Raw genomic sequence first — 131959 nt, 5'->3', positions numbered from 1 at the left:
GAATCATGATCCGAGTGTTGAATTCTGCCTGGCCAGGTTGCTTTCAGCAGGTTCATATCAAAGCGCTCCCTTGCTAGCGCCATGTGTTTTTTTTCAGCCCTTGAGCAAATAAAATGCTGCATGCTTCCCTGTCAACAGATCCTACAAACACTAATGTGCAGACGGACACACAAAACACACACACCAGCGGGCGCACACTCAGGAATCTTGATATATAGATGTGTAAATGCACATGTGTACCATGTAGAAGATTTACACTTTTGTACTATATACGGGACAAATCCACACACACTCTCCCGAGCAGCTTATCACACACAAATCATGCCATAATACATCCCTGCCAACACACTACGCCTTTAAGAGCAGCCCTTTACCGTTTATTGACAGTAACTTAAGAATTGAACTGGAATTCTGACACCTCCTAATTTTAAACCTTCTGACTCCAGGAGGACCTGAGCTAAATATAACCCCCTGGCATATATCTGAATACCTATAAAGAAAACATTCCAAAAACGCCCTGAATAGTGGCCATTCATGCTCATAAAAGAGATTCAAAGTGGAGCGCGCTCGGCCCGGGAGCAGCAACTCGTGACTCATCAGAATATCTGCAGCGGAGCAGCGACAAAGCCGAGTTGTGAATCTGGGTGAATCATTTGATAGGTGGTGTCGTCAGCACAGAGGCCGGAGATGGAAGAGCACAAACTGTTAATTGCATGTGAGCAGTGTGTGTGTGTGTGACAAAACACACACGCCTGCAAAACAGCAACCAGTGCATCTTAAAGGCAGTGGCGTGCACGGGGGGGGGGGCAGAGGGGGCGGTCGCCCAATGTTGAAAAACGTTGGCAGTTGCCCAATTGTTGGAAAATGCGTGCTGAAGTGCCCTCTTGGAGGCCAAAACGTGTGCTGAAGTGCCCTCTTTAGTGGCGAGGACGCGCTATATGTGCCCTTTTTTCCCTTTTCGCCCCTGCCCTTCAAAAAGTCTGTGCACGCCCCTGCTGGGAGGTGAGCAGGCTTCAGGCCCCCGAGCTGCTCCCGTCTCAGCGTCAGCGCCCCCCACCACCACCTCTGTGCTCTTCGACTTGACCCCTCCCTGAGGTCGTTGGGGATTAGGGGCCAGTGGGTTGGTGCACACCTTGCTCAGATAACCTTACACACACTCTCTCTCTCACACACACACGGAGATACACGACCTTGGAGCTCACTTTACATTATCCAGAAACACTGACCCAACATGTGCAACTTTCCTGTCTTGATGCCTAAAAATGTGACTCTGGATGCAGACGTGTATTCTGGGAAAATTCAACCAAACTGGTTCCACAAACACTCAACACACACACACACACACACACTCCTCCTGGATTTAATACAAGTCCTCACTATAAACACTATGAGCTGATGTGACAGCACAGTGACATCCCTCCCTCCACTTCTTCTATTCTGCCTCTCCTCCCATCACCTGTTCTGTCCCCCTCCCCTCCCTGCTGCCCCCCTCCACCCCCCCACCCCGCTCACCACCCGTCCATCTCAGCCTGGCACTTGCCGGCGGATTAGTTGTGGCGTACATGTATGCGTACGCTGGCATGTGTGCGTTTCTGTATGCGTGTGTGCAGTGGGTGGGAAAAATGAAGCCTGCCACTTCTGCATCACTCATTTCTCTCTCTCTCTCCCTTCCTCTCTCTCTCTCTCTCTCTCTCTCTCTCTCTCTCTCTCCCTCCCTCCCCAGGGCCCATAAACCTTTAAAGCACCTATAAAACACTTGGCGAGGCCTTTTTGAAGTTTTTATGAAGATCTGGCTTTATTGTTCCCAAGAGATGAGCCCCGCTCCGCTGGCGCCTCGGAGCTTTCTGGAAGTGCCAGTGAATTCAGAAGAGGAGGGGGAGGCAAGGGAGGGGAGGAGAGGGGAGTGGAGGGGAGGGGAGGGGGGGCTGGGTGGTAGCAGAAGAGGGAGTCCCATGGAAGTTAAGGCTGGGAATGGGGGTGGGTGTGTTTTTTATGCCCCCCCTGTGCACATGTGTGTAGTGTGTGGTGCATATGTGTGTGTGTGTGTGTGTGTGTGTGTGTGTGTGTGTGTGTAGGGTGGCAGATGAGCTGCAGATGCATCAGTGACATCCTCATCTCTGGGTGCTGAGTTTACATCCTGGTGGAAGATTTTCAGATCTCAGACCCATCAGATCAAATACACGATAAGCAAAAGTCTGAACAGAAGCACATGTGCGCTCCAACACGAGTAAGGCATGTGCGTTGCAGCATGTGTTGCGTCTGCGTATACGCGTTCGCAGACGACGGGGGCCAGCAGGTTGCGTCCTTGTTGTTTGAAGTGGGGCTCTGTTATTCTCATAGAGCTAAATGAATGGAGCCGGACCCCCCTCCCATCTGTCTGATCCAGCGGCACCGGCCCTCCTTCCCCAAATCCCGGCTCCGACGCCCGACGCACCGGCCCCCTCAAAGGAACAGTTGGCAAACGGACAGCCCATTAAACAGCCAGGCCGACGGGCCCTCACCTCTGTGTAAGAGCAGAGAGAGAGAGAGGATGGAGATAAAAGTTATCAAGAAATATAGACATTATGTGTGTGTGTAACGTCTTTGTGAATGTAACTGTGAAATGTAAAACCTGACTGCTGTTTAACACTTAAAGGGATACGCCAAAAAGAATTCCATGTCTTGCCTCACTCCCGGGTCCATGACCAGCAGATAGACACCATCCTTTCGACTGTGCGTGCAGTAACAAGGGAGATAGAGCCGTATTGCCCGTAATTAGCTTAGCTCAAACGCTGTAAGTGTATAGGTAGTGTTAGCCTGCCTCCTAGCCGAGCCGAAATCAGCAGTCAGAAGCTGATTTCATTTTAGCTCTAAACTCTGTAAATATATCACCTTATCGACATTTCAAACATTTTTAGGCGAGAAAGTAGCTGTTTAGATCAGCAGTGTGTCGTTAATTTGTCTAAATACCAGCTGTTTACAATTTTGTTCGGACGAATTCGGCGCTACTCAAGCTAGCCGTTGTGACCGACGCACTTCCGGTTACTTTCACAAAATAAAACACCCGTTGCCCTTTACATACAGGAAACCATGACGATAGAATTTGTGCTTTACTTTGAAATAGGAAGCTAACCTACCCTCGATGTAGCTAGCTTGAACCAAAATAAACCGTCTTTGCTTGAACCCTCCATTTTGACCGATCTGGTCCCGTTAGCGGCATTTGACCGCTCAAGATGCCTTACCGGAGAGTTTTGTCAGCTCTGAGACGGAGATCGGCCCGCCGGTTTCCGTTTAGAGTTGCTGAAGAGTTTCTCTGATGACTTTAGGTGGAGGCAGGCTAACACTACCTATACACTTCCAGCGTTTGAGCTAAGCTAATTACGGGCGATATGGGCTCTATCTCCCTTGTTACTGCACGCACAGTCGAAAGGATGGTGTCTATCTGCTGGTCATGGACTCGGGAGTGAGGCAAGACACACAAAAAAAATGTTGGTGTATCCCTTTAAATGTGTGTGTCTATGTGTGTGTGTGTGTGTGTGTGTGTGCGAGTGAATGTGAGTGTGTGTGTGTGGGAGTGGCAGTTACAACCCAGTGACCATGACATTAGCCCTGCTGATGGCTTTGACTGTGCCTTTGCCCTCCACAACCCCTCATTGTCACCAAGGTGTGGATTCTCACCCTGTCACCAAGACTCTGACAGGAACACATCTTCTTCTTCTCCTCTCTAACCCTCCTCAGTCATCTGGCCCTCGTTTGCTAATCTGCTTTGATTACTTGCTTGAGTGGAACGGAGTAAATGGGAGGATTTGATGAAATCACTTGTTTATATATCAACTCCAGCTGTTTTTGTCATTAAATGTGGTTTAATTACATCTGGCCAAAAAAGCTTCTGAAAACCAGGGAGGTAATTGATCATGAATCCATCAAGTGTCCGTTTAAGCAGGTTTCTTATTAAATAACCACATTTACACACAGGCACATTAACTAATCACCTCAACAGAGATCTCTCTCCAGCTTTCATAGAGGAGCCTTAGAACCAGATCAGATCTAGACATCAAGCTTAAAACACCAACAACAAAACAAAACAATTCCTTCAACGGCATCCTCACGGACTCCGACTGCAGACACTGATGCTTTCCACGTCAGGCATTTGTCATCGTGCACACAGTTATGACCCACTCTGATTTGTTTGATAGTGATCCAAACTCTGAACGCTGAGGGAAAAACAACAGTTTGGGTCTGTGCTGAAAAGCTGCTCGCATGCAGAGGAGCCGGAGGGTTGGTCCACAGAGAGCCAGCACCGATGACAAAAAAAAGAAAAAGAAACTCTGAGAAGCAAAGATGAGAGAAAGACGGGGCAGTAAAGGACCAGCCGACGGTATTCTGTGTAGACTCTCAGTACCCTGCGCCTGGCAAACAACCTGAAAGCAATTTATTTTCTTTCCCCAGACATTTAGGATCAAATCCATGTTAGTCATTCACATAAAAGGGTCTCAAAAAGAAAGGAAAGACAGAGGAGAAAAACACAAGCTTGGCTTGATGTGTGTGTGTGTGTTACATGTGAGTGGGTGCATGAAGGATTAAGGTGCCTCTTTTCTTTATTAGGATCCCCATTAGCACCCGCAGCAGCATCGGCTATTCTTCCTGGGGTCCGACATATACATAAACATTCTCATTTTTAGACATAAGAAACACACATTTATACATGACACAACAAGAACAAACAACAAAGGCTCCCTAATATTGAACAAACCACAGAAAAAATCTGACAGACATTTGACCGACACCACGGACATCACCATTTCTCTACTCAGATTCCATTCTATACTTCAATACCTTGAGTAATCTAATATATTACACCCACAAAGTACATACATAAATCACATAAATAAGCAGTGACTGCAACCATGCACTTCAACTAGGCTACTCATACACGTATTTCCACTCCAAGAAAAAGAGTACAACCACAACTGTAAACTAGCCCTCTTTATGAACTAAATTATGTTAAATCATAATTCATTAAATTCTAAGAGATACTGTTTTAACAGCAATTCAAACCGATCTTTGTTACTTTCATGAGCAATATGAACTGGTAGAGAGTTCCAGGCAACCATAGCTCTGAACTGTTCTTTGAATTATACCTGTTCTCACTCTCGGCAATATGAACCTCCCTTCTGATACTTCTTGTTCGATAACTATGGTGGGCAAAATGGGAGTGTAGTTTGTCATACAGTAATTTTGTAATTTTCCTCTGAATGAAAAGTTTGGAAAAGCAAAACGTGAGCAAATAAGATAAAGGGACAAATCTTGTGTTTCAGCTGAACACATTCACACATACATCCATATTAACCCCAGCTCCGGCCCCTTTTGTGCTAAAGGATGATGTCATGCCTTCTGAAAACATGTGGGGGGGCGGCGTCGGGGGGTTTAGGGGGGGGGGATTCCTTTGGTCCTTTCAAGTTTGCAGGAGGAGCCTTGGGCCACGGCAGGGTAGACAGTTCCAGGGCAGGAGGCTCAACGCTGCCACTGCCCCCCCCTCACCCTCTCCATCCCACCCCACCTCAGCAAGCAGTCACATTAGGCACGCTCCGGCCACGCCATCAAAGGCCCCGGCTCAGAGCGCTCACTCACACTCACACACACACACACACACACACACTTGCATCTGCACACACAGAACTATGCATGCTTCCCGACTGCATGTACGGAGCCACAAGTCTGACACAAGTCAAACGAGCATGTTCACACTCAGATGAAACAAACGCGTGCCTAAAAATAACGACACACATGCACATGCACAACACACATGCACGCACACACAAAAGGATGGACATGCGCACACACGTACACACACACACTTGCATTCCAACAGATCAAACACGCACACACTTCAATCATGCCCGCCCCCCCAAACCCCCAAACCCCCCCGGCTGTGTTATTGTTTTGAAAATATGATTGCGGTGACGGATGGGGTGGGGAGAGGAGGGGGCTCTGGCAGGGGCGAGTGGCAGGGCCCCCTCCATTGTCCCCGACCAGTGTGAGTCTGTGTCCATAGCTATAGAAACTGGGGCCACACTGGGAAGGCATGCTTTCATCTCCACCACAGGCTCACCGCTGGCAATAAGGGGTCAAATAAATCCCCCTGGATGCAGTGAGGAGGGGGGAGGCTGAGGGTGGAGGGGAGGGGATGGGGGATGCACACACGAGGCCCACGCACACACACACACTGATAGTGTTTACCTGACCTGATAGTGTCTCATGTTCACACTTCAAATAGAGCAACAGACCTTCAACTTTCACTGTTTTTAAAGGGATGCGCCAACATTTTTTTTTTCCGTGTCTTGCCTCACTCTTGAGTCCATGACCAGCAGATAGACACCATCCTTTCGACTGTGCGTGCAGTAACAAGGGAGAGCCCGTATCGCCCGTAATTAGCTTAGCTCAAACGCTGGAAGTGTATAGGTAGTGTTAGCCTGCCTCCACCTAAAGTCATCAGAGAAACTCTTCAGCAACTCTAAACGGACCGATCTTCGTCTCAGAGCTGACAAAACTCTCCGGTAAGGCATCTTGAGTGGTCAAATGGTGGTAACGGGACCAGATCGGTCAAAACAGAGAGTTCAAGCAAAGACGGTTTATTTTGGTTCAAGCTAGCTACATCGAGGGTAGGTTAGCTTCCTATTTCAAAGTAAAAGCACAAATTCTATCGTCATGGTTTTCTGTATGTAAAGGGCAACGGGTGTTTTATTTTGTGAAAGTAACCAGAAGTGCGTTGGTCACAACGGCTAGCTTGAGTAGCGCTGAATTTGTCCGAACAAAATTGAAAGAGCTGGTATTTAGACAAATTAACAACACACTGCTGATCTAAACGGCTACTTTCTCGTCTAAAAATGTTTGAAATGTTGATAAAGTGATATATTTACAGAGTTTAGAGCTAAAATGAAATCAACTTCTGACTGCTGGTTTCAGCTCGGCTAGGAGGCAGGCTAACACTATGCACTTCCAGCGTTTGAGCTAAGCTAATTTCGGGCAATACGGCTCTATCTCCCTTGTTACTGCACGCACAGTCGAAAGGATGGTGTCTATCTGCTTGTCATGGACTCGGGAGTGAGGCAAGACACACAAAAAAATGTTGGTGTATCCCTTTAAAGTTATTACATTTTGTGTGTATTTACTTGTTAAGATGTGTGATGTGTGTTTCGTACTGCAGTGTATATATGCATTATAGCTGATGTCTATCAGTGCTTCTGCTCCAACTGCCGACTCAACTTCCCACCAGTTATTTTCATTTTTGATTAATCGGCTGATTATTGGCTTCATGTATTTCTCATTATTTAAAAGTTACATCTTCATTTTCTATTTCCTGTCATTTAAAAGCGTTAAATTCTCACATTTGAGAATCTTAAACCACTAGATTATTTGAAAAGTTGCCTGATTAATCAATCAATTAACCATTGCAAGACTATGTTAATACTTCAGCCTCAAATTTGAAATGGACACACTTGAACTTCTTCAAAAACTTGTGTTTCAATCAAAGCACCACTTAAGCTTTGTTAGCTATAGTGGATGGATGTATTTCAAGAATGCCAAAGGGTCTTTATAAAAGCACATAACGCTGTGACGAATAAAGTCTCTTACTATGAAACGTCACATCTGTCAACATCACTCAAATCTCAAGTATTAATACATCCACTGATTTCTTTGTACTGAGCTGAGACCCTTGTCTGATCACATCAGAGGTGGTCCAGGTCACTCTGGGTAAACGCAGCCTGAGTGTACAGCACATGTAACACAGGATCACCATGTTGATCATCAGGATTCACAATGTCTTGACACATTCCAGACTGGCTGATTGCACACATACTTAAATGAGCACACTGTATACACAAACAGAGACATGCAAAATTGCACAGACATGCTCTCGGACACACACACACACACACACACACACACACACACACACACACACACACACGCTCTCGGCACTGTTAGCAATACGCTAACACATGAGAATATAAATAAGCGTTCGCTCAAATGCTTAGAGAATGGTGGTGTGCAGATTGTGAATTTGACCCAGAGCCATTTCCTCAAAAGGATCTTCATGACTCACACTGACTAGATTGTTTGATGAACCTGCCATTCTTCTTCTGTGGTGTTAAATCACACATATCCATCTTGGCGTCATCATCAAGGCCCTGAGCCCTGCCCTGCTGAGGACCCAGCCCCTTACAGATTACTGCCAGACTCACTCATTACACTGCCGTGTGTGTGTGTGTGTGTGTGTGTGTGTGTGTGTGTGTGTGTATGACCAAACATCAGCCAAACAGCATATACGTATAGCAACTGGAGCCCCCTGGATCACAGGTTTCTCTGTCTCACACACACAAAATGTTCATATTGTGATATATTAGCTCAGTAAAAGCTTGTGTTGACACGGTAACAGGAGCTGTTTTAAACCATTATCACCCCTATACGTCCATCCCAGGTTCCTAAAACAACACAGGAAGTAGCTACTCTACAACCAACCGTCAGTCTGATGCATCAACATCTCATAAAAATAAAAATCGGGCGGTACACGCAATTCAATCCCATTAATGATATGTACGCATATAGGGGAGGGGAAACTTCAGCGGACATGTTGTGCACAGAGCGAGCGAGCAGCTGTCCTGTTAGCACCTGTGTGTGAGCGGTGCTGTGGGGTGGGGGGGGGGGCCTGGTGGAGCCAGAGCCAGTCAGAGAGTCACCAGGCCTGAGGAGAGGAGAGGAGAGAGGGAAGGTCAGCACCACCGCATGCCACAGACAGACTGACGATACTTCTACTGGGCTCCACGCCGGGGACCTGGCTGTAATTACACCACACACACACACGCACATGCACGTACACACACACACACACACACATTCATGCATGCACTGTTACCAGACAGACTGAGAAAGGTGCCCGGCTCCTGAGTTCTGTCTCTCTCTTTCTGTCTGTCTATCTCATTACAGTTTTATATCCACCATGACATCCTCAATCACACACCTGAGCAGACCCACAACTGCATACAAGCAGCAACCGATAACACAGACCTGTCATACATCTATTACACTTGAACTTTGTGTAATAATAATGGAAATTACAGAGAAAAGTAGGTGGGCAGATGGAAATTACACACATATGTGATTGTGGAGCTAATTTCAAAACCATGGGTGTTAATATTTTTGATGAAACAGCTTCAAAACAGGATTTTGGAGCCGGGCTGTTGTTTACAACAACTGATATTGGGAAATTCCACAAAACCCCCCGACTGGATTCAATGAAGATGTTATTTTGTGCTGTTTTTAAATTTCTTGTTTACTAGTGCGAGTGCATGGCCACTAAGACAGGCTTAAGCTTAAGAAAAGATCATGGTCATTGGAAATAAATTATGGTTACGGTACATAATAGTCAATAGTCACATTCAGCGTGCTCTCACACAAACATGGATTTCCCAATTTTCTTTGTGAATGGACACTTGTAGTCTGAGCTCTCAACTGGCCAAATCCAAGGTTAAATAAGGTCAACAAGGTTATTGGCACAAACCACAATTGTGATCTTGTTTGGCTCTTAGACTGACACCAGCACAGATCTCTGGTATCAATAGCTCCTTGTTGATCTACTTGGCCAGGCAGTTTGCCGTCTCTCTCTTCCCCTCTCTCCCTCTCTCTCTCTCTCTCTCTCCCTCCATGGGCCCTCTAACTTGTGAAAGTTATTGGAGTGTAAATGCGTTTAACAGCCTCTGTCTGTTGCTCGGCGTATGGAGAGAGCTATCTGTTGTCTGCTTCCTGCTTCGTCGTTTTCTGCGCCAGTAGCTCGAGGTTTAGAATTCAGTGGGAACCGAGTAGTTCAATTATAATAATTGAATCTCTCTAACTGAATAAAAGATCGCTACAGACCTGTGAGGAGGAGCTGGGGTGGGTAGAGGGTACCTTTTTTTTAACCAGTTTTTTTTTTTTACCATCACTGGGTCTAAATTTGAGAAGATGCGTTCAAGGTTCACTGTGCACTTCTTTTGTTTGTAGTCATTTTGCCCGCGCTGTCTGCAGAGGCTCACGAGCTAACATTTATTCCAGCGGGCGGTCAATTAAGTAGAGATTGTTATTTACAATGACAGGTGGGTGGGAATGGGTGTTCCCTGTTCCCACTGAGTTCCCAGTTAAAAAACCACCTTAATCCTTGATTGAGACATACGCAGTTTGAGCTTGAGGTCTAAGGGAGCTTTATTGTTCTGCTGCTCTTTAACCACAGCACCACTTCAATTTCTCAAGACTTTGTCACTTCATTACTCTCCTTCAGTTTTCATATGTACCCCCGGGACACCCCCAGTCCTGGTTCCATTTGCCTGCGGTGACAGAGAAAGGCAGACGCTCCTGTTTGCTCATGGCTCCAGGGGCTTGTGGCTCCCGATTAGCAAACCAGTGTGAGTCAACATCTGGTACATCCCTTTGACAAACTATCTCTCTCAGCGCACACTCAGCCTGTTGTCAGACCCCTGTCCCTTTTCGTCCGTTTTCCCAAGCAGACAGGCACCCCCCCCCCCCCGGGCGGCAGTGCGCGCTTGCACATTGGCGAGACATTTCCCAAAGCCTTCCCAGTCCTCCTGGCATCTCAACAGGCTGTCACCTTCTTAGCCTCCTGCATGTTCCACAAACATACCAGAGGGCCAGAGGGCAGCGGGGGCTACGGTGCTGCCCGTTTGTCGACATGCTTGATCGGGGCTGGGGGGGGGGGGCGCAGGACTTGTTCAGGTCGCGACACCGATGCGGTCCGTCGTGTCTGCTGTGCAACCTGCGGTATACGACTGCATTCCACCCAGGACGCGGGAGGTTTTAATGCAGTTTTAAAGGCTGCCAGGTTTAAACAGGGCAACCTCAATCTGAATCCTGTCACAGACCAATGAAGACACCATCGTAGAGTTTCCCTCCCTTTGTTTTTGTTACGCAGTGCCAGTCTATGAAAGTATCTTGGCTCTAGACTCAACAGAACACACATGCTGAGGAGAGTGTCAGGCAAGGGAACATCTGTTGTGGTCAGTGGCTGTGGGCAAACGGTTTCATTTCGACAAGATGGCCTGTGGCAACACAATGGCTTAGTGGTTGGGAGAATGACCGAATTGCCAGTACTTGTGGTCAGGGTTTACCTAAGTTGGACGGAGCTTCTGAAAGACATGTGGTCACGTTTTACATCAAATTACTCCTTAGTTAGTGATATATAAAAAAGAAAAGGAGTGACATCGTCTTGACACAGCTGTGTTTCAAGGTTTTATCCTTTCAAGTGGAACTGTGAAGTTTGAAGTTACCTACTCATCTCAAATTATTTTTTTGTCTGAAGTCTTTATTCCATTGTAGTTTCTTTTCCATTTGTCATCTTCGGTGCACCAAGAGCACTGAAAGTTATTTTATAACAACAAGCATGCGGAGTGTGATCGACAGAGCGTGCCAGCGATGATTTCACTGATGAGAATGTAGATTAAAATGACAGATTGAATCTTGAGGATTCGTGCGTAGTGAAAACACATGACTTAACTGTCCAAATAAACTGTGATATACTGTATGTTCCACTATCACAGCTCTCATATCTCAGCTGTGGCATCCATTCAAACACTGCTTGACGTCTTAAAGCGGCCAAGTCTGTCCAGAGGAATGCGGAGCAGTGGTCCGCGTGGCTGTCTGAAGACGTCTGTGTGTTTGTGTTTTAGTGTGTAAAGCAGAGGCCTTTAGGTCGTAACATCGCTGGCATCCTTTTTATTTTCCGTTTTCTTTCTCTATCTCTCTCTCTGTGTCTTGCGCTCTCTGCCTCTCTCTTCTCTTGGCTGATGTGCCACCGTGGAGAAGGCAACAGTGACCCTATTGTGAACGGTGGGAATTGGGCAGCAGGCCAATGATGTCATCCTGCCATAGGGAAGACCAGGGGGAACGCCCTCCTGGCGTTCGGAATGCACTATTTTTTCCTGTTGTTTTCCGGAAGGCGGTGATCAATTTAATTCCACTCCCTGCTGCGGGGGTTTGGGGAGGGTGGGCGAGGGAAGGAGGGAGGACGGCCGAGAAGAGGAGGAGGAGGAGGAGGAGGAGATGCAGAGAATAGGATAAGGATGGGGCGCTTTCTCACTCGACCAAAATGGGGTGCAGGAAAATAAATGAAAGGAGAGGAAAAGAGGACGAGCACGGGATGGACTGAGATCCCTTTTTTCTCTCTTTCTTTAAATTCTAACTTTGTAAGATGTGAAAAGGGTAATCAGCCTGGAATGCCATGAGGTCACACCAACCTCCCCAATTAAAAGTTGCCGGGCATCATTACAGAAGAAAAAAGAGGAATGACTTACGGAAAACTAACAGTTCCTAACACAGAGTAACCCCGTCGCTCTGAATCTTTGATTCTAAGTGGACGCAGACGTTCACTCTTTTTACAGTGCAGCTACAGTGCTGTCATCTCTTGGGGAACTTTACTTTTCTAGTTTGCAAACTACTGTAATTTCTACTTGATAAAAATGAAAGGACAATTCCAGTCTATCACAAGTTCACTCAGTCGAACCACCACTTAACTGAAACATCTCAACAACTCCTGAATGGACAGCCATGGACCTTCACATAGACATTTCAGCAGCGGTTCAGGTTTTCGCTTAACTTGTGGATTATCTCAACATCTACTAGGAGGAAGGGCACAGAGCTTTGCAGCCTTAATACTCAACCCCAATTATGTCTAGTGCCACCATTAGGGTTGCATTTGATACTGAGTGAAATATCTCTATCGATTAGTGCAGATTGCTGTGATGTTTGCTGGAGACAAGATCAACTGTCATCACCTTTGTGATCCTTTGACTTTACATCCAATACCAACAGGTTGAAGGTTTCATCTTTCTGATACCTTTAAGTAAACACTTACAAAACTGACAGTATTTCCATCAGTTTTGCCTTTTGTGTTTAGTGCTAATTAGCAAATGCTAACGCAGTAAAAAAAAAAAAAAAAATGAAAAGGTGAAATGTGGACATTCCATCAATGACATCTGCATGTTGGCATTGCCACTGTAAGCATAATAGCATGTTTGCAGTACAGTATAAACCATGTGCAGCATAGCTGTTGGTTCTTATAGTTTTGTAAGTGAGTGTTCTCACCAAAGTGCAGAGATTTGGAAAATTGCTACAGTGAAGTTGTGAGTGATGAAATATAAAGAGTCTGAACATCATACAGGTTGAAAACAAGCTAGAGGTTTATCCAAAGTGTGGCAGGCTGAGACCGTTTCTAAACTGACTAAAAAAAACTGGCCTTTCATTTCTGGTATGTTGAAAATAAGTTTAGCTATACTGCTGGTTGGTTTGAAACCAACATAACAGTCTGACTTCCAGATTTTCTGGCCCTGATTTCTGGATTTGTGTCATTCCAATCTCAGATATCAGCGATTTACATGATGCGTATGATTTTATCAGTAGTACCTGTAGGAAAAGCTCAACACTACAAAAATAAGCTTTCAGTTTTAATATGCCAGAACTATCCTCTGAGTCCAATGAACACTTAGGCTTCAGCAGACCTCTGGTCTTTGTATGTGCTTGACTACACAGGATTTTCTTAAGAGGCTAAATTCAAGTAATTGTACAACGCTGGTAATGAGTGACTGAACACGTACGAAATCTAAAGCAAAACATTTATATTCACTGAGTGTGTGTGTGTGTGTGTGTGTGTGTGCCACAGTGATGTTTTTCTGGCCTCGCTTGAATTCATCAGCCTTTGAGTTCAAAGTGGGGCCTGCCATCACATCACAAAGCCACTGGGCTGTCTACGATATGATCACCATTAATCACAGCTTGTGATCAAGCATCGAGCAGCATTTTCTCCATCACGCCTGGAATGCCGTAGTAGAAACAAAGGATGCAGGGCCATACTCAGATTGACTTCAGATTGCACATCAGCGTGCTGTGGCATTCCTTCAACAACAAGGACAAAGCTATACACTTTAGTGGCGTTTTCTTTTCTTCTCCTTGTCATCAGAGGCAAGGGGGGGGGGAATATCACTTTGATGCTGTTTACTGGGTATTTTGCAAAAATAACTTTATGATGAATTTTAGGGGAGAGAAAAAAATGTAGAGGGGGCTTCAAAAGTAGTGTTAACGGGAGACAGATTTTTGACATGCTTCCCGAGCCATCTGCTTTGGGTTAAGGCTCGGAGACAGAGTCGAATATGGGGGAGAGGGTAGAGGGGAGTAAGACTGGAGAAGATGGCGAGGGCAGCAGGGAATAGAGGGAATGTAATATTGACAGGCAACAGTGGAAAGCGATTTATTTGGTTTTGCAAATGTTTGTGTTTTGAATTGTTGTGGCATGAGGTGTATGCATATGTAAAAGAAGAGACATCTGTCTCGCCAGTGCAAACATGTAATTAATTGTTCTTGTTCACACAGCTATTACAACAAAAAATATTCAAGCACATAACTGGATTTTTCTACAGAAACAAACTGAGGTTCCAGTCTCCTGGCGTTTGGACATAATACTTCAGACATCATTTTTGCAGTTTCGACTTCTGCAAAAAAAAAAACCCTGAAAGCTGTGGTTGGTTCTGAAATCTGTCGTCCTGCCAAAGACCCCACGGAGCGAGTTCTGCTAGAGACGCCACAACACAAAACTAATTAGGAGACGTGCTCCAGGCATATCTGTTGATTTGAAGGGAGGTAGGCTTGGGGATTTCAGAGTTGCACTATCTCTGCCACTCCAGACTATTTCCAAATGGCCGCAGCACCTTGCCAAATTCCTTCACTTTCCTTATCTCCTGACATTAGCTCATTTAATGGTGCAAGAAAACGATATGAGATGCAAAAAAACAATGTTGATTTTGTTGCTCCGGCTCTGCTTGGAGATGTTTTTTGTCCTGCTGTTTACTCCCCTCTCTCCTCTTCTCCAAGCTGTCCGTCTCCATCCACCCCCCCTGTGCCATTCTACCAGTCCCCAGTGGGCACAGTCAGCCAGTCTGGCCCGGCCTGCCCCTTGCTGTGGCCCTGCACTGGATAAGCTTCTACCTGGACCTTGGGTACAGGCCTTTGTATTGAGCCGTGGGGGGTGTTAGTGTGTGTATGTGTTTGTGTATGTGTTACGTGTGTGTGTATGTATAGCATTCACAGCAGAGACGGAGAAGGGGGTCCTATCTGTGCCTAAGGGCTGCCCCCCAACGCACCCTCACCATGCGCCCTATTCAGACCTAAGGGAGCGTGAACAATCAGTGCAAAACCAAAGAGCTAAGTCCCCTTGTTATACAAGCCCAGTTTTCAGCACCAGCCCCACCTCTCTCCTCCATGGTGCATCCCACCCCCCCCACCCTCCATCCCAGCACCCCGGCCCCACTTGTCAGAGGTTGACGGGCTTCGTTAAAACGAGCCGGGCTCCTTTTATGGCTTTATTTAATTAGCCATTCCACAGCAAACTGCCATCCGGCACCGCCACTACCACTGCACCCACCCACCCCCGCTTCCCTCTCCATCCTCCTGAAACCACCATCATCTTCATCACCACCACCACCACCAACAGCAGCGCTATCCCTCCCCGCTGTGCTCACCGGTCCCCTCCTCTTCTCCTCTTCTTGTCTTTATCTCTTGTAATTAGCCAGGGGATGGGGGGTGGACTCATTGCCGGGTTTGCTCGGCAGTATTAGTGCTCAAGACCAGGAGGAAGTCTCTCTCCCTGCATGGGGGGTTTTCTCTGTCAGACCACCACCCCAAGACCCACGGAGGAAGACAATGGGAAGGGCCACTTCTACAGTAGCCAGCTCAGCCTTACTGTCCCCGCTGCCCACTGAGCTCTGTCTGCACTGGCACCCTAATCATTAACCAGATTATGACTTTGTGTGTCTGCATGCAGGTTGGAGTGGTCAGTGGGAATTTACTCATAGGATGCTAAAGGCAGCTGGCAGCTCTTTACATGTGGTTAATGTAGTTAAGCTCGGTTAATGAAGTCTCTTAATCACAGCAGACACGAAAGTTGAGGCACATTCAGGCTCCTTGTGATAAAAACCTCTTCCATCCTTCAACGGGAGTTTGTTTTTACATCACACTCATACTGAGCATGATTCAGGTTTATGACTTTATTTTGGCTCGACTGGCCCCAACGTTGGTTTTTAGATCTTTGATCGAAACGCTGGTGAGCAATTTCACTTGAGCTGCACCAGAACTATGAGCGCACATTCCTTCCACATGCACTCAAACATGAGTAGTCAAACAGTGAGGCAGAGAGTCTGGGGAGGCCCTGGCTGCAGGTCCACACCGTGCTGGATCGACGCCCTCTAGTGACCACTACAAAAGACAGACACATAATCACAGGTCGAAACACCCAATATCTGCGGTCAGCCTATCTAAAGTGAGCAGGATAAATACAACAATGTGGAACCAGGATCAAAGTCAGAGGATAAACACGTCTTAACTGCCTTTCATGGCTGATTTCAGTATGACATCATGAGCTTAACTTTCTCTGTGTGAGATTTTTATTTGTTAAATTAGGTTTAATAAAACTGATTGTTGCTTGGATCAATGCCAATATCACTTTTAATGCATTAAAATAAAAATAAAACAGATTTCAATGAGCCTCACATGGATTATTATGGCTGAATTAAATGTTTCAATGCATCAACCTGATAGTCAGTAAAGTAAAATTGCCTGCGTGCTTTTAAGAGGCGTTATAGGAGGACTAACATAGTTTAAGCAAAAGTAAAAAAAAAAAAAAAAAAAAAAAAGAAGTCCTGCACGGTCTAATGACTGCTTAGCATGGGAAAGGTACCGCTTAGTTATCCATGGCCATTTATAGCCCTTAATTACGCGCCTATTTTGTGACCCTTGAGTTCAACAGGCCAATTCCTGTGTGGACCCAAATCCTGACGAACAAAGGTGGAATGTGATGCCCCCTTTTCCGTAGACGAGCTACTAAACGTTTCCCATCAATTTCATGGGAAAGTCCGTGCCAAGGAAACTCTTTAAACGCTTCAGCTGAATATTGACGGGGTATTGAACCTATTAGTGCATCCCAGACAGTTTACTGATGAAAAGCACCAGACAGACAAACTGTTGCCATGGCGCCTGAAGTGCGGCTTGGATTCCATCAATTCTGTAAATGTGCATAACGCTGCTCATGTTGTGGAATATTAAACTGTAATGCGGGATAAAACTGGTGCTTTAGGACCCAGTTGATCCTCCTGATTGTGGCTGATATTTTCCACGTTGTGAGGGGAGGGGAGGGGAGGGGAGGGGGTGGCCCGGGAGGAGGGTGGGGGGTGGAGGGGGCTGTCAATCATAGTGAAAGTGGCCGGGGTGGGCAGGCCCCTCTGACACTTTGTACCGTCGGAGGGGGATATTTAACTTGGGACTGAGCACCACTCGCTACAGACACACTCACACACAGTGTGCCTAAGCAAAGAAACGCTCCAGCGCCAAGTCTCTCAGACTCCTGAAGTAGGAGCGACTCAGTAGGAGCTTCTGTACCAGTTATCAAAGGAGTAGAAACGCTCCCTCAGGAATTGACCGCTTGCACCAACCGGGCAAAAAGGCTCCATATTATGGACTGTCTCGTCATGCAGCGACAGAGGGATCTGGAGCTTTTCTGAGAGGATTCAGCAGTGCCAGGGTGAACAGAGGAACGCTGAACTAACAACGTGTACTTGGGCTTTCTGCAGTTTGCATTTGCTTTGCACCGACACTTGCATTGCTGTAAAGCCACTTTTCGGCGTCTTTTTTTCTTATCGCCATCATCATCATCATCATCATTATTATTACATGCACAGCCGAGAGTTCTGTGGGAATATTACAGCCTGAGACCTTTATGTGAAAAAAAGAAAGGAGAAAAAGAAAAACTGCTCTGCGATTTGGAACATCCTCTGGAAAGACAAATGACTGTTATTTCATAAGTTGAGATTGCATCCCACCGCGGCGCAGTTTTCCTCTGACTTTTTTTTTTTTTTTTTTTTTTTGGGACATTTTCTCAGAGGTGCACGCACCGACGGCTGGAATACCACAGGGGTGGGGGGGGGGACTGACTGAGTGCACAGACTTCACCTCCTCAGTCCATGGATCGTGCGCCCTGGGACCTTGTCAAACCTGAGAGCGTCAGGCGAAGTTAAGAGAGAAGCCACGTTTATAAAAGCCGTGCGTAAAAATAACATTGGCCAAGGCAGCCCCTCATTGCCGGGCGCGTGACATTTAAAACTTGGTGAGGTACTCCTTTGTGCGCCCTGCTCTCTCTTGGGACCCTCCGGATCTATTCTGTCTCTTTAGAAAACACTTCATTCCATGCAGCTCTCGCTTCGGCCGCTGTCATCCAGTGTAGACAGTTCGTCGTGGCTTCGAGTCCCCGGGGTAACCATGACAACCGAAAGAAACCCAAAGTGAATCCAAGGGAGCGGGGTGAGGCCGGAGAGAGCGTGAATAGAGTTTTCCCCATTTTGTTTTGTGCTTTTTTTCGGTTTAGACTAAATACTTTTTTTTTTTTTTTTGCAAAGCTGCGGCTCTGCAGAGTTGCATCAGCGGGCAAGTTGCAAAGTTGAAGGGAGCCCTAAAAAGCAAAGCACTCCGCTCCATGTCATTCAAACCCGACGTGGTCTATTAAAAGTATCGCCTTGCTGGTGACTGAACTTCTACTATTTATGAAGCCCCGGGCTCGGCACTGCAGAGAACACAGTACCCGGGAAAAGAACTGAGTTTCTTTACGCGACGAGAGCCGGTGCGTAAAACAACAGGAATTATGGGCCTCTCACAAACGCTGCTCGTTTACGTGCTGGTGTGCGTGCACCTTGGAGTTTCCCAGCATTACCTTCGCCTCCGTCCATCGCCCAGCGATCACCTCCCCGTGCCCGACCTGAAGGAGGACCCCGACCCGGAGTACGACCCCCGGGAGCAGGACTTGGTGGAGAGGACTCTGAGGAAAAAGCTCGGCAGTAACTTTGACCCCAACTTCATGTCCATCAGCTCACCCATGCTGGTGAACCTCTCCGCGCCAGACAACCAGGTGAAGCTGCAGGGGCCCATGCCCAACGAGATTAAAAAGCTGGACCTCACAGAGACCCCCTATGGAAAGCGGGTAAAAGTGGGCAAGAAAGCCCGTAGGAAATTTCTGCAGTGGCTGTGGACCTATACGCACTGCCCAGTGGTGTACACCTGGAAGGATTTGGGCGTCAGGTTCTGGCCACGTTACATCAAGGAGGGAAACTGTTTCTCTGAGCGCTCTTGCTCCTTCCCCGAGGGGATGTCGTGCAAGCCCGTCAAGTCAATCAACAAGATTTTCCTCCGGTGGTATTGTCAAGGGTTTCTAAGACAGAAATACTGTACGTGGATACAGGTGCAATACCCAATCATCTCAGAGTGCAAGTGTTCGTGCTGATTTTCTCTAAGGAAGTAGCGGTGGAGGTCGCAGGGGTGGGGGGGGTGGGGGGGTGGGGAGTGGACTGGAAATACGGTTTCTATTGCACTGTTAACTCTCTACAGAGGTGGGCACCATAGCAAATCTATTTTTTTATATAGCATTTTAAGTGAAATACCAACCTTGTACATATTTAAAAAAAAAAAAAAAAAAAAAAAAAAAAAAATGCAGCTATTTTTTCTAATTGAACCAGGACCATATTTTATTCTCAGCCCTGAAACGTTTGTTTTTTGGGGGAACACGAGCACTTCAGGAGGAAGAGCTTTTTTTCATCTTTTTTTAAGAGACATTGAAGATGGGATGCATATGCTACACTTCTCCAAGAGGTGAACTTTTTTTTTCAACTGAACATTGATGCTGACTGTTATTTCACTGCAATGCTGCCTAGAGTTTTTGTATAATATTAATATCAATAATAATTAAATTGTAAAAAAAGAAAAGAAAAAAGAAAAAAAAAAGAAGAAGTTGAGGTTAAAGATATATATAAAGGCGTGAACTCAGCTTTTTGGAATACATAGTATTGTAGAAATAAACAAATCTGTACGTTTTATTTATTATTTTAACGATTGTGAGTATAGAGCATAAGGAAAGAGAATAGCAGAGTATACCAGAAAAAATATGGGAGATGTCTACTTGAATATTTCTAAAAATGACAAAAAAATAAATAAAAAAGTAAAACATATCAGTGTACATGTTATGGTTACACGTTTTAGCAATAAAGCCTATCTTTTCAACATGTGATAGTGTCAAGCCATGTTGCTTACAACGAGTGTCTATATCCAGGGGGCGTGTACACTGTAAAAAATATCATCTGAACATGTTGTGAAAATCTTTCCCTGCCACAGAAGAAGTCACTTGTTTTTGCACCAGGGTTTCATTTTACAGGATTTTCTATAAATAGGTGCCATAAAAATGTCTTGGATTAAGTTTTGGAATTAGAAACAAGTGAAATTGAGCCACGTTTTGTGAAAAAAAAAATAAAGTTGAACATGATGCCAGGCTGATATTTCTTACAGTGTAGACGGGGTCGGGGCTCCGGAGTGGAGTGGAGTTAACTGAACTGCACAGTAAGTCCAAGCTTCAGTGGCTCTTGTGTGGACTGCCTGATGCTCCACGCCGTCACAGTGTGATTTCAGAAAGGGGGCTGATTTACTACGCTGCGTAATGTGCAACACACACAAGCACGCACGCACACACACCGAGCGCCTCCACAGAACTGGCATTCATTTGTCTCAGAGAGGAGGAGGAGAGGAGAGGAGGAACATTCATCTCCCTCCCTGTCCGTGCGCACACGCTCGTGTCAGGGCTCCGAGGTGTTAACATAATAGCTAAAATATGATTCAGACATTTCAAACAGTGTCAGATGATGAAATGGCCAACGTGTGTGTGCGCGCAGGCCAGGGGCGTCTGGGGTCTGTGCTTTTTACTCTGGAAGCTCCACACAAGTTCCACTGAGGTATTTGTATAGAGGTGGACTGGAGCAGACCGGCGCCTATTCAAGTCTGACCGCCCTGGAGAGAGAGAGAGAGAGAGAGAGAGAGAGAGAGAGAGAGAGAGAGAGAGAGAGAGAGAGAGAGAGAAGAAAAAAACACAAAGCCCATAAAACAATGGTCAACTGTTTTTGACGTTAGCAGACTATTAATTGGAGAGCCGGGGTATGCTGTCTGCAACTTAAAGAGATATGGCCAATTAAACGCGCTGGAGACGCGCAGGGAAATGAAGTCCTATGAAATCAAAGCGAGGAGTCATTTTCTGTAAGTAGAGGGGAGGGAGGGGGGGTTATGGTGTTTATATTATTCTTTAAATACAATCAACGACTTAAACAGAGCTATGACTGAACGTCTGAGGGCTAAAAGCAGCCTGTGTAGTATTTCCACTGAGCGCATCTTGTGTGCGTTAAAGTGATTTGTGTTTTTTGCGGGAAGAGTTGGATTTGACACTTGCCGCCCGGTTATTGTGACAGAACCACTGAGGGGATTTGGTAAGCAGAGGAGAAGAACGGCAGCATGCCAAAGGAGGAGGAGGAGGAGGAGGAGGAGGAGGAAGAGGAGGAGGAGGAGGGGGGCTGCTTTCCTTACTGTCAGCTTCTTTCTTGATGATGTCTCGGGGTTTTTAGAAACTGCGTCTCTGACTCGACGGCGCCACTCAGCCGCCCCCTCTCGACTGCGCAGAATGAGGCACTTTGGGAAACAGTAACCCTTTCAGGCTCTGCCCGGAGAGTATTTTAGAAGCGTGTGAAAGGCAATACGCCGCCCTGGCTCCAGCCAGTTAGGTGCGCACCTTTTAGAAACAGAGCCCCTGCCAGCCAGTCAGATCAGCGCTTCTCAAAGTGGGGTCCGGGGACCTCCAGGTGGTCCTTGAGGGGATTCCAGGGGGTCCTCAGCAAAATGATTAATGGGTAAATTTCAGCAAAGTGCTTAATTCAGTAGAAATAACCCCAGCTTGAGTGTGTACACACAGCAGTCATGTAACACTCTTCATTATCAGCTCCTCACTGTCAGAGCCAGATATGAAGAAAACTGGAAACTGAAAGTCTCATGAAACCAAAGACTTCATCTTTGTCCTTTTTTTCGTTTCTACAAGGAAACACAAATTAAATCATATGAGTTTGCTTGTTATTTCACAACTTTCAGTGTCACTGTCATGAAACCGTTGTGTGATTGGATGAACTCACTTTTCCTCTAAGCTTTGCTATTTGTTCAAAATCCAGCCCCAACTTTAAATCCACTATATTAATCCCCTCCTAGAAATAGGAACCCTTTTGAATACAGAGTTAATATAGAAGCATCTAACACTGTTAGAGGTTAAATACGGACCATGTGGTTGTTTTTTCTCTCTTTTTACACCCAGGGAAAAATGCCAATCCTCAAATGATCAACTGTCAGAGACTCCTGTCTTCACTTTATGCATAACTTGAATGTTGACTAAATTGCTGCTTTGCACCATTCATAAAATCTGTCCTTTCATTTATCAACAAATCACAAAACTCCATTGTAAAAAAAATGACTTGAGGTCAGTTAACTGTCCTTGTGGCCACAGACGGAGCCGTGACTGACATGTTATGCTGGGAAAAATTAGAAAACGTCTCCCATCAACACCATGAGAGCGCCACATGTGAAGCGTTGACACGTCAGAGCAGCCTGCATTCGTACACTGTCCATAAAAATGTCAAGGCAGTGGCGGCCTTTACCCTGTCAGACGCTCAGCATCATTATTGTCTGACACAGCCTGTCTCCACATTCATCACCATGGACCTCTGACAAAGTGGGCCGCAGTGACCCTGTGATGATAAACACTGTCTGGTATACTTGGAAGCTACATATACATTTACACCCTCATGTAGACATGAGATAGAGCACATGCCTGCGAGGAGAATTAAATAAAGGCCTGGAGACAATTAGGACAGGGATGATGGGGTGGAGGGAGCGAGGGGGTGGGGTGACATGCTTAGAGCCTATGATGAGGCTCTGTCTCCTGATGAGAGTCAATTATTATGATGGATTGCGGTTCTATTGGGAATGATTGGGGTGCATCAGTGGGTGGGAGGGAGATAAAGGGTCTGTGGTGACTTTGATCCCAGTCAAAGACACGTCCATACCTGTGTGGACACAGCTACACTGGTGTGTAACATAAGTGTATCCTGATTGCGTGCATGCATGCACACACGCACACACATCGGTGGGTGTGTGTATGTGTGTATGTGTGTGTGGAGTGGGCTGACAGACAGACAGACAGACAGAGATGGAGACAAGGGTCTGTGGCTGTAAGTATGGCCCAAACCCCATGGTTGTAAAAGCCAGTGAGTCAGCAGTGCTGAGGTTATTGATGATGACAGGGTATTAGATGGAACACTGAGGGGAGGGAGGGCGCACACATACAGACACACACACACAGACTAACACACACACACACACACACACACACACACACAAATGGAGTCACCACAGATGATACCCGGCATTCCGTCAGACCACCAGACCCGGCTTGTGGTGTCTGGAGGCGTGTGTGTGTGTGTGTATTTGTTCATATTGTATAAGAAGCAGTGAATCTGCCTTCAGTGTGCGTCTGTATAGTATGTGTGTGTGATTTATCTGTGTATGAGTGCCTGTGTGTGTTTTTACGGATCCATTTCACACTTCCTGGTGGTCTTCATTTGATTGGTCACTCTCTAAACCACCGAAGGACCCCGATTGATTAATTACAGTGCTCTCTCTCACCAAGGTTATGCCTAAAATGCATGTGTGTGTTTTTATGTGTGTGTGTTAAGATCTTGGAGAACGCCTCCAGTTACCCGAGACATACCCGAAATCGTCCCGATCTCAACCATCCATCACTTGCGAGAGAGCTGACAAACCTGACCTGGAATCAGCAGCAGCGGCCGCAGAATTCATAACATGCCACTACATCAACACAGCGGCCATCTTTGTCAGCAAACAACAGGTGACTGTAGTCAAATAACAGGTGATTGTAATCAAACTCCAATCATCGCCAACGAGCTGCGCTTAGGACAATTAAGCGTCCTGGGAGGAAATGCATGCAATGCTACACGGAGTCATGAGTTCACTCGTCATTCACCAGCCTGACTGAAACCTTCTTTTTATTATTATTATCATTATAAGTCATTTGCCACTTTAAAAGTCTGGCCGGTAACTTCAGTCTGCTGCTAATCTGACAAGTGGGAAGAGGCGCTTGCCCATCGAGGCTTCCCTGCTTTAAGTTCAGACGAAAGGCCAAAGTTGACCATACCTTCAACATCCAGCCTCCTTCCCTCTGCTCTCAAATCATCTTTTCAAGCATTTCCCCATGCGTTCGCTGTTACTTGTTTTTATGTGTTTGCAGTTGTTGCTGCCTGATGTAATCCTCTCGAACCCAAATCGTCTCATTAATCATATTTGTCTTGTCTATTTTATGCTCTTAATCTCTTTATACCGGCAATTTGAAAAGTAATAATCAGCTAAATGATGTTTATTTTATGTGGTTTGTGTCCCCGGAGCTCCCACCAACCACACAGCAGTCTGAAGCCCTCAGCCAAAACCTGGTAGCACTACTGTATACGCTCCTATGCTGCTACCCTTTTAATCAGACGCATAGTGTCAGAGTCACATTTCTGTAGTCATGCTTGCTGATTACTCAGTTTAACTCTTGTTAGATGTAACAGATATTGTAAGCCCAAAGTAAGGACTAAAAATAGAGCTGTGGGTGGCGTGGCACTCACAGGGCTGGGAATAGTGCATATTCTGAGCCCTGTTTCCATGGTTACTTGTGCTTTCTCCCATTGCGAGCCAAGGTCTCAAAAACTAAAAAAAAAAAAAAAAAGTCCCTTTGCATCGATGGCCATGTTTTGTTTTGTTTTGTTTTGTTATAAATCGTTTTAAGAACAGGCTAATTTTACTTTTTCATCACGTTGCCTCCTCACCAATCAGGAAACATGTGAGGAAGTTTGTGGACCATGTTTGGTACATGCCAGTGTCACAGACTGTGGATTGTGAAAGCGTTGAGGCCGGCGTCTAAAAATGTATGGACACAAATATGCCATTAACCACCAGTGACTTTACCATCTTTACCTCATTAAACTAAAATCAGAAACCTTGGCCTGTCTGTCAAACGGGACACTGAATAGATGCTGTTTTTAGCCCATTGAGCCCAAAAAATGAGTAAAACAAGGAATAAACTCCACTGCACAAACATACGCAACACACACCATTTCCTTTTTCTGTAACACACACATACACACACAAAATCTCAAGATAGACATTAATGTTTGACAGAGCTCATTACCAGCCCACACAAACACTAGGTGTTCCCAGAGTGCTCCCGATACATAATTGGTCCCCGGTCGTCATAACAACAAACACAGGTAAACTATCTTTAAGTTGTTTACTTCACTACTCAACTCGATCATGATTGGGCCGCCTCGATTATATACACACTTGAGTTCTATAGTCCTTGAGTTCTATATTTTCCATATCCATCTCCTCTCGGCTCACTGATTGCTGCTGTACGTACACACACACACACACACACAGTCGTACACACTCACACACACACCTCCCCCTCCCAGCCTGTCCGGCGGCTGTCTCCCAGTACCCCTCTGTGCGCCTAGATGGCATGCTGAGAATGTTTACTTTCGCCACAGTGTGTATTTACAGAGCCTAATAGTTTTTTAGGCCGCAATGGCGCCTCGCTTCGTAACATGTGTACAACCCACCTACTCCCTCCGACTCACACACACACACAGAAAATACACAAACTCACACCCCTCCGCACCCACCACCACCACCACCGCCACTACCGCCACCAAACAACAAATCAAACCTCTGGTATTTGGGGTTTGGCAGCAGTGTGAGCTCTAATGCAGCCAGGTGACACAGGGAAGCAGCAACACCAGAATGTGATGTTACCTCCTCTGTGACGGGACTGAATGGATCAGATGAAGCTAAAAATAAGGGTCAGGGAGAAGGGTATGTGTGCTATGAGAGGCTGAATGAATGCACGAAGGGCTCGCGATGAATGGTTGTGTGTGTGTGACATGTGGCGGCCGAGAAGATTTGTGAATGTGTGTACAGTATGTGTGCGTGTGCAGGGTTTTTTTTGCGAGGGAAGGAGAGAGAGAGGGAGATGATGAAGTGTACTTAGATTAAACAGATTATGCAGATGAAAGGCAGGCAGGGTGTCTGGTGGTGCCACGTCACAGATTTCGGGGGGAACCGGTCAACTGACCACTGGTTATGGAAGAAAAGCCGGATGGTCACAGAGGAAAAGCTGCTTTTGCGAGAAAGAATTTGGTATTATGATGGAATCAGCCAACTCTAGCATTGTCTTAAGGTAACTGTCCTGCTCAAGAGAAATACAGTGCATGGTAGTGATGGGTTACAAGGTCATGGGTCATGATAGGGAGCTGAGCCATGTAAAGACCTTGATTTAAGACTAAGATCTAAGTCAGGCCTCAGGAATTCTGCTCAGTCTCTTCATGACTGGTTACAAACAAACACAAAAGTAGAAGCCACAAAGAAGAATAAAAATAAATCAGTGTAGTTGATCTTTTGTCTTTTGTTAAGGTAATTTAATTAAGAAGTAAGTGCAATGAAGTAGCTGCATCCACAGGGATAGGTGTAAGACATTTTAGCTGGTGTAGAGGAGTTTGATAAAAATGTTTTCAAGCAGCAGCCAGGAGAAGATTATTTTCATTTCATTTCTATTATGTCTCGATGTGTTTTCTGTATTGTACTTGTTCACAGAGACGCTGGCGAGAAGTGACATTTACACGGGAATAGAAAGTCATAATAGAAAAAGATAATATTTGGTACAGAGAAAGAAAAAGAAGAGCAATCCTGTGAAAGAGTTTTTAATGTTGTTGCTTAGCATTGCAGTTTGTCTTCTACTGCTGATGAATGGGTAAAAAATTGTGTTGGTGTGCTTTATTTCCAGTGTCTGGTTGGTGAAATCACCATTTCCAATGCAGAGGAGGGGGGGGGCCTAAACGGTAAAGCGTAAACTCAGTAGATCACAATTCAGAGGAACCAACAAGACGTTGGAACAGGATCCATCTTTAAAGCCATTATGTGATTTTCTCAGATTATACATAGTGGCTGAATACAACTTCAGCTCGGGTCTCTGTTGCCAGGCATTGTGGGATATGTAGGCACGTACTTAAGTGCTTGAGACATGTTGGGGCACAATAGGAATCATTACAAAACAGCTCCTGGGACTCCATAAACATGATAGATTGGTAATATATAACGGTGCAAGAGTATCAAATTAATGCTCCCTTTTATCCCGATTACCATAAAGGGGTGAAGGGGGCAGTGTACTCGATCCCACTGAAAGGACAGAGTAGGCATTAAGAGTGGAGTCTAAAACACTTGGCCCATTGTTTTATTTTCTTTCTCGCGTTAGACAAAGAGAGCGAGGGAAGCAAACAGGTGAAAATAACTGGCTTTATTTTCCCCACTGGGCCGCCATGCACGACTTGGGCTGCTGAACCTGATGTCCTGACGCCTGCCTGTCTGTCGTATTCAGCCGAGGTGGTCTATTCAGAGTGAGGGACCAGGGGACACAGCCCAGGGGGGTGTGGACGTGCATGTGTGTATGTGTTCATGTATGTGTGTGTGTGTGTGTAAGAGGGTGGGAGGAGGCACTGTGAGCAGCAGAGAATGCTTGGTGATGGGTTACCAAAAACAGAGCACCAGGGGACAATAGGACCCAGGACATTCCTGACATAACCCCAACACACCGGGGAGGAAGTGGAAGGGGGGGATTTATTGGTGTCAACGGCCCCTCGCCCTGAGAGGAGGAACGGGTGTCTCTTTTGTCCCCTCTGGCATTGGAGATGGACTGAATCAAGCCTTGCACAGAGAGGACGCCTCTAAACACATACACACATAATCACTCCTTTGAAAGAAGAACCACCAATTAGGGAATGGACATATATGGCTATAGAGGTTTAGAGTCTAAGGGGGCAGGTTTCTGTGAGCGTATGTGTGTGTGTGTGTGTGTGTGTGTGTGTGAGAGAGAGTGTCTGTGTGTGTGTGTGTGTTGTTGTATGCCTGCCTGCATGCACTTGTCAATAGGATCTGAATGTAAAGGGAGAGCCAAATGGGATGCTTTTCAGCTCAAAGTGCACAAGGGTTGACCCCATGGGAACACTGCTATGAACTTGTTTGAATCAGACAGCATTTAGTCTCATTTAGGAATGGTTCACATTACACCGAAAGAGACCACAATGAACAAGACAATGTTAATACTATGGTAATTGGCTGGACAATTGTCAAGTGAATTTCCCATAGTGTTAACCCAAAACGTTGTACTTGAGAAATGTGTTATTGTCTCCTGTTGAGTGAAATTAAATGATAAAATGACTTTCACACCTGGCTTAAAAAAAATGTCTGAACTTCTAAATCCAGTATGTGTTTCCATGTAACATACTTTTTTTTTTTTTTTAATTTTTCAGAAAAATGGCATGTGTCCCATTATATTGCCCATTATATATTATTCAACCGGTGAGAAGAAACATCCTTTGACTAATAGGGAAGGCTGGTTTTGAATTGCATTGTAATTACTGACCCAGCCTGAGCCTCCTTACAGCTTATGCAAACCATATTGAAGGTAAATACCCCTTTTGTGAACGGAAATGACTACGGAAAGCTGACCACCGAGCCTGACAAAGAATACTTTTTCTCCATAGATACTTGAGACTTAAACCTACAGAAAACATCAATACCACACAGATTGAAGACCACATTTAAGTTAAGTGATTCAGAAAACATCAATATACCCGCTGAAGCTGAATAAAGGAAACATACACGCTGGTATCTTTCACACAAATACAGGTTTACACCGATAAATCTAAGAAAAACAACTATATCTATCCTTAAGGATGCAGGGTTGTATATTGATGACAAAAGCCTAAATCACAGTGTCGAAGCTTGTCATCCTTGCATCAACAATATACCTGGGATGAGTTCACCATCTTGGTTTCAATTTTAAAAGTTTCAACTCACTGGCCTTGATCATGTTGTACAACACTCCCGCTTTGACCTCATCAGCAAACACCAACAGGTGGAGGAACATATCAAACTAAACCAACACTGCCATCTAGTGTTTACAAGCTTGTGTCATCCCTTAATGTGGGTAACAGGCTTGTGGAAACCTGTGCAATTACACTGTGGTTATCTGTGATCCCAGATGAGCAGTAAAAAAAAAAAAGAAAAGAAAAAAAAAGCTGACCTTTTGAAGTTTTACAAGCTCAGGGTTTGTACTAATGTCATGTTGTTTGCGTGGTTGTTTTGGAATGAACCAGTTTAAAGGATTGTTAACTTGTACACAAGAGGTCTGTTAGGGATCACATGCCGCTTTATGATCTGACTAACGAACTTATATCTTACTCATTTCCAAAAAGGCCATTTTAATTAACCTGTTCTTAGTTTATCATTGTAACAATGAGTCATTCAGGTTGGAAAGCTTATAGGGAACTCAATGGTATCCTGTCTGTAAGCTGATTGTAGTTTATTTAAATCTGGAACAAGACACTTGTGTCAGAGTTACAATTATAAGACAAGTTTACACAGTGACTCTGTGGCTGAAGTTAGCCACAGTGGTACTTCAGCTAAATGCTAACATTAGCATGCAGTTGTGCTCATTTTGACAGGTCTAACAAGATGATGCTAAACAGGCGTAATGTCTACCATGGTTGATATATAACATTTAACAGCAGAATAGCATGCTAATTATACTAGCTGATATTTGTACACACAAAGCAAGATGTTTTGCCAGTAGATCATAAGAATTTGAGTATTATTGGGGGAAAATTGGGGAAGCTGAAGGGCAAAATGTAAACCTCCTGGTGGCACAACAGGAGAAGGATGGGGGATTTCCCAAAGTCAGAACGGTCCTTGTCTGGGAAGCATGCTGGTGGCACTAGAAAAAATGTTTGTCATCAATATTAAGACATAAAATAACATGCATTCTTATGGTATCAACATCTAATCCCAGATACATATTGTATCATCTCTTTCCAGCTCCTACAAGTGCAACAAATGCGTGTGATCACCCACTGATCAACACTGGTAATTATTACCACTTTTGATCTGGATCAGCTTTGACAGGCGCGGGGGAAGCAGTGAACCATTTAAAGTTTTCTTCTAATTGACTGCAGATTTATTTGGTCATAATTTACTATCATTGTGCTTGAAGTGAGCCTCTGCCATCATCCACTTCCAGCTCACTGGATTACAACTAATTCATAGAGCGGCTCTGTAGCCTTGGGTGGCATTGTTGTGGCCGTACAATTTATTAGCTAATCGGCAAGACAGTGCCAGATTCTGCTGCTCATGAATGTCAGGGTGGAATGAGAACCAGAACGTGAGCTTTCATTAGTGCGTTTCGACTCTCTCGCTCTCTCTACATCTTCAGAACACACATCAAGTTCAAATGGGAACTCCCAAGCACTTCCAGCTGGCAACACTTTGGGATAATGATGCTGGATTCCACACAAATGAAGGGCCCAAATACCACCAGAGAGTTACCTGAACCCCCTCCTCAATGCACGGACATGCATGCATACATGTATGTAAAAACACGCATACTTCCGAGGCAATCTTCCTTCTCTGCGGGATAATCACGCATGCACCGTGCGCCGAGTGGGAAAGCCAATTTCCCCCACCATCATCCTGGACAGTCACTGCTGTCAAATGTAAGCAGCTAACCCAAAAATAATCCCACAGCAAGTCAACAGTACCCGCCCCCCACCCCACCCCCCCTCCTCTACACGTACACACTGAGGCCAGCACACATCCTCTGAGTCTTCAGGAGTGCAGATTGGGTTACAGCAGATTCCTCGCTGTGGCCTCAAGGTATCCTCATTTAAAAACTCTCTGCGGTTGAGTCATCAGTGTGAGCTGGGAAGAGACCACCTTCAGTGGTGTGATGTCAAAATGATGGATGGGACCATAATACTGGCAGAAGAGCTATTGATGGCTCTCTTTCCTTAATGTTGACATGTTGATACCGCACACCCCAAGACATGAGTGTGGGTGTGTGTCTATGTGAGTGTGTGACACAGGGAGAAACATAGAGACACTAGGCCTGCGCTCACACACACATACACACACACACACACACACACACACACACACACACACACACACACACACACACACACACACACACACACACACACACACACACACACACACACACACACACACACACACACACACACACACACACACACACACACACACACACACACACACACACACACACACACACACACAAGGACATGCTGGTATTATACCCATTAATATCTCTTCCGTTCCCACTCAGGCTCTGGCTCTTTGAAGTGCGGTGGCAGCTGAGTCCTGAATGAGTGAGTGTGTGAGAGGATGTATACAATAACGCCAACACGCCGTCTTGACTTAAGATGAGTCGGCAGAGGGAAAGTAAACAGGCGGGGTTCCCCAAGAGGCTGTCGCTATAAACAGGGGGTGTGCTGAGAGGGGCTCAAGCTGTTTATTTTTACATGAGACCTCAATGTCGTTTGAAGTGCCCTCTGTGCTCACTCTCTCTCCCTTTATGTCTCTCTCTTTCTTTCTTTCTTTTGACCTCCTTTTCCCATTTTCCCCCCAAAACTCTGCCATAGCCCCACCCCACCACCCCACCCTCCCACCCTCTCTGGGGTTCCTGCCAGCAGCAAACTAATTATCAGTCGGTTGGGTTCCACCGTGCTCCTGTGTTTGGCCTGCCTCTCTGTAGGCATATAGATCTGCAGCGTGGTTCACATTTCTGTACAGTGACGCAGGGTTTTCAGCTTAAGTGAAGGACATCAGCAGGAGCCCACAGAGCAGAGAAGTAACAGCTCCCTCCCAGTGGGAGACACGTCAGGTGGATGCACTTGTGAGATACTGAATTCTCATTGCATGTCCCATCCGATGAGCTGGATATGGGAAATAATGTCTTTAAATAGGAACTATGTTAAATATTGTGTGCACCAAATACACTTGACATAAAAATTGTAGGTAATATATAAGGATTATAAAGGGTATTGCTAGAGTTTGATTCTGACTTTTTCTCATTAAATAACATAACAGCACCACTTACTAATGAAGAAATACAAAAGGGTTGCTAATAGCAACAAATTGTCTTATTAAAGGGACAACGAGGAGTTTTGGAAAAGCGAAGCGTTTTCACACTACATTTATGAGCCTCCGCGCACCATGAAATTCTTTGACCGGCGCAAGACAGACTCATGTTTTCATTCATTAAGAATTAAAGTCAGAGGTTCAAAGACGATCACATACCGTCGTAGTTCCCACCATAAACGGCGATTTGGCGGCGTTATTCTCACGACTCGCCACGAAACCGAAAGTAAAGAAACGCTGGTCAGCTCGCCCAGCATTTCCACCACCACTAATAATAACAAAATAACCATAGAGACAAAATGATACAGTATATTTATCGAAAATGGACCATTAACAAGTGTGGGTAGCGTAGATTCATCCACATTAACGTGAGACTTATTTATAACCAAATAGAAACTCCTCGTTGTCCCTTTAAGGAGTCATAAAAATACATTTTGAAAACCACAGAATAACTGGACCTGATTATCATCAACATTTACAACCATAGGCCTGATGGGCCGTTATATGAACACACTGTTAATGTCTTCTCTTTATTGCTTTTGCTCATGGCTCATTAGAAAGTGAGTGTTTATCATAAATGCTAACCCTAGCTACCTAAACAATGACTTACAGAAGAGCAAAGTTATTGGCAATTAACAAATCCACTAATTCAACTGTATTACCCATATTAAAAGGTTGCTGCATTAAGAACATGGTTTCTATATAGTGAGATTTGTTGAATTAAAGTTCACAATTAAACATGACCACTTTAACAAAAATATGTGTGTAAATTAGACAATCTGAATTGCTGATTAGTACTATTTTTAATGCCAAGTATTAATTAGTCCACATTCTATAGCGACAGTTGGTGTCCATATGGATGAGCTAATTGCTCCCTAACATACAGACATAAAGAATGAAGTGTATGTGGTTCCATGATTGAACAGCATGATGGTGATGTAAACTACATGCCAAAGCTTCCTTTGAGAGTCTCAAGACTGCATACATATTGAAGACCCCCACACCCATCCTATAGTAATAGGACTCTGTGATGGCTCTCCACAAAAACCACACAATTTAAATAGAGCATGGTAATATTCATCCAGTCTCACCACAGTCACAGTTGTTTGTCTTAGAGCACAATGTAATGTAAATGAGGCGTGGCCATTTGGTTTACATTGTACTGTCATCATCAGTTTAAATAAGTTGAAGTAATTAATTTCTCTTTGTCTTTAAGTTACTGCATCTGCTGTGTCAGTCTTGGCCAACAGAGGTGGCTCTGTGGAGCCTGTTCAAATATAGATGCACAAGGAACAGGCCAGATCCAGCTCTGCATCAGTATGGGACAGGACATGTTTCTCTATTAAATTTTAGTTATTGCTGCGTTGCATCCCTCTCTTTGTTTCTAATGGGCAGCCACAGCAGCCGGTGTTTCCCTCGTCTCATTTTATTAGGTCAGTTAGTCGAGTTAAGGTTCTGTTTTGTTAGTGGTGTTTTTTTAAAGATATTTTGGACCGATTGACCTTTTTAAGGGCTCAGTTTCACTCAGGTTTTTGGGTAAAATAAAACCCTTTCTTGTAAAATGAGAACATGTGCTAACTTGTCTTTGACTGCTTGGTCACTGACAGACTCTCAGGAAATGCATAACAGCTACAACTGTTATTTGTCTCTTTGTGGTTATATTGGTTCTATTACCATCAAAATATAAACCATCACTTTCTACAAAGACCAGGAGGTCGGTGTGTGTGTTCTACCTGTGTTACAAATGCATGGTGTGCAGACAAACACCCAGAAAATTGTGTATTCTGGTCAAAATCCTAAAATGTTTGAAAATATTTTGGGCGATTGGGAAACATTTTTAAAAATGATTTATCACACTTTAAATTAGTTATAAAAGAGACATTTTTTCACATTCTAGTGGTGGAAGAAGATATATGTAGGAATGTTTTTTAAAACCATTGAAGTAAATTGCAAAATGATGTGATTTCTGGTTCACACACAACCAAAAATCATACACAGACTCTCACCCATGGAGCACTTCTGGCAAAAAGTTAGAGCAGCTAATAGATTACACTGTGTGGGGACTTCAGCCTTATGTTTCATTACAAGTCACAGTATAAATCTTGATTTGTGTGGCACAGGTGTGACTAATAAGCTTAACTATGGCTGCACTCAAGAGCTGTGTTGTCTATGTGAACCATTAATGTGAATGGAAACACCTGTGCTGCACAAAGAAAGAAAGAAGGATATGGATTTGAAATAAGTGGCACTGAGTTCTCTCTATAAACCTGTGAATTTAGCAGAGTGGGTGGATCCACGGTTCCTGCTCTGTCAGAGTGTTACAGTCATTTGGCCACAAGAAGGCACCATTCCCCTACTGAACACCAGGTGGGGGGTTTCCCCTCTGGACAAGGTAAGCATCTCTCCTTGCGTCCAACAGCGGGGGTGCCAAAAAATGAAGCGAGGAAAAAGCCGGAGGCTGACATTTTCTCCAGGGTGTCCGCCGCAGGGAACCAGCGCCGAGAGCCCCGGGCTTTGAACAAACAGACCACTGAGACTTGTTCTGCAGACAAAATCAGCACACTGATCCAAGTGCAGCAACTCTAAAGGAGCGAGGAGAGCTGCCCGCTTGAATCCCATCTGACAGCAAGTGAGTGTGTTGCCTGTTGTTAGTCTTGCTTTCTTTCATTCTGTCTTGAACGCAGTCTAATCTCTCCCGCTTGTAATTGGAGAGATAATCTACCTAGATTAGTGGCGATCTGACGGAGCTTCTTTATTTCACAGAAATGCATCAGTGTTGGCGCCTCTCAGGAAAAAAAATGTGCATGTACACGGGGCCATACTGTCACTGTGGGGGATACACAGCACTGTGTGACTGCGCTGGAAACATTACGCAGCTGAGTGAAGGCTGAGGCTGACAGCACAATCTCTCAGTTTGTTGTCCTGCTCCTCAACTAAACATTTACAGTGCTGTGTTCAATTCCGAGAAACTCTGCAAATCATTAAAACTTCAACATTTGAACTGGAAAACGGCGAAAAAACAGGACTATAAAAAATAAAAAAAATAAAAATTAGAGCATAATAATTATGAAACAGCTTTAGACTCTTATAAAACGACAGAGGGGAAGTTTCAAATGAAGAATTGTTCTTAGACAAATAAAATAATACAGCGGGTGGACAGGAGGCCAGAGGAGCTAAGGAGGGATGGCAATAAATACGAGTGGAGGCAGATAAATGTGCAGAAAGGGGAAGTTGAAACTATTAAAAATGAGGTAATTATTTTTATCCCTCTGCGAAATATTTCATTTTTTTTTAAAATTCTGGCTCCAGTTTTATGAAATTAAATAGATTTGTATCTTTTTCTTTGTTGAGCTGACACCAGTTTTTGTTTCCATCCAGTAACCGACATTTTCTCTTCTGTCTCATTCTGCTATTCGACCTGGTTAATTAGCTGCTATTGGCTGCAGGTGTGCTCTCATATAGGTGTCACACACACACACACGCGCGCGCATGCGCTCACACACGCACGGTATCGGGGTCAACACTCATTATTACCAGCAGTTTGAATGCACGTTTAAACGGTCTTTGTTTTGAGATTAATAATTGGAATAAAGGCACCGTAACGCAGCACGGTTCCGGGCCGGGCCGGGCCGAGCCGGGCCGGGCCGGGCCGGGCCGAGCCGAGCCGAGCCGGGTCGGGTCGGGCTGTTCCCCCCAGTGGATGGTACAGTAAATACAGGAGGAATGTTGATCAGCTTACAGCGGAGCCAGGAGGTGCTCGGGATTTGATCGGCCGTGATGCTCGACTAATGAGCCGCCGGTCGGCAGCCTGCACCTGCAATAACACACAAAGCAACACGCGGCCTGTCGACTATAAATTAACGGGAATTATAAAACGGATTGTTGCCGTCCACGCGGTTCTGCTGGGCTGGTTTTTACAAGTGTAACATGTGTTTTTCTGTACGCATTTACAAATATAAGTGTAGCGCTGGAGCTCTGATGAGATTGGCTCAGACAATTTTGCAGGTTGTAACAGGCGAACCAAAAACACAACGCCAACAAAAGTCACCATTCATGTCCGCTGGCGGCTTAATGTAGATATACACAAATAATTAAAAATAGCGTGGACTACAAACTCTAAAGTCAGTGTGAGCCGGTGACCTCTCCTGTGCGCTTTTACGCACACCCAGGCAAACACCCATCATGACAAACCACATTTAGCTGTTCATTCAGCTCTTTAACCTTCACACTAGCAGAGGGTACACAGCCATATGAATGCAGTTAATGAGTTAATGTGCTGCTGTCATGGCCGAGGGCACAGGGCCACATTTTCTGTGCCAAAACGAACCTCTTTCTCTCTCTCTCTCTCCCCACACACACACACACACACACACACACACACACACACACACACACACACACACACACACACACACACACACACACACACACACACACACACACACACACACACACACAGTATCAATGACGAGAGGAGCCTGCACTGTGATATTTAATTTGATGCTACGTTTGTCAGTACATATTAATAATGCCATCCAAACGGTAACATTTTTGGTGCCTTGGCGCACAAGCGCACGCTAATAAATCCAACATGTGTTGGACCATTATAGGATTAATAAGTTATAACATTCTGCATCTGCCTCTTGTTTCTGTGGGCCCCGGAGCCCCGCTAGGCCCACTCTGTTTCAACAGGTTCAACGTTGTGTTCTCATTACGACCTCCATATGGCTGCCTATGAGCACAGCGAGCCATGGGGCATTTAGAGCAGGCAGCACAGTAACAATCAGTCCGTAAAGCGGCGGAGGTATTTGTTGTAAAAGTGAGACCAGTTGTGTTGTTGGAGAGGAAGCAAATGTTGGAGCAAGTGGTGCTTTGGCCAAGTGTTTATTTTCGATTGCGCCTTATTTTGGTTGCGCGACTAAATTATGCGCATCAGAAAATTACCAGTGAAATTAAACTTAGAGTTGAGAAAATACGGTGGGCTCTCCTTTTAGCCCCCCTCCCAATCCCACACACTCCCTCACTCTCACACCCTCTCTCCCTCCCTCTCTCTCTCTCTCCCTCTCTCGTGCGCACACACATGGTTGGGAAAATCTGGGTTTCATTTTAATGGGGAGTAGCCTACCCCGGTCTCGCTTTACAACCTATGGATGTATTGGACGGTTTTCAGTTGGTTTGAGCTTCGGGCGCGGATGGGTGCAGCGGTTCACCTCCTCTCTCCTCTCGGTGTCCCCTCTCTTTTGACTATGTGGCAGGGATTTTTCTCCTCTTCAAACATTTTAACGAGGCGAACGTGAGAAAGACGAGACACCTCTGCGTTTGGATAGGACGCTTGCTGACGGAAGACAACCTGAAGACTAATTGGTGTGGATCTCTCTCAGGGGACGTCTTCTGAAATTCAGAGACAGCGACAGACGCGACTTGATACTCGGGTAAGTTTATAATTTGCGGGTCACTGTGTCTGTTTATTACGCTCTCAGCGTGCTCGGGTTTTTTTTTGGTGGAGAGCAGATTTCAATTTTACGCACCACTTATTTCCTGTGAGGAGAAGTAAGTGACTCACGGCGCTTGTTGTCACGGGCAGTACATTACCTGCCATTTGTTTTAAATGAGGGCAATGACTATCATTATTTTATTAAAGGCTGGGGTCGTGTGAGTGAGTGTTTGAGGCGCTGAATCACCGGGACGCGCTGGATCAGAGCGGCGGACACCGCAGACAGGTGTCAGCCTCCTCGGTTTACAAGTCGCAGTGAGAAAAAAATACAGAGCAAGAGAAAAACAGCCCGTGCCGAGGATTTTATACGAGGTACAAGAGGTGGGCTATACGGAGCCAGTGAGCTTTAATAGCGACTTGGACTCGGAGCCAAGTGTGGATGCCAAAGCAAGCAGCGCGCTCCTCGGTTCCCGTCTTCCTCGGCACTGCCCTGGCCAAGTCTCCCAATGCGTTTGTCACTTCTAATATTTTCCTTTTTCGCTTTGACGCCACCGCATGCATAAAAACATTTGTGTGAAAAAAAATAAATCAGAATGGCATATTTTTGTCTGCTGTTATTAGGGCACAATAACTTTGAAAAAAAGAGAGATTTTTCACGAAGATGGTGTGTTTAGAGAGAAAGGTGAGGCAGCTTTGAGACGGGAGGATTAAAGTGATCATAGGCTTGATCTGACACTGAAGCCCATTGTGGGCAAGGTGTGACAGGAAACAATAGGTTTGACAATAATGAGCTCCACCCTCTGTAAGCTCATCTGCTCTCCGCTCTCAAGCAGCAACAAGCCTGGAAGTGAAAGCGAGAGTCCCGTACAGATTGCTTATCTTAACTGCTTCAATAGACTTAAAGTATGCCCCTATTGCACACTGAAACAGTGTCAGCCACTTGACCTACTTCTCACTCTCACCGCAAACGACTGGAATCAGTCCACGGAGGAGGAAGGTCTCTGAATCCCCGCTGCACGCTCACCGGGGGTCACAGGGAACGTGGGACATGAGGTTTAAACTGAGAGAAATGTGAGAGATGAATGTGTCTAATGAGCTGAGGCGATGTTCATCTGCAGCACAGTCACTGCTTCCTTGTTTGTGCAAAATTAATCATCATTATTTAATTGCATCACACCCTGCTTCCATGAGTAACAAAGTGAGGGAGGTAGAGCCAGGAGCAGCTGAAGGCACATGATGTGGAAGCTAATCCAAAGCAACATAGTGCAGATTTCTTTCACTCCTGGGTGTGTGTGGGTGTGTGTGTGTGTGTGTGTGTGTGTGTGTGTGTGTGTGTGTGTGTGTGTGTGTGTGTGTGTGTGTGTGTGTGTGTGTGTGTGTGTGTGTGTGCTTGTATGTGGTATTTACGAACCCCAGAGAGAAGCGGGTGGATGGAGCTGGAGATGGAGAAAGCTGCAGAAACACAGGCAGATCGTTTTCTCCTGCTTTTCAAAGCAGGATTCCTCAGGACTCTTGGCTCCGTCCACCTGAGCGAGTAAAGTCAACACATCTAATATATTTTTCTTCTACGGCTTCAGCAGCTTGACAGGGCAGGGTAACGCTAGATCTCTCTTTCTGTCAGTGCCTTCTTCTGTTTTTGTTGGGTGTAACCATCCGTCCCTCTCCTCAAGTCCAGCTTTTGTCATTTTGAACAAATGATTCAAGCCGATTTAAGAAAAAAGAAGAAGAAGAAGAAAAAAAGAGTGCAGCTGTCAATGAACTCAAATATCAGAATGATCAACTTTCAAAATACAGCTGTTTCTCAGCAGCTACCATATCAGGCCCTGGCACCTGATTTCAAAGCAAAATATACTGGTCTGAGTTTTGCTGAATGGAAGATTAATATTGCAGTTCGACTCCATGTGGAATTTCACATGTAGAGGTTTTGGGGTTTTTCCCCTCTTGAATCAATTTCATCCCTGTCATGGGTTTGTTTTTGAGCCTGGAGATGGATGTGGTGTGACACAGCACCCACATCTCTTACTCACACATCAGTTGTCTCCGCTTCAGAGGTGAGAATGAAGTTGAAATGTTGTCTCATTACTGAGTTAAGTGGCCGTGTGTTTTCTCACTGAGTGAAAAATCTGTGTGTGTGTGTGTGTGTGTGTGTGTGTGTGTGCTTACCTTTCCTGTTAAAATACCTGTCATTCGTCAGCGTGACACCCAAGATGTCTCCCACTGTGGGAAGAGGATCCGGGGGCAGAGATTTCACATGCTTCATCCTGCCTCTCCCTACACCCTGCTAGGCCTGCATATGTCAGACACACATTTGCTCCAGATGCAGAGGGATGTGTGGTGGTGGTGCGCGTGTGTGTGTGTATGTGTGTGTGTGCATGTGTGAGGTCCACATGTGTGTCTGTGCCCACTTACAACTTATCACTCTGCTTATCTGACTTGGATGCACATAGTTGCTGTCCTGTGTTGATGGAGTTCTCAGACTTGATGGTCTAACAGATTATTTCTTCTGAGGAACTGTATTTATTTACCTTCTGCTTGTTGTTTGTATGTTGACAACAGACTAAATGTGCGTGTTTGCCCCCCCACCCCCACGCTATGGCAACCACGTACTGTATGTTAGATGCTGGCTTGTCTGCTCATCTCTCTGACAGAGGGCAAAGCAACACACTCTAAAACAGCAGATCAGCTCTCTGTTGGCATGTCTGATCACATAATAAATCAGGGTAACACTTTACAATAAGGGTCCCTTAATTAACATTAGTTAGTACATGATTAAGCATTAATTAACTGCTTACCGATATATTAACAATCATTATTATGTATTACTTAGGGTTAGGAAACATATTAATTCATGTAACCTATTAGTAAGCAGTTAATTAATGTTTACTACTCAAAGTTAGTTAATAAATTAAAAGTTGAATAATGTAATTATCATTATGTATGCATTACTCAGCATTAATTAACACATTAGTTTATATATTAATGCTTAATAATGTACTAACTAACGTTAATTAAGGGACCTTTATGTAAAGTGTTACCTAAATCAGGTGTGTTGAGGCACAAATGACACTGATGATAAAAGAAGGACTGACATTTTGCTGTTAATTTGGAGGACTTGTTGTTTAAGTGTCAGCCCAGCCAAAAGACAAGACATTTAGATTCTCTCCCCTCTCGACTGGGAGGCCACTGACCTCTGACCTCTGGCCAAAGGTCGACCAGTGGGTGCCAACGCTGCCGCTGAGAGAGAACGGGTGAGGGGAGGAGAGTGGGGAAGAGAGTAACAAGGGAAGAGGGGAAAGGGAGTTGTCTGATGAGTCACAAGCTTTGGCCTCTCGACAGTGTCTTGGAGCGTGACCGAGGGCACACATTGTGAATCCAACTACTAGCGAGCATGTGTTTGTCCATCAGCAACAAGTGTGTTTAAGTGTAATGTACTCAACCGCACGAGTACTCCAAGCACGTAATAAAACCATTTGTGTTTTTTTTCTCCCAGCGAGTTCAAAGAGGGTCCTCGCTTCTGGCTGTGGGGTAGAGGTTGCTCTTGTGCAATGGAAAAAAATGGACTGTTTTCCTGTTAGGTGGGCTTTTTGGGAAAACCACTGCCCTGCCTACCGCAGCCAGCCTTCAAAGGGCTTTGAAGGAGCGCTCACCTCTCGTCTCCTTAAACCCTTCCATCCCTCTAAACGAGCTACTTCCTCTCGTACGCAGGAACACCTCGCATGCCTCTCCCCAACCGCCACCGTCCAACCACACTGCTGCAAAGCTGTGGTCAGGGTTATGCCCGGGTCCATGGGAAATGTTCAATCAAGGAGCCCTCAGTCCACCCATATGTGCTGAAAACAGCACACTCTGGGAACTTTAACCTCTCAGCACTTTATGCACGGCTTTATCATCTCTGTAACCTGGCCACACGGCCTTCCTGCACACACTAACTCAGAGAAGGAATCTGCAGCTCCGTCTGCCAGCGCTGGGCTGTGGGTGTCATCCCTTTCTCAGACGCATCTTGACAGCACATGTAGGGGAAATATTTCTTGTGTTTGAAAACGGATCACAGCTTGACATAGGAGGCTATAAATTTCTTGAACTCTTGTCCCTTCACTCCGAGGTCCATCGCTCTGCCAGTGAAAAATCCAAGCCAAAGTACGACTTTGTCCTCCCTCGCTCTCGACTTCACAGCTACTTTGATTTGTGAAATAGTTATTCGGGGGTTGAGGTCTTGTGGGACCTTCTCAGTAGTTTCAAACCCCTGCCCCTGCTTTGATTCTAGCAAAGATGCCACTGTTTGGTAGCACACAATGACTTTCTGTTCTTTTCAAAACCTGTTTTTATGTTGAAACTGGTAAGAAAAAAAAGAAATAGAGGATCGTTGTAAAACTCGGTTCACTCACCGCATTGTTGAACTGTTCATTGTGTCTTAACTTACCTGAACCTGACCATAAACTGCAGTTTGTAATTGCAGGAGAAAACACAAAATGCTTTTTATTGTGTTCATGTAGCCACAAAGAGCCTTCCTACTGTGCTTTTGCCTGATCCGTTTCTCACAAATTAACCCCGCTTAACCCCGAGTCTAGTGAGTCACTGTTGGCCAGAACTTTCTGCATGCTCATGTCCTCTCCGATCCCTACAGCTCCCATTTTCTCACCAAAAGCACTGATCTCACAGAACATTTCATTAACAGAAAAACACACCAAAACTTGCCCATCAGCATTTTCCCCCTCAGCTCTTCTACTCCAGAGGATACGTGCATAAACAGAGAGAGATGTAGCTCAGCGCAACTTCCTGTCTGTGGATCTATGAGAGCGGGCCTGACCTCGTATTCCACCTTGCGCCGTCTGTCTCCTCTCTCCTCCTGTTCTGTTGTGGATCAGGTTCTGTTGATCTTAAGAACCACCGTCGGACCCTGGGCCAGCCGTGTGGGCTGGGCCACAGAAGCTGCTGCATTCCTCCGCTGGGCGTTCAGCACCTCTCCCTGCAGTGTCTCTGCCTGTCGGAGATGGAAAAGCAGACACGTTCATTAATGATACTGTTTGAATCTTCCTGGTTAGTCGCTTCTGAACCTGTGATGAATAGTCACTTTGTTGCTGCTAATAGGATCGGTTCTGATTATTGTGACTCCTCCACATATTGTTTTTTGGGTTTTTCATCTCTTTCTCGTGGACACAATATCTCAGTAAATACTTGTCAAAAGTCTCTTCAAATCTTGTACAAACGTTCATTAGATTACAGTTTTTCTCGATTGCTAGGACATATTTCTCCAAAGCTGCTCTTCCTTTTCTCTAAACTGTGAACACAAACCCCAATTTTCAAGCTACATTCACAAAACCTCAGACTCTTCTTGCAAAACCAAACTTTCACCTCAAAACAGTTTAATCTGTGCTCAAAACTGTTGTCAAATCGTGCCCCGAGTCAAATTAAAAACACTACTGAGCAGCCAATAAACACTACATAGAAAAATAGAAAACACAATGCTCAGCACATGAAGCTGTAGAAATAAATCTTTATTGCTCACTGTGGGCTAAATGCATGTTGCAAAACAAAAAACCACATGCTGTAGTAAGAAAAAAAAACACAAAAAACAGAAATCCTGTGCATTCACACGTAGCTCTTGTACAGTACAAAAACAAACAGAAATCTTGTGCATTTAGCACTTGTATACAGTAAGCCTACGTAAAAATAAAGTACAAAAATATAGAAATGAGAAGTGCATTACTCAGCCACAGCATCATTTCTCTGTACTGGATCAGGCCACAGGACTTCATCCTGAACTGGCTCATATAGTATGTTCCCTCACATCATTAGACACAAGTGTGATCAATGTTGAGTTGTTGTGTTCAACCGGTGAAACCTGTGCTTTAATTGTGTTTGACTTTTGCCACCTGTGCTCACCATTATGCAACACAACTTGCGTCACAATGAAAATGTGTTGGTAAGTTGTGTCTAAACAGGTGAAAAGTGCTGATGGTTTTGCCAAAAGAGTGACTGGTTCAATCAGTGGGTTCAGGCAACTGGGCATTTGGTTCATACAACAGGGTTTAATGTTTTAGCAACTGAGAAAAACTGTAAATTAGAATTTGCTAGTCAAAGGTCCCGAAACATGATTCTGTGAATCCAATATTCTGAGATCTCCTCAAGGGACCCCTTCAGATTCAGCACAACTTGAACTCAAGGATGAACTGATTAGGTTTTGGTGGACAAAGGTCACAGTGACCTTACAGGATGCAGTTTTGGCCGTGTGAACGTGATATCTGGAGCACACACACACACACACACACACAGCTTCTGAGCAGCCATAAGCAGGCTTTAAATTTGTCAGTGATCCTCCTGCTAATGACACCCTCAGCTGTGAGAGTTGACCCCCTCCTGCCCTCGGCCCTCCCCGTTACTCCCCCCCAGCCCCCCCCCCCCCCCCCTTCTCTTCCTCAGTCCCTAATGAATGCCAATGAGGTGCTCTGAGTACGCTTCAAACCCGCGCCCACCACCCACACACACACTTACACAAACAGCAGGATGGTTGTCACCACCGTGGAGACAGCCATCATCAAGTGGAATTCAGACCACTACTGTCTGACCCCTGTTACCTGAGGCCTGTCAGTCAAGATAATTCTTCTGGACAGGTTTATTTACCATGTGTGTGTGTGGTTACAAAGTAAAGATCTGCTTTGTGCTGATCCAATTAATCCATTAATAATGAGATGATGGATCCTCTGCAGCTCTGTTAGACACCTTTGTAAATGGTGCATAAATTATTTGCATATGTGCAGATCAGAACAAGAATCTAGAAATTGTTGCTTGCTGCTTCCTATCAGGTCAATACAACAACACATGCAAATTTGCAACCAGGCCAAGCCAGAGCTGAGATGTTATTCTGGTGAGCTGCATCAACAAACAGCATCAGACCGTGTGTGCTCCCTGTGCAGGAGGGGATTTCTAACTTTGTTGTTGCTCTCACTGTTCTTTTATATTCATACAAAGCATCCTTGCATGACGATAATGAGAATGGAGGTAGCCCTGTTGTTACCCTATTAAAAAGTCCTCCATGGTCCCGGCCAGCCACTAATAACCCCACCAGGGATTACTGTACAGCAGGCTGGAAGGACAGCAGGGCACCGGTCGGGGCCTCAGCTTGCTGTCATCCGAGAGAGGCAACCCAGAAGACCTCCATTCACTGCGAGTCTGGGAGGGGCCACCTCGCCAACTCTCTAGAGCAGCTTGAAAGGCTCCCACTTGGGATACAAAGTGGCTCAGCTGTCCCTCTCCTATCCTCACCTCCCCCGGCACCCTCCTCTACACCCAAGCCAAATAAAGCCTCTCAGCGACTTCTGTTTTCCTAATCTGTGAACTCTGACAGAGGCGCCCACGCTTGAAAGAGAGACAGCTCAACATGGGATGATCTCCCGGTGACAGGGAGAAGCTGAAAAAACGTTCCCCGGAATGTCTCTGCTGAAACCACCAGACCACCCTGTCATCTTCCCGTTCCCATCTTTTTCTCCCTCTATCTGTCTCTCCTCCTCCCTCTCTCCGTCACTCCCTCGGTCCTTGCCAACCTCTTTTAAATCTAATTTTCCTTCCTTCGGCCCTCCAACATCTACCTTCTCTAATTGGGCTGTCACTGGTTGATTAAAACCAATGAATCTGGTCCTATTGGCAAATGGCCCGAGTACTCTGTGTGGCTAAGTGCAACTTGTTATGTAGGAGCTTCCATCTTAAAAGCCTCATATTTTTCATACTGGGCCCATAATACTAATGGACAAATTATAATACTACAGTAGCTTAGCCACAGCCGCTTTAACCCAGCGGCACACGTAGGACATTTTCCTTGTCATTAATCCACGGGGGAATGTGTCAGTGATGAATTGACCGTACAATTTATTTTTTGTCACTGCACTACAAGCAGCCATTCACTTGGAAATGACTTTGCTGCCACAGGGAACAGTTTATCTTGTGTAGACCAGATGGTGGGAGGTTTGTGTGCTGGGGTCAGAGTCGTGTGGTCAGTATCGAAAATCAAAACTTAGACTGGAAGCTGATGTCACACATAAACTTATGAGATGAATAGTTATTGGTTCTTTTTTTATTATTTTTTTTAAATTAGCCTTAATTTAACCAGGTTAGTTGCATTGAGATCAAAGATCTCTTATACAGTGAAGACCTGAAGACAATAAACTACATATTAGATTAAACAACTTTAAAACCTGCTCACTAAACACTTGTCAGTGTAGACTGCAGTGATTTCACCAGAGCTTTAAACACATTCAATGTAACAAGGACTTGAAATTGCAGTTAAAACTGTAGTTTATTCTAAGCATTAGATGCCAGAAACCTAAATCCTTTCCTGCCCAGTTCAGTTTGTACATTGAGAATGACCGACTGTGTTTCTGGTTGCAAAATTAGCCTTCCAGTGACAGTGTGAAGTTTTATTCTTTAGTTTTCATGTAAATTAACCTAATTAGATATAAAGTGTTAATTAATTAGCTTTAGTGGTGCTGGTTACAATTACATAGTGCCAGGCAAACTGTTCCTCCTCTTATTGTTTTTGTGTAAAGAACTGGTAGAGGTAGTTTTATTCGTATGAGATGTGTATTGAGCTCATGCTCTAAAACTCTCACAAAGAAAACATATTTCTTTAAAACACAAAAAAATAAATGCTTTTGGGAACAATAAAACATCTTATTTCAGAGTTTCATCCTCTCCCTGGTACATTCCTGTATATGTTGCAACTACCCCAGCATTTCTGTGTGGTACTCACGGTCTTCTTCAGAGAGACTGAGACATGGGCCTGCAGCTGTTGCTACTTCAACCACATTTAATGAAAGACAATGTCTGCCCCCACTGAGGGAAACTTGCGGCTTGTTAAACACGCTGTCGATGCTTAAAGCAGAGAAATTTCTTGCTGAAACAGATTCTTAGTATCTCAAAGGTCAGCCAGCTACACCACTGTGCCGACATCCTGACCAGGCTTCCAGACTCGGAGAGATCTCGTGGAACTGGCTCACGTTTTGCAGTTTTTATAGTGATATAGAATAAGTCTTAAGCTTTTAATAAAAAACTGATTTTTCTGCTCCAGCGCTGGGTTGTTGGACTGTCTCGGAGAATTGTTAACACTTGCTGTGAGGCTAGCATCTATTTCAGAGGGCACACAGAGTGGAATTAAACAGCCTTGTCACTGTTCTCTCTCTGTTTAACCTACACGCTCATCTGCCAGACGCGCCTGACAGCACCAGACCCTGGAAGAATCTCCCAGCAGGCCCGGCAGCACGCGGACCACACCATATTTAGTCATCTAAAGTCCAGACGCAGCCCAATGCAGTCCTCCACCTTAATCTGTCTCCCCTCTGTTTCTCCCTCCATCTCTCCCTCTCTCATTTTTTATGTCCTTTCCTCAACTCCCTCCCTCCATCTCTGTCACTTTCCCTCTCTCTCCTACCGCTCCCATTCATCTCTGTCCTCACTCGCCCTCCCTCGAGTCATTTCTGCTTTATCACTGTCGTGCCCCTCACTGTTTCTCTCCCCCTCGTGCGTCCCTCTTTTCCTTCTTACCCACTTAAACTCCTCATTCCTCGTGCCTGTGTGTCCTCTTTTTGCGCCTCTTCTGTCTGTCAAGTATTTCCCTGCCTCTTTCTTTCTTTTTTACAACTTTGTCTAACTTCCTCTCGCTCCCTCGGCGGCATTCCCATCAAATCTGATAATTCCCTCTTACCATCTTTCTTTCTTTCTTCCCTCACCTGTCATAATTTCTACCTAGTCTTCCTGCTCCTTTCCACTCCCGCCCCAGCTCCCCCAGCGGCCCCCACCCCGTCTCTTTTCTCGGATGAGCGTGCTGCTGATGGAAGCTGGGCCTGGATGCTAATGAGTTGCTAATTCTATCAGCCGTCTCTCCATGGCCTCCCCAGTGGGTGTCAGGCCCGCCAGATTTACCACGGCCAGCCTTTTGATGGAGTGCCTTGGCTGATGAACTCCTGCCAGCGTGCCCACTTTCACCTCCTTGTCCTCAGACACATGTCAGTGATCAATGTCCTTATCTGTGCTGGCAAAGCCCCACTCTCACTCCAATCATTTATGGGCAGGTCCATTCCCTGCAAAACTATTTTTCATGTAAGATTTTGTAATAGAATGAGATTTTTTTTTTTTTTTACAATGTTTTCATGGGCTTTAAACTTTCTTGTGGCAACTTTAGAGGAAATATACAGTACAGCTATGTTTTTATTCCAAGGTATAGTCTATAGTCTTTCTTACACAGAAAAGAAGTATGAAAACAGAGTAAATTATGTGTAGCTGCCTACTGAAAGTTGTGCATTCAGCTCTGTCACATTTTCCTCTTCACTGTCTTCCTACTCCCGTATAATTCCCTTCTCTCTTTTCCTTCAATACCCAATCTGCGCTTGAGGAGAGGCCAAATGGCTGGGTTTAAGCACTTGAGCACAGAAGAGTGGTCCTATTTACCAGGCCACTGGGCTCTTTTTGAGGGTTGCTAGCTTTGGACCCCTCACACAAGAAAAGAACGAAACTTTTGTTTTTCCGACTCCCCTTAAATCCGTCTGTCTGCCTTCCCCGCTTGACTGAAGTGGATACAGAGGCGGCCTTTTGTTCTACCAAGATGAAGAGGGATGCTGTAGTATAAGAAGGGGAGCGAGGGGAAGGAGGAGGTGGGTGTGATTCATTGTAATTTAATAAATACCTCGCAAAGAAGGGTCGGGGTGCCTTCTCAACCCCTCAGCTGTCTGTTTTGAAATGGGGCTCCTCTAGATTTGACACCCAGGGAAGTAAAAAGGGGATTATGGGAGGAAAAGCCTCAGGCCATCTACATCTCTTTCTGTCTTTTTCTTTGCCCCAAAGCTTTCTCTCCCCCGCGCCCCTCACTCTTTCTCTCTTTGGGACCAGGAGGCCCCTCGTCTAGCTGTGAGCGAATCAATGATGTCATCCAGGTACCTATCTTTACCCAGAGATTTAGAAAGGCTTGAATGGAGTCTCATAGCCTCAGTTCTCCTAATACAGAGTATAATCCTCAAATAGCTATCACTTCTTGTGAATTTTCTGGTTCGGTGAGTGAACATAATGGCGTCTTCTCTCAGGTCAGCACCGTGTGACAATAGCATCGCAATGGTTGATTTCCTTTCAAATTCCCGCAAAAATTAGGAAGAGCACAAAACTAGAGCCTTGTCCTCATATACAAAGTGACTTCCTTTTTTTTTTTTTTTTCCAGGACCAGCTCTTAAAGCAGAGGTTTGACCAGGGTCACCCACGGTCCACTGCTTTGCAACATCACCAGGGATTATAGGGTGACTTCTGCCATGCTGCTCAAGCATGACCAGAAGGCTTGGCCAGTTTTGACCTGAATGGAAGTACTGAATGAGAGGCAGGCATTGAAATTCAGGGTGCAGTAACTTGCAGCCGCTAATGTCTCTCTTTAAATGGTCACATCCTTTCTCTTGGGCCTCCCATCTAACTGTCTTCTCCGCTGACAGGCTTTTAGTCAATGAAAACACTCACTTAATTGTACAGTAGAAAACCTCCAAATTGCTTTCCTTTAGAAGGGCAAATATAATTTGGCTTAGAAGATGTACAAACTTGTTTTTTGTGCATTGGAATCCAATTACTGTCAATTTCTATTTTATTTCCTATTATGGTAAAAATGTGTCTGAGACATTGACCTTTGTGTTTATTTCTCTCTCTTGCAGGAAGGGCTCTGGTCAGACTGAAGCGAAGGGTCACTGAGCTCAGACACTCTCCTTCCACTGACTCTCAATCACACACACACAGGGGAAAGTCACAAAACCAGACACACCCACGCAAGGACACTTACTCACATTAACCCTCGTCGACTCTTGACTCCAGACACATTCGCCGACTCATCCGTGCACAAACAGAGGAAGGCTTTCACAGACGGGCCCTCTGAGCAGGATGAGGGAACCCTGGAGGTGCGTGCTGGGCCTGTGCCTCCTGGCATGCTCAGTCCTCACCCACAGCGCCGCCAATCCCTTCGCAGGACAGCAGACCCCTCCAGACCCTTGCTACGATGACACAGGTGCGGCGCGCCGCTGCATCCCCGAGTTTATCAACGCCGCCTTCGGCAAGGAGGTGATGGTGTCCAGCGTCTGCGGCCGGCCTCCGTCGCGCTCCTGCAGCGTGGTGGAGCGGGGCGACGACCGGCCTTCGGTACGCACCTGTCAGATCTGTGACGCGGCCGACCCTCGCCGCGCCCACCCCGCCTCCTACCTCACCGACCTCAACTCGGCCCATAACCTCACCTGCTGGCAGTCGGAGAATCTCAACACCTCTCCGTACAATGTGACTCTCACCCTTTCGTTAGGTAAAAAGTTTGAGATCACCTACGTCAGCCTGCAGTTCTGCTCGCCGCGACCCGAGTCCCTGGCCATTTACAAGAGCATGGACTACGGCAAAACCTGGATGCCCTACCAGTTCTACTCCTCACAATGCCGGCGTATGTACAACCGGCCCAACAAAGCCACCATCACCAAGCAGAACGAGCAGGAGGCTCTATGCACAGATGGCCACACTGACCTCTACCCGCTTTCTGGGGGGCTCATTGCTTTCAGCACGCTGGACGGACGGCCCTCCGGTAAAGACTTTGACAACAGCCCCGTCCTCCAGGACTGGGTGACTGTCACCGACATTCGTGTGGTTTTTAACCGACCACAGCTTCCCCGGGAGCTGGGGGCTGGAAGCAACGGCGGAGGGAGGGACGACGACCCCATGGCAGTGACCTCGACGCTGCCAACTTATTTCTATGCAGTGGGAGACTTCCAGGTGGGCGGGAGGTGTAAATGCAATGGACATGCCTCACGCTGTCTCAAAGACAAGGAAGGCAAACTGGTGTGCGACTGCAAACACAACACAGAAGGACCTGAATGTGACCGCTGCAAGCCCTTTCACTACGACCGGCCGTGGCAGAGGGCCAACGCCCGCGAGGCCAACGAGTGTCTACGTAAGTCTTCCCATCCATCTGCCATTCTCTAGACATGTGTGAGTGAGATCTGTGACATGTTCCATATAGCAGACTATCTTTTCCTGTAAAAAAAATAACATAATAGAGACTAATTTGGTCAATCAACATGTAGCAAAAAGGATTTTCTAAAAGACACAATCACTGTGTAACATCTTGAGTTATACAGTAGTCCTAATGGCAGCAGGGGACCAGGGCAAGACACTGAACCCCGTTACACATACACTGCGACTGCAATGTGATGTATGATACAAACATCCCATTCTTACTTCAAGGAATGTAGGAAAAGTTTTAAAATACAGACATGACCTTTTCACCACCAGATTTCAGGATATGAGGACAGCAATGTAAAGTCAGGCCAACGAATGGAATTTACACTCATAAACACAGAGAAGGAAAGAGGAGAGTTTTAACTGTGATGTTTAACTGGATTAATGGTGATTAATAACGCTGCCAACACACCGGATGGGTTTGTATTTATTCAGGTGAGGAGTTCTAGTAGCACATAAAGGTCGAGCTGGCAAATTTGGCAGTGTCTCTGAAAGCACCGCGGCCCATCCTTTCGCTTCCCATCAGCCTCTTCTGTTTACCATTCCTCTACAGGGAAACAGGCCGACTCTCAACAAAATCATGTTTTCTGGATTTCTCCATGAAAAAAAAAAACTAATTTTCTCAAGCAAGTCTAAACAGTGGATGACAACAGCTCAAGTCATTGGCACTCTGCTACAGCTAAGTCATCCAAGAATGTTATTTGGCAGTGTTTGCCTTTACCTCAAGACATGCTCTGTAAAAGTCATCCAGACGTGCTCTGAAAGCGTGCCAAGTAAAATTATAGCAATTTCTGTGGCAATTTTTGTTAATGTAAATGGATAACCTTTGCATTGGATTAGGATTTTCTACGATAACAGGCTTTTTGATGTGCTATTTAGCACATATATTAACGTCATAGCTGTATAAGGATTTGGACACACATCATGTTAGTCATGTGTTTTTAGCAGGAATTTGTTCTTTAATATGTGGATGTTTCTTTGGCTGTAATCTTTCACAGTATTTCTCTGTTTGTATAAATAGACATAGGTGGAACTTAATTCAGGTCAATTTTGCTTGTCATAAAAATTTGTTAGTGTAGGAAAATAAAACCATATTAGAAACCGCTGTCCCCGTTTTAACCTTTCTCTGTAATGAAATAAAATTACAGCCAGAGCGAGAGAAAAAAAGCAGTACAACACTGAAAAACAGTGTATATTTTTCAAACATGTTGTAATTGCCCAGTGAGCTGGCCTGAGATCATATTTAGCATTGAATAGTGCCAGATCTGTTTAAAGGGGACAGAGTGACAGAGCCAAAGGAGCAAGGCCATTTCAACATCAGACCAGTCAGTGAAGGCAGCCTCCCCTCACTCTCACACTGAACCCTCCCGTCACTACCTTTGGCACCTTTGGCTTCTCACCTGGTCTCGACGCCCTCGCTCACCTAGCCCCTTCTAGAACAATATCCTGTAAACCCTTCTGCGTTTTCCCCCTCGTACTGTTGCACACACCCTCTTTCAAATGTCCCGTAGCTGTTTCCGAAATGTTACACCCGTTTCCCGTAGATCTCTTCTCTGCGGGATTGATATGTCACTTCTGTCCATGATTTCTGGACTCAAACCTCCCGGCTTCACCGGCCAAGTCTGATGACCTAATCCCAGTGTTGATACAGGGCAGTTAAAGCCTATTGCATGTTGCACGCTATACCTGATCACACATCCGGACACGCCAAAAAAAGTTAGTCCCAGATGTCCCCAATTTCATGTTCCACAAGCCTCTTTACAGCTTATTCCGGTAGAAACGGTTCCAAGATATCCTCAAAGTAGCAGGAGAGCCTTTAAAAAGCCTCTCCGGTGTATATTAAAGCCCGTTCTTAAAATGCGCCCACCCCTTGTTGATTTCTCAGCTTGCTTTTCTTTCTAACATGCTGTGTCAAATGGCGGCGGGTTGCAGTGCAGGCCCTGAGGCATGCCACTGTGGGGGTGAGGTGTAAGTATTAAGACTGTGAAAGTGTGGAAGAGTGGCAAGCTACAGAGCTGAGGAGTCCCTTAGGTGTCACCAGAGCCTTGGTGAGGCCCTGGGGGTGTTTGGATTGGAGGGAGGGTCTGAAAGGCTCTGCTCTGAGGTCATGAGCCTTTGTGGGGTGGTGACAAGGTTAAGTTGATGGGGAGATGGTGTGTGGGTAACTCAGGAATTCAGAGTGGGCAGATGTAGAGTCAAATCAATGGTTATTTCACACCCAGCGTCTGAGCCTGTCAGCCTTTGAGAAACGACGTGCCTGGTAGCCAGATTTCGCCACTTTAAACATTATTGTTAGGATTGTTTTAAAGATTTTGCAAGGTTCTGCTCCCACTGGCGGCGCTCTTTACCCCCGCAGACGAAGAAACATTGTCCCTGACAAGCTGGTTTGATTGTTTCGCGGGTCTTACTAAATGTCTGACATGCACCGCACCGAGATTACTGTCTGCGCTCTTGGCAAGCCCACGTACAGTCTCCAGACACAAGCCATGCACACACACGCCCATCTGCCGCCACCCTCACTATGAATCCTGCCCCAAGACATTGGTTTACAAATCCCCGCTCTAGTAGTCAGAGAGGGCAGCCTCGTAAAGGAGCGTGTCTGTTTGTATTGAGGGAGACATGATGGAAAAAGCTGTGATTTATCTGCCCAGAGTTTGAGCCACAGAACAGAATGAGGAAGCAGATGGATAAGAGCTATTTGGTTACTGGTTGTGATGGAGTATTGGCTTTTCTGTTGGCATGGCCGACGCAGTAATGTAAATACTTAATGTTGACTTAAAAACGTGAGACGCTATATCATCTCATAATAAGAGTCTGCCACAGTCGCTGCATAAGATGAAGAGGCCTCTTGTGGAGTCAATGACAATGTGACATCCTGAGTAGATGATAATTTATGGTGGCGTAGTAGCTCTCGACTCTTGGCTGTGTCTGCAGCCATGTTGGCCCTGTTTGGCTGCGGCACCAAGCTGTTCTATTCTCCAGCCCTTCCTCTCTCATTTGGACCCAGCCAGCAGGAAGTCCAGAGCACTGCTCTGGGACGCTACAAGCCCAGGGCCAGACACCATCCATCCCTAATGGACCAGCCAAGCCAGGTCTGCTCCCAGTGTTGCGCCAGGCACACTGTTATGCATTCATAGCATTAAACAGAGGTCACGTTAAGGCTGTTTGAGTTGCCATTTGAGCTGATTTGCCAGAAACGCAGGTGAGCTGTGGTTGGGAGCAGAGCCGGGTGTTCCTGCTCTGCTGCAGCGTTTGGGCGTGGTGTTGAATATTTTTCATAGTAAACTTGACGTATTGAATCCAGTGGGGAATGAGCGATACGGTAGGCTATTTTGTTTTTGCACAAGAAGGGGAGTTTCCTTTTGAAATTAAATCAATCAACCAAATAACTATTCACTGCAGACTCGTTACACACTAGTCCATGTCATCACCTGAAGGAAATTCCCACGAATTAGGCATTACCTCTAAAATAAGTTATTAGCTGTTATATAATAGATGTTATTAGATCATGTCTGCTACGCTAATGAAGCAGCAGTTGCATTACAATCACAGCGGAAGAAGAAGCAGAACAGACAGATGAAAAAAGTTGCAAGACTGGTCACAAGCCCGGTCAAACCTTCGACGTGGGGCTTGTGGTTTTTGATGGGCTCAGCCTCTGTTTTTTGGAAACTATTAGCTGGCGTTGGAGGGACATTGACAGATGGGTTTCTTCGGGAGAGAAGTGTTATCCAGCAGAGGTGTGTGTGTGTTCGTGTGTGTATGTGTGTGTTTGTGTGAACATGTGTGGAAGAAGCCAGCCAGGAACACATGCTCAGGAACGGGGCTCAGAATAAGCTCTCAGATCTCAACAGAGCTATGGAAACTCTGAAGACCACAGAAGTAAAAACTCTCTCTCTCTCTCCCTTCATTTCTCTCACTGACAAGGGGCAGATGGTTATTTAATGCTGATTAGAATTTCAAAATAGGCCTCCATCCTTTCACAGCACCCCCCACCCCCCAGCCCAGCATCTCAGAGCAAGGCCAAGCAGAGGTCAGGCCCATGTTCCAGGCATCGTGCAGATTCGTCAAGACACTTTTTAGGCCTGGCAACTGAGGAATGACCTCATTCTGAAACACGCCACACATGAAACCGCGGCATAGTTTGTGAGGTTGCATGATTTGGATAACATGAAAAATACCATAGTTTATAGCATCTCATTCATAGCGTGTAGAGGAGGAGGATTGTTTGCTTTTATTCTTGCAACATGGTGTTGTTTGGTCTTAGCAGAATCAAGTTAACCTCACAAGACGCTCAACACTGAAAATCCATCTTGGCAGCACACAGCAGCCTAAAATTGGATTCCTCCTCGGTCAGCTGAAATGCTGCTGTCTGTCCCTAGAGGGCATCGTGATATGAATCTCTGAAATCAAGATGCCAGATACAGATGAAGGAGGATGAAAAAAGCCAGAGCTGCCTTGATATTACTGCGTGTACTATATGTGCCATGTTCCAGCCTTTGCTAATTGACTTTAAAACCCTCCCACCCCTCCCACCTCCGCCGCCTGACGCCGGAGGCTAACGACGAACCGACACTTCAATTACTTACGGCGCAACACTCAAATGAATAGGAGATGTTTGTGTGTGCGTATGTGTGTGTGCGTGTGTCGGGGGGGGGGTTCCCTTCACGAAAGAAAATGATTTTGAAAGAGAAACCTCCTGTGCTTTCAAATAATTACACAGCCGAGGAATGCTGTTCTAAAATCAACAGCCCTATGAAATGATGCCTCTGGGGTGGTTAGCGTGAGACGAGCGGGCTACAAACATGAGGTGTGTGAGTTTTGTTTTGGTGCTGTTGTGCTTTCAGAGCTTGGAGCAAAAAGGAACTTCCTTTATCTGGCTGAGACGAGAGGGTTTGGTCAGTCTGCTTTTATTCTCCCTGTCAGTATTGCAGCTCTGGTCCTCGGCCAGCCCGCAAGGGATTGATGCATTTCTGGTTCTGCGAGGCCACTCGTGAAGGCTCGCTGGCAAGAGGGGAACACAGTGAAACAAATGTTAAGGACAGCAAAGTGTCAAATAACAGCATTCATGTCAGCTGGGTTAAAACCTCGGGTCACGCTCTGCGGCTCCCCCCCCCCCACCCCGGGGGCCAAGTGCGTGCGTGCATGTGCATCTCCTTGCGTCTGTGCATGTGTGAGAGAGCCACATGTAATCTAGTAGTGCGATGTGGCGTTTCATCCCAGTGCCAAAACAAACTGGTTGGAGCTGCAGCGTGTAGCGTGCCCACCCTGCTCTCCCCGGCCCCCATCGGCTCTCTCACACAGATGGTAGCAATCACCTCCCGAGGTGCCCGTCACCGCCGGCGCTCACTTCCTCTCTGTCCTTGTGTAACAAGATTAACTCTCTGTCTGGATGTTTTCTTTCTTCTACCTCTTCTTTTATTTCATATGTTTTACTCTTTATTTTTAAGAAATCTGTTGTTTTTTCATCGCTCATTGAATTCAATTGTGTTTTGGTAACAGTTAGCCTCTGTCTCTTTTTTCTAATGCTGTTGCAGGCCTCTGTGGTCCGTTGCCTGAGAAAATATGTGGTTTTTGGCTGCCAGCTGGCATTGATGGTGGCAGCGAGACTCAGAGGCTGTTAAGAGAAAATATATTTGTTAAAGATGGGAGTATGACAATCATTTGGCTCTCTTTAACCCTGATTATGTCCGTCTGCAGCCAACACAAGCCGTCCGATTGATCAGCCACTGCCACAGTGTTTGAAATTACATTTGTCTCTGCAGATATTCAGGCATATGGAATGGATATTGTCTGTGAAGAGACAGCTCTGGTGTGAGTAATGTAAACAAATGTACAAATAAGGAGCATGGATCACTTCATGATCACATCCTTATGGACCAACTCAACTGGGAGCAGCTGCTCTAAAATGTTCAGTTATTAAAGATCATAGGATTCAGAACTGTAGGAATTGAAGTTTGGACTTTTGGCTTCTGTTGCATAAGTTTTGCCCATTTGAAAAAAAGTCCTACATATGTTGATTGAGCCTGAAATGTGAAGGGCAAAGAATACGATTCATAATTTTCATGGTCATTACACACTTTGTTTAGATGTAGGGTGTCAGTAACTGAAGGTGGGCCAAAAAATATAAATATTAATATACATGAATTTCACTGCTGAATTCTGGGTCACCCATTGTCCATGCAGGACTCAGGCTTTCTGTGCATTCACATACCAGCCTGCTTCACAACCTGATCACTCTATAGGAAAACCTTAACCCTGAGCCCCCACACCCCATTCACCATTTCTGCTGCCATCTCCGTCCACAGTGGTGAATTTATCCCATCTGTCACTTTCTATTTCCAAAGCAGCCCAGGCATCACACGTATCTCCCAGAGTGGACCTCACGGTTGTGTCTGCCAAAAGCAAATCTGTCTCTACGTCAGTTTTTACTGATTCCCCACGATAATTTGATTGCGCAGCAGTCGTCTGCTTCTGACCCCGAGCTCAGGTCTGCAGAATATTGTGGGGGTGGGGGGGGAAACGAGACAGACAGAGAGTAAAGGCAAAGGCAGGACAGAGATAACAATGTTTAGATGTGGGGAAGTGAAGTGGACCAGAGAGAGAGGGGAAACAGAGCTAAGGACTCAACTCTCCACTGACACCAGGCCCCCCAACCTGGCAACCCTCCAGCCTAATCTCGTTAAAATCTTTCCCTGCCTGATGCCATCTAGAGAGAGAAGGAGAGATGGAGTAAAAGATGGACACGAGAAAAAAAAGGATGGGGGAAAGAAACAAGCAAAAAAAAAAAAGAGGGAGAGGCAACCAGTGAGAGTATTTGAGATAGGGTCTCATGAAAGTAAAATGAGAGAGGGAGGGTGAGGGAGGCTTAGGGGAGGGGTGGGAGAGGAATTAAGGGGACTCTCAGTTCAAAAGGGCTCCCAAGAGCTGGCTCTTCAGCCCACGGCGTGAGGCTAACCGCAGAAAGCAGTGGAGGGAGGGGAGGGCTGGGACACGGTGTCAAAGTTAAAAGTGAAAGATACGTGTGTGTGGAAGTGAAGGAAAGAGCAAGTGGGTCTAAAGTGGCTTGATTACAAAGAGGCAGGAGCATGGCACGGCCCATGTAACGCACACAGCAGGGACGCAGGAGTTGTAGTTTCCTGTTAGTTCTCAGTTTGGAGTTCTTAAATCTTTGTCTCAGCTTGTTGTCCACAGCTCATTACAGAGCACAGAGCCAGCAGCCTTTACATCTGTTTATGTCTCAGTTCTGTTCAACCTTTTTTTTTTTTTTCCAGATCTTTTGCCACTTGATCCTCATAGTTTTGTGAGTGGTTACTGCCTCTTGAAGCAGCCGTCTCTGCTGTGTGTGCGTGTGTGTGCGGGTGCATGAATGTGTGTGAGTATGTGTGTGTTTATCCACACTGTACACTGCCTTGGCTCTAATGAGGAGCTAATTAACCGGTGTTCCCCCGGTGCCCTGAGCAGGTGGCTGGAGCAGCCAGGCGGAACTCAGCCCAAACACACACACACACGATGGCAGGAGCCCATATAGCTGAGCCTGTTTGGCCAGGCAGAGAGGGCACCCGGGGGGGGGCTGCAGCAGGTCTGGACTGTGGCCTGGGCCGAGAGGGGAAAGGTGGTGGTGGGAGAACGCTCCTCCACTTTTCAAGGACCAATTTTAGCCATGGGATTTGGGTTTTGCACAGGCATCCAAAATCAATTGGCTGTGCTTACCGGCTTGGCTTTGGTGGAGCTGAAGGAAAAATGATGTTAGATTTCTGCCTGACATATGGAAGAGAACAGAGAGGCGGTGCACTCCGCAAACACCCTCGCATTTTATTTGTTGAACGCGGTCTTTACGGGCCAATTTGTCATAGCACGCTTGACAGAGCGGTCTGAGAGCTCGTTCAGAGCACATCGACTTGTTGAGGCACCTGTTAGGAAAGACCAGACAGGAACAGCGTGGTGTTCCTCTGTCAATCTACCTTAACCCTGTTGTCCTTCTGGGTCAAACTGACCCAATCTGTTCCCTTCCTCCATCCTTCCTTCTGTCCTTCCTTTCTCCCTTCCTTCTTTCCACAATCCCTTTTCCCTTCCTTCTTCCCTCCCTTCTTCCTTCCTTGAACAAATCTGTTCCCTCCCTCCATCTTTCTTTCCTTCCTTTTTCCCTTCCTTCTTTCCACAATCCCTTTTCCCTTCCTTCCTTCCTTCTTTCTTCTTTTTTGACCCAATCTGTTCCTTCCCTCCATCCTTCCTTCCTTCCTCCCTTCGTTCCACAATCCCTTTTCCCTTCCTTTTTTCCTCCCTGCTTCTTCCTTCCTTGAACGAATCTGTTCCGTCCCTTCCTTCCCTTTGTCCTTACTTCTTCCTTTCTTTTTGACCCAATTGACCCAATGTGTTCCCTCCCTCCATCTATCTTTCATTCCTTTTTCCCTTCCTTCTTTCCTCCCATCTTTCCCTTTGTCCTTCTTTCTTTCCCTTTGTCCTTCCTTCCTTCCTTCCTTTACCCAGGAGTACAACAGCAGGGTTTTAACTCAAGTTTTTCCTGTTTTTAAAGAACTTAAAGTCCCACCTAGATCACAGACTGAGATACTGTGTGTGTGAGCTGTAGAGGAGGATGACCGGGGTGAAGCAAACACACTTACTGTAGCTTTTAATTTCACCAACATTCGCATTTTGGCGCCGTTCATTTCGATGACAACGTGGTGAAAGCGATTCTCTACTCTAACATTTTCCAAGGGGGTTTCTTGCTCCATCCCCTCCTTTATTTTTTGTCTCGGCATCCCTGCCTTTGCCAACCCCGTAGCTGGTGTTTGTTGTGCGATTTCCACGACAACACGAGGACTCGGCTTTTACGCATCCTTGAATTGGACGCTGACCCGTAAGGGGAACCGTGTTCACGCAATGATCGCCGACTTTTCCACCACCCACAGAACTCCTCTCCGCGCGCCACAATGTCTGTTTTCTTCTGCAACAGATAAGAATTAGTGAGTGTTTTTGTGGAGGCTTTGATGTGTTAATGAATTGAAAAATGGCTTTCAACAGTGTTCAGTTATCCCCGCTGAGCCTAATTTGGGTGAGAGGGGGGCAGCTGTGGTGGGTGGGTGGGGGGTGGCAGGTTGGTGGGGTAACAGTGTGTGTGTGTGTGTGTGTATGAGCACTTCAAAACAAACCCATAAACATTCCAGGATCCTTGGGCAGCTGCAGCTCTGAGCTGAAGTTAACAGCACACAGCACACGGAGCATAAACACACACACACAGGTACACACACAAACATCCACTGGAGGCCATCAGCACTTTTGGCTGATTAATCTCCCTCATTCGTTAACCTCGGCTCTCGGCTGTCGCAGCATCTCTCGCTCTCGTCTCGTCCATTCCTCTCAGTTTCTCCCTGTCACGAAAAGTCTGGCCGTCGTTAAAGCCGTTCCCAGTCATCCCCGCTACACATGTTAAAATCATTTAAAGGCTAAATTCTGCACCTTTCTTTACATTCTCCACACTTGAGCAGATCCTCCCTCACCTCGGACTTTGTTGGCCGATCTTGTTGCATGGCAGTAAATCGAGAGGATGCCGTAAGAGGGCGGCCGGTACTTCAGCAGAGGAGAAAATGTGATCCATCGCTTTCATGTTCCGCTACAAGGTGTTAATGGACACAAGTGCTCACAGCTGTGTGTGTGTTTGAGACGCTTGATCATAATCACGGTCCCCCCCCCCACCACCACCACCACCACCACCTAAGCCCACCCTCCCCTTCCCAGCAGCACCAGCCGCTCACCGGAGCCGGCGTGTTCTTTGTCACATTCCCTTTAGAGGACGGGGACAGCTACACGCTAAACACGCACACAGAGGAGGAACCACTTACTCAGTCAATATGTCATCAATTTAGTGTTTTCTCTCAGTTAAATCTGGGATAAACCAGATCACTACCACTAAGACCACAGTCAAGATAAAAGGTTTTTTAAAAGGCTCCGTTTGCAGACATCCCTCCGTATCTTCCACTTGCCGTGCCTCGATACCGGCTACAGATCCTCCTTGAACAATTCTCGAAGGGTCAAAGGTCAGTCCTCGTCTAAAGCTCTCCAGTTCATGAGAACACACCAAAAGATCCAGCATTGTCTCTTCTGTATGCATACATAAAACAGTATTTAATTAACGGCTGAATTCCATACAAATTGGGCTGCATAATAACCAGAAGGAATTGGGAAACAGTCTGGGAATGCGCTCCCCCTTTTTTTTTTTCCAGGGTCTGCGACCAGGGAAAAGTGGGCCTCTTTCCCAACCCGGTGCCAGGCCTCCCTTTCAGTGTGGGCCGAGGTTGTATGTCGTTCACTCCATGACTCGATGCGATGGAGCCATCGAGGTGCCATTAACAGTCATCTTCAATCACGTGAAAAAAAAGGAAGCTCATTTAACACTAGACGGATCATTGAGGTCTATGTAACTGCAGAACTGACCTTGACCTCAACAGAGAATTGAAAACACTCGAGGCGTCAGCTACAGAGGGATTTTTACACATCACTAGGAACATATCTGTTACCTGGTCTATAGTCTCCTCTAGAGAAGAAGGGCCTGCTGGTCCGCCTATGATTCTACGATCGGAGAAAAAAACGCTCCGGCCGTTTGGAATTTTTTCAACCAGTCACAATCGTTGTGGTCGGCGCCGTAGCAACGGTGCGCTTGCAAAATATTGCTGGTCGGAAACTGGATTTGGGTCCGCGGTCTAACAACGGTTGGCAACCGCTAAGATATTTCTTCTTCTGTTCAGTTCAAGACACGGATGTATAATAGATCCATGGTTCGGTTCCTGTTGTTGTTTGTTGATGTTTCCCTTTACCGGGCGGACTGTGAAAGCTGCAACACAGAGGCGGGACTTCCGCCGGGTGGCTCGTTCCGGCCAATCAGAGGCTAATCGCAGCCACACACTTCCGTCAGGCCAGACTACCTGGTCTGTAGCATCTTTTAAATGAGGATCTTCAAAGCTGCCCAATAGAATTACATTCATGTCCTGACAAAATACACACTGTAGTCTAGCAGGATTGAAGGTGTGATTGTGTTGCTAATTAAAAACTCATTTGTTTTCTTGCCAGCAGTTTGATGAGATGATTGATACCATTTAGTACACATGAGGGCACAGTCAGCAGTTTAACTCAGCATAAAGACTAGAAGCAGCTGCTGGTAGCTTCATATTTAATACTCAGATATGAACATGGATGGTATCAATCTTTTAACATGGCTCAGCCAGAAAATGTTCCTGCATCACTCCTGCAATGAAGTCATCTAACAAAATACTCCACTGTGTTTGATTATGACACAGAACAGGAGACACAATCCGAACAACATGTATGTAGCCTGTAAAATATCTCAATCTTCATTTTCTGTTTTAAGACCTGTTTGTTATTCTGATAGTCTGTATCTGCCAAATCCCTGCACACACACACATAAAAGTCTCCCACTGCCTAAGCCGGTCTGTCTTTACTTATTTCCCTTTGTTGTGTCTTATTCTATTCTAAACATCCAATGCTAGTGAAATCTATTTTCTCAAACATACTCCCATCGGATTTAAGTTAATTAATATCACCTTCTGTTGTGATCCTCTAATAATCTTCCTTTGCCATAACTGTTGACATTTTTGGTCAAACAGCTCTCCTATTGTTTACTCCTTTTCTAATTTATTTGCGGATTACTTTGAACTGGAACTAAGCTCTCCAACAGTTGCCATTGAAGCCGCGGCCAAGTCTTCAGGTCCCAGGTCTGAATCTGATTTAACCAGACGAGGGTCTGGATCAAACTCTGTTACACAAACAAGAAGGGCGGCTTTCTCATTATACTGCTCAAATGTAAACCCCACATGTAGAGAGTGAACAGAGTTTATCAATAATGTCAGGCCTGGTGGATGTGGTCTTATATGAAGGAGGCAAAAGGAAAAGACTTGTGAGCCAAAGAGACACCAAGGAACCAGTTGGATTTCAAGTGGAACTGCAAAGAGATATAACCTCACTTCACATGTCCCATATATTCTTGCTCGCCTCATTTAGAGGACAGCCAGCTCGAGCCCACTCCTTTATCTGAATCAGTCTCGCTTTTAATAGATCTTCGGAGTCTTTACTCATCAGTGATTCATGAAATTAATGTCTCTCTTTCCCGTGATTAATAACTAATGGGCTGAGAGGAGCTGAATTCATTAATTATGAAATGGAGAAAATGAGCTCTGTAAATATCACTTTTGATTGATGAGTTCTGGAATAGCAGCCAAGCACACAGCCGCAGTGTAGATTATAAACTAATCCTGCCTTACTGGAAAAATCTCTCCCAGCTCACTACGTGGTAATAAGCATATGTTTTACTGCAACACACACTCCATGTGAACATTTCATCTAGGCCAAGTTGCGTTTTAACCCCCTTAGATAAATACCACGCAGGCAGTGTAAACTTTTACATTTGTCCCGTGCTCACCTCTCTTTACTCTCTTCTTCCTTTTTTCGCAGCGTGCAACTGTAACCTTCACGCCCGCCGCTGTCGGTTCAACATGGAGCTGTACAAGCTGTCGGGGAGGAAGAGCGGAGGCGTCTGCATGAACTGCCGCCACAACACCGCCGGACGCCACTGCCACTACTGCAAGGAGGGCTTTTACAGAGACATGGCCAGACCCATCACTCACCGCCGGGCCTGCAAAGGTAACAAGTCCAACAAGTCACACAGTGGAAAACAGTCCAGTGTTAATCAAAGCTGTATTTGTAAAGTTTTTATTTTGGTAACACTTTACTTGACACCTATCTCTATAACACATTATAACCATACTTATAATGAGTTATAATGCAGTTATAGCACTGTATAACTATAATTATAAACCCTCAAATGATCATAATGCTTTATAACAATAATCATAACACACTATAAAGCATTTTATCATGACTTATAAGGTCAGGTATTATAATAGGTTATAATTGTTAGTAACTCACTGACAATGCCCACATCGATAACGCATTATATATATAGTTATAATATGTTATAATTGGCTTATAAATGTGTATAACTATCATTAAAACACTCATTAATTATGATAAGGCTTTATAACAATAAGCATAAGACATCATAGAGCATTTTATAATGGCTTATAAGATCTTAGTATTATAACAGACTTATAATGCTCTATAATGTGTTATGCTTATTGTTATAAAGTTTTATGTGATTTATGAGTGTTTATAATGATAGTTATGCATCTTTATAAGCCAATTATAACACACTACATTTTTATATTTATAATGCATTATAAATGTGGGCATTGTCAGTTAGTTACTAACAATTATGACCTATTATAATACCTGACCTTATAAGTCATGATAAAATGCTTTATAGTGTGTTATGATTATTGTTATAAAGCATTATGATCATTTATGTGTTTATTTATGTGTTTATAACTATAGTTATTCAGTGCTATAACTGCATTATACCTCATTATAAGTATGCTTATAATGTGTTATAGAGATAGGCTTATTTTTTTCCCCCAGTGTGCTTTGGGTGCTCTTGCTGTACATCACTTTGTAATCAGACACAAACTCCAGTCTGCTTCTGCTCAGATTTCCCATTGATAACATGTGAGTGTCTGACTGTTCACACTGTGGTAACTACCCAGCTCTTCTGCTGTCAGAAACATTTTTAAAAAATGAATTTTTCAGAGAGAGAATTAACAGCCTCTCTGTGTTTACATGAACTAATGCAAAAGTTTTCATGAACAAGGATCACTTTTGTGTCACATCAATCAGTAATAGCGCAGCATAAATGAACATTTATTTATATGAAAATGTCACCGATTATTACTTTAAGCTCAGTTTGACTTTTCATGTGGCAATAGGCTGCGCTAGATGTTTACAAAACGTTCAAACAAAAGCAGATTGAGACGTCCTAACCCCGCTAATACTTGTGTAATCATGTCATTTCGGAGAAAGTGTAAAAGGGGGCAACAAGTCCTGATCAGAAACATACGCAGTCATGGTAACTTTCAATAAAAAGATTTTTTTTTTCTAAATCAGCATGTCTGACTTGCCATGCCATAGCAGAGGGAAACAAATTGATACTACGCCTGAAACTTTTCTGGCCGCTCCTCCGAATGTTTCCCCCATACCACACACACCACATCATATTATCACATGACCGAGGCATTTCTCATGGAAAAATGCATTTTACCCCTTTTATTATTTCACATTTGCAGTGAATATTTTTCAGCCTGGTATTATCCTGGAAGCATTTCACTCCTCTCGCTGGACTCAAAAATAACAGCAGTTTCCTGTGCTTGTTGCTGAGGAAAATATTCAAATCAATGGCAGGAGAGGGAGTGTTTTTCATCCTGTTGATCCCCGTTGAAGGTAAAGAATCACTTCCAGATCGTTCGGAGAGCGGCGTTGGCGAGACCTGCCAGCGCTCATAGCCGTGAAGATCTTTCGCCTGAAATTTCATGGCGAGAATCTCCCACTGGCTTCCTCTCAGTTTTCCCCTCTGCAGCCGACCCCAGAGCTGTAACACAACACCGGGAGGTTTGAAATGGCACGATATCAGGCCGCGGTTGCCCATGTTAGTTGTGTTGAGATGTGGAGCCATTCATCATATAATGGCAAAACCTCCACTGTGACTTGGTCACATACCTTCAAACTGAAGTCATCTGACCTGTTGCTGCACCGAAAACACTGACGGAAAGAGATCCGCCTCGATCCCGACAGGAGATCAGCGCTGAGATGTGTGTGTCCCTCTGTGCAAATTGTTCCCTCAGCCTCCATTTCCTGCACTACCTGGACGCGCAATGCCTTCACTCACACACACACACACACACACACACACACACACACACACACACGACAGCCCCCTGACATGACAATCTGTCCTTATCAAATCCGAGTGATCAGGTGGTAAACAGTTTATCACCCTCCCTCTCAAAGGCCCCAGATGTGACGGAAATGAAAGTTAACGTCCAAAAAAGCCTCTGCTGAGCGGCTCCATGATTGATCAGAGCAATTTCACAGCCGTCTAGGAGCCGTCATTTTCCTTTGCCTCAGCTCTCGCTCTCGTTTTTCATCTCCATTTCCCATGATTTGGTTATAACCACCATCTCCTCTTCCTCACAGACTCCTGCCCTCCCTCACCATGACTCACTACTTTTAAAAACCTTTGATTTTGTCTTACTGTGGCTTTCCTGATTTTATTTTGAGCCTTGTCCTTTTTTTTCTCTCTTCCTTGCTCTCGTTCCATGTTTTACCTCCATGTGTCAGGGTCAAGATAAAGGTCAGAGGTGCGGTATGGCTGAAAGGGGTGAGTGTCACCTCTGAAATGGAGTTACGACAATAAAATACAGGTGTTTTCTAAAGCCGAGACAGGAGTGGGGAGGGCTGCGGGGGCCGGTGCAGCTCTGGTGGGATGAATGGGCCGTGTCTGTTTCTAATTAAACCTGTTCTAGATGGGTGTCAGTCCACAATCTGAGGCGTATAAGAACACAAGAAACCACCTCACTTCTCCCTCCATCGCTTCCATTGCTAAACCTCCCACATACATAAAACACACACGCTGTCTTCCCTGTTAAGCCCCCGATTCAAAGTGAATCTGCAGCGCTCCACTTCTCCAGTTCACCTGGCCAGGCACCAGCCTCTCCACAAGGTCTTTACAATGTCACAAGCATTAAAACAGTCAGCAAAATTAAAGAAACGTGGCAGTCGCTGGCCTGGCTGCAGTCTATGAGCTCTTCAAATATCCAAGGTTTTTAATGTCAGTCCAAGTCGTACCGCTGCTATCCGCTGACCACAAGGAACATTGATAAAAGGCATTAAAAATGAGGCCACAGTCGACATGAAGCAGCCGAGCCAAGATAAACCACAGTGGCTACATGTTTCAAATATTGTCATTTCTGCAGCAGACAGGATATTTGCTGTCAAAAAAACACAAACTAATTTACTAGGCAATTTTATATGCATTAAAATACGATCCTTTAGAGTGAATAACCTCACTTTTGTATCATTAGCATCACATTTAGCCAGGAGCTGTGACCACAGACAAGATTTTACTGTGAGAAAAACAGAGCTGCTCTATTATCAGTTTGAGCTCCTCAGTCTTTCAACAAAGCATTATTACTTGAAATGCTAAAATAATGGTAAATCAACTCAACCATTAAAATATTCATATTTGTAACACTTGTATTTATTTTCACAATGCAACAGCCAGCAGAACAGAACCAAGTGTTAAAAAGCACATTTTCAAATAACAGTACAAATAACACCCTTTCCTCCAAATGTGGCAGCTGCCAAACAACTGGAGACAAAGAGCAGTGCTTGCAAGTACTTAAGCCAGAAACACGCACACACACCTACACACACACACCTACACACACACACACACACACACACACACACTCACACACACACACACACTCACAAAGCATCATGAATCAGTTAAACTGAGCAAACGTCTGTCAAAGGACTACAAATCCCAACACAGTGCCTGTCAAGCCTGCAGTTGCACAGGCTTGAAAAGTCATCAACATCTGAGGACGTTTTTACTGCTTCTTAACTGGCCCGAGCCCCTGCACATAAAACTTCAGCCCCCCTCCCCATTCCCTTTCTTTTCTCATTCTTCAATTACTCGCATCTAGTTCATACTGACTGGATTTGATCGTCTACTCTGCACTGTTCCGAGATCAGCCGGGGAAACAATAGCTTGTCGTGCCTCCTGCCGCCCTACATGTCTTGACGGGCACGACACGCCAACACCAGACTTGTGTCAGACAGATCAAATAACTGGCAGTTTTTCCCAGATGTGTTTTGACGTTGGAAACATCATCTGACAGGCTGGAGTAATTAACCCTCAAATCAAATCGGCCGAGGATTATTCCATTATGGCAAAAATCAGCTTGTTGTTTTTCGGTTGAAACAATTCTTGTGATCATCATCTTCTGTATGTATATGGATCTAAACTTTACATTAGTTAACTAATCAGGTTCCCTGCGCTATAATCAGCTGGGTTCCATTAGTGTGTTAAGGACACAAACCCCAGGAATGCCAGAAATCCCCAAATGGTCTGTGACACTGTAGCACCTGGGAGCAGAGGCAGGAGGTCCGGCTCTGGCTGATGTATGAGGGTGGGGGCGGTGGGGGTATGGAGGGGAGGATTTACTCCACATGGCTGGCACAGAGCAACAGACACAGTCCGGAGACCCTTGTTGACTTGACCTCTGCCGTCCAACTCAGCGGTGTCTTACCCTGCCCTGCACAGATGTGGCTTTCCCCCCTTGGGTCGGTCCCAAAAATCTTACCAAGTCCCATCAAAGCTCCAGCTTCCTGGTTGGGCCTGCATGACTGAAATGTGGTGGGGATTTCACACGCGAAAGCATCAGGTTTAAATCTCTGTGCCCAGCTTCAAACGGAGTGCAGCCACTCTGACACCTGTGGAGCGGGGTTGGCTTTTGCCGGAAAAAAGGCGCACACGTTTCTGAAGACCTTTACTGCAGTTAATCCCTGCCCACCCCCGCCGCCAGACGCACACCATCTCTCACATTAAGGCCGGTCTTGGGGGGTGTTCAAACTCTCCCTTTGCCCAGTCGACAGGTGGTGGTGGGGGGGTCTTCTGGCTTTTCCTCTGTTGTAGCAGCTAAAAAATGTCCAGCGCAAATAAACACATTCACAGTTCCGACGAGCGGTGGGAAGAAACTGTGGCGCGTTAGCAGCTGGATTTCTCTGGCAAGCCCTGCCACAAACTGTTGGGTTACAGGGTTTTTCCCCCCCAAGTGTAATTTTGGCCTTTCTTGTCTTTTCTTGATAAGCTTGGACAATTACAGCTATCGTGTTACAGTGGAGTCACTTAAAGTTTGCTGTAGTAATTTTGCACTTGGCTGTTTCCAAAGAAATAAAGGAGGGGGGAAGGCAGAAGTTTCACCTTAAATTTCACAGTTGTTTTCTCTATCACTGGCAGCGTGTCAGTAGGTAAGTAGATAGTAAGTCTGGAAAGGACACTTGTTGTTTGTGTGACTCGTAACATGGACAGAGAATGTCAAAGTGAAAGTTGGACTGGTCAAGAGGTTTTAAAAATCCTGCATTTGTTTTTATATGTCACAGATGTGTTTGTCTGGCTGGCTTGCTGTGAAATGTTAAGTATGTGTTTATTACTTCAAGAACAAATGTCTGTTTTCTCGAAGCGTCAGAGTGTCCACAGTTTGGTTAGATTCACTGTTGTTTACGCTGTCGAGCACACCAGAGGCTGTGTTTGGACTGAACTGAAGCTCTGTGTCTCTCACTCTCTCTTTTCCCCTGTCTCATCCTCTCCCTCACTTCTCACTCTCCGATATGTTGCCCTCTCCCTCTCCCTCTCATCCTCTCTTAACATCTTGTAAGTCTCCGTCAGAAAGTTGCATACCAACACGCCAGCTCTTGTATTTAACAGCTCTTTAAACCAAGTAGAAAAAAAAACTCATGTTGCTTAAGGTGGCTTGAATAAATCGCCTAGAACCGGCAAAACTCGTAAAAGTCTTGCCAGAGCGAGGTGACCTGAGCGTTGCTTGTTGCTGTTGGCATTTGCTGGGCATCGGCTGAACTTTTCGGGAAGTGATGAAACAGCAGAGCGTGTGTCACCAGTGCACCGGAGAGCAGGCGGCATTAGCGGAGCGGAAACGGGCAGAGAGGAGAGAGGACGGCACAGCGAGCTCCGCTTGGTCTCGACCTCATTCACCTGTCCATCTCCCTGTTGTTCCACCTGGCTCCTGCTGCCTGATGCTTTCTCTCGCTCGCTGAATCAGTCTTTCACACAAGCAGATACACAGATGCAGCGTTTCCCCTTCCAGCGTTCAGGGAATCCCGAGTACAGAGGCAGACAGAAAAATAAAAGAGAGCTGTTTCTCTCTGGGAGATTGAAGCCTGGAGCCAAACATTCAGTCCTAATGCAGATCTGTGTGTCTGCAGGCGAAAACAGAACAGATTACAAGATTTAACCGAGTACCCTGCCAAAGCCGTGAAATCCAGGCAATAAGCTGCTGTCTTGTGTGTGTGCCATCAAGATTAATAAATTAATACACTGAATATATTCTCTCTCTCTCTCCTCCCCGCCTCCCCCCACACCCAGCCTGTGACTGCCACCCTGTGGGCGCAGCGGGCAAGACGTGCAACCAGACCACAGGCCAGTGTCCCTGCAAGGACGGAGTCACCGGGATAACCTGCAACCGCTGCGCCAAGGGCTACCAGCAGAGCCGCTCGCCCGTGGCCCCCTGCATCAGTGAGTGACACATATACACATGCAGCATATCACACTGATAACATAAACTCCGACAGAATAGCTGCAACAGGGAAGTGAACTCCACTGACAGCGGCGAATACCCAAACTGTGGGGATTGCACAGCATAATTGAAAGCACACTTCCCTGCAGCCTGGAGTCATTCTGGCCTCCTGACAGGCACACCCAACTTGATCTCTGCACTGCATATACGCTACATGTGTTCTGTGGGTTTGCACAGCCACTAAAAATGCAATGATTAGTTCACTGAGAACATCCCAAAATGTGCACAAACAAGGTCCCATCAAGGGTCGAGTGAACAGCCATATTTCTTAAAGGGACGGAGCAAAGAGTGAAGTGGAGATGGTGATTTTTTACACAGTTTTCTGTTTTTTGGTGCAGAGAGCAGGGAGAAACCCGTGGTTTGGGTATAGCTGTTCCACTTGCTGTCGACAGTGTGTGATATGTGAGTCTCTAGTTGCTGCAGTTTGCATGCCGACTACACAGGTTTTTAATTTCCTGTGACAAGCGTGTGTGTGTGTGTGTGTGTGTGTGTGGGTTATGAAATTTGCCAGTGCCCCGGCACATGCAGGCATGCGTAATAGAGGGCAACTTTCCACCAGCACCGTGTGCCAGGCGGCACAGGCACACTGTGCACACACTCAACCTCCACCAAACAGAGCCGTGCAGTGCCGTGCCGCGCCGCCCAGTGCCGCACCGCGCTCTGCCACACTGTGCCACATGGTGCCGTGTTGTTTCTCTCACACGAAGCTCCGGAGCAGATGGCGGACGTGCGAGAAGGAGAAAACAACTGTGGTCATGGATGGCGGACCCCACTCATTTGAATGCCACTGAACCATCCAGTGAGAACAAGATAAATTGTGTATGTGGCTCATAAGTAGATGCGCACGTTTGGATCCATTACGAATGGCGTTAACGGCAACTGTGTGCGTGTCAATATGGCCTCATGGCGAGCCTACCGCCTACTGAGGCTCCTGGACCCCAAGACACAAGACAAGACCATTAAGCAGCCAATTAGTATGACGGCAGCAACCCTCATCTGAATGATCCTTTCATCATCTGTCTGTCTTCACAAGATGTGGCCATGAGGGCACACGAACTCAAAGTGGCTTCTAGCAGCTGCGCCCGCCTTCACAAAGCTCCGTGCCCTTGTTTGTTTTTGTTGGCAGGGTGTCCATAATTTCAGAGAGACAACTGCTGCTTTTGCCTCAAAACAGCTTTCCAAGAACCCCTCCCACCTCCTGCCAACGCACTCCCACTCACTTGGTTCAAACCCTCAATCTCCAAATCCAATCAAAAGCAGATCCTCTGGGTGGATGCTAAGCCGGCGTTCCAGTAACTCTGTTTACGGTAAAAAAAAAAAGAAAGAAAAAAAAGCACTGGGCCTGTTGTTAGCATTAGCATTTGTATTGGAAAGTTGCATACGATTAGAAGAGTGGTCCTGGAGGAATTCCATGAGGCACTTTTTAGTGTAGCCAGCGGGCACGGCGAGGGAGGGCTGCAGCTGTCTTAAGATGATCCAACCAAAATTGCCCCCTTGCCATCTGTCCATCTGTCTATACATGCTCGCATGGAGATTACACAGCAGTGTTAACCTAGCATCTGTTAGGGGAGGACGTGACTAATCTAGTGCAGCCACCTTTCCATTTTAATCAGCGGGCCTCAAAGGATCAACTTCTGTCTCAGATGTATCAAGTGTGGTATCTTTGACTGGATCAACCAATCTAAACTGGATTACCTGGTGCATCTACTTAATCTGACACTTACACTGTCCCGGGATCTGTCAATGTGTTCCTTCCAACAAACAGTGAAACCACCACATTACCCCGTGGAACATGTGATTTATTTGAGCCTGTCTTCCCCCTCACCACCAATAAGTATCCCTGTCACTCAGTCAGTGTTTATCTAGCATGTCTGTCTGCAACGCTCCATATGTTTTCACGTGTGCAGTCGACATAAGTCACAATCCAAACCTACTGTCTGACAACCCTGGTACTTTCTCTTGTTGGCCAATTTACTGAGTTTTGTTGTGGTTATGTTAATACACAAGTATGGCCAGTCTTTCAAACTGCTTTCAATGAGTTCAGACACATTTCATTTCTTTGGCCACACACACAGCCAAATCACTTCGAGCGTACATGAAAGGTATGGATTTACATTTAACCAGTGAATTAACTTTGTATTTCTTGTGTGTGTTTCAGAAATCCCAGTGGTCAACCCCACAGCTGTGGTGAGCAGCACAGAGGAACCAGCAGGTTAGTATACGCTCTCTGAACCTCACCCATGAGCACCACTGCTTTATGAGAGGAACAAAAACATCTTTTTTAATATTTCTGGACTTGAGTTTTAAGGTGTGGAATAAATATTAATGGAGGGTGGGGTCCCCCCCTCTTTTGAAGTTCTGCAAAGAGAACGAGTGCACCGGGGCCAGCAGAATTTTTCCATTGTCTTAAAAACCTGTGTCCTTGGCACAGTTTCCCTGCTAGCCTCAAGTTAGTGGAGTCTCGCTGTGCTCGAAGTATAGCTGTAGCTTAAAGCCAAGGCCAGCAGATAGGCAGCCGAGGTGATTAGTTACAGTTTAGCTGGGAGATATAGTGGAGGGGAGAGTTCTGAGGCGTGAAAGGAGCACTGGCTTGGACTTGGGGGAAATTTGTTCAGTCGTTCCCTCTAACTCTCCAATTTAGGCTCCGGTCAATTACCCTGCCCTTATTTTTTATTCTGCGGCTGTTTGGATTTGAATGGCGGTGTTGAATTGGAAATGTTGATTCATTAGTAGGTTTATAACACATATCATCACTCAGGCTGCAGATTGCACTCCCCCGTCCCCCCAATCCACCCACACTTTGTCACTCATGCAGCATAAGAGTTTTATTGTTTTTTTTCTACAAATGTGTCAGAAAGGCAACTGTAAATTAGACTTTTGACTTATGGGCTGTCAACGATGCAGTTAAAAGGTGAATGGCTGATGTTTGGGGGTAAATTTGAGGCCAAACTGTCAATGATCACTGCATACAGTAACTATCAAAATATCTATTGATGTAAAGTAAAACAAATCTGATTGATACAACTCTCATGGCTGCATGGTGAATATACTGTAGCTAAGCTAACTGACTGGCTTAGCACAAAGCCTGGAAACAGATGGAAGCCAAGAAATAGCCCACCAAATAAACCCCTTAAAACCGTGACTTGTCACTGTACAGATTAAACAAACAAGATATAACATCCAATATATGAACTGTAGAAGTGCTGGTAGACAGCTTCTGTTGGTTTCTGGACAGGATCGGGCTGCAAACGCCAACTTACTTAACCTCTGTTTATTGGTTTATTTGTTAATGTCTCTAAACAGATCATGAATGACAGTATCATGAATGAAATAGCAGGACATGCCTTCACTGGAGAAGTAATAAATGCTGTTGAAGTAATATGAAAATATTACTTCAGGGAGATTACAGTAAAATGTTGCCAGAACAGTGAAATCCAGGAAAGTAAATGCAAATAAATAAATGTCTAAATTGGAAATTCCTTTAAAAGTTTATACTGTAGATACATACTGATAATAATTTTCTTGTGTATGCAGATTCTCCCCTCCTTTGTGACTTCTTCTTCTTCTTCTCATTCCATTTCCTGTGTTTTCCTCTCATTACTCAAGCCTTTGAGTCTTTTTGGGGGAAGAAAATGCACAGTCCAGCCCATTCTTGTATTTAATACTTCCCTGGGAAAATCTTACAGGGTCTAAGAACACAAGAGTTGTTCATCGCCAATTCACCTCAGGCTTTACTAAACAGACCAGAGCATTTCCCCCATCTTTCTCCTTCCTAAACTACCATAGAACGAGCGTCACCATCTGAAACCTAAGGCCCCAAAATGTTTTTGTGGAAGGGGCGGTGGATGCAATTTGTCCTTGTCATGGCACAGTGAAAGGGGCTCAGAGGAACGAGGGCATCGAGAGCCCCGGAGCCAATTGTGCGTGGTTTCAGTGGGCCGGTCTTCTGGGTCAGTGGCCGATTCACCGAGAGCTTTTCCAGGTGAACAGCCAGCAGTAAGCCACCGTTCATGGGAAAACGCATGCGGCGTTCCGCCACCGATACCTCCAGGCCAGCCACTGTATACCGCATACACACGCACACAGAAACACAATGGCATCGATCTAATGAAATCCATACACATCTCATACAAATGCATGCCTGTCACAGTTGCATGCACACTTACATGATAATGATCTGCACATGAAACCACACGCTGGCTTGTAATGAAAAAGACCTTTTGGCAAGCTATGATATTTAACATCATTTATTTAAAGTGAATAATGCAGAACACACAGACACACATCCATCATCACACACACACCTCCACTGTCTTTTTTTTTTTTAAACATCACCCTGTCCCGAGGTTATTGGAAGCTGCCGTCTGTTCTCGCTCTCTTTCTTCCTTTTTCTTTTCTTTTCTCTCCTCTCTCTGGCTAATAAAATCTCCAGCGCTCTGATATACAGCCAAGCCTCCTGGACATTTTTATGGGCTCCTTGGACCCCTGTTTCGTCCTCCTGCACTCCTTCCATTGCTCCATCCGTCCGTCCCCCCCACAAGAAAAAAAAAAAAAAAAAAATGAACGATACAACACCCCTACTCTCATGCAACCCAGAACGCATAATTTCTCTCTCACACGACTATTTTTTTTTTTCTAATTGGGACGTTTCATGACCAGCAATTTATTTGGTTTGCTTTGGAAAGCAACGTGACTGAATGGTTTTCCTTTTGAAGGCAATGAGAGGCCTGACCACAGATACCAGTCCAGTTACCAGCATGTGGTTTTTCAGTTTCACGCCCTGACATTCCAAGCGGGCAGCATGGTCAGGTTCTCGTGTCCCTCGACTAAAACGGAGTAAAACTATATTGGGAAAACGACCTTCATGGCATCCCCTACAATTTCATTCCATCACTTTCATAGTTTTTTTCTTCTCTTGACTGGATCTCCTTCTCATAGTTTCGTAATTGAAATAAGTGGATCCAAAATTGCACAGTTCATAAAATCCGGTGGCAACCTGTCAAGTACAGTAGAGCCTCACTAATGATCAACAGCGGCTCTGAGCAGTAGCAGTTACCATGAGGACGATTTCAAAACACAATGCAGGCAGGGCTTTAAATTTTATCAAGGACTCTTTTCATTGACAAGAACTTTCATCTGTTTTTTTTATTTTTTGAAAATCCACTTAATTTTACTCTCCTCTTTGTTGCCCATTCCCTCTGCCCTCAGCTCATGGAAAACATCTTTAGTGATCACAGAGAAGGAAAGGTTTTAACGTTGAGAAGACGAGATAAATGTTTCACCATCATGAGGAAGCAAAAGCAGGAGGAATTATCACATGCATGTGTCCTAATGCTTTTTAAAGGGCTCCATGTCTGAATGACAGCCACAGTCGTTTTGTATCAACACCAAGTTAAATAGGAGTTGAGTTGCTATGCTTATTGTGGTATTTTACTCAGGTTGCAGGTGAACTTAGAGCCATGGAGTCTGGAGAGGATAAGATTGCTTTACAACTTAGATTGTGAAATTCAGAGCAGAATTGTTTCCAGCTCAGCAGACTGACTCTTTGTGAAGAAAGGCCAGCTTGAAAGAGATGCCTAGTTACTTGATGACTTAGGCTGGTCTCGGAGTCACCCAGGCGGAGATCTGAGAGTGATCCCTTGGCCAAGAGGTTCATTCTAACTGTCACGATCATAATTGTAACACCTCATCACTGGCAACTCCACCTACAATTGGTCAGCGGAGGTCATCGGTCCAATGTGTGGTCTCCATCGTCACGCTGGCAGCCAAGGCCTATTCACATCCATCCAACCATGACCTGCTTCCACAACGCTCTGTCTTTTCTCAACACTGCAGAAAACATGTCAAAGTGAACACTTTAACTCTTCTGGTATGTTTCACTTGCCTCCCAGCACCGGCTGTTGCAGGGGTTTGTCAGAAGTTGTATTTTAGCAGAGAGAAAGCAATCCAACCTGCTCCGCTTTGACTCTGAGCCTTTGGCCCTGTCAGTGAATATATATTACTGTGAGGATAAATGTGAAAATGGGTATGCTTACTGCAAGGTCATAAAAGAAAACATGTACGAAAATGAAGACACAGCTTTAAGTTCATGTGTTCATATAACATCCTCAGTCTGCATGTGCATAAACAAGGAGATGGTGATTTATCTTGATGCTGCTGATTTGGTTTAGTGTTGGTTTCACAGAACTTAAGGGATAGTTCACTCAAAATTCAAATTTCACTCAATCTACTCACCCTCATGTCGATTAAGGGCTGAGAGAAGTTTCAGAGTCCTCTGTGCCTTCTCTGAGTTACAGCAGGGCTCCGTGCAGCACTGCATGTCCATATGACGGTTGCAAATGGATACCACTTTTCTTCGTAACAAAAAGACACACCAAAAAACATCCAAATACCTCCATAGTGCTCGTCTGTAATGTCCCTCTTGTATTGAAGCCCCGAAATGCGAAATTGTTCCGAAAAAAATTAAATAAGTCTATATTTCAAGCTTGTTTGTAGCGGAAGCTCCTCTTCCTGGTGGGGCTTCAATACAAGACGGACATTACATACGAGCAGCATGGAGGTATTTGGATGTTTTGTGGTGTGTCTTTTTGTTACGAAGAAAAGTGGTATCCATTTGCAACCGTCATATGGACATGCAGTGCTACGCCGAGACCCCCTGTAACTCAGGGAAGCCACGGAGGACTCTGAAACTTCTCCCAGCCCTTAGTCCACATGAGGGTGAGTAGATAGAGTGCAATTTGAATTTTGGGTGAACTATCCTTTTAACACTTCACAGTTGGTCACACTGACTTTGCATTTCAGATGCACTGATCTCTGTTTATGTTCTATGAGAGCACACTGAAGCCACGTGAGATTGTTCTAAAACGACCTAGTCTAATTTCAAGTGTGTAACTGTCCCATTATGTGTGTAATGTGGGTGTTAGTGGGAAGTGTTAAAAAGCTCCAGAGTTACAGCCTCAGCAGTAAAGGAGTACATGTTGTTTTTGCAGATTGTGAGTCCTATTGTAAACCAGTGAAAGGCAACCTGAAGATCAACATGAAGAAGTATTGCAAGAAAGATTATGGTAAGAAGAATTCATTCATCATAATTAGTAAATACACAGTTTTTGGGAGTTTTGACCTGATTGTGTTTTTTTTTTTTTTTCTGAATGTGTTCCCAGCGGTGCAAGTGAACGTCCTGGACATGGAGACGGTGGGAGACTGGGCCAAGTTCTCCGTTAGCGTGATGTCGGTGTACAAGAGCCGCGGCGAGCCTTTGAAGAGAGGCGACAACATCCTGTGGGTGCACATGAAGGACCTCGCCTGCAAATGTCCCAAGATCCAGATGAGCAAACGCTTCCTGGTGATGGGTGGCAGTGACGGCGGGACGGGCACGGCGGTGGGTCCGGGCGTGGGGCCCGGGGGCGGAGCCGCCAGCCCGGGGGCGGAGCGAGTGGGCCTGGTGGCCGATAAGAACAGCCTGGTGATCCAGTGGAGGGACGTTTGGACGAGACGTCTGAGGAAGTTCCAGCGCAAAGAGAAGAAGGGGAAGTGCAGCAAAGCGTGATGGGAAAAGCAGCATCCGCCCCTACCTCTCCACCCCATCGCCCACCTTCATGAACCCTGACCCAGTGAGCCCCCCCTCCCTCCCCTGAACCCCCCCCCACCCCGTCACAGGAACGCTGCGCATCGCAAAGACTGCATGTACCCTCCCTGTTTTAAGGACCACATTTTGTGTATATTGTATAATTATTTTCCTTTTTATTTTTCAAGTTTTGTCTTTGTTATGTCACTTGTCTTTTTGTCTATTGGTTTGCCTTAAAAAGGGACCATTAAAAAGGGTATGAAGTGTAGACAAAAAGCAGACGCCATTCCCTCCTTCCACGACGACAGCGGTAACGTCCACTCGTCCTGAACTACGAACTACGACCCCCCCTCCTCCTGCCGAGACCGTCTCCTGCCACTTTGTTTCAGTACTCTCATATAAAAGACCAGCAGTGCTCTCTCTCCACTCCTGAGGATTTTGTTTGTCACTTCAGAGACTGACTAATATCAGCAACAAGACAAGCTGCACACCCTCAGCTTGGCTGCCTCATGTTTCATTGTTGAAACAAACTCAACTTGGATCAGCACGAGCTGGTGCACCTGACAACCTTTCAACAATTGCCGTTAAAATTCTTCACAGAAAAAAAAAAGGGGCCTACTCGCTCCAAGTCTTTGCAGTAACTTCTACAGACAACAACAATGAAATAATAAAAAAAAAGAAAACTCTCGTCCTGTGAGGAACCAAGGGCTCCCTTTGCAGGGACATTTTCCACAGCAAACCTCAGTCTCTCCACCACTGCTGCTGCCACCAGACAGCCCTCAGAATAAACTGATCGTGTAGGCTCTTATATCAAGTATTTGATGCCACTGCTCATAATAGAGTTTATATTCTTCGTGTGGTTATTTGTTATCTCATCCATCCATATCCTTATTTCAGATACTGTCTATTCTGTTGTTCATTTACGCTGAACAAAGCCTGCTGGCATGTGTGACTCACATTCCAGGCCTCTAGAGCTGTGCGTCTAGTCCCTCATGAGTGGTTTATAAAGTCATGCATCCCCATCATGACTCATTGCTTGTCACTTTTTCTGGAAGAAAGATTAAGTGGTGTGGACAAATGGCTGGAATTTCAGAACAATACCAATATTTCCAAGGAGACTTTTTTTTTTTTTTGCTTTATGGGTAATGTCTTCCGCTGGGTAGTGGCCTTCCAGATGTTGCTGTGTGGCCACTGTCATTTCTTTGTCTTTAAATGTCTGAACATTTTTTCTGATGTGTCTAGTGACTGGCAGGCTTTTTGTTTGCCAAAATAAGAGATTGAAACGCGAGTTCCTTTTCATGCAGTAAAAAGAAAACAAAGCCAGATAAACAACATGGTCGTGTTTTCCTCTAGTATATTTTGACAAAATGAATGAGGCTGGAAAGTTTTTACTGCTCACTGATTGTATTATGACATGAGAGGATCATATTTCATTCCTCATGTGCTTTGTTATGTTTCCATGTTTGTGGTTTTTGCTGGTCCATCAAAACCTTACAGTTAGCGGAGCGAGAACTAAACCAATATGATCGTTGAGATACAAAGGAAAACATCCAAAGTCATCTTCCTCAACTTGCCTACCCGATCGCAGTCCCTGTCATCCTGTGCCAAATAAGCATAGTCAGTTTTTAGATTCAATTAAGAGACTATGAAAGTCGGGACCAACGAAAACCACAGAGAGACCCGTCTGGTGGCTCTCGAGCTTTTTATCTGCCTGTAAAGCACATTACAATTTATTTAAATAGAGTACAAGATAAACACACAGTTTTGAGGGGCACATCAAGTAAGCGTAGCAGTGAGTGTGCCGACGGGCATGTCATGCTAGCTAGTGGTTACGCTCCTTTGGTTGCGGCGGTATGTTTGGTTTGTCAATCCTCCAAAAGTGTCTCTCCTCTGCTCTCTTCTCTGTGTAAGACACCACCCTCCCCAAACTCCCCCCTTTTTAACCCATTTTGCATGTTTTGTATTCAGTGTCTTAGATAAGTGACAGCACAGAACAAGGCTGCCGATGCCCCTCAGTGGTGTACTGTACTGCACTGTAGTTGTTTTCACGTCTTTTTCGAGAATGTATGTCAAACTGTGAAGAACACACTCGCTCAAGTGTATGGTCTGATTGTAAGTGTTTATAAAACAATGTCACCAAGCCTAAGAATGTGGACGCCATGACAGTAGATGCCATTAGAGACTATGAACAGCTAGATTTTGTTCAAATGATTGTGGGACTTCATGCTTCTCTGTCTGATGATGACGTGTTAATAATCTAGTCCAAAAAAAACAACCCGTAACCAAAACGAGTCATCACCCACCATGAGTTCTGGTGTGTGACAAAAAAAAAGGCAAAAAAAGAAAAGGACAAAAGAAAAAGAAAAAGAAAAAAGCACTGAATTTTTGACAGCTCTGTGCCCGGGGCACAATTCCCACCAATGGAATCTCACAAAAATGCAGAACCAAACAGTCGATTATTTGTGTGTTGGCTGTCTGCAGTCGTCTGTCAGACAGGTGGTGTCAGTAGCACCAGCCTCCTGGCCTGGTATGTGAGCACGGCGTGACACATCATGATGGACGGTCAGATTACGTGCCCATGAGGCCTCTCTGGTGCTCAACTCCCAAAAGCATCCAACGCACTCACGGAGGAGCTTCAGTGTCCTTGAATGAATCTGGACTTTTCTTTCACATGGAAACGCACAAAAGCCTCTTAATTTCCTATTGGCTCTCTGTTTTCCTTGTCTTAAGTGCCCACCCTGAATGTTGGAATAAAGATAAGAAGTAAGAGTGAGCCAGATGTTGTTTTGGGGGTGGAAGCTTAGTCTTGTGAAAGCTATTTAGTGAGCCTCATAGGGAGAGCCGTCCTGTTGTTTTACGTTAACAAGCCCAGCAGCTTGGCAGTGGAACTGAGGCCATAACTGCTCTGCCTTGCCCCCCCCACCCCCACCCTCCTTTTTGCAGCGTTTATAGCATTCACAGGTGTGTGTCTAATTAACCTACCCAAGTAAACAAGTGATATGCACATGAACTGAAAGGGCAGAGAGGTGAGAGAGCTCTGATGTGAGGGGCAAAGCTTTCAGGGGAGAGCCTATCATTAAAAAAAAGAAAAAAGAAAACATCAATTACATTTTCCTGGTTTTCCATGTTTTGTCTGTTTCACTTCCATCTACACCTTTGCCTTGTTTAATAAGTCTTGACACATTTTTAATGTTGTAAATATGTACTGAACTGCCTCTGCCATTTATGTTGTCTTTTTTGTAAAGCCTCGCTTGGCCTGGGATGGCTCACGTGTATGGATGTACAAACCAGATGAAGTTATATGGATGTAGAAACCAGAAACATATGCTTTTGTGATCATGACCAGAAGATGTGGTTCAGATATTACACAGAATGTATTCCTTTTGGTTTTTATGTTGTTTCCAGACAACAGCCGCCCAATTGTAAATGACTGAGGAGAATCGAGTAAAAGGAAAAAATAAATGTGACATGGGCTGATTGGACCCTCTGCTTTCCCCATAAAAAAAAAAAAGAAAATAGAAAAAAAAAAAAAAAAGGTACAGACGGGAACTGACACGACAACCCACCTTTTTCTGTTACATGGCTGCCCTGGGAATAACGGTTCACTCACAAGAAGTGTCCACCTACCTTTGTTTGAGAACAAAGGGAAGTCTTCCTTTATTCAGCCCGTTCTTCACTTCTGTTATATCAGAGTCTTCCTTGTACATTTTCCTCCAAGGCAATGAACCACTGACTTTTTAATCTAAATGATAAAAAAAATAAATTATTAGTTAATGAGCTGTGTGTTTGTGTTGATCATCTGTCTCTCTAATTGCGGTCATTAGCTTGAGAAATGTTGTTGAATTGATATTTGTGTGCTTCTCATTGGAAAGTATGCTCACATGCGGTGGGCACCGCTCGGGTGTGTTTCCACTCACAGAGGCTGGACTGGGGTTTGGGGGGGTGTGGTGGTAGTGGTGGTGGGGGGGTGGGAGGGTGCTTGGTATATCGGCTCCTCTCCTCTATGAACAGAGCAAGAGCTAAAGCTCTGTAAATAAACAGTGAGGCACACACACTTGAATATGTACCTCACCTCTGAGGAAACCTAACTCCCGAGTCAGGTCCAACGCAGGAAACTCTTTCCTCTCTCTCTCTTTCCCCCCACCCCTCCCCCCTCTCACCTACAGTCTCCTCTCTCCTCGTCTCCCCACCCTCTAACCAAACAGGCCAGCACCATCCATCCTCCTGAAGGTAAATTACAGGAAAGCGACCATTTATCATCTCTCTCCCCAGGCATGGCCATCAAGGCTTCGAGAATAGAGGTTGCTGAGATTGTCTGGACACACACACACACACACACACACATAAATACACAGCATGACATATGTCTCTGCATCAAGCACATCCATCGTACACATCCTGGCCTCCCATCAGCCTGCCATTCCTGTCCAGTTCCCATTACGCCCTAACGGTGGACTACAACCAAACTGACAGTGGAAATTGACGGTGGAAATCCAGACTTATGGTCCTGTGAGAGGTTCAGCTACAGAAACAGAGTCGACCTCGGGGCTCAGTCTAAGTGAGATTCCACTCCCCGTGATGGTGATTACGAGACTGATTGAAATCTTTCGTATTTGACCTATCAGAGACCTTCTGTCTGTTTCCATCTCCCTCTCTCTGTCTCCTTGGATGATAGATATTGGATGAAATGGCAAATGATGCACAGGATGTCCTCCGTCACGGGAAATCACTGATCCACACTCAACATATTGAAGTGAAGCCTCTGACGTCAACAGACACAGGTAAAGTCTAGCCACATACACCCAACACAACAGACACCCTTGGTCCGAATGTGTTGATAAAACCCCAGCAGGAGCTCTTCTGCATCACCTGGCTTGTTTGGACAGTCATTCCAACCATAGTTGTGTGTGCCTAGCCGTCCCTCGAGTTTTGAGACTTTGGGATGGAGGAATTCATGAGAAGGTAACTCTGCAGGAGACATGAAGGTTCACTACCAGAGTTATTGAAGTGTAACAAAAAATAACACTGTTTTAATAGTATCACTTAGGTTTTCTTTATGCGTTTGTGCTCCAGGCTTGACACCATGTGTTTCTTTGGCTTGATTGGTGGGATAGTTAAAGGGAACACCTTAGAGATTTTTTTTTTTTTCGTTTCGCTGCGAGGCTCGAGGCTGTGCCAACACAAAGTATAAATTCCAGTCATATTCCAAATGATTAATTCACAGTGGTGTAAATGCAGTTGCCTTTATTTGACTTGTCTGCTGCTGATGATCTTCAGGTAACAGATCATCATGGACCGCTCCTCTTCCATGCTACTATCTTTAGGCGTATTTTGAACTTTTAAACCTGGAACAGTCTTTCCATCCCCAAAGACTCAAGCCACAAGGCCACATTTCCATCCCTTAACATTCTTCTTGAACACTAAATGTATCATAGGATATATACATATACATATAAGCCAGGCGAGCCACTGTTATGGTAGGCAGCATGCCTCCATCTGTCAAAATCTACAACCATTTTTTTTAAACCTTTAATCACTTTTTCCATCTTGATAAAGTTTTATTAAATGGTACTGTGCTCTAAGCCGACTGGAGTGTCCCTCCTTAGATTCTAATGAAATCAATAAAAACACATGAGCTGATGTCCTGATTCCAGTTGTTTTTAGGAAAACACTCCAGTGTTAGTGGAGGAATCTGAGCTCTGGAGAGCGACGGGTCCGAGACAGAGCTGCTGTTTAAAGTGCTGGAAAAGAGCAAATGGATCTGGCCAAATACTGTGTCCATTCCCCCCCTCTGCCTCCATATGCTATCTGACACACACACACACACACACACACACATCCACACAAACACACACCACCCAGCGGCAGACAAGGAAGGGGGCTTACCAGTCATGCTTTCATAAGCTGCCAAAGCAGCTTCATTGGCTTTAAATGGAGCCTCATTACCACCGTGCTTCAAAGCTCGACAACGGCATAGGGTCTGCGTGGGTGCATGTGTAGGTCTGTTCGCACATCTATTTTCCCACTATTTTTACTTTTTGCCATATTCACGACTTTCCATTCTTATGATCTCTATGATTTTTTCCCCCTTTTTTTTCTCAGATTTCTTTTTTCCTCATCCCTTTTTACCCCTCGGAGACAGTGAATGAATGTGTGAATATCTGAATGTATCTGTGAACACTCATGTATGCTTGTCTGGAGGTCTGCGAGTGTGTGTGGGTCACCAAGCACTAACCCCCTTGAAAACCGCAAAAAATGTAGCGAGAAATCTGTGTGGACCGAGATCATAAATATTCAGTGGTGAAGGTCTGATCCGTTTCTCTCCCTCTCTCCCTCTCTCTCTCTGCTGCATGTCATTTCTCTGAGTGAAACCAGCTGTCGTCTGAAGAGACACCACTCCCTCTGGAACTGACAACATGCGTGACAATGACCGCACCTCCGCTCGCACATCTGTCATCCTTCAATCTCTCCATCTTTCCATTGAAGTAAAAGTCAAGTATATTTTCATTCCCACAAAATGGGAAATGTCTTCTTCTTATTATTCTTCTCACTCTGAACTCATCCAATCTTTTCGACCGCAAATGGGCCAATCACCGTCCATAATACTCACAGACAATTTTCCAGACACTAACACACAATGTTGAGGATTGTGAGGGACTGCTGTTGCACAAAATTGGGATTCAGTGTTCCTTTGTTGGTCTTTTTTTATTGGAGAAACAAACTTTATTGGGCCAGTGAGTGATTGAAAATGAATGAGGAGTAGGGGGTAATTTAAAACCAGTGTGGTCCCTGATAGGAGCATTTTGCAGCACAAGCCTGCTCCTAATCCGCCCCTCAGCTTTGTGTTTGATTGGGTACTGTTGAAAATGGGGATGAGTCTGCCTCTTCAAAGCCAGTAACACAAGAGGAATGTGTGTGTATGTGTGTGTGTGCGCTTCTCGTGTATTAAGGTGATCACAAAAAGCGGATTGTGTGCAGATGGACAAATAGAAATTACACTGATAAATTCTACATAAGCCCTATGTGAGTTACGCCACGTTTTAATAGCTTTGCTTCAAGAATTACAATTCTGGCTTTAGGCCTGAGTAATTATTAAACTTTCACTTCAACATGCACACATACACTTTTAATGATGTATAAAAAAAACACTTTCAGTATGTTGCAGTGTTGTGTTTGGCCCACAGTACTCCATCTGATCATGGTGGGCTACTTCAGGATCAAGCCTAGGGCAAGCATTTTGGTTTGGGATAAAGATTGGATGCAGAGTGTCTTGGCTCTGATTTAGCCAAAGTCTCAAAGATTATTCTTTTAAAAGGAGTTCAGTGGGGCTGGATGACAGATGGAGAAGACTTTGTGCTCACTGGTTAGATCCAATATAGAGGCTCAATGAATCACCTGTAGAGGACATCCACTTCATCAAGCCAGATTAGCTGGAAAATAATCATGAGAAAATAATCAAGGAGCGGCACACAGGATGAGTCCCACGTTTTACAGGAGCAATGTGTTCTGAATTAAAAGATTTCAGGGAGCATTATTCATTCATATTTTACAAGTGATGACAGATTGATTGGTGAAAATGTGCCATTTGAGGAGTATCAGTGCGGAATTGGCTTTGAGTTGCATCGGTTGTCTCAGCCAAACATTTGATGAAATATGCATATTTCCATTGTGAACTAGGGGGCAGTGTTTAAAATAAATCTGACTCATTTTTTGGAATTCACACTGTATACAAAGTTCCTTTATAAATGGACACAGAGGAACATGTTTTGTTGCAGAGTCCTCTAAAGCCAAGTTGGAACGGTGCTGACAGTGTGTCTTTAAGTATTTTCTAAAAAAAAAAAAAAAAAAAGTCTGGATCTGGACAGAGTTTAATCTCAGATAAATCCCAGGTTCAATAGTTTTCCAGTCAAAACCCGGTTACACTTCCCGTTTGAATCAAAATCTGTTTAAAATTTGTCAACTTTTCTCCGTGCATCTTTCCACGCTTCCATTTCTTGCCCATAAAAAAAAGAGATAGAGTAAAAATGCTCCTCTACCCTCTAGGCTCCAGCTCTCTCAGCTCCCTCTCACCCCAGGCAGTACTGTACCGCAGTGCGCTGGCCTGGGCCAATCCACTTCAGGCCCCATCTGCTGGCATTTAGCACTAGCTTCCCCGCCTCTGCACTGATCTCCAGTCTACATTAACTGCCCTAATTTGTCTGCCAAAGCCCACTCTGATTGCTACCATGTGATGTTCTGTGAAAAGTGAGGGATGCCTACTTATCTGTGAAGACGGACAGAGTAAAAGGAGGGGGAGAGGTCAAAACAAATAGAGCAAGTGGTGTAAGGGAGGGGGAAAAAGGTTGAAAGAGGAAAGTGATTAGAGAATTACTTGAAGAATAGAGACCACATGACAGCGTGGGGACACGGTGGAAAGAGTGGGCAGCGGTTAAGTCTGCACATACCATGTGTACAAAGTGACCTATGTGGTTTGGGGAAGACAGGGGCTTCTGCCCCCAGAGATAACCAGGACAGTGATGAGTCCAGAGTGAGACGACGTGAGTCTGTCTCTCTCGACAGTCCACTCGGTGTGTCTTTGTAATTCGGCTGTCTTGCTCTGATGATGTCTGAAGGCCAACACAACCACCCACGGAAAAAGCCGCTCCCTTTTTTCTTTAATACATTTCTAAATCTACTTTCCATGCCAGTGGGAATTGTGGTCTGTGTGTCAGACAAGTGGAAAACTGGTGCTCTGATAAGCCTGGGGGCACATCTTCTAACAGAGCGGTCATGCACAGTCATGTAAACTAACAAGATTATTTAAGAGGATCAGTATACTGTCTTGCAAAAGCTATTCATCATTTGATTCCACATTAACTCCTGAAGGCGGAGGAATGCTTGACATGACATTAGTTGGACATGAAAAGTGATAGAGCCTAGATTCTGTTACCATGCTAGGCTAGCTGCACTGCAAAGCTGCACTTTAGCACAGTGTTTGCTTGTTGACATAGTCTCAATGAGAAGCAGACATAGTGTTTGATAAGGTAGGCCTGCACCATATCAGCAAAATGTCTGTTCCCTTAACAAAGTGTAGACAAGTGAGTTTGGAGCTGACGAGAGGATGGGAGAAAAAGAGAGCGAGGCGACGCAGCCATAGCCGCCGTGATATGACGACCCCGACCCCGCCCCCGCCCCCGCTGAGGAGGAACTATGAACTGAAGAACTCAGCTGTGATGGAAAAGCACCTAAACCGAGTCGAGTTTAGCTGTAACTGTGTCGTGGAAAGTAATAGTAACTGGTAGTGGAAACCCTGCTTTACATTGTTTTAATATTTTTAAAAAACCATCATTCTGAAGGTGTGGCTGCTTTTATTTTGCCGTGGTGGTGCGCCAGGATTAATTAGGCCTACATGTAGTGGAAACCCTGCTTAGGCAAATATTCAGATGTGCATATTATCCACAGGGTGTGATTTGCCGGGGGGGATGGTGGGGATTTTCCCCCCCTCTGTTTTCGATGTCCCCCCCTCTGGTCATTTATTATTATCCCTAGTGGGGATACGTGTTGTCCCCCCCTCTGGTCAGACAGAGTAGAAGAGCCTACTTTAGATCAAGTCTACATCATTTGAACCGCGAGCCTTCTCATCCCCCCTACAGTAGCGCACAGCGTCTCCCAGACCGTCATGTAGAAAGAAAAAAAAAGGCGGGTCTCAAATACGCCGGTTGCACTGGGTCGGGTCTGTCTGCAGGTTTGAGCAAATAAAAGCCGGTCTCAATTAGAAGCTGGGTCTGTTTTCTACAAGTTCTAGTGAATGAACAAAACCTCTCAAAGTGCTTCATACCTGCTACAGTTCTCAAAGACCCGACCCGGTCCGATCCAGTAATGTGGCCAGACTCACGTGCATTAATTCTCATCCAGACCGCGGCAAAAAAAAGAGAGAGAAAAGACATGACCTGAGTAATTAAATGTTTTCTGGACCCGGTGCGTCTGTTCGAGTTGTGTTGCGCTGTTGAGAATTATATTATGATCATATTATTTCCCATCTTTGCTGAGCTGATTTGTTCGAAATTAAATAAAAGCCTGTCCCATATAGACGCCTGTCTATTAACATATCGTGACAGTATTGGCTATAAACTACAGGTCCACAACCTGGCCGCCGCCGCCACAGGCGCGATACCGGAGGGACCGAACCATGTCTGCTGCTGATATTGTTACGTTACGTCTAGCAGTGTAGCTCAGGTTACACAGATATGAGCCTGTAAATAAAACATACTGCATTTCAGACAAACTTCTGGGATGTGTTTATCACGCATGTTGACATCGGGATGACAACGAAAATAAGATTAAATCCATCAGCCCTATATGGAAGCTTTTGTTAGTCAGTACAATGCATGTTTCAGGTTGATGGGGATGTCGTCAGCTTGGCAAATATACAGTTTATAAGCCACAGTATAGGACTAAGTCAAATTTAGGCTAGACTGCAACAGTTTTCAGCTCAATTAGAAGCAATTATGGCACTTCTTACCAGAGTTGAATTACACTACACTTAATCTCCCATCATCTTCCTGTAATACTGACAACATCTACATGTGACCTAAAGTTGACATCCACGACCATGTGACGGACTCTCCCCCGACATCCCATGTGCCACAGGGTCGTTAAAAAGGATCAGTGCAGCTCTCCACAGGCAGCAGCTCGCTCTCAGCTCTCCCCACATGAAGCCTCCACTCAGCTGTGGTTGAGCGCGGCCCGGTGTGACTCGGCCGCAGCTGCTCACCAGGACGCGGTTCTGCCAGAGGCCCGTCACAGGTAATGACGGCTCTCGGACCATTATTTTTTCCACCAGTCAAACTCTGCCATGGATATCTGCGCTTAAACATGTTGATGTAATGTGAAAAAGAGGCAGAGAGCTGCAAAGGACTTGATCCATGGTGCATTTGACATTCAATCACTCACTGCCCCAATAAAATCTTGTCATTTGCAGACTTGGTAGCTATTAAAAACCAATGTCATACTGTGCTGACAAAATGAGAACAGTGTCGCTCCGGAGCAGCATCACAGCGGTAGTGCATCTAAAAATAGTGACTCTCACCGGCATAAATAATGTTCATAAATTTCCCCAAATAATCAATAAAAAAAGGAGAAAGGCTGGTGAGAGCTTTACAGGGGATATGTTTTGAAGGGAATGCTTCCTAGGGTCGAGTGTACAAGGGCACCGTTCCTCCCCCTCGTCCACCAGAGGAAGTTCTGGACAACCAGGGCCTTGTGTCTGCCAGGGAAAGCAGGAATCAGGCTCTTGGTTCAACAACACAGGCACCTGTGAAAATATGGGCAGCACACCACGTATCAAACCAAATAAACTCACCTTGGCGTAGAGCGAGGGCATGCTCTGATGACAGATGCCAATCGGCAGCTGCACCCACAGGCCAATAAAACACCTCGCCAGTGCGATGGGACAAGATCTGTTTTTTTTTCGTGGCATACAGGCTTCATTTGTGTATTGTTTTCTGGATTCAGACTCTGGTTTGCTGGCAGTTCCACTGTATGAAGTGTTCTGGATTGCAAAACAAGCGTGTAGAGGCAGAGCCGTCCCCTGTGACACGACTATTCAGAAATAGCAACACAAGCCTATGCAAAACACCAACACGGTCCTACAATAAACGTTTGGGGCTGCGATCGCTCATTTTTAATAAAAAAGCAAATTCCTGTGAGTGTATGTCACAGTTCAGCAGCTAGCGGAGTCGTGCATGGTGACACGGTGCTGTAAAACTAAAGGAAACCACACTTCCTGTCCTCTACTCCTGTTTCCTGAGTGGTAAATGGCTGAAGCCAAGCTATGGCCAAGGCAACACAACCAGTGGTAGGACCAAGCCACAAAATAAGAAAGCGTCACAATTTACCTTGGCACTCTCACCCCCCAGGCCAGAATTACCGACACCGACCGAGAGCACCAGCGGCTCGACAGCACGCATGACGGCAGACACAAGCGAGACCCATCCTGGCATGATCGCCTCTTATTTCCTTTTCCTGCTGACAAACATAATGAAAGAGTCATGCTTGGCAAGACGTCCATGTGCTTCAGAGTTGTCCAGCATGTTGGTAAATTGTTACTTTCAAGTACTCATTGGGGACGGGAGGAAAAGGTACCTCATCACGCAAACATGAATGACTGGAAAAACAATCCATACCAGTGCCATAGCCCAGAAACTCATAACTGCGGGCTGCACAACCAGACCTAAGAGTTCTCCTCTTTTAAAGATTTGAGACTTCAGTCTTGCATGTGGGGAAATACAGAATACAAAGACTATGCTCAGTGGCTGTGCTGATTTCCACTGTATAATTTTGATCATTATATTGGATGGAATTACTCGTCAGTTTATCTTAAGGGAATTCAGCTTGGGATGTGAAATCCACAGCATTTGGCTTCACTCAACTTTACAAATCTTTTTACTCAGATGAGGGCGAGAGAGCATCAGAAACACTTCAGAAAATGTGAGCGAGTGATGCCAATTAATCTCTGAGGAATGACTGAAGTAGCAATGTTAAAGTTTCAGTGTGTAACTTATTTGGCTTTTTATTAGCAAAAATCGAATATGTCTTTCATAAATACGTATTTCACTGAAGTGGAATCACACCCTAAGCTTTCTCCTACCTTAGAATGAGTTGTTACAAGTCGTTACCGAACCGAGGCGGCCATGTTGCATCGCCATTTTTTACGTTGAGTGGCAGCGTGACCGTAGGTAACCACGGAAACTCAGCGGAGCTGTGGGCTCGGCCTGTTAAAACTGTCACCACTGTGTAGTGTGAGGGAGGACGGAGGCACTGGTGTTGCATTCAGGTGCAGTCAGGCAGACGGCCGTCGGCAAACCAACCGGATGTCATTTTACCCGACGAGAGAAAGACGGTAAAACGTGGGTCAGATAAACAATATGACATCACCATGACAACATATTGTCATGCCTGTATTGTTTTTCCTCGTGCTGGCGGACCACTTGTTTATCCTGTTACATGCAGCGTCTGTTGTCTGTCTGACGTCTGCCCCACGTCTGCTTCACGTGAATGCAACATCAAGAATACGTTCAGATATGCAACCGCACCGCTAGATGGGGGGAATTCCTACATATCCTTTGAACTTTGATCCCTTTGTTAGCTACAGAAGAATAAAATGCTTAAAGTGTCTTTACTGTTACTGAATACATACCACAGAAAAGAATACATATAAAGTAAATATATAGCACTCAGAAAAAGGGCTTAGCAATAGCGCAAAAGTAAAATAAAACTAAGATAAATCACACACACACACACACACACACACACACAACACACATCCACACACTACATTATGTTAAAAAAAAGGGGGAAAAAAAGGGAAACAAATAAATAAATAGTGCATCAACTGTGCATCAGGGATATCCACACTTCAGCTGTGAGAAAAAAAAAGTGAAATGCAGGTGTGCAAACCTCAACACACAACAACAGAGCAATGATATTCAGAGATATGTGACTGTCAGTAAGGAGCAATAGAGGATCTTTGAGTTGTGGTCCACCTGAATGTGCACCTGTCCGAACTATCCCAGAAACCTGAGACAGGGGAGGGGGGGGGCAGGGAAAACCCCTCATCAAATCATGATTGTGACGGAGCCAGATGTGGAACTGGTTGTTCTTCAAGAATTTCAACAGACTTTAATGTGGTCAGTCTGTTAAAGAGCCCATCGTCCAGGTTAGAGGACATCAATATTCTCAATCTTTCCCCCACGTTACATTCTCGCATTCATGAAGAAAACTTGTGTGTTTAGCGATCCACACTTCACCTTTTCTCTCTCAGCCCAGCACACAGTCACTTGACCTTTAGGTTCTACATATATTTGCTCTCATGCCTGTACTTTGAAAAGTCAACATGGATGCTCATATACGAAGGCTCAGGTGTTTACATAGCCCGCTGACACAAGCGGGCCATTTCGCAGGGAGATGAAGCAGCTTTGCAGATAATCAAAAACACAGCGCGGTGGGACGGAGCATCATGAAGAAGCACTTAAAGTCCTGAGTCCGCCTAGATCCCCTCTGCCGCCGCACAAAAAAAACCTACAAATGAGCGTTATCTTAGGGGTCTCTCAGGTATGCTGGTCAGGGCGAGGCGGGGGGCTCCGTGTGCCAGGGTGCCATGACAAAGCAATGTTTATTATTTCAAGACTGAGGTGAGGAGAGGGTTATTGGGGAAAAGGGAATGGGGGCGGCCGTACCACACAAAAAGCATGCAAAATAACAACCAGGTGAGATGCCTTCGTAAGCGCGCAGGAATGCAACACGCCTGATTAGAAAAATTAAAAACTATGAGAAAGAATCGAAATGAAGAAACACAAAACAACCAAGAAGGGATTTATTTTGTTTGTGCTTTGCTTGTTTACAACATGTACTTGACCTTCACACATTGCCAAGACCGTAATCACAATAGAGCCGAGTGCAGAAACTCGCTTTCACTAAATGTTTTATGCCAGAAACACCGTCGGCCTCCGACAGCTCTCGTCTGCTGGACTCCTCTTCCTTCCTGGTTTGTCTTTCAGCGACTGGTACAGTAACTGCTCGGCCAGTCGGGTTCAGGCTGCCATTCAGTGGGAGTCAATTACAAGACACCCTTTGAAAAGTCCCTGAAGACCTGTTGGTTTGTGGTGTGAACAGCAGTATCACGTTACACATCTAAAGTGAGCTGCAATAGGCTGACGGTCATTAGGAGGTGTTGAGCTACAATATGGCTAACACCAGCCCTACAATAACCACTGTGGTTAGGACTTTTCAGCGGTGGTTAGCGCAGCCTACTGTGGAGTTTGATCCAGTCAAGTGCTTCGGAGTGAATTAATGCTGACTTGTAGCCAACGCTGCTTTACCTCAGAAAAATATATGGACCTGAATGCTCGTGTTGAGGGTGGATAATTTGAAGCAGATTTGTGACGTGTCATCGGACGGGCGTGTTTGTTTTGCAGTGAGGTTTAGCCAAAACAACGGTTTGGGATGTTTAGAGAAGTCAAAAAAAATATGTGTAAGAGAATCTGACAATCTTGGATTTGTCATAGTTTTAGGGGAATTTATATTTTATAAACCATCAGAGCAAACAAGTTCAACGCTGAGGATCATTTCTGTTTAAAGACTTATTCTTTCCTTATGATTTATCTTCTGCTATCATCAGTGAGCACTGCACTCGAGTTTAATATGTCAAACTTTGTATTGGCTTGTTCCCGTCTTTTATTGGTGCACAGTTGTGATTTCTCAAAAAACAGAAGATTAGCTGTATAATCACAGGCTGTTATCCAGGTGACTGTCTTTATTATTTCTCAGTGTAATATATGCATCCTTTCATTTTCCCCCCTTTTTTTTTTTTTTAAACTGCCAACATCTGGTTTTAATTAAGGGGCCATCTGGATACCTCCACCTCATACGCCTTACCCCACCCCCCAAAAGATGGAAAGTTACACATGTGTGCGGTGCTCACTTTTATACCTGAGAGGTTAAAGATGGTGGCTGATGAACCCTGTGGCAGATAAGCAGTGGGAAGAGAGCCACTCGAGGTGAGTTCTCTCTCATTTGGATTGGGGGGGGGGCTTAAGAGTCAAAGAGGTCAGTAGAAACTCTAATAGTAAGTATGAAGTTACCAAAATGATTCAACTTCAGTTCCACAAGCAACCCAGTTTGATTTCTATCACTTTTTTTTTTTTTTTGAAGCATGACTATCAACTACGTCCAACCTGGTCGCCCTTCTCGTCTCTCTCCGATCTACTGTCACTATAGCGACCGTCCAGTCTGCCATAAAGACGCAGTACTGCTGAGAGAACATAGTGTATCCTCTTGTATTGTAAACGTAATGATGCCTAAAGCTCAACTGGTGAGAAAACAGCCCTTAATGCTAAATTTGGCTCCACACCTAAAGCAACACACACAGTTGGCTCCTTTAAGAAGTAAGTTTTGAGAAGTAATTTCTCCACCTCATAGATTGTAGGTTGTGAATTTGCCTGAGTCAGCAATTGCATTGATGGCAGTTTTAATAGTCTAACTGTCAACACCAAAAGTCAGTCTTTTATGTAGGAGATTCTACTGAGTATCTGCCAACAGCTGCCTCATCACCTTCATCTCCTCTACAAGGATTCCCCTTATTCTCCTCCTCTGTCTATTTGTCTTGACGTCTTTTACCACCATGCTTGCAGGCAGCCGTGTCTATACTCGGGGCTTTTCTCCCACGGTGGAGTGCACAGTCAGGCTGCAGATGGCGTCGACCTCCGCCCATACGCAGTATTCCACCTCACAGCCTCATACATACCTGTGGCCAAGCCCAGCTGCAGCAGTACAAACATACAGAGAGCCCGCATTCCTATACACCCTCTGTCTGCCTGTCTGCCTGCTTAGCATCAGCCACCGACTGTTGATTTGCTACTATAATGATGTGGCAATGTTAGCACAATGTTAGATGATGTTGAAAGCAAGGAGAGTTTTTTGGGAACGCTGCGCACAGAGCATCTGGCTCAGCTTTATGGCTCAGGCACACCCCAAAATTTCCATATTAAACATTACAGAAAGTGAAAACTTAAATTACTATTTTTCTTCGAATTGTACAAAAATGCTGCATTTCAAGGCTGAGAAGTCTGTATAATTTTTTTTTTTTAATGAAATTTTAACATCTACAATTCCAAATTATCTACTCAACACCACTAATCATGTGATTTGATCAAAACAAGACAGTTTGAACCTACTACCTTCACATACGACCCCTTGGATTGTACATACAGCGGGCTCACCACATGGGGTTTGGCAATAAAGTCATTATGTCAGGTTTAGGAAAAGATGGGGTTTGTGTTATTTGACTATTGCATTTTTGGGAATTTGACGTTGCATTACTGTATCACGCTGCAGATCAGCTGTTGGAGTCAGAAAGGGCTAATAGAGGTGCACCTAGCAACCTTTTTGTAAAGAGGCTGAAAACAGCTGTTGTAGCAACAACAGCGAACTGTTTAAAGCAATATTTGACAGCTCTAATAAAATATATCATTTTATATGTTTGTGTGCAAATGCCTAAGTGTGAATGTGCATGAATCAGATCCAGCCAGTCTCATTAAATGCATCCTCAGGGTTGTAAAGGTCCTTCAGAGAGGCACACCTGAGCCGGCTCGTAAAAGTTGTCTGACTTGCTGCCTGGCTGCAGCCTGGTGTTGTGGCCGTTAGCCGCCTGCTACACAGATAACTCATAACCTGCTGACCATGTAGTTAACTGGACTTGTGGCCTCCTCTAGTCCGTCTTTTCTACTGATTTTGATGTGCGCCGTTAGTAGAGGAAAGTCCCTCTTGAGTTTCACTTTAGAATTCCTCAGCAGTCGTTCAGCCCCGTCACCTTTCACCACCACAAACACCTGCACACTCACTTAAATACATGTTTGTGGTCCCAAACCCCTCATTCACTTTCCCTGCATAGCTTTTCCTTCCACTGACATTGGATAAGTGCATGTTTGTTGTACAGCTTAACATTCTCAACAACCTTCGCTCAAATAAACATGTATACAATAACACAGTTCAGTCCCACACACACAGACATACACACACACACACACACACACACACACACACACTTTCCTCTACAGGTATGTGTCCATATGAATATGTAGCGGATGGCCAGCAGGGTGGAAGGTAAGCTTTTCCCATTGGGAGCTCTGCCAGTTTTCTTTTCATTACTCTACCTGGGGGCTGAACCCCGACTATCACAATAAGCTTTATTTTTATCGATATGTCCAGACGGAAGCGGCATTCCAGGGAATTAGGCTCAATTTCACTTGGCCTCCAGTGTTTTTAGGGAATACCGCTCTCCCACAACTGCCACCCACCTACCCCCAATTTTACCCTTTTTTTTTAAAGGGAAGGGGGTTGCATATGGAACATGCTGCTCACTGAATATCATATCTCTACTGATATTGTATATTGTTTTGCCAAAGCTGGGTAGATTAATTCCATTTGCTTTTCTGGAGGGTTTCAATGCAGCAGTTATTGTGCAGTCAACTGGATACTCAGTCACTCTGTTTACACTCATCACGCTGGTTTCCATATGAACTTGCCAAAAGGTACATGTCAAAGACTACTTTATCAGATTATAAGCAAAAACCCACATGGAAATATGTATCAGATGTCCGATAAAGACGGTCCACCTGGCAACTTCCTTATGAAACGTACGAAATGTGAGTGTGAAAGTCACATAGAGCCATACAGAGCAGTGTTGCAGTGGCAGACCCATGCCCACTGCACATTTAAATTATGAATATGCAAAGCATGCATTCAAACAGTAGTCAAATCTGTCACATACCGTCGTAGTTCCGACCATTAACAGCGATTCGGCGGCGTTATTCCCATGACTCGCCGGGCAGCGTCAGCGAAACCGAAAGTAAGGAAATGCTGGTCAGCTCGTCCAGCATTTCCACCATTAATTAAAATAACAAAATAACGATAGAGATAAAACAATATATTTATCAAAAATGGAGCCAGTAACAAGTGTGGGTAACGTAGATTCATCCACATTAATGTGAGACTTTTTTATAACCAAATAGAAACTCCTCGTTGTCCCTTTAATGCGTTATAAATGATGAATTCAGTATTTATTAATGCTTAACTAATGCTTAATAGTGTGTACTTATTATAAAGTGTTACCCCTGTTTTTGTTTTTTTTTAATAATTTCTTCTATGCAGAAATATTCAGCTATATGTGCTCATTCCTACATATACAGTAACATGTCCTTACAGTAAGTCAGTTGCCTTTGTGGTTGGGAATTTTCCCCTGCACCCAAAAAAAAAACATGAGAGGATTAAGTTATAAAAGTTCACAACACTGGCCCTGGACTCTGGGTGGGAGCCTTTACAGTAATAATCTACTAAATTTCTGAAATAACAAAATATCACTTTTTTCTGCGTGGTAATGCCAATGCAGAACAGTTAATTAAAGCTTTAATACTTGTTGCTCTAAAACAATCAGTGTTAGGCACATCTTTCCCAGGGAAAGTCCTCTGCCAGGATGTGATGTATTCTGTATATTTCTGGCTTCAGCAACAGAGTTTGTTTTTGGACAAAACAGACGGACTCAGCAGTCAGTTTTCCTGGTGATAGCCCACATAAGGAGAAGAGTGCCACCAATAGAAAGGTATATCTCATCAGCAGCAGCAAATACAGCGCACAACGTCCAGTAGTGACACCGTTGTTTATCAAATAATCTGTCGTCATCAATATTCTGTCTCTGTGGTGGATACATCAACTGGTAGTTTTACAGGAAACCTTGAAATCATCTCCACTCCCTGTCCAGTAAATGTTGCTTTGCACTGTAATGCATCATAAATCTTTTCATTATTTAACAAGGAAGGGGATTTATGGTGGTGACTGCTACTTTCCAAGATGCTTTACCTTTAACTTACTAACCTATTAGGAATTTTCACTTCAGTGGATGTAGAAACAGTGGCTTTAAAACCCCTGGCAGACAGACTGGCTTGTCTAATTCTAATACAAGGCAGCACTGAAGCCGTATAATTAAAACCTAGACCTTGTGTGAGAGAGCCTGTCTGTTTTTCTTCTCCGTTTCACTCTTATTTATACTTTTCTGTCATGAGCTCCTCAAGAAACTCAGCCTTTTTTCATTTTGATCAACTTGGCAAAATAAACCAAATTATGTATTAATTTATTAAGTAATGTAACATTTTTTCCTTTAATTATCGAGTGACTTGTGTTGTTTTATGCGGGAGGGTTTGTAATTCTAGACGGGACCATTTCAGCATGTCTGGGATGAGAGCGTCTAGAACAAACACTGCCATTAGTGGAAGAGGTTAAACCGCAGGCTGTGGAAACTGTATCTTCAGTCTCTGGGTCAAACCACAAGTATCAAGTCTATGTCCCATGTACTACAGTACTTTCCTGACCCGGAAAACCTGCAGAATAAATCAAATAAATGAGTTGTGTCTTGTTTACGTCTCATTTTATCTAAAAAGTTCATAAAAATCCACCTGTTGAGGCTTAGCTTCTATTGCCATGGTATGGAAATAAACAGTTAGCCGCAGCCTATTAGTGTTTTATCATCCATGCTTTGGGAGTTTGGGAAGTTGACCTTGGGTAATGGTGCCTCCCCCTCAGCCTGAGACTGGAGAGCACCCCACCTGTAATTATCTGGGGATTACCCCTTTATATGAGCAAGCTTTATAGCATCCGAAGGGACTTCCTGCTTCCCCCTCAATACACCCTCCAATAAAAAGCCACCTCTGCAGCATCACAGCAGGGCACCAGCCAATCAGTGCCCTCCTGAATCCTCTGGTCACCAAATGCATTTCAGAGGGCCAGTCGGTTCATATACTCATGGATTTATATGTGAAAAACTACAGCGAGTCATTTACCTGTACTGCTTGTCAGATTAGTCACGTCAGTATATAAAGATGGAGGTTCAGCGAGTTGAAATTGAGTAGCTGGCATATTTCAGCCACCTGCTCTCACGACATGGATGTTTTCTCAAGCAGTGTGCCCACAGCTGGATTATTTCTACTTCTTGTTTTTGGATTGTGTAGCTCACCCGTCAACTGGACCGAGCAGGTTACGAACAGTTTGGCTATCGGTCAGTCCCTCGTATTTTACAAAGTGCTACCGATCAAATCATCGGACAACATGGGATGCTTTCCAGCTTGAACCCTATACAGTCGATGTCACCCCTCCTAATCCGCGTTCTGTTGAAGGGAACAAGAAAAAGGAAAGAACTGTAAAATCGGACAGGAATTCTGTTTATGGGGCGCCAGAACACAGCTGCCTGTTGGAGCTGCTGATGGAAGTCCGTGTCACATGCAAAGCTACGAGCTGCTGGACCTATAGTGGCATTTGCCAGATGGTCTTTTGAGCATATAGACTGACAGATCTAAAACCAGTCTAACCTACTACAGGTGCACCCACTGTCTCAGTAATACAGTATAACACACACTGCTATGTTATTGCTCCTGGACCATGCCTCCACAGACTGTAGCACAACTGTCGCACGCAATGTGCCGACTGAAAGCTCCCCAAGTCACAGAGAGAGAGGGGAAGCCAAAGCGGGAGGGAAGAACAGAGTTGGACATGTTGGCTATGAGCGTATGAAAAAAAAAAAAAAAAAGGGAAACGCCATTAAGTGACTTACTGAGCTTTGCCAAACACAGTCACACCCAACTCAAAGGATTAACCGAGTTAAAAATTAATTTCATGGATCAAAAATGAAATCTCCAGGCTCGTTTCATTGTTTATCAAAATGTATAGCTTACATTTCATACATTTATCAATTAAAATAAAGCCAATATGCGCAGGCTGATGGACACAGAATGTACACATTTTGACAAGCCTCAAAGTCCCCAAGGTGCATGGTATGTTGTGTACCTCATTTTCTCTTTTAGTTGTCCTTGGACTGCTTTCCAGGCTCGCTCGGTCAAAAAAAGAAAAAAAAAAAAAAAAAAGAAATATGAACTTCTGTTCTTTCTTAAAATAAAACCTCCTCCAAAAGTTCACTACTCTCTTAAGAAAAGAGATAAAAACTTAAACCTGAAACAGCAACCGGCTGTGAACACAACAAACTTTTTTATCTCATGTGTGGTTGTTTAGAACTAAAAAAAAAAAAAAACTTCCCAGGATAAAGGAAACATGGACAGTAACAAATCAGATGAACTGATGAAGACAGAGAATTAAATACACAAGGGAGGCAGGGGTAATTGAAGACAGGTGTAACACATTAGGGCGGGGCAGACCATCAGCAAGAAGGGAAACAGGACAAAGACAGGAAGTAACATGACCACAAGATACACAAGCAACTCTACTTCAAAATAAAACAGGAAATTAAACAAATCTCCAAACAAAGTGTCCCTCAGGCTAACCATGGCAACTGCTAAATGCTCCAGAAAGTTCACCAGATGGTCGCCAACACTGTGGTGGTGCACAGCAAGTCTCACTGGAAGGTGGAGGGAAAGTCAGCGCTCATGGATGGGACAGAAACAAATTAAAGAGCTTTAGCCGGAAAGTATGTCTCCAAACAATGACAACTTTAATGATATTGTCCCGGTTTGAAGAAGTAGTGGTAATGTGATAACAATATCTTTGAGGAACAATACAATACATATGCAATGCTTGTCACTGCAGTGCAGCTAATGGGACTAGTCAGTCTGTGAATTTATTAAGTCAAGCTAAAAATGTGCTGATTTGCTGTGGTTTAGTTTCCTGTTTCTGATATTTACTATATTTGACTCCAAAGTGAAATGGTTGTAGTATTTTTTTTTTTTTAAAGCTACAGGCGCGACGGAGACGGATCACGTACAGGAGACTGGTTTACCTTCACAGGTCCCAGTTTCCTTTTCAGTCCCTGAACTTGGCAACATGCTTCACCTCAACAATTACAACCAGATGCAAACAGGAGGTCATGAGAGGTTATTCCCTTTTATTAAAAGGGTTTATTAAAAATAATACAGAGGAGGGGTAGAATCATACTTCATCATTCTTTTTGCAACTAGTTTTTTCTTTGGCAGAACATGCGGCCATAGCAGGTGCTGACATTCCTTCTCCACTTCGACCCTCGCTTCCAAACCTCTTTCACTCTCTCCTCACTCCATCCTCACACTCATTCCCTCTCTTCCCTCTTATTGTTCACTTTTTAATTGCAGATATAAAAATGGCCAAATGCTGCCCTTTGATGGGAAGGGACATTCCTGGCGTCTCTCAGATGTCCGTGCTGCTTTGCGGTAACCCAACTCCGGTTGAAAGCATTTTCCTGGGAAAAAGAGGCGGCTTGCGATCGACGGGGCACAGGGACACCTGCAGCTCTGGCGCAGCGGCGACTACAGATCAGCCCTGGACGTGACTCAACACTGACCACAATACACAAATGCACACGCACATACACACAATAACACTTGCATTCACACAGAAAAAAGTTTTCCAGCCCTTGGCCTACACTTCCACACACGTATGGTACATTCCACGCTGCAACTCCGCCCCACCACCCCCACACCCCCAGCTTTCCAACTGCCTCTCCAGTTCATTCAGGGATGTCCAGCCTGATGAGAGTAATATGGTGAAAATGAGGACAGCTGCTCCCATAAACCCTGTCGTCAATTTGTCCCAGTCATTAAAATTGGCTGTAATTGGTCTAATTGTGGTCAATCATGCTTGCCAATGGTGCAGAAAAGTGTAGGGTATCCCTTTACAAGAAAAGTGGACGATGAAGTTGGAGCGGGCCGTGCTGCTTCGGAACAATGATTGGTAAGTATAATCTTTGTCTAATCCTCACCACAAATGACCTCTTTGATCAAAAGGAGAACAAATGATGCACTAATGGCAGACAGGTTGAAACAGTATGAGGCCATCCCTTAGAAAGTCAATTGTAACTTACATAATTTCCTCTGAACATCATCTTATTTTGACTCTATAAACCAATCCCAGACAGGAGAGAGCTTTGTTTAGAGTCGATATACCATTCGATCAGACACACAGCAACCTGACAGCAGCAGAGCCGCCACAGGATTCCATACTTAGACCTACATTGTGAGGTCTGCTGAGACAAACCAGTTTCAGGTACTGTGAAACTGGATTCCTCCAGCGGGGCCATCGACTGTCACTCTCAGCGGCGAGATGATTGACTCCCAGAATACTTCTCTCTTCAAACATCGCATTTCTTATGCACACAAACAGGGATACATCAAGCGTGAGGAGAATGTGACAGGCGGGCCGTGAGTGACAGCTACGCATGCTGGAAAGCGTGGAGGTGGGTGGGAGTGGGAGGCGGGGTGGCGGGTGTGAGTTTCGACGGAGGTGTGCTGGGGCAGCTCAGGTCGACCGGGACACATGGCTGCGCTGGGAGGAATTTGTATTAAATTCCCCCCCACCCTCCGCCACAACACCCCTTCCCCAAAATTGTTTCCAGCCTGCGGCCATCAAAAGGCTGTCAGATCACCAGCTCTTCTCTCCTTTTTATTCTCCTTGCTCCCCCATCACACACACACACACACACACACACACACACACCTCCATTCTCCACTTTGAGTCTTCACTTACACAAACAGTCAGAGGAAGAAAGGGGGGGGGGGGGGGCTTGTATGGGCAGTCTGGCTGTCTGAGCAGAGGTGTGTGTGTGTGTGTGTGTGTGTGTGTGTGTGTGTGTGTGTGTGTGTGTGTGTGTGCGCAAGTGAGTGTGTTGCTGTCTGTATTGTGTGTGTGCGTGTGTGTGTGTGTGTGTGTGTGTGCCATCAGTAAAGGTCTATACACTTCAAATGCAGCGCTTGGAATAATTTAGCTGCAACTGAAAATATGTCTTGTGATTTCATGCATGCTTGGCAGCGGTAATCAATCTCTTTGAAGTGGTGGCCTGTCTCATTTGGAAACCAAATAAATGGCCAATTTTACTGAGTTGTTTGACATCAGGTTAACTGATTGAGGAAAATAGGACCATGATTTTAACTTTTCATGTCACTTTAACAATCCCAGGTACTTCATAATCATATCAAATGAGGCTCTTTGTTTTCTGGGTAGGTATCTTAGCCGTCTGCTGGTAAGAACAGGACGCCTTTCAACACATTCTTGTAAGCTCTTGTGAAGCCCTACATCACGTATATTGCCACCACCGCTGACGTGGCTCTGGAGGAAGCAAAGCTTCCTTGGAGCTCTGGTCCCAGGTCATGGTGCTGGGTCCCAGCTGTGAGCGGTTTGATGGTTGGTTGATTTCAGGCAGCAAAAACAACCTCTCCCCTGCTTCTCAGGCCAAAGGTACATGACTGTGTGTGTCAGTGGAAGGTGGGAGAGTGAGAGCACTCCTATTCACCACTCTGGGATGTGGAGATGCTGCGTGGGGTTACTCGGGGCGACGGGCCACGCCTGAGTGGGGGGCCCTGTCGAGAGGGTGGAGGTCAATTAGAAGCAAATGTCCTCCATCACGATCCGTCCATTGTAGCACGCCTCTCTGATGTTTTGTTGTGCGCGAGAGGACTTGGTCTGACCCTGGCCGTATCACTCTCACTCCATATCACTCCTAATAACCATCATCCATCTGGAAAAGCCCATAAAATTGGGTAAACCTTTTTCTAAAAGCATCTTATTCCTCATTGCTTTCACAAAGTTCCTATAGTCTTGGTAATGCAACCCCATTGTTGATTCTGTGATAAGGTCCAACCAACCACAGCCCCCCAACCTTTAGCTTTCAAAGAGGCACGAAGACGGTTTGCACTGGCGCTCTTCCGGCTGTCAAAATTGAAACCACTCTACGAACTAGGCAAACTTTTAGATGTGATTTTTCATTGTTTTCTTTCGGAGCTGTGGAAACACCCGGCATTACTGTAAACAGCAGCTCAAGACTGCAGCAGGGGACTGAATAAGTTCCATGAGGTGGACGGGTCAATAAAGACATCTCCTTCCCAGTCATCTGCTTTTATCATGCTAAAGCTCTCAGCACCAAGAGGCCGTGTCTCCCTCCTCACACTTGGACACAATTATGCTCTTAAAACTGCCTCTTGGAAGGACAGTCAGTTACTTAGTCACTTGCCCACACACACTAGTTCACCTCAAAGAACAGATTATCTACTCCAGATCTGGGGTTTTTAAAGTCCCTGAACAGTTATAAAAACACACAGTATGTTTCTCTGACTCCTTGTGGTTTAGGAAACAACTCCAACCACACACACAATCACGCATCTCTGGAGGAGAGAGATGTTTTTGGCATGACTCTCTCAAAGCAGTGGGATGTGAGAGGGAAGTAATACATCCTGCAGTGACACAGTTGTGATGCTCCTGTAGGAAAATAGTTCAAACATTTCAGAGTAGAGTGGATGACAAGTATAGCAAAAGCTGATGTGTTCAGGAGACACAAAGTGGGGGGAAAAGGAAGAGAAAAAAAACAAAAGAAGGTGAAACAATGTAGAAAAGATGTTGGCAAGGGACATGAGAAAGACAAAAAGGAAACACGCATGGTGAAAGAAAGGAAGGCTGCTGTCAAAGACACAGATATGGAAGCAAAGGCCGGACTGATGGGATAGATGAAGAGACACGAGAGAGGTTTTTGGGAGGCGAAAGAGATGCAGATAGAGTGAAGGAGTCTGTCCGTATGCAGTGGATTAAAACCACATGTGTCTGCCTGAGGTGAGGACACCGCAACGCTGCACACGCACATGCGAGGAACGAATGCCGTGACTTGCGCCCACCAGGGGCTCCCCACACTTGTTTCCAGAATTTATTTATCCTGCCAACTTTCTGCCGCTTGCAAAAACTTTAAAAGTGTCATCTGCACCACGTCGTTCATCTGTCTCGCAAAACAAATAAATAAATACATACGCTCCTTTGTTCCGAGGTTGTCTTCCCTCTTACTCAGCCTGCACACAGAACAATTCTTTGGTAAGCGTTGCCATGACAAGAAGCTCCCTGAAGAAACCTATGCGGTCAGAGAAGTCATGGGAAGAGGGCGGCATTGAAACCGGATGCCCGGGACGCACTGGAGGGCCTGGTACAAGGAAGTATGTCTACCGTACTTTGGAATATTATTGCTCCAGATTTATTTATAGATACAGTATGTTCCTCATCTCTCCTTAAATGCATTTGACAACGCTGATCTCAAGAGGAACCTGAAGTTGAACTTAACGGATTTAAGCAGCTCGGGATTTGCATTTGAATGCAATTAGCATGACTTATATCCTGAGTACCTGCACATGTTAACATGTATGTTAATAAATCATGTCAGATCATGAAAAAAAAACGTAATACCCCAATGTTACACATATTGTCTTCGGGAAAAACGTATTTAGGACAGTTGGAAGAATGAGAGGGAGGGGGAGATGAGAGGAGAGGGGTAGGGAGAAAAGGGGGCGAGACGGCCATGCTATGGGAAAGTGTTTTGGGGAAACCAAATTAAGGGGAAGAAAGGCCGGACACAAAGGCCTTTGAAAGCGGCAGACAGTTCCCTTGACATGTGTCTTAAAAGAGATGCTGCCGCCGATGCCAAGAAGGGGGGAAAGGACAGAGGAGAGAGAGGGACTGGAGAGAGTTTGAGGAAGGAGAGGAAGGAGATCAAGGGAAAGATGGACTAAAAGTAAGAGGGCAGAGAAAAGCGAGGGCAACCTACGCGAGACAAAACTCAAAGGAGGGGAAGAGAAGAGCGGAAGAAGACGGCTGAGTCGGGTTCATGATAGATGTAATGAACACGAATAAAGGCATCAGTGCAGGTCTGTGGTCTATGGAGCAGACCAATTCAAAACACTCTTCAAAGGTATGCACTTTGTGACCATGTCTGCGTACATGCGCGTATACTCGTGTGCATGTGTGAGAATACTTTAATGAGATGGATTCCGACTGCGCAATTGTGCACGGATGTCATGTGTGTGTGGGGGAGACATTAGGAGGCGGAAACAGCCTGAATTTCAAATGACTGTTAAATGGCACGTATCCTCAATTTTCTAATCCATTCCTCAAGGTCTCTCGACTTTGCAGTGTATGGGGATCACGGCTGGTCTGCTGCATATGTTTTACATAAATGACAATGTGCATTGACTTTACTTGCAAGAAAATGTTCATTTTCCTTGGTAAAATGATCCTCACAAAAGGGATATTTAATTTCCTAAATGAACATTTGAATTTGGTCCAACTTTGTTTCAGCTTGAATTTGTCAGCATTCATGGGAAATATATCATTCCTTAGATCTACTTGAATTGACACAATGAGAGGAAACAATGGCTGTAACCTCACTGAAATGTGGTCTAATGGACTTGTTTGGGAATCTATGGAACTGAAAGAATCTGTAAACAACAAACACCCACTTTTTGTGTTGCCGCTTGCTGCCGATGTCAACAGAAAAATAGCAACATGCTTTTTCTCATGCAGATCCAGTCTCTTTGATGCAGGTCGGCCCCTCTCTTTTTCGGTCCCTCTCTCCCCTTCTGCCATTGTGTACCCCTCAGAATTCACACTGGACTCCCTCACTCTGTCTCTCTTCCCCACACACAGACACACACTCACACTCACACTCACACTCACACTCACACATAACACACACACGTATTATTCCTTCCTTGGGGCTGTGTCTGACTCCGGCATGAAATCAATTTCGGAGCCTGCACCCTCCCACCACCCTTCTTCGGCGCCCATTTTCTCTCAACATGAAGCGAGACCGTTGCTGTGCCAGCCTGAGGACAGAATCGCCCTCCCCCCAACCTAATGCCCCTTTCCCCGTCCCAGAATCCTTCAGCTGTGTGCCCTCGTAGCGCCCGCCATCATCATCATCACCCAGTCTCCCTTTAGCTATAGAGGGCTCATCGTTCTGCCACATATCCCAAATTTGGGTCCATGTGCATAATTTCATCATTTTAAATGCAGCTCAGACAGTTGAGACCACACAATCAGTAAAACCTATGTGTCATTTTCACCCTGCTGATTTACTAGCCACTTTATGTGTGGATACCTGTGAGAATCGACTTTACTGTCGGAGAAATTCAAAGACTTGACTTGGGTATACAATAAAAGGCTTGCCTTTGATCATCAAAATACACTAGCAAGGCTAAATGGGAGCCCATTAAAACTTCACATAAAACAGTTTGGCAACATGACAGCAGCATACAAAGGTTCGGAATCCCAAAATTGGTATAAAGTGACAAATGGTGAGTAAGCTGAAAGAGGGATGGACATGCAGAGGTGCGGCGGTGCAGCTTTTATCGTTGTTATTCCCTCCGCTGATGCACACCGCTCCTTCCTAATCCGCACTGACAGAGTTTTCATCATCTGAGGAGGTGGGGACGATGGAGGACTGGAGGGAGCTGGGAGAGGTGGGGGACTTTCCTCCACTTTCTCCCCAGTGGCGGTGCACGTCGAGCGGCCTCAGCCAGGGCCACCAAGGCCCCCTTTGTGCCGGTTATCACCAAGTGGTGAGTGATGGCACCGCGGCCTCCCGCTCTCAGGAGAGGGAGAGGGGTTAGGAGGGGGGTGGGGGTGAGGAGGAGAAGGTGCAGGAGAGGAGTAGATTGGAATGTTCCCAGAAGAGACAGAGAGCGCGAAAGAGAGGAAAAGAAAGAGGCCGTTTGAAGAGATGAAGGTTGTATCATCTGCGTTTGTCTCACAGGTGTGCTGAGGGAGAAATGTGCTTCGCTGTGATGACTCAATTGCACATGAACCATCAATGAAATAGCAAAGAGAGAACTTCCAACAGTGTGGGATTCCACTCATTATCTTTCTAGTTCATCTCATAACCTTGTTTTATTTGACAGGCTCCAATTTAAAGAGCTGATGTCATCCCGGCTCTAACTAGGCTCGCTTCGCGTTTCCTGCTATGATTTCATGTCTTGACTCAATTACGCCCGCTGAGACGAGCACAGTGATGGACACACGTCTAGACGTCCAGATACATCCGAGTCACTGCAGACGGATCTTGGGAACTGCCGAGACGATGCAGGGGGTGAAAGGTCATCCGCCCCCTGCCCTCCTAGTCTCTCCTCTCCCAGCCTTCTCCCACGCTCCCTCCATCACTACAACACCTGTGCCCTCAGCAGCGCCCTGGTCCCTTTACTCCCTATCACTGTCACACACACACCAAAGCATGCAGACACAGATACCAGTGTCACAGACATCTCTCTCTCTTATACACAAACACACTCGCACACATTCCTCGCCTTCCCAGCTGCCTGTGCACCTGGGCTGGCAGCTGTCATCGCCGTGGTAACTGGCGTACAGCTGGCTGTGTCACTATCACCTGGCTCATCTGCCTTCGAGAGAGAGAACGAGAGGGAAGTGGGCAGAAAACAAGGGAAGTATAAAAAGGGAAGAATATCGAAAAGGCAGAATGACAGTGGTTGTAAGTTAAACGAAGACTATGGGATGGAAATAACAGTGATCTGGTGGAAGTGACTGGGGGGAGAGACATGTAAGACACTGCACCCACACCATACATCAACGAGCTGCGCAACAGGTGGAACATGTTGGAAAAACGCATGAAACAGAAGAAAAGCATGTGGATATCACACCCGCGTGATTACACATGCAGTTTACATGTTAACTTAATTCCCATGCATGCGTTTCTCTGTCAGAGTGGCAGATAGGGTCCCCAGTGAAACATCAGTCACTTTCACACTCATTCTACACAACTTGTTACACTCACCACTAGCTAACCTCCTTTAAAACACCACACCAGATAAGAAGTCTTAACTGCAGGGTACAGCTTGTTGATGTGGCATTCTGACAGATGATATTTGAAGTGATTTTTTTTTTGATTATTCCCTGCATCTCTGTTGCCATGTTAGTGGCAACATGTTAGTGGGAATAATCAACAGCAGGGAATAATCAATGGCTTTTCAGGACCTTCTTGAAACATCTGCACAAACAAAATCACACCTGTCTGCACCGTCCCCATTACTACATAATGTATTACTATGACCTTTACTGAAAAATACCAATAAAGTCCTCCATCAAAATAACCAGACAGAGACGTCTGCTTTTGGTTAATCCAATTAACAAGTTTAATTTGCATCAAGGACATGCATTTAATCTGCTAAATGCATGTCCTTGATGCAAATTAAACTATCTATTATTGCCAGAAAAAAACACCCATATAATACTGGTCATTTTAACATTGCCCATTCATCTTCTGAGTGACACAATGATTAAGGTAGTGAATTGAAAGAAAACCAATCAGACACGTTTAAGATTACTTTCCTGCTTATCCAGAATCATAAAATAGAAACCACTTGTATGAAATCATCACAACTGCTGATCAAGACTTGAGTAATGGCTTAGAAGTGTTTTCTGTGGCCTTAATCTTTCACTTTTGAAAAAAGTTTAATGTCTGTTCATCCTTGAGTCTTAATGAATATTTGTGCCAAGATTGAAGCAAATACCCTCAAGGCATTACTGATACATAGCGCCCATGAGCATGAGACAGACTGAAGGATGGATAGACGGACAACCTGAAAACAGTATCCTCTGGCTGTCACAGGCACAGAGGCATACAGAGAGAAAAGATGGATGGTTATTCCAGAGAGGGGGGGCAGGGGAAGATGAGGGAGAAAGTTTTTAAAAAGTGATTTCTTTTTTTTAATACTAACCTCTCCTCTCATTCCACAGCTGCCGACCAGCCATCATTAGTGAGTTTCCCCACCTTTGCTCACCCTCTGACTACACACCCAGCTGCTCCTTATTTACAATCAGCCTCTACACAGACAATAGGCATCGGTTACTCTTCAGCTTGATGACGCAGCCTGTCTCTTCTGACTGTGTCCTCCATGCCCTTTTGTGACCTATGGTAAGTTAAAGCAAAGTGAAAACACAATAATACAGGAGGAAAAAGCTTTAGAGTTTAGTATGAATATTATGTCAATCATATGCTGAGGACTGACGGAGCCAAACGAGTTGTTTTGACATTAACACCGACTGTCGTGGGTTACTATGGACTTGAAAAGCCGCAGATGTGAAGTTTGATTTGTAATCTTACAACGCTGTTTGAGTTGTAGAGCTGTTCCAAACACAGGCGCATTATGTTTCATAATAGTGAACCACCACCATAACTATGTCTCTTGCCTAGATATCAACATATATTGGCACTGACAGTGTTTGAGGGTTGTGGTGTTGCATGTAAGGATTTGCTTTAATATGTCATCCATCTGCTTTGTCTGCTTTTAAGCATCAGATCTGTCATCTTGTGTTAGCGGCAAGGCCAGAGTGAGAGTAGACTTTTGTGACATCATGACTAAAACATCCTCCAGATACTTTGCCGAAGCTGCTTAATACCCGCTTTCCTTTTTAACAATGCTGTTCTGTTTGTTTGGGTTGATGACTTCCACCACAATCTGTCAAATGATGGTGACAGACACGTATTAAAACTACAGAAAAACCGCATCACAACCCAGAAAGGAACTCAAGCCTATATCATTCCAACCTATCCCACAGTGTGATTAAAAAAAAAGCCTCACCCTCTCCTTTTAAAAGGTCACGATCAGGGGTGTAGCAAAACAAGACTTTTAGAGACCCCCCCCTCCTCCCCCCTGCATGGGTGGCTTTAATTACAGCTGAGGAAGTGGCACAGCTTAACGTGTACCACCCTGCTTGGCTGTTACATCCCATGACTGTGAATGAAAGCAGAAATGCCGTTTTAATATCTTTTAATGTGCCTGTGTGCACGAGAGTCGCATGCTAGCAATGTGTGGCGAAAGCACCGTGCAGCAGCATATGGGCCGGCACGTCTGCTCCGCCTGTTAAGCAGAGGGGACATCAAAAGGTGGGTTTTATACCCCCCTGCACACCCCATTGCCACCCCTAACTATAAATCCCACCCCAAAAGGAGCCATTTATGGGACAATAAGAGCCAATTTATGGGCCCCAAGAAAATGAAGGCAATTCAGAGGTGTAGGATGAAAGATGACAAGGGCTTTCTTGGGGTTAGCAGGCGTTAGCTGGTAGCTCTGTGTTTCTTCACAACTTTCTCCTCTGTAGTCTGTGCTAAGAGGAAGGAATGGGGAGATGAGGTCTGGAAATTAAAGACCACCAGGATGAGGAGATCTTAGCTCTCAAAGCTTTGGTAAATGTTAAGTAAAATGTTAATGTAAAATGATGTTTATACATTTTTCCTTATGCAGCAGGTTTTTCTAGTATTTCACATCCAATCTTGTGATTGCTTTTGCTAAAATCTCTGCCTGCTTGGATGACCTGTCTCGTCCCCAAGAAGCCACAAAATGTTTTCAGTCGAATACATGCATAAAGACAATGGGATTAGCAGCATTCAGGATGGACACACACACACACACACACACACACACACACACACACAGACTGAGATACGCACCATCCCGTCTGCCTCAGAGTTACTCAGGTGTAGTGAGATGGCTGGAATACTGACACAAGACGTTTGGGGGGAGAAAAAAACACTCACACAAAAAGTGGAAAGACCTGCATGTGCCATGCAACAAGCGTTCAAGCATAGACAACAGATCTCTGGCCTGTAGCGTGTGTGTGTGTGTGTTTGTGTGTGCTGCTGATGGATGAAACGGCACATCAGGTGGGTTTTATCTGTCTATCTGTTGATATGCACGCACATGTACGCACAAAAATGTTTCTTTCATCCATCTAAACTAGTGCATCTCTTTGAGGCCGCCCATCAGTGAGTCAGTCACCTACTACGTTATGTCTGGAAACAACTTCTGAACGAATCGGTTTTGCTTCTCACTCCCCTCTTTCTCTCGTTTTCTTGTTCTGTTCCTCTTTTATTCATTTACTTTAATAGTCTGTAATAGTTACCAAGTATCATTAAGGCCAACCTCTGTGGCTTCTAACAGCGCTGTAGGCAAGCCAAGTGTTTGTTGTTCGGCATTTTATTGGCTTCCAGGGAGGAGGGTTGTTGTTGTTCAGTGTAATCTTGGCACGCCAATAACAGGTTTCAATAAAAGCAGCTGCTTTCGTATGGTAGTAAAGCCGCTCTTCCCTCCCCCCTTTTGAAAGTGTGTTTGGTGGAACATACTGAAAGCTACCTGTAGAGAGGACTGGAAGTGTCTCCATATGTCCCAACACCTCTACAGTATTTCTGCTTCCCTCCTTCGCTATCTCAAAATCAACTTTTCTTTCTTTTTTAAAAAAAAATCTCTCTTGTGTTTTCATTGCTGTCACTCGTTTCCACTAGCAACTTTCTGTGGTTTCTAACTGGTGTGATGTGAATTAGACTGTTGGCTGGTTTAGCTTGACCACACTGCCCCCTTTAGGGCACAGTTGGCTGTTTCACACATCAACTAATCTGGAGTGAGCAGAGGCTGAGGTAAGTGCAATTTCAGCTGCCAAATCAGAAAAACTCACGCAGTCTGTCTGATTCTGAAAGGTGCACGGTGAAAACTGGAGGTAATCCAACGTTATGCCGCATCAGAGGTGTGTTCCTTATTTTCATAGCCAGTTAGTAACATCTAGCCTACATTTTGATTCAAATCTAAAGTCTTTCACTGTGCACACGTCACATTTTCTCCATCTCTTCAGCACAGAACAAACTTCAACGTTGGGTCAAGCCAAAATCCGTTATTACAAGGGAATTTAATGTGAAGATGTGAGATGTAGAAGGGAGGACAGAAGTAAGAGCAAGAGGGATGTGAAGAAAAGAAGAAGAAAAAAGGAGGCAGGAAACCAAATAAATTAGAAAGAGAGGGAGCATTCGTTCAATCTGCAGTGCTGTTTAACTGGAAACGACAAGTGAATTAGGAAACACTTGAAGGTCCAGTTTAAACAGTGTGATTCATAGTACACAATCATGCAAATATACTACAGCAATAACTACAAATATTGGGTGTTGCAACATTTTCCAGTAACTCTCAAGAAGAAAAAGACATGCTACATCATTGAGTAACTTGAAGTGGGGCGATAATTTTGGACTGTTTATAAATGTTTTTCCTATTTTTCTGCCTCGTCGGTTGTGATTACATCCACGTATGTGATTTAAGACAAGATCTTCATATTTTTTTCCCAAAGAGACAAACATAACATCAGAAAATGTTTGAATCAAGGTGAAACTCGCCTGTGTTGCTTTATTCTATAAGATCTAAGTTATCTTGGCAGCAGAGTTTGATATGCCACTGGATCCAGACTTAAAAAGGTTCAGGTGAAATAGTCCCCGTGTGCCTTAAAGAGTTCCCGTCTCATGTTAAAATCAAAAAGCACTCGTGTAAACATTATTGAACCTCTGCTGGAGCGTGAACATTCCTTAATGTCTGGCTCGCCTCGACGCAAGTTCACTTTTCCTCTACAGCTTTTTTTATTTTGTCCTCCATCAATCATTTCTTATTTTCTTGCCGTCTAAACATTATTTCAATGTGCAGGGGTGGTATGCAGCAGGTACAGAGTGCAATGGGTGGTCACGCTCTTGTAGGACTTCAAACAAACCAAGGATCCCCATTTGAAAGTGTTTTTAACCATGACAGACAGCATCTCAATGGAGGTTCTGTCAGAGAGTCCACCACACAGAAACATCACAACAAATATAAACCAGATTAACATGAGATTTGGAAAGACATTCATGTCACCCACTGCAATGAAGATACACTTACAACTGAACTGCTGTGAAACATCAACTTGAGCTGAAATGTAATGCTAATTAGCAATGAAACATGTCAGCGCAGTAAGTTAGTGATAGCTCAGGTTAATTGATGTGGGGTGGCCAGATACAGTAAAACACCAGACCTTACATCCCAACCAACAAGGATGGGGTTCACCATGGACAGGTCACCGCAGGTATCCAACTGATGTTAAATAGCCTAATTCAAGACATCTCATGGCTAAACTTAGTTAACACCATGACTGCATAACTTACTGGCAATGTCACAAAAACAGGTTCAGACAGGCCAGGGTTTCATACATCACATAACCTGAATAACCAATCCCATCCCCTTGCAAACAGGCGGGGAAGACAAAATAAACCAGCAGCACATCTGTCAGTGCAAAAAGCAAGAAGAGTTTACACTAACACAACCACCACGGTCAGCCACTGCCAGTCACAAGCTAATAAAAAGCACAAACAAGCAAAAGTCTCATTGCACAACACAACTGTGGTTCAAACAGGTAGCTAGGCTAACAAACAACATAGCTAATTTATATGTAGCTACACTTACCGCTCTAGTAGTCTTTTAGTTGCAGAGTTTGATGCACAATAAACTCCTCAAAAAACTTCTGTGTGGGTCTGAGAGAGAATCAAACATGTAGCAAAATATCTTCAAAGTTTCCCATGCTAATTAAATTGATGATGAACACACCTGTTAACTTCGCACACTTAGCGGTGGTGGGCGGGGCATAAGGCCTTACCTTGTTTCCGGAAGTAAATGAACAGCCTCAGCTTTCCTTTTTTTTTTTTTTTACAGGTAAAACAGACGTTAACAAAACATTTTTCAAAAAAACAAACAAACATATTATTACATTGAATAAAAGTATTCAGTCAGTTTAATACACAGAAAAAAAAATAGCTAGTAGGCCTAACTTGTTTGTTACCAAAACACCAGCCCCCCACCCAACATAGCAAACCATTTTTGCAACCAGCCATGAGTCTTTCTGTTTGTTAATTCTTGATTGAGGAATTTTCACACGCATGAATAAAGACGGTCACAGATTATGATCTGCTGGTAAAACCACCATGTAATTAAAGCCATCAAGACATAAAACATTAAACATGGTTTGTGGTCATATGAATCACAGCGAGCAAAGGGAATGAACAAAGTTGATTAACTTACTTATCTTGAGCCTTGAAGTTTATAACCAATTTGCTGTGATAACCACATAACCCAGATGACTAAATGATCCACATGAGATTAGCCACATCACCGTCTCCTCAAAACACATCAATCTGCTGAACAACATTAAATGGGCTTCTGACAAACATATGGACTGTGTCAGTTTTTTGCACTCATACATGGTCCCATTCAGCGTGAGGTCAGCGGGCAATCGTGGGGAAGTTTGAAACACTAAAATCTTTGTCTGTCCACATTTACACATTTGCTCCATATATAGGCTACCCTGTGCTGTTTTTGAACCCGTAGTTTGACCCTCTGCTATCAGCCCCCAGGGAAGTGAGTGACAGCTTTTATATGCCATAACACATGTAACTGATATGAATTAACACAACTCTCCAGAAATGACACATCACTTTCCAAATATATGTCTCAAGTTCGCCCCTTCTTTTATTCCAAACAGTCTTTTGACATAGAAAACATTTCACTTCCATCATCTTTGGACCATTCAGCTAATTAAGCAAACTTCACACTTGACAAGGCCAAATGAATTCACCAAAATCCACCAAAGTCATCACAAATATTGTTTTCACGGACCATTTCACAGCCATTTACAGGTCAATCACACTGTCGACCAGTTCTGTCATCACAGCCTTGAGCGGTCTGATCCCGGAGCGACGATATGTTCTGGTCACATGGAGTGTATCGGTGTGGAGAAGGTCTCTTTTTCTGCCAATTAACATTCATGAGTGCGTCATTTCCAAGAAAAGCCTCACATCGATCCAGTTCAACACAGCAGTTTGTTGCCATTGTGCTGGAGACATCTTTGCTAACAGCTGTGCCATGTAAGTGTAGCACTTACAACACTGAACGTGGGATGTAGTTTGGCCTTTAGTTGTTATCATTTGTTTCTTTCACAAGCTGTTTTGCAGGCAGGGATGATGGGATAAGTCTGTGTGACCTTTTCAGGCTTCTGACATGAAAATGTTTAAGTGTTAAATCTCTCTAAAAAAAAAATCAGTGTATGTGCTGTATGTTAAGTTTCCATGTTCGCTCATATCAACCTGGGGTGCAAAATACCCCTGGGTCTATAGGTCATTAAGCAATCAGGGAATAATTTTGGAACTGGGCAATATGAGTCATCTGTTATGATCAAAATCATTTTTAGGTGTAATTTCTTGTAAAATAACTCAAGAAAACATAATTAATCCTGCCTTCAGTGACTTTATTCCACTCTAAATGACGCAAAAATATGTGTTTGAAAGAGAAACAATGAGGTTCTGCATTTACTGGCGGGGGCAAGGACTGAAAGAGGGGGTTTCCTAAGTCAAAGACGGTTGGGAACCAGTGGTTTATATGACAGTATAATCATCGTCATATGGCTGTGACCTCCAAAGGGCATCCAGAGGTTATCCATGATTCGCTAAGATAATGAGCCTCATCACTTACGCTGTCACCCTCTCTCCTCCGAGGCCTCGGCTAATATTTGCAGCCAGCGATACGGCGAGGGGCTACACGAGCAGTAATCCCATGCAACACTGACCACTGTGCTATATTACAGTGAATGATTAGATACTTATTTAGCATAATATTGAAGTGCACTGTACTGTGAGTGTGATCTGGAGGGCTGAATGGCTCTTTACAGTCTTTGGTGGTGCTTCCCACTTCATTTAAACCGTCTTTCCCTAAAGTGCTTCTTGCCTTCATATTGCCTTCATAAAGACTGTTTGCTTAAGGGATCAAGAAAAAGCTACAACAACAAGAGGGATTTTATCAGGCACCATGAGACACCAGGCCTAGAATTCATTATCCTTCAACACTTCAAGTACTTATGAAATGACATGTCATTTATTTTTGGTTCCTGAGTAATGACTGCCATTACAAAAACAAAACAAAAACGTTCATGGACAAATCTATCTAGAGAAATGTAAATGAAATAGAGGTTCATTATTTGGCAAAATCTCTCTCATATTGTTTTAATAATTGTTAATCACTAGTGTCGGCTGCCTGCAGGACAAGTAGCACTTGATGCGTTTGTCATGAAGTCATAATTCCAGCATTGATATGAAAAACTACATGTCATTAAAAAATGTTGATCTTTAGTTCATATCAATGTGAACATGTGATATTAAATTACTTCACCACAAAACTTTCAGTAGTGTTGGTAGAACTGCTTGTTTTCTTTGGTTGAGATTCTTTTCATACACAACGTGCTCCAGATGGCTCCTCGGTTTTGTCTTTGTCATAATAGTATCTTTTCCTTTTTTCCTCCATGTGATTTCCCCTGTACAGTGATTTTTTTTTAGATGCAGTCAGGGCACAGTGCCACCTGCCCAGGTAGGTTAGCTCTGCAGGGACACAGTCTGCGTTGGGATGGGTCAGAACCGGCACAGCTGAAGAGTAGAGGCTCCTGCTGAAGGCCACAGTGTCGACCCCAAGGACTGTAGGCGGGAAACAAGTGGTTGATCTCCGACACCATGCTGGTGCAGCCTAGTCCAAGCCTAAAAACGGAAAACAGTGATTGGTTTAAATGCATCTATAATCTATCATATCTAATATGCACAAACCTCTCTTAGTTTCTTTTAGTTTCTTATTTAATCGCTGTTTTAGACAGTACACACGCTTCATCATGTCTGATATGAGCTCTCACCTGGCAAACGCAGATGAACTGTTGAGGTGGTGAAACAGAGCAGGCTCACACACCAGGGAGGAGCGTCGACACACACTGACACACGACTGGCCGAGGGGACCCAGGTGGACCCTCAGAGCACTTTCTGGTGGCCAAGTAGGGACAGATTTACTGCAGAAGTCCTGGGGTGATTTAGAACAACAGAGAGAGAGAGAAAGTTGAAAGGCTATGTATGCCTATAATGGTGAGTAAATGTCTTGACTATATGTCTGTATCTTGTTTAGCACCTCTAGATATTGACCTGATCATAATTAGCCACACTAGCTTTCAATCAATAATTAAGATGTTTTATTGCATTAATTACTGCAAAAGTTGTTCAGATTTATCAGATTTCTGACTTTATAGATACACCTAACAAGTTTAGAAGTGTAACCTTTAGAAAGTATAAGACCAGGCCAGTTCAACACTAGTGTGATGAGGAAGAACCTAATAATATGGTGCCACCCTCGCCCTTTATCTCTGCACCTGGTGAGTGATGTAACCATGAACCCGCTCCAGCATTCCCTCACAGGTGAACTCTCTGGGGGTGAAAGGCTTCAGCTGCAAAAACACACACAAACACTTTTATTCCGGTTACCGTAACAGATATTTGGGGAAAACACAGTGAACCTCTACATACCGGTACATGCATATATAGTAAAACTGTATCCTGTGTTGTTTGTACTGTACCTCTGTCCTTAAAATAGCTCTGACTGCCTCTCGTACATTGGTCCTGTTGGTCACATCCACAGTCCACACATGAGGTTTACCAATGAAATCTTCAGCATATGGATGCTGGGAGGAGATCTGTGGTGGAAAGGCATTAACTGATCTTTTATTGTCACTAAAAACAACAGTAGGAGTGATGTGTCTGAAAATGTTTGTACCAGTATATCTGTTTTCTGTTTTTATATCTGTTTTTAACTACCTGTCGTGTGGTGGGTTTGCCCTTATAGAAGTCATTGTTGTCTGAGGAGTGTGGCGGGTCAAACTGTGGCTGAAGGAAGACGCACCCCAGAGCTATTGCCTCAATAGGAGCTGGACCCTCATAGGGGAAACCAAGGCCTACAAAGACCTGCACGAGAAGAGAAAGCAGTATTGTAATCATGATATAGGATGTTCCAAAAGTCAGACCCCTCTTGCAAGACCATGTGATAGATGTCTCAGTAAATAAGAAATTCTCTAGTTATTTTATTCAGAGACAAGCTCTTTACTGACCTTGGCTCTGCGGAGAAGTCGTAGGAAGTGTTCCTGAGGCAACAGGCCGTGGTTTCTGATGAAGCTGGGCAGATTAGAGGTACTATGTCCTGGAGGCTGGTAGACTGTGGCATGAGTCTCCAGCTCCTCACTGATCACCTCCACATACTCAGATTTACCCTGCATACAAAGTACATGAGCTCTGCGAAATCTTCGGCTTTATGTTAAAGGGATAGTTCAACATTTTGGCAAATTGACCCATTGCCACAATCCCTATAGTCTTAGGAGTAGGTTTGTTAACTTTAATTGTCGGTGCATGTTGTTTTTACAGTGGCAGAGCTACTCAGCTCGAGCTGCTCAGAGCTACGCTACGGAGGCTCATGGAATATCTTTGAGGCAAATGCAGAGACTGCCCCCAACGGGAACGCACATCAGCGGTTTTGCACGACTTTACCTCGAAAACAACTCTGTCTTGTAACATTCTGTTATTATCTCATAGCGTGGTGAATGTGCAGGTCACAACTTGTCCACCAGAGCGTTTTGGAGTTGTTGGATTGTGTATTTGATGAGTTTGATGAGAGAAACCAAGAAATCCCATGAGCCTCTGTAGCATAGCTCTGAGCAGCTCGCAGCTCTGCTCCGCCATTCTAAAGATAGCTTGCACCGACAATTAAAGGTAACGAACCTACTGCTATGACTATAGGGATTATGGCAATGGGCCCATTTGCCAAAATGTTGAACAATCCCTTTAAGATGGCTAGACTTCTGGACATCTTTGTTGCAAGCTCACCAACTTTCCATGTGCATACATTGTACTCTTTTGGTCATCATACCTGCCACATGTAGTCCTGTTTGCCATAGACCACTGCTATCCGGTCTTTCTTGTAGGCCCCTGGCTCCAGCTCCTCCTCTCTGGCCTCCGCCCTCACTGCCTCCTCACTCGCAAAGCCCAGGAAGGAGTTATCAGGGGTGTGAGCTGGAGACGACAGAAACATAGAGCAGTTCTCCCATCACAAAATTGCTATTCTACATGTTGCATTTACAAGACAAGATGTTGGCATCAACCCTCTGAGCAGCACTAGAGGGATGAGTATTATTGTATTCAGTCAGTGGCAAGAAAAGAAATTAAGTTTGATGTTGCTGATGCTAACATGGACTGTTTATCATCACCAAAAGCTTACATAAAGTATATGTAAGTATATTTATGATTATGAATATTTTTAATAGTATTAAACTATTTTATTTGCCCATTAAATTTAGAACTTAACTTGCTAAAACAGGATCAAAAATGGTGAATGCCTGTGCAAAGATCTTCCTTGAAGACGACATAGACAAAAACACACTGTGGGAAACATAACTGGAGGATCACAACTTTCCTTTGGGACAGACATGTCTGACAACACGGACCGAGATCACAGGTGAAAAACAGCTAAGACTAAAATTTCATGAGAGAGAGGGAAACATACCATGCAGTATAAATCAGCTGTTAAAGGAAATGAGATTTCTACATATATGAGAAGTTGAGGTCGGGCCTGTTTGGATAGGCAGCTGCCACCCTGCTGCCCTCTGACACACCGAGGAAGGTGTGAGAGATGAGTATTTACTTTACTTGGAATGTGCCAGCAAAGGTGTGTGTGTGTGTGTGTTATATTTTGAACATTTGTATGTGTGTGTGTGATTTTCTCCCGTCTCCAGGTACTTAGACTGTTGCCAGATCTCTCCTCGCTGGCACAGAACTTGCTCTTGGCTCAGGTTCATTTGTCGCCACTCGTCTCTAACACCTGTCCAGGTTCACTGCTTCACACACTCACCTATCAGATTAGCAGAGATTCGCAATGATACGGCGACGTGATCAACATCGTGCAGCTCGTGGGGGTTGGTGGAAAAGCTGTGCAGGAATGCAGCTCCTTTGTTTGTTTTTTTGCTTTCTCTGCTCTCGCTGTCTGTTTACAGTTCAGTGCAACCCTTCAGTCAACTATCTTCATCTTTCTCTGTTCCAAAACAGAAGCATAAACCCCTTGTTTGCTTTTCTCGCAAGCATCTTTCTTTTCCTGTCTTCTGCCTGTGTCTTTGTTTCTGTTTTGCCATTTTCTCTCTCTCTCTCTCTCCCTCTTTCTGCCTTTCCACACCATCAGCTAACAGCCATCTCCTTATCCTCCTCAGCAGGACAAATAAACAGTGCTTGAAGCTAAGGGATGAAGAGTGGCTCTTGGCCCAGTGCGTCCAGCTTGTCTCCATCTCCTGGCAGGGTGGGAAAGATGACAGGGAGAGGTGTTGGAATGAAAGCTCTGTCTGGGCACCAAGTTTATTTAACCTCAGCTATTAATCCTCTCACTGTGCGGACGCTTACAGGAGTGTGTGTGAAGGATCAGAGCTGCAGCAGCAAGATATAAATATCTGCATGTGTGTGCATATTTATATATGTATAATAATATATATAGTGACTGTCTCCACAAGTGCATTTCTGAATCAATGTTCTGTTCTTCACAGGGCGGCCCTCATGCACTTATCACAGCTGTGGTCTAACAGACAGTGAGTCACATGTTTGCGTGATTGCAGGATGTAAACACATTACATGATGCTGCTACTTGCCAGCATAACACACACACACACACACACACACACACACACACACACACACACACTTACGGAACATGGTCATATACTGCAGAGGTTGGAGTCCCCAGCTTCCCCACAGTGTTTTATATCCGTGGCTTTGAGCATAACTCCCCAAGTTGAAGGCAGGCTCGGTGCCAAAAGAGTCCAGGATTCTAAATCGGCACCTAGAACGGTTAAAAGAACAGTTTATAACCAAAAAAAAAAAAATGGATGGATATGGATATATTTAATTGACTTCAAGTTTATCAATTTAGCAATGGTCACATGAACACAAACAACTCATGGTGCTGCCATCATCATCCAACTGGATCTTTTGTATTTGTCACATGTTTTATGATCTAAGACAGATAATGCCTTGTATTTTCTGGACAAATATGATAGCAACAACACATTTATTATTATTATTTCAGATTTTTGAGTTCAATCACACTATGTATGTAAGTGTTTTTTTTGTTTTTTTTAAATCAATGGCTAATTATTTATGATCATTGAGGTGGAAGCCAGTTTACAAATATTTATTTATCATCACATCAAAAATCTGAAATCTATGAAAGAATCACTGCCCATAGTTGGATATCTAAAGAAAAATATAATGTATTTATAAATTGTGGTCATACTGGTAATGGTGGAAAGCCAGTCCCATGGCTCCATGAAGGTGAGCGAGGCCATGGTAGTCAGTATAGATGAGGTCAAAGGTCAGGGGCCTCTGGATGGGACAACTGCCTCGGCCAGGAGCAGCACCTATCAGACTGAAGTCACAGCATCAGCATCACACAGCACTGATCTCTGCCTTTCTCATCACTTCACTACAAAATGCGGTATCATGGTTTATAATAAGTGCACACTATTAAGCATTAAATGCTGAATTCATCATTTATAACAGATAAATACTCATTAGTATGTGGTTTATGAACACAGTTAAAAATGTTTTACTCAACATTGATAAGCACTAACTGTATTTATAAACTACATACTAAAGAGTATTCATAAATGAAGAATTCAGTATTCATTAATGCTTAGCTAATGCTTAATAGTGTGTACTTATTATAAAGTGTTACCCAAAATGCTAATAGACTAGACACTAAGCAATATATTATGTAAATGCAGCTATAGTAGTGACAGAAGCGGTGGTAACCTGTAGAGTTGTTGCTGTGTGGAGGTGAAGGTCACGTTGTGGCCCAGGATTATCAGACAGGCACTGAGGTCTGCCCACTGGACCAGTTCCCCAAGAGGCCCCCCTCTTTTCACCATAGCTTCAAAACGCTGACCACCACCCCCAGCCAGGGCACCGGGAAACAGCAGCACCTGGAGAACAACATGTTTAAAGTCCAAAACACACCACAGCTGTGTAGATCAGAAGAAATAAAAACTCCACAAGATGACCCGCTGCAAATACCCTCATCTGGTTGGAGAGCGTCTTGTTGCTGCTCTGCCTCATCCTCACACCAGCCTGTATCCACTGTTCAGACATCCTTTCAACTCTGGACTGGATGAAGTCTATTGCAGGACCACTGTTGTTGCCAATCACCTTATACAGCTGTTTTATAGATGCCTGTATCTCAGCCTGTGTGCAAACAAACACATTTATGTAAGTCGTAGATATGACAGCAGAAGATCATTCTTAGTAAAGCAGCCTATAATACACTACTGATTAATAGTACAGTAATACACAATGACATGCACTAGACATGAATGTACCTTCTTTGTATAGTTATGAGGTTTCTTGTGCCATGGCAGTGCAGAGTGGTTCTTTCCAAGGCGAGGGGGACAAAAGTCTTCTATTTGGCTGAGGTAAGTCAATATGGAGCAGGTGCTACCATCCACACCATAAAATGCATAGCAGGGGTCTGACTGCCAATGTGCCTGCAGGAACTGAGAGACATACTATGTAATATTGATACAGTCTACGTGCTATATGCCTAATGTGGTTAACCTTAACCCTAACCCATACACTTAAAAATACATTTCAAAGTGAAAACACTAACAATAACATAAAATCAAAACACTGCACCATCGAGGTATGACTTTAAACCTGATGAAATCATGGTTTAAGTTGAAATTCTGTTGAACAAAAGTAGTTGAGAAAGATTAAAGTTAAAAATCTATTTTAACTCATCTTAGTTTTTATTTCAAATCTGAATTTGATGAATTGGTTGAATTCTGAAGCACCAAAACTGCAACTCCAAAAACTCCAATATAAAGTGTGAAAAGTTAAACTTTTACAATGGCTGCTTTTTTGAGATGTATGGACCAAAACTGAGTTCCTCATAGAAAAATTGAGAGACACACTCACTCACCCACTTTTTGTTTTGAGTTTTATGACGAGGATGAATTCAAATAAAATTTGTTTTGAACAGGAAGACAATGTCAACCGTTAAACATGGCAGCGACAGAAAAGCAACTGAAGCAACAATCCTCCAACACAAGTAGTGTCTGTAGCTTGCTGACAACAATGCAACGTTTTATTTTGGAAAAGCAGCCACAAACAGTTAATGGACCCCCTCCACCACTCTTTAAACCTGGATTAACTAATCCTAAATCTTGTTTTATTAAACTAATCTGATTGGATTAGAGATCTTTGATTCAATTAAACCTTGCTGGGGCAATCCGGCCGAAGTCAAGGTAAGTGGTTTAACACATAACAGTTACAACCATAAAGTTCATGCTACCACATACATTTCCATTTTCTCACCTCCACCTTCTCGGCACACACCGGATACCCAGTATCCATTGGCACCTCACACTCCTCCGGCCCTGTGGGGAAGATATTAGCCGTCACACACGTTTTCTTCTATTTTGAATGCACCGTTATTCCACAGTCAAGGCCTTAGAAACAAAAAGCACATTGTAGAGCAGACTCGGTAATGAACAGTGGATAATAACTTTGAATTACAATCTCTCAAATGAAATGTGCACAATGAATTGCAGCCATCGGCACAATGTATAGTGCCGCCATGCATTAGAGCAGAGGCAGTGTGTTCTCAGAGGTCCTTTCCCGTAAGCCCCCCCACCATCTCAAGCCAATGTCAATCAACTGGAATGAGCACACACACACACATGCGCACACACAAAGACATTAACACACTCACACACACCTGACCCACCTGCCTCCTACCAAACATTCCCTTTTACAATGCTAGCTTTTGCCAAAATACACAGTCCTTAGCTGTGTAAAACAACCTAGTAAAAAGGAAACGAGAGAAAAAAAGATAAGAAAACCCGAAGGCATGGCTGAGGTGTGAGGCCTTAAAACAGTGATACGCTATTGGAGCACGGCAAAGAGGGGAAAAAGTGCTCCCTCTGCAAAAACAAGAGTATGAGTAGACAAGCTGGTGAAAGGACTCGTGGGTAATTCAGTCGTATTTTATGGCGTGAGGTAATGTGAGAGGAAGAGGGTGAGGGGGGAGCAAGCTGGTGATGGGGAAGTGTGTGTTTGTGTGTATGCGGGTGGCATGGGGTGTGCACACAGTAATGTATGTGTGTGCATGTCGACAAGTGTGTGTGTGTCCTCACATTACGCACGGTATGGTGTCTGTGTGGGCCAAGCTTTATGAATTCCCTTTTTCAGAACCCACCCACTCATCCCTATACCCCTCACACACACACACACGCACACAGACTCAAGCCTTTGCGTGCCAACCGGGGTGTGTAACCCGACTCTCACCTGACACCTCTCAGGAGGGTCGTAGCGTAGAAACTTTTTTTCCCTCCCCACGGCCGGTTGATGGAGACTGGCTCTGTGGGACTTGTTAAACTTCTATTCAAGGACTTCATCCCCCATAACCACCTGTACCTACTGCCCTTTAACCCCCCCATTCACACCCTCCACTATCACAGCTTGTTAATTTCACTGTGTGGTTAACCTCTATTGAGGCTATGAACCGTGCATTTGGCTTGGAGTAACGCGCTACCACTGCGGGCAATCACAGAAAAGCTTGCAATTGGCCAATTATTGAAGCTGGCAGAGTGTATTTATGTGGCGTAGCAAGAATATCAAAGCATGTTATAACTGGAATAAATCCTAAAAGCTTTATTTTAACTTGGACAATGAGGTGCTAATAGTACAGTACAGTAAAATACAAGCAAAGGGATTTTAATGTAGCCTAATATCATAATGCACCTGTTTTACCAGTCTGAAATGAAATACAATACTTTTTCCGTAACTTTTTCATTTTAGTCTCTTTCATATCATCGAGCATTCATGTTGGTAATCATCAGCATGCTGCATCCAGTTTATTGAAATTGTATCTCATGGTTCTGGATATTCCAGTTAAAATATTTCCAAATTAAAAAGGCTGAAATATGCATACTTCACAAACCACGTTAAAATCTTATTTGATATATCTGGTCCTCCAAGTCAAATTAGATTATTATCAGTATGGAAGTAAAATCAAACAATTCAATACTGATTGGTAAATGAGTGGACTGTACCTTTGTGTGCTCTGTGGTCATCATGTGGTGGTGGTGGGGTGTGGGACTGGTGCTGATGCTGGTGATGACGGCTGAGCTGGTCAAGCTTCTGGGACACTCTCTTAAGCTCCCTCTCCACCAGGCGGGCCAAGCCCTGCTGGTCCTGTCTAAAGCTAGAAAACAATTATAAATTGGGTTAATGTTGTCAACATTTTTATTCTATCCAACACCGCTCCAATTTCCATACAGGTGCATCTCAATAAATTAGAATATCATGAAAAAGAGCATTTCTGTCATAAACTCCAACCAAGTATTATATAATATAATATAGACGGCAATACTTTTCATTCCATATTCCATATTAAAAGGCTTTTTTAAATCAGTGTTACTGAATTTTAGGTCTTCATTAAATGTAAGCCATGATCATTACAATGAAAAGAAATTAAATAAATAAAGACTTGAAATGTTTCATTAGCTATGTGTGTAATGGATCTATATATAAGTTTCACTTTTTGAATTGAATTACTGACATAAATAAACTTCTCCATGATATTCTAATTTATTGAGATGCACCTGTATATACAGCTCTGGAAAAAATTAAGAGACCACTTCAAAATGATCAGTGTTCCTCTGGTTTTACTATTCATAGCGTTTGGGTAAAATGAACACTTTTGTTTCATTCTATAACCTACAGACAAAATTTCTCCAAAATTTGAAATAAAAATATTGTCATTTAAAGCATCTTTTTTTGTAGAAAATGGCAACAGACAAAAAAGTTCCAGTGTTTTCAGACCTTGTACAATGCAAAGAAAACAAGTTCATATTCATTTTAAAACAACACAACACTACTTTTTAAACTTAGGAAGAGTTTAGAAATCAAAATTGGTGGAATAATCCCAATTTTTAATCACAGCAGTGTTTTTTTTTTAATTTATTTATAATCTTTCTAATCTATGATTTGGTTCAGGTGATCAGCTAAGTAGAGTGAGGTGTGCATGTGTTGGAGTTCAATAGACACTGGAATCGATGGCTGCCATAGAGAAGCTGATTAATTAAGAACATTTTGGAGTGGTCTCTTTATTTTTCCCAGAGCTGTATCTATAAGGGGGTTGTAGCTTCAGGCTAATGAATGGATGAGGAGCCATATTTGTGTATTGAATACCTCTGCAGTAGCAGATTGACGTCCTCTCTGGTCAGCTGGGTGACATCTCTCTCTCTGCTCAGCCTCTGCACCTGAGTGCTCAAAGCCTCCAAGCGCAGAGCCAGCCTACGAAAGCCAAGACCACGTTGACCTATGACATAAAACATAATACAACATTGTATTAACAGTATCACATGTCCCTCCACCCCCCGTCCTCATGTGTGAGTGCTCATACTGTGCATTATGTCATAGCAAATCTTCTGCTGAATAGCAAATCTTGTTCTGTGTATCATGAAACAGCAGGGTTACGTGACGCTGTTTTCTTAACTTGATGTGCTGTAAATGAAGCAGTGATTGTGGTCATGTGTATTTTCCACATTCCACGCGGAGGCAAACGTCATGGACTCCACAAGAACAATTTTATGACAGATAAAGATGTAGTCAATCATCGTTTTTTAAAAGCAACTATTAAGAAAATTGGGACTGGAGCTCTGTGGTCATCTCACATTAACCCCCCCAAACACACACATATAGACATACTGTATGCATATGTTTTTGTGAGTGTTTCCACAGACACCTTCATGGTTGATGGTAATGCAAATTGCTGACCTCATATACTGTGGAAACATCGATTTAAGTTCATATTTCAACATGCGCTTCAGAATGCCATTAAACTATTCACTAACTACTACATATACAGTGAGTCAGGTGTTGTGCATCCACTGACCCAATGGGTCCCGACCACTTTTGTGGTGCGTGGCCCCTTAAAACAAACATCTCCTTGAAACCCGTCACCGTGGGTTATGGCCTTCATTCAGGCTTATGATGTGAGCACTGAGCAAGATTTTTATACGATCCGATTTATCTGCTTTGGTAACAGACAGGTTGTTTTTGGGGCCCTCCTTAGGGATAGAGCTCAACCCTGTGATACACAGTAAAAAGCCCACAGACTGGTGATGTCACTTCATCTCTGTTTGCTCAGCTGACTATCAGAATATCACTATTTAAACATCCCCTGGGGTCCTTTGGTTACTGAGGCAATGAAAGATAAATGGGAGAAAAGAGATGGGATCCTAAAACAACTTAATGCCAAATGTAAAACCAAGCTTGAGTCCGCATGTGTACAGGGGCGTAGCACCAAATTCTGGGCCCTGTACACTCTAATGTCAGTGGGCCCCTATCCATGCCAGTGCACAAAGCGCAGAGTTGTTTTTGAGGTAAATTTATCCAAAGCCGCCAAAGCGCGTTTCCGCTGGGGGCAGTTTTTCGGCAAGCAATCTCTTTTCAGCACTATACTGGCTTTGCATTTACCTCGAAAACAACTCATAACGTTCTATTATTATCTCATATCATATCTCCGCCAATCTAAAAATAGCTTACACCGACAATTAAAGGTAACAAATTTACTCCTAAAACTGTAGGGATTATGGCATTGGGTCAATTTCCCAAAATGTTGCTTCCCCTAATTCTGCCTTCTTTCTTTTTCTTTCCACTCTTTCTTTTTCTGATACCCTGATTTATGTTTTTTGGGTGGCATGATGAAAGCTAGCCTCATTCAATCTGGGCTCACTGACGTTACACTTATTGCTGGCCACTGTCTATGGGCGGACTAAACCATTTTACGCCTCCAAGAGGGGGCCCCCAGAATGTCCAATATGTTGGGAGGACTTTGACATGGAGTTCATTCTCTCAGTTGATGTTATCAATATATTTGAAATAAATTATGACACCAATTAATTGGGGGGCCCAATTCATTCGAAATAAAAACATCACACAAAAAAATAATAATTTCAGGATTTTCATGGGCCCTCTCCCTACTTGGGCCCTGGGTATTCAAGTCCCCTTTTCTCCCCACTACCACGCCCATGCATGTGTATGTATATAACCCTTGTTTACTTGTCATATAACATAATGGAAAATGTAGTTGTTTCTGTACATTGTCAGATCACATGGCTGAACATATGAGCATAGCCCCTCATGTGCTTTCACAGTGTAATAATGTTTAATGAAATAGTTATAGTCTATAGATATGAATGTCCTGGTTTCAAAGCCAACATTTCTTTTTTCCCAGGAAATTGTTTTCTGTTGTTGCATATCATCCTGTTCAAGCATTTTTCTGAAATGAATATAATTACAGTTATGTAGGTGGGTTAAATCTTCTTTTCTACAGCAAGCTGTAGATGTAACTGAAATTCAACTTTGTGGCAGGAAGAGACAATTTTGAGATTAAATATGATTGCTTGGTATGATGGAACATCTTTTCACAGACTGATTGAAAACTGAGCATTTGGTGATAAATCTGAGCAGGATTAACTGTGTGCGCTGACCAACAGCTTCCCACATGTGGTCTATTTTTCAACACAACCATTGTGGCTATAGGGGGCCATTTGTATACAAGCTGTGGTGGGTCCCTCAAAGCACAGAGCAATTGTGGGTCTGCGGCTGATTACATTGTCTGCTAAAAACAATTTTCCTAGAATTTGAGGAGGAATAGATGAGGGTGCTTAGATCAGAAGTCTTCTTTGATTATATTTTGAAACGGTTTCATCGGTGGCCAGACTGTCCAAGTCCTGTTCTTCCTCCAGTTAAATCTGTGTCTGACTTTAGAAATAAATGAGCTCAATAAGCTCCATACAATTAATGTGTAAATTCTTTTTCCTAAATAAAGTTACAGAAAATTAAATGACTCATACATCAGCTTCTGTATCGGATTCTCATTTTTAATAACTGGTCTGAATGAACAGGGAATGGTAATCTGTCACTGTCCAAATAATGCAGACAGTATTCAATTATTAAATAAAAATACCACAAGCATTTATTTGGAGACGTCTGAACTACTTCAAACACTGTAGTGCAGCTCATGGAGCGTGTTTCCAAATTGCTCGTGATTATGTTTGAGAATGGCTCATAGATCAAAAAAAAAAAAATGTGGGAGAGGCACAGAGCCAGAATATGCTAATTTATTCATCAAGTGCATAAAAAAAAAGATTTTAGCAGAAAAAAACACTCTGGAGGAGATTGTTGACAACATATCTCTTCCTTGTAAACCAGGAAAAAGATTTTGCCCAAACAACCTTGCCCACTGCCTCCCTAAATACCTTCCTCAGGTAAACAGTTTAGCCAGACAATTGAGTTGAACACGGATATACCATAGCCGCAAACCCACAACTGTCAGACTCATGGGAGGACCTACCACGAATTGTGAACAAAGCTTCATCATAACACTGGGAAGACAGTCAGATGAGGTCTTGTCTCTCAAGAGACACAGTGGGTCTCCACTACAGCGGATGTGCACACAACAAAGCCACATCTCTCCAATCAGTGCTTATAAGGACATCTCATTACATCAGTCTTTATTCTATAATCTCATTTATATTGGATATTTTCATTTGATTCACTTTACTTATAAACTGTATAATTATGGTTATATGGGACAATGATGGATGGATGTTTTTACATATTTGCTATTGAAAAGGTTATGGGCCCTGTTTTACCAAACAATGGTCAGTTTTTCAGTCAGTCAGTCCGTGTGTGTGTGTGTGTGTGTGTGTGTGTGTGTGTGTGTGTGTTACCCTGTTCCTCAGGCGACCTCCCGGCCGGTTCATCCTTGGCCATCTCCAGTGGCACCAGGAGGCTCTGGAGCAGCAGGGTCAACACTGACAGGCACAGACAGAGCACCAGGCAACCACTAGAGGGCACAATACACAGAGAAACGTCAAGCTATCACAAACAGCTCTCAGTACATCAGTCCCACAGTCACATGAACAGGAAGTATCCCTTCACTGACTATTATTCAATGCCTTATTTAATACACAACAGAACATTTCAACCTTTTACTTTCAGCAATCTGTTATAATTTTCAACCATGGCATTGTGAAAGTGATTAAACAGTTTTTTCATTATTACTTCTTAACCTTTTTCAACAACACAGGCCTATACATAGCTATATCTGTTGCTTTTTTCTATCAACCGTTAACTTTTGGTTGTGTCTTTCAACCGTTTAAACATTGTTTCTTTGAGCTATGTATTACAACTGATGCAAAATTGTTTGAACTGTTTAGTGAAATAGATTTGAACTGCTGTGATCATTACTTTTAATTATAGACCTATATATGTTTCCAATTGGAACTTATCATTTAAGCTGTTAGTCCATCACTTTTAGCTCACTATCTTTTTTAAACTGTTTATCTATAACTTTTAGCTATTTGAACTGTTCGACCATCACTATTGACTAACTAGCCTATGTGAACTGTTTATCCATTTATTTTAGCAAACTATTTGAACCTTCAATCCATCACTTTTAGCTAAATAGCCTTTGTCAACTGTTTATCCATTCCTCTAAGCTGACTATATAAACTGTTAGGATTGTTTATCCGATATTTTCAGCTAAATATGTCAAATAGCAGTATGCAATAGAGCAGACAATCCCACGTCATTATCATATTTCTTTGTATGTTTTTCAACAGAATTGACTGGTCGGCCACCAATCTAAAGATGGTGAGGCTTACCTGCGTGGCCGCAGCGCAACACGCATGGCCCTCTGTTTACAGGATGTTGGACGTCACTGTCAAAACAAGAATCAGTAAGTGAACCACACTCAGTAACAAATGTACAGCTGAGAAAAACATCTATTGTTACACAATAACATTTTCCACTTCCATATTAGGTTTTATAAAAATGAGGAGCCATTGTAGTTTCTTTTCAAACTGCAAATGAATGGTCACATTTTCCACATGAATTGCATCAATAAAGTCTGTATAAGCGTAAATAGATTTCAAAGTAATGCTATTGGCAGCATGACTGGTCATGAAAGCCTTTGCAGCCTGTGGTCTTTCTATGTTGGTGTTAAACGTGTTCATTAAACTGATGGAAATACTCAACAAAATGTAACAAAACTGTCACCAAAGTTTTGTTCTGCATCAATGTAAGACATATACAGAGATGTTTCAATAGTTTGGTGCATAACACAATCCAGCACATGGACAACCACACACGCACACACACAAACACACACACACACAGAAACACACACATCCTCACCTCCTTGGGTCTCCATCCCAACCCACTGGCAACCATCAGGCCTGTTGTCAAAACACACAAACTATGAGAAAATAAAGTTAGGGCTGGGAAGTATCTTGCCTCCTCTTTTTGTCTCTTTTCGGTCTCTTTCCCTCCTTCTCTGGCCGTGTCTTTTCTCTCTCTCAGGGCCTGAGGGTAGGCATCCTGCAGTTGCCAAGGTAACCTGACTCCCCTTTAAAGAAAACAATACCCAGAGTGCTGCTTAGGCCTTTCAAAGATACAATGGAGACCACGCTATTGGGTGACACAGTTTCTTTCAGTCTCACTGGCTAGACTAAAGCCTTAGCTGTGAATTGATACTGAAGAAGGAAGCTCATTTTAATAGCTCAAATGGTGCAAACCTTTGGCTCTGGCTATACAATATGCACAAAAGACGGCAAACATTTAATGACAACAACAATGATGATGATAACAGTAGAGTACAATGAAGTACCGCAGTGCAAACTGCATATATAACTATTAAAGAATAAGTTGTGAGTCTGGCTGACTATGTTCCAACACAATATCCATTTAATTCAGTCAGGAATGCATTTATTTCTTTTGAGGTTTCATTTTGGTTACAAAAGAATAATTTTATAAGACAGAGATGCTTCATTGAGTCTCAGGAGTTCATTAGACTAAATCATGTATGATGAATTGCAGTGTAATTGTAGGCCACACGTTTATCAAATAGATTTAGGATTAGGCATTCTCAAAAAGAGAATATATAAACACCACTCACAAAAAGTTAGGGATATTTGACTTTCTGGTGAAATTTATGGAAAATATTAAAAGTTCATGCTACATTTATATTATATGATGGAAGTAGGCCATTTAAGTAAAAGTATGGAGTGGTCATTTCTTCATCTCAAACAATTTATTGAAACAAAAGCTAACAACAGTGGTGCTGTCATGTGGCCAAAGGACGTCCACTTCTCTGCCTTTCTGTGTCTCTGTTCAACCTGCTGGTGACACTCTGAGCTCAGTGGACACTTCCCGCTGACAACAAAAGTTTAGAGAAGGTCAGATTAAATTCGTCTGTAAAGGTTATTGTGCATTTTAGGTGCAACTTTTTTTCATTTGATACAGGCTAATATATGTAATTTAAGGAAGTATTGATCAGAACTTCCCACAATAATGTCACTGAACAACTTTTGCAGAAAAAGATTAAGGAAACAAAATTGGTCTTGTGATCTATTTAAAGTGTGCTTCTGAAGATGGTGATCATGAGAATAGACATGCAACAATAATTAGCAGGACTACAGATCGGCGTGCCGTACAGCATGCCAAAAGTTTCCACACCACGCAACAAGTTAACAACATCCCATCTGGACAGAGAAAGATCAGGGAACATATGTCACTTGAGGAAAGGATTATCTTGCTCGATC

The 131959-nt window shown here is 44.3% G+C and overlaps 3 protein-coding genes across 6 annotated transcripts in view; 2 read left to right on the top strand and 1 right to left on the bottom strand.

The window, feature by feature from the left end:
- Positions 1–17320: 17320 nt before the first annotated feature.
- Positions 17321–20114, top strand: nog2 (noggin 2). Its single transcript, XM_085761448.1, has one exon. It carries the CDS (start codon positions 18704–18706, stop codon positions 19337–19339), a length of 636 nt encoding a protein of 211 aa, XP_085617574.1. The 5' UTR covers positions 17321–18703; the 3' UTR covers positions 19340–20114.
- A 14275-nt stretch (positions 20115–34389) lies between these two features.
- ntn2 (netrin 2) lies at positions 34390–81076 on the top strand. Of its 3 annotated transcripts, XM_085760720.1 has the most exons (8): positions 34390–34645; positions 37272–37448; positions 49123–50390; positions 62921–63109; positions 69525–69674; positions 71894–71947; positions 76725–76799; positions 76896–81076. In XM_085760720.1, the coding sequence occupies exons 3-8, from the start codon at positions 49346–49348 to the stop codon at positions 77279–77281; spliced, it is 1899 nt and encodes a 632-aa protein (XP_085616846.1). In that variant the 5' UTR covers positions 34390–34645; positions 37272–37448; positions 49123–49345; the 3' UTR covers positions 77282–81076. The 3 variants fall into 3 exon arrangements, with proteins under 3 accessions (XP_085616846.1, XP_085616847.1, XP_085616845.1); XM_085760721.1 differs by lacking the exon at positions 37272–37448; XM_085760719.1 differs by lacking the exon at positions 34390–34645 and having other exon boundaries at positions 37087–37448.
- Positions 81077–115238: 34162 nt separating this feature from the next.
- LOC146968039 (alpha-1,6-mannosylglycoprotein 6-beta-N-acetylglucosaminyltransferase B-like) overlaps positions 115239–131959 on the bottom strand; it is a 17771-nt gene continuing 1050 nt past the window's right edge. Inside the window, exons 2-19 of one of the 2 annotated variants that reach the window (XM_085761646.1) lie at positions 130554–130594; positions 130022–130077; positions 129086–129201; positions 125535–125664; positions 124394–124545; positions 122655–122716; positions 121661–121834; positions 121359–121526; positions 121098–121267; positions 120580–120711; positions 119993–120126; positions 118177–118319; positions 117365–117523; positions 117075–117221; positions 116837–116953; positions 116633–116707; positions 116129–116289; positions 115239–115979 (exon numbers count right to left, since the gene is read on the bottom strand). In XM_085761646.1, coding sequence (XP_085617772.1) covers positions 115781–115979; positions 116129–116289; positions 116633–116707; positions 116837–116953; positions 117075–117221; positions 117365–117523; positions 118177–118319; positions 119993–120126; positions 120580–120711; positions 121098–121267; positions 121359–121526; positions 121661–121834; positions 122655–122716; positions 124394–124545; positions 125535–125664; positions 129086–129201; positions 130022–130047 — 2265 coding nt within the window. In that variant the 5' untranslated portion in view covers positions 130048–130077; positions 130554–130594 and the 3' untranslated portion in view covers positions 115239–115780. Of the gene's footprint in view, positions 115980–116128; positions 116290–116632; positions 116708–116836; positions 116954–117074; positions 117222–117364; positions 117524–118176; positions 118320–119992; positions 120127–120579; positions 120712–121097; positions 121268–121358; positions 121527–121660; positions 121835–122654; positions 122717–124393; positions 124546–125534; positions 125665–129085; positions 129202–130021; positions 130078–130553; positions 130682–131959 lie in introns of those variants that run through there. The other variant, XM_085761645.1, reaches the window with a different exon arrangement.

The sequence above is a fragment of the Trachurus japonicus genome, chromosome 19 (genome assembly GCF_045865225.1).
Source record: "Trachurus japonicus isolate A0001 chromosome 19, Traja_1.0".
NCBI lineage: Eukaryota > Metazoa > Chordata > Actinopteri > Carangiformes > Carangidae > Trachurus > Trachurus japonicus.
This window is presented reverse-complemented; position numbering and strand designations above follow the sequence as displayed.

Bases quoted from the DNA above. Each gene is read 5' to 3' on its own strand.
- nog2 (XM_085761448.1), top strand. From the start codon at position 18,704: ATGGGCCTCTCACAAACGCTGCTCGTTTACGTGCTGGTGTGCGTGCAC.
- ntn2 (XM_085760721.1), top strand. From the start codon at position 49,346: ATGAGGGAACCCTGGAGGTGCGTGCTGGGCCTGTGCCTCCTGGCATGC. The intron at 63,110-69,524 runs GTAACAAGTCCA...CCCCACACCCAG, and splicing joins TCACCGCCGGGCCTGCAAAG to CCTGTGACTGCCACCCTGTG. The intron at 71,948-76,724 runs GTTAGTATACGC...TTGTTTTTGCAG, and splicing joins CAGCACAGAGGAACCAGCAG to ATTGTGAGTCCTATTGTAAA.